This window comes from Microcaecilia unicolor, chromosome 12 (genome assembly GCF_901765095.1).
Source record: "Microcaecilia unicolor chromosome 12, aMicUni1.1, whole genome shotgun sequence".
Classification (NCBI taxonomy): Eukaryota; Metazoa; Chordata; class Amphibia; order Gymnophiona; family Siphonopidae; genus Microcaecilia; species Microcaecilia unicolor.
The window spans coordinates 55866075-55987970 of NC_044042.1; the positions used below are offsets into that span (position 1 = coordinate 55866075).

Here is a 121896-nt window from a genome sequence, read left to right on the forward strand (position 1 = left end):
TTTGAAAAATGAGCCTGTTGATGACCTGAAGATGTACACTCTGGAGGACATGAGAGACAGGGGTGATATACAGATATTCAAATATTTGTAAGGTATTAATCTACATTCAAACATTTTCCAGAGGAGTGAAGATGGTAGAACTAGAGGACATGAATTTAGATTGCGGAGGGGGGTGGGGGCTGGCTCAGGAATAATGTCAGGAAGTACCTTTTTCATGGAGAGGGTGGTAGATGCCTGGAATGCCCTACCACAGGATGTGGTGGAGATGAAACAGTAACAGAATTAAAAAATGCGTGGGATAAACATAAAGGAATCCTGTATGGAAAACATGGAACCAAACAAGCTTAGCAGTGATTAAATGGCAACAATTGAGAAGCAAAGCCAGTGCTGGGCAGACTAATCATAGCCCTGAGTATGGCTGGACAGATGCAGGCTCACAACTTCCATGGTGTGCACAAAACTAACCAGTCTGGAGACACTGTCCATGGAAATAATAAGATAAGAGAAGCCATTGACTTTTCCTTCAGGAGCTTGTCCAGTTCTCTTTTGAACCCCACTTTGTTGGTCACCTTGACCACATCCTCTGGGAATTTTGCAATTATGCACTGCATAAATAAGATCTTTATCCTAAGTCTGCTCAACTTATAATTTTTCATGGGACGTTTGCTCCAGGAAGTTGTTCAAGTCTCTTGACCCTGGTATTTTGGTTACCTTGATCACATCTGGCAACAGATTCCACAGGCTTGTTAGGCACTGTGTTTAAAAAAAAAAAAAAAACCTTCTACAATTTGTTTTCAATCTGCTGGTCATTAGTTTCACGAAGTGCCCTCTTTTATTTGTGCTTTTTTTGGTAGTTTAACCATTCCACCCTATCCTACTTATCATTTTATAAATTTCTATCGTATCCCCTCTCATTCATCTTCTCTCTGTGCTAAAAAGCCCTCACCTGTTTAGCCTCTCTTCATATGGTTCATTTTTATTGCCCTTCTCTGAACCTTTCTTTTTGAGACGGGGAAATAATAGCATTAGGGGTGTTTAGCCCAAAAACTTTCATTTTGTTTAGTTTACCATGTTTTTAATAGGGATTTTCATTTTGTTGTAGGTTTTTTTTCTTGTTTGTTTGTTTTGTTGGCAAATGTCAGAAAAAACGTGTAGTTTCCAACACAGGAAAACACTTGAAATTTCAGAGTTTTTTCCTCATGTCTTTTCAGGTCATAAGGGCATGAAGCACTTAAGAAATGTTGTTGACACTTCCCACCTTATTTCAGATGAATGCACATCCCTAAATTGCATCCGAGTAAAGCATTAAGGGTTAACTAGCCATTCTCCATGTTCAGCTTCTTCAGGAGGTTCCATGAGATGATAGCCAGCTCAAAAAGCAGGCAGAAACTTGATGCATTGTTAAATTAGTATCTGCTGTCCTCTGCCATACTTACACAGAAAGAATATTAACAGAGTCAATATCACTGTGATAGAAAGTATTTTTTTGTGTCTACAGTATGTGGCCGCATCAGACTGTTGGCAAGCTGACAGCAGCTAGGAGAGTGGGAGAGTGTACAAATTATTTTAAATCATTCGATCTTGAGCAGAAGTAAGAGGGTGGACTTCAGAGAATCCTGGTTCAGACTAAATTTATTTAAATTACATGCAGAATTAAAAAAAAAAATCAGTCTGAGTTTAAATTTGCAGTTCAGGAGTTTCTGGTACTGGTACTTCAATTGGTGAGCTTTTGCCCCCTGGTGGCATATTGCACTACCGCTTTCTGAGATGGAAACTGGCCTGCTATCCAACCCTCGGTGAATAAGTCAAATCCACTTTCTCTTATACCATCCCTTAATTGCAGCAGAGCCAAGACATGTAAATATGTATTCCTAAGACATTAGCTTGCACCACTGCTGTTTTCTAAACGAGAAAGCCTTCAATGTATCCAAATTTTGAAGATTTTCAATGGTTTTGGAAAGAAGATCAGTTTGGAGAAGTTTTGCTTTTAGGAAATGTTAGTGTTATATACATTTTGGAAGTCAGAAAGCTTCCAAACTATGGTTAATTAAAGACCTGCTTTAGTGCTTACATTCATCTTCTCCAAAACAGCCATGGTGGAGGGAATCTCATATAGCAGAGCAAAGATTTATGCCTGAGAAGTGCATGTGTGAGAAAATATCTCAGCTGAGACTAGACTCAGCCATCTTTTGATGTGTTGATAAATAGAAGACTCTCTTGTTGGATAAACTTTTATAGAAATTCTAGTATCCTTCCTTTTGCCACACTATTGGTGCCTAAATTTAAGCACCAGCCATAGAATTGTCCAATGTATCTATCTATCTTACTCTTCCTTCCTCCCCACCCACTTCCAAACGTAGACCAGCATCTCTCCCTCTTCCTCTTGCCTGCCCTGCACAATCCGTTATCTCTCTGGCCCCCTCCCTGGCGATCCTCCAGCAGCATCAGCAAGGAAAACAAGCTTCTTCGGCCGGCCCTGGAAGCATTCATTCTATTTGGTCCTGCCTCATTTGACACAACTTCCTATGTTTGCATAGGCAGGACACCTCTCAGTTCCCTGGAGTCCTGCAGAGCTTGCCTGTCCCTCAGTATTGAAAATATGATAGTGAAACAGCACCCCCCACTGGCAGGACTGTAGGTGGAGAACTCCCGCTGATCTTAGAGGGAACAGTGGTCCGAGCCAATGAGAAAGTCATAACTTCTAGCCAGACAGAGTGGCAAAAACCTAGTATTAGCCCTACTTGGCCATAGTTATTATTTTCTACCACTACAGGCAGGGTGGGGAGGGACTCATCATGTCATTTGTGACATATTGCTGAGGCCAAGCATGCAGTTCCAAGTGTAGGATATAATTCGTAGCTCTTCGCAAGATGGCTACTTCCAGAGGGAAAGTGACCTTCCTTGCAAAAATGCCAATTAAAGACAAAAAAAACAATTCAAATTGTATGCAGGTTGAGTATTACATGTATTCTTATGAAATGCACACAGTGAGAAACATTCTAGTTCTTTAGTTTGGCTTTCTCTGCCTTGGGGTTGAGGAGGAGAAGCACATTGAGTGTGCAGCTAACTTACCCTCCCACCACCTTCCTGTGATATGGAATTACTGCCAGAGACTGAGAAGCAAGCAACAGGAGCCTACTTCTGAAGTGTGAGAGGACATGTTGAGAAACCAAATATTTTTCCTTCTTTTCTTGCAAAAAGAAAGAGAGAGAGAGAGAAGTAAGTAGTTCAGGTTGCGTAAAGATTCCTCGTGAGCTATGACTAAAACTACTTTCCAATTATAGTCATTAATAAACATCAGTGCCTTTCAGGGTGCAAACACCCACACAAAGTGTGGAGAGTTTATTAATGATAACAGTTTAGAAGGTGCTTACTCATTGCAGCCTGCTAAATATTCATGTGGCTCTGTTCCATGACATTTTCCTCGTCAATAGACTCTGAAAGAACTTGAGTGTTGGTCCAGACCAGAGCTCTGCATCTGTGCTGTCTATGCTTTTTAATTTCTTCACTTGTTTAAGCTTCAACGCTTTATTTAACTTATGCTTTTGTATTACATTGACGCCTGGTTCTCTTCGGCCAATTTGAGGATCTGCAGCAGAGAACTATGCCCAGTGAAGGTGTTCATCCTGGTACGATGATATTTATTAATCAACGAATAATCATGGTTTGTTAGCTGGGAAAGTCAGGTGAAGTCAAATGCTCAAGGAGATGTGGAGGGATATTTTCAATATCCAATTTTGTACGTTTTGCAAAAAACATCCAAAAATCGAGTAGCAAACATGGCTATTTTCAAACCAGAAAAATATCCAACATTTCGTTTCAAAAGTGGCCATTTGCTAGACAATTTTGTGCCCTGGTTGTCTATTTTTTTAGGACCATTAAAAAAAATGTACCCAACTGTACACCACTACAATAGCCCCTATACATGCAGGTGTAGGTACAGTAGGTTTTTGGTAGGTTTTGGAGGGCTCACACTTTCCACCACAGGTGTACCAGTTAGAGTAGAATATGGGCCTAGGTCCCTTTCTCTATAGTGCACTGCACCGACCACTAGGCTACTCTAGAGACCTGGTTGCTGCTCTAATAGAACTAGCCATAACATCTGAAGCTGTCATAGAGGCTGGTATGTACTGTTTCTTTCACATCTTTGGTGGGTGGGAGGGGGTCAGTGACCACTGGGGGAGTAAGGGGCATCATGCCTTAATACCTCCAGAGTCATCTCATTGTTTAGGGCACCTTTTCATGACTCAGGCATGCTTGAAACAGGTCTAGACCAAAATGTCTAACTTTTAGCCCTGGACATTTTTGCTTTGTTCCATTATGGCAGAAAAACATCCAAGTTTTGGGAATGCCCAAATCCCACCCCTAACATGCCCCCTTGTGATTTGGACGTACTAAAGAGAAAAACATTTCAAATCCAAGTTTCAAAAAAAATGTCCAAATGCTGCTCTATCCTGTTTTTGAGACATTTTTCTTCTGAAAATGAGCCTTAAAATAACTTTTCCAAATTCACACAGAGAATTTGTGGTAGAGAGAACCTTTAAACTGAGAACCATTGACTTCTCTTGGTTCATTCATAGATCACTGCTCTACACACTAGGCCAAGACTAAATCAGGCCCTGTGACTGGAGAAGTCCTGCAGTGGTCATAGAACACAGGCCCCAAAATCACCCTTTAATGCCGGCTCCATACCAAGGATTAGGGCTCCCCCCCACCCCCTCCATCCTATCATCAACAATCTCCTCCTTATAAGTAAAAGTTGCTGGGTCCATTCACAAGCCCAGTTGCTAAGAAATTGCAATGTCAGCAAGTAAAGAGTGAGCACAGGGTTTATATGAATTTCTGCATCTGATTATTATGACTAATTTATAAGCTACCTTTCAGTACACCAGAACTCCCTCCAATCTATAGATAGCTTTGACTGCAGGGCCCATTTCCCTTTCTTAAGTGACAGAACCTTACTAGTAAGACTTTGAAAATCCCAAGCAAGTGGATGATAGAGGAAGACAATTCTAACAGTCTGTGCTTAGCAACATTATATTTAAAATTAAGAAATGATTGCTTAATACAAAATTTATGTTATTGAAATATATAGTTTATATGCCCAAGCATGTCATAGAGCAAACCCTTATAGTGTTATCATAAAAATACAGGTGGTATTCCATTAAATCGTAGCAAGACCCATATACTTGGAGGTTCATTTTCAAAGCACTTAGACTTAGAAACCTCCCATGTAACGTTTTGGGGAGACCTGATCATGCATTAGTATTTCTACAGAAGCTGTACCCTTTGGTGCTATTTAACATATTTATAAATGATATGGAAATCAGAATGACGAGTGAGATGATTCAATTTGCAGATCATACAAAACTATTCAAGGTCGTTAAAACACGTGCCTACTGTGAAATATTGCAGGAAAACCTTAGGAACTTGGAAGACTGAGCATCCAAATGGCAGATGAAATTTAATATGGACAAATGCAAGGTGATGCAAATTGGAAAAAAATAATCCGAATCATAGTTACCTGATGGTAGGGTCCACCTTGGGGGTCAGCACTCAAGAAAAAGATCCAGGTGGTGTTGTTGTTGTAGATAATACGCTGAAATCTTCTGCCCAGTGTGCAGCAGTGGCCAACTAAGCAAACAGAATGCTAGGCGTTATTAGGAAAGGAATGGTGAATAAGACCGAAAATACAATAATGCCACTGTATCTCTCCATGGTGCGACTGCACCTTGAGTAATTGTGTTCAGTTCTGGTCGCCGTATCTCAAAAAAGATATAGCGGAATTAGCAATGGTTCAAAGAAGAGCGACCAAAATGATAAAGGGTATGGAGCTCCTCTTGTATGAGGAAAGGCTAAAGAGGTTAGAGCTCTTCAGCTTGGAAAAGAGACGGATGAGGGAAAATATGATTTGAGGTCTACAAAATCCTGAGTGGTGTAGAACAAGTAGAAGTAAATTGATTTTTTTACTCATTCCAAAAGTACAAAGGCTAGGGGACACTTGAGGAAGTTACATGGAAATACTTTTAAAACAAATAGGAGGAAATATATTTTTTTCACTCAACGAATAGTTAAGCTCTGGAACTCTTTGCCAAAGGATGTAGTAACAGCAGTTAGCATATCTGGGTTTAAAAAAGGTTTGGACAAATTCCTGGAGGAAAAGTCCATAGTCTGCTATTGAGACAGACATGGGGAAGCAACCGCTTGCCCTGGGATTTGTAGCATGGAATGTTGCCACAATTTGGGTTTCTGCCAGGTACTTGTGGCCTGGCATGGCAACTGTTGGAAACAGTATACTGGGCTAGATGGATCATTGATCTGACCCAGTGTGGCTACTCTTATGTTCTTATGTGCTCTTATGGAAATCAACACATCAACACAATGTGCAGTCATACTGCCGCATATAGTAAAATAGTAAATGATGGCAGAAAAGAACCAATCAGCCCAGTCTCTCATTTGTCTTCCTCTCTGGGTGAATGAGCTCATAAATTTTCCATACTTAAACCTACAACACCTCCCCCATCTCAGGGTTTTTTACTCAACATTTCAACCCTGTTTCTTCCACTGTTCCTTCTATATCTGTCCCAAGCATATTTAAATCCCATTACAATGCTTGGTCTCCAGCATCTGTTCTGGATGAGAGAAGCAGTTCACAAGGGTGCCAAGCCATTTGGGGATGAACAAACAACTGAAATGCAAGTGAAGACCGACAGCAGATGAAAAGTCAAGAAGAGTACCACTCTTCTGCCATGCAGGTTTGGGGGAGAGGGAAGAGATGGAAACAAGACTAGGGATCAGAGTAGAAGGGAGAAGACTGAAGGAAATGAGGACTAAGGCAAGAGCTCCAACATGCTCACCTGCCCCAGATATTAATATTCCTTAAAAAGTGTCTGATTCTTCTTTAGTTGCATTGCTATTCTTTACCCATTGTCTTGTATTGTCCTCCTCTTTATGCTCCTCCAAGTTCCATTTGACTGAGCAAACATCAAGCCTTATCCCTTGTTTCTTTCACCTCTGACTCTCCCTGTGTCTTTACCACTGTGTGCCTGCCCCATGAATCTTTAAATATTATCATGGTTATGGTAGTCAATGCCTCTTCTGCAATCAAACCAAGCCAGTCAGGTTTTCAGGATTCCCACAATGAATATGCACGATAAAGATTTCCATATATAAGAGACCTGTTGTATGCAAATCTATCTCATGTATATTCACTGAGACTGGCTAGGTATGCCTTCAGAGAGAGGGTTGAGACACACTGTTCTAGTAGTATTATGTTAACTTTCCTCTGAATTTTTCTCCCTGCAGCTTATATCATGACCCCTTGGAAAAGTTTATCTTTGAAGTTTGTCATGTATTTGAAATACCTTTATCATTCATATCCCTCTGTCCAATGACTACAGTTTGATTCTATTAAGGCCCATTCTAGTGTTTAGGTTATGGGCTTTCTCTTATTTTAGTAACCCTTTTCTGAACTCTTTCCAGCCTCTCAACGTACTAAGATAACAACCTCCAGTATGGAACACACAGCTCAGAATAAGGCCTCAGCATTTTTCTCTTCCCCTGCTTATACAGCCAAGCATACTGTTAACTTTTCCAGTTGCTTTATTAATATGAAATGGTTACCTAGAGGTCATCTGAGATGATTACTCCATCTTGTTTGACAATTTATAGTTCTCGTTCTTCTAGCTGACGTGACTAATTCTGCATCCCAAAAGCATGATTTAACATTTTTGTTTTATCCTTGAGCTCATTTCCCACACTCTTGATAATTTTGTCAGTTTCCTCATCCCTTCTGGCATGTCTGTTCTGTTTCAAATTCTTCTTTTACACCACACATAAAGCTTAACATTGAGACCAAAACATTCCACTTCAGTCTTATTAGAACACAAAATCTTCTCCCACAAGGATGCAATGTCCCGCACACTAAACAGCCATATGCTTTAGCAGAGGCTTCCTTCTTGCCACCCTCCCGTATACATGCAATGTTTACAGAGTAATTTTGAAATTGATGGACAGTCAGTATTTTTCCCCTGTCTCAGCCAAGTCTTCGGTATTTCTTTTAAAGTAATCTTAGGCCCTACAGTGACTTTCCTCAGCAGTTTCCTTAACCCACAGCTACTGACTCTGGATGGAAAATTTGATCAAGGCAGTGTCTTGATGATGGCAAATTGTTTCCACTCTACAATGATGAACATAACAGTAAACCATGGGATATTAAAACACATTAAAGTTTTCTTATAGCCTTCCCCCTAACCTGTACTATTGAATAAAGTTATCCCAGATTTCTTTTGGCAGCTCAGTGTTCAGCTTGTTTAGACTTTTGCTTCAAAATCACTTCATACAATACAATCAGCTTGATCAGCTTCATCTAGGAGCAGTCAAAGTAACTCATCTACTGTGAATGGCAAAAGTGGTCTCTATTTAGTTTATTATGGGCTTTATTAAGGTATTTTTGGAAACAGAGCTAATTTAAGATGTGAAGACATACAAAGTTTGTGGTTTCTTATTCTTTATTATTTTTTTTTAATGTTTATATATTCTTAAAGGTGTAGAGTATGTTGTGTAGATCAGTGCAGGGGAGAACTGAAAATGACTAAACTAGATGGACGCTAGGGAAGAGTATGCCCCTTACTACTGTGGGCCCTCAGGCATTGCCCCATTATACCAATAGTCAGTTCACCCCTTGATCAGTGAAACCAGATTCCTACTTAATATGTTTTCACTAGTATTTTTGAAACAACAGAATAGAATGTGAAAAATGTACAAGGGTATGATATAGGCATTATACCTAGGTCAAGTAACAAACAAAAAAGGCCCAATATTCAGTCTGTAGCACTCAGCAAATTATTTTAAGGCACTTACTGCTATGGGCAGAATTTGACTCAGATATTCATTGTCAGGCATAATCTGGGTACCAAGACTGAATATTTGGTTCTTGCCCAATCGCAAGAGGTTATCCAGGTGCCTACCAATATTCAGACCTGTACCCAGATAATTGCCCAGATAAAGTTAGAAGTGCATTTCTGGTGTCCTAACTTAATCCAGGCACTTACCTGGTTAGAGGACTAAAAATCGCCATTAACCCTGGATTCTACATAAGGCACGGTGAGTAGTGTACTTTAAATTGGGTGCATGCCCAATTTACGCACACTACTTAATTGAGTAATGAGCCAGTCAGTGATGATAACTGGCGGAAACAAACAATTGTCATCACTGGCAATAATTGAAATTTATGTGTGCTTCTTTTTAGGCATATTCTAAAATGAAGCACATGTAAATTCTAACGCGCGTTGCTGAAAATGGGGCGCAGCCATTGGAGCAGTATGGGTGTGTCAGGGCACTACTCAAATTTACCCACGTTGTTATCTGATTCAAGGAACATGCTTACATTTATGTCAGGTTTTCAGTGGCATAAATGGCCACACCTAAATGTAGTTTCATTCCTCAACCCTATGTAGTTTCATTCCGCAACTCTACTGTGACTAACTTGAGGTACGTTATATAGAATAGTGCTAAGCACTTTTTTCAGATGCGTCTAGATTTTAGACACCATTTACAGAATCTGGCCCTTACTGGGTAAATCCTGCACTTGATTTTTTTCAAGTTGTACTATTTGAAGACATATATATCTTCTGTTTCCTACACCATTACCCTAAAGGTCTTTTTCAAGACTCCTGAAGCAGGTCTTGGGCCGAAACACGGCACCATTTCGAGTCTTTGATCAATAAACCTTTTTAGGCATCAAGTTTGTTCTCCTCATTTCTGGATTCTGTGGTCCATTTCCCACCATTTTTCTTGGCTATACTGTACTCCGTGGGATTTCAGAATTCTCCACCTATGTGGAATTCTACTGAAACTTTGCCAAACTCTGCCCCCAGACCTCCCTGACACTAACCAGACAGAACGAGCAGGAGGATGTCAAAAGGGGCAAGGAGCCACTACACCAATATAAGTGATGAAAACCCAAATTTAGAACATAAGAGTAGTCATACTGGGTCACACCAAAGGTCCATCTAGCCCAGTATCCTGTTTTCCAAACAGTGGCCAAGCCAGGTTACAAGTGATGCACAAATTTATTGAGAAAAGTCTTGACTTTGGCCAACTTGCTGCAGAATGTGCTGGAGAGAGCGCTGCTATTTTATCACATAGGTGATGCCTATGTTTTACAACTAATGGGAGTTCCTTATTATCACTGTAAGACCATAGCATCTCAAGAATCTATGAGATTTTGATGGCATGCAATTTTAGAATAGAGTCCCTTGCTCGTATAAACTAATTGGCTCAATTGAGGCTTAATTGGTAATAACTATCAATAATTGCCTTTAGCATACTAATTGTCACTAATTAAGAGTTACGCACATAACTGATCTACATCCCTAATCAAGTTTCAAGTTTATTATAGGTTTTCTATCATGCCCTTTGGAGTGCCTTCAGGGTGGCTTACAATTTAAAATATCATAAAAAAAAGGAACAAGGTAAACAAAACAAAAAGAGTTTCAGACATGACCATTATGGTAGGGGGGGAGAACTATAATAATTACTAGGATAGAGAAGGGAGGAAAGAGGGAGAGCTATGGGTATCTTCGAGGTACCTCCCAGTCCGCCTGCTGCAGATAGACTCATTTATATGCATCCTTGTAAAGATGCATTTTGAGGTCAGTTTTAAACTAATCTAGTGATATTTGAAGGCGAAGAGAAAGCTGGAAGTGAATTCCAGAGATGCAGCCCCTGAACATTAAGTATGACATGTCTAGTGTGCTCATGGGTTACTTCTTGATAACTCAGTATCACTAACTGATTTTGCTATGCTGACTGAAGTGCACGAGCAGAACTATAAGGAATGAGGTGGCAGAAAAATAAAGAGGTTGCTCAGCTTGTAGTATTTCGAAGACAAGCAATACAAGTTTATAGGTCATACAGTGAGTAATGGAGAGCCAATAAGCTTCTTTGAGATAAGGGGTAACATGGCCGTAATCTGTAATCAGTGTGCTAATCTCTATAGCTTGTATCTCCTAAGGGGGTGTGACCATAAGAGGGGCACGGTGGGGTCAGGGGTGTACCCAGCATTTAAGCACTATTTTATAGATTATTTGCATTTATGCACCTAAATGCCAGTAGGCCAGTGCAACCATTTACAGAGCTATGTTCTAGGCAGAGTCAGAGCAGAGTTGGCACTTATACGATTGCGTGCTAATATTCAGCATTTAACCACACAAAGTAACCTGGACAAATCGGACCACGTAAAACACAGTCCTATCTTGCCCAGTTTCACCTATCCAATTAAGGGCTGAAATTTGGCCGTAACCAGATAACTACCGGGCCTTTGTACATACCCAGATATTCAATGCCAGTGCCTGGACATGGTCCAGCACTGAATATCGAGGCATAAACCTGGCAGTAGCTACAAAAGTGTTCACGGCTGGCAACTGAATATTTACCCCTTAATGACCATATAAAGTTTTATATGTATTTCAAGTTTAGCTTTTCTTACAAAGTTAGATTAATTCATATTGAGATGTACTTGTATATTTATGGTGATGGGGTTTGAAAGGATTTCAAATTGCCAGTCTACCAGAGGGTGGCGCTGTAATGCTAGAAAATCCTGCTAAATGAGCAGGCAAACTGCGATTTTGCTCTTACTATCCAAATGATGCAAGCAGGACAAACACTTTGACTGGAGATTTCCTTCTCTCTTTATCAATTCTCCACCTCTCAAAAAAATACATTTTAACATGATGATTCAGGCAGGGAGTAGACGCCGTCCTTAGAGTATATGGATACTATTTGGGTACAGATAGAGGTGATCAGTTGAAGGTGTGCAGTGCATAGGCACATCCATGAAACCTAATTTTCAGCATATGAGAAAAGCAAGCTCATTAAGAGAAGTACAGTCTGATTGTTTTACCATGGGAGAAGGATCTTTACTAGGCAGTGATGTTGTTTTTTGCTCAAGTCAAGCGTCTGGAATTCTGCCGCAGTCCTTAAAATGATTACTTTCCCACAATGCTGGGTAACAGAAGGAGATAACCCTAAATTCCTTCCAGGAGAGAGAGATCCCACAGGCATCCGTGTCCTGCTTGTACCATAAATGTGCAGCGTTGTGTTGTGCCATTCTTTGTATGAGTTTAACATTCTGATTGTGCAGTGTCTATGCTACACTGTGACCTACTTTTATTTAGTTAAACTATTTATAAATTAAGCAGCTCCTCCAAATAAATATTCACTTATTCTGGTGTACAAAATAGTGTAGGGCATACTGGCACCATGCTGTTTTCTGTCTTTCTCGAGTTGTGCTTGAGTCCTATTCTAACATGTTGTGTTGTGTGCCTTTGCTTTTGGCTCTCTTCAGACCATTCTATGTTCAGCAAAATGATTGCCTCAGATTAGGGCAGCAAAGTCCCCTGATTTTCAGCTCCTGTTGCAAAGCATTTGGAAGGGATAGTGACAATATTCTCCGGCTAGAATCTTTTAAAACTTATTTTCTTTTCTCTGTTCCAACTGGAGTAAGAGAGAGGATTTTTTTCTGTATCAAACTTCATATGTTTTCCTTTCCTCCCCTCCCATTATGAGTTAGAAGATATGTTTTGTTGATATATTATTTGTTTAGCAAATGTCTCTTCTAACTATGGGGCCTGTTTACTAATGTACACTAAGCAGCTGGCGAGGGATGTAGCATACATTAACCATTATTTATTTTATTTATTTATGCACATTTATACCCCACTTTTTTCCACATGCATGCGGACTCAAAGTGGCTTACAATGTACCAATAAGGCGATCGCCAGACCAGTGGATATACAATTACAATTACATAAAATAGGATAAAAGGAACTGGGAAAGAAGAAAGTGGGAGAGGGTATTAGAGACTAAAAAGGTCCATGGACATGTTGTTAGGATGGACTGTAGGTAGTATGTGGCAGTTCTGAAGTTGGCTTTCCTAGAGAGGCCGGTCTGAGGAAAATTCCAGATGCTGAGATGGAACAGAGTGACTGGAACAGCTATCGGCTAGGCAATCCAGGATGGGGAGCAGTTGTAAAACCCATCCAGACCCGTAGAAAGCAACAAGGCACGATTAGTGTGGGACCATGGTAGTAGCTGCCATGAAATAATCTTCAACAAAAGGAAATGTGGAAAAAAATATATAGTGCTTCACACCACACAATTAACACTTAACATTAACAGATACATGCCAGATCTTGTTAAATGGAGGGAAAAGACCTCAAAAACCCAGTAGGAATTATTCAGAACATTTCTGATAAATGGTCACCACTGATAACGAGTCATCCTTGGTCAGAAGACCTTTGATTTTTTTTTTTTCTTTTCAATTCTTATACAGGATCAGTGCATATATTGTCTTTTACTTTATAATTTTTAACTTCTAGTTTTTTTTAATAAAAATCAAGAGCATAAATGTAATAATGGCACACTTATCTTGCTGATCCCAACGGGGACCCATTTCGCTCTCGGCTTTTTCAAGGGAAAATAGTGTACCCAAACTATCTAGTTTCTTCTTATGGACATGCTCAAAATAGCCATTGTATTCCACTCTCAATCCATGATATATAATGTTCTTGTTTTTTATATAGGTCACACTTCATTCTCAGCCAGCGGAATTACACAAAAATGGCCACGAGAGGTCACAGCAGCTATTTTGGGAAGGTGCCGCAATGGCAGGAGTGAGGGTGCTCTGCTCCTTCCTCCAACTACCACTGGACCACCATGAATTAAGGTAGGTCCAGTGGACCCTACCTGAACTATGGACAGGTGAGGATTTGGGGGTTGGAACAGGTGGCATTTGGGAGAGGGGGAATGGCTTGTGGCCTCAGGTTGGGAGGGGGAGAGGGAGGGGATGCAACTTGTCAGGGGCTCAGGGGGGCTTCAATTAAAAAAAACAACTTATGCGGGTCCCAGCCCAATATTCAACCAGTAACTCTTATGTGGGCCGGGGCTGAATATCGTCTGAGCCCACATAAGCCCCGCTGCCCAGCCTGTCCATGTGTAGCCCCCAATATTCAGTGCCGGTGCCAGGACATGGCTTAGCATTGAATATTGGGGGCTAAATTAGCTGCCAAATATCGAGGGGATAGTTTATAGAATAGGGAACATAGAGCAGTTATATAAATAACTCCTAATTAGTGCCAATTAGCACTTTTTAAGGCCAATTATTGATAGTTATCGCCAATTAAGAGCCAATTAGTTTACATGTGCAAAGAACAAGTTCCTGAAGGAAAAGTCCATAGTCTGCAATTGAGATAAACCTGGGAATGCCACTGCTGTCCCTGGAATCTTGCTACAATTTGGGTTTCTGCCAAGTACTTGTGATCTGAATTGGTCACTTTTGGAAGCAGTATACTGGGCTAGATGGACCATCGCTCAACGCATGCAAACAACTACAAAGGAAATATAAATACACAATAAAACAGACCAAAAGGTCATACTACAAAACTAAAATTGGGCCGGATTATAAAGACACGAAGAAACTATACCATCTCGTGAACAAACTACTAGACACAACACCAGTTACCACAACCAATACTGACATCCCATCCGCAGACAGCCTTGCTAAATATTTCAATGAAAAAATCATAAACCTAGGCAAAACCCTACCTCAGAACAACATGGACACAGAAAACTTCATTGATGGTTGAGACCCAACCCCTGGTGAATACCCTGCTGACCGAATATAAGCTCTTTGAGCAGGGACTGTCTTTCTTCTATGTTTGTGCAGCGCTGCATACGCCTTGTAGCGCTATAGAAATGCTAAATAGTAGTAGTAGTAGTAGTAATATGGTCCATTTTCGCTCTACTCACCGCCGACACAGTTACCCAGGCAATTAAACAATACTCTAACAGCCACTGTCAACTGGACACCTGCCCCAGCTACCTAATATGATCTACCCCCCAAAGTTTCATAATAGATCTAACATCCCACTTAAACTTCATGCTACAACAGGGTATATACCCTCAAGAAAAAGGTAACATCCTGCTCACCCCAATACCGAAAGACACTAAGAAAAAAACAAACAATATTACCAAATACCGCCCAGTAGCTTCTATCCCATTAGTAGTCAAACTTATGGAAGGACTGGTGACCAAGCAACTCAATGACTACATAAACAAATTCACTATACTACATGAGTCACAATCAGGATTTTGACCCCTACACAGCACCGAAACAGTACTACTCACTCTCCTAACCAAATTCAAGCAGGAAATAGCAATAGGCAAGAGCATTCTCCTCCTCCAATTTGACATGTCAAGTGCATTCGACATGGTTAACCATAACATACTGCTAGAAATCCTCTGAATTGGATCAAGGGCTTTCTAACCACAAGAGCATATCAAGTGAAATCAAAAACAAACATATCGTCAGCATGGAAACCAGGCTGTGGAGTACCGCAAGGATCACCACTATCACCGATCCTCTTCAACCTCATGATGACTCCATTAGCCAAGACCCTATCCACCCAAGGTCTCAACCCATTTATCTAAACTGATGACGTTACATTATATATTCCATACAAACATGATCTGGCGGAAATCACCAACAAAATCAAACTAAGCTTAGACATCATGACCTCATGGGCAAATGCATTCCAATTAAAACTCAATACAGAAAAAACACACTGTCTCATTATCTCATCCCAATACAATACATACAAACCCACAAACATTAACACCCCAGGATACAAGACAGCCTGAAAATTCTCAGAGTAACAATCGACCGTAACCTATCACTAGAGACCCAAGCAAAGTCCACCATAAAGAACATGTTTTTCTCAATGTGGAAACTCAAACGCGTAAAACCACTCTTCCCAAGGGAAATATTTCGTAACCTAGTACAGTCCATGGTATTAAGACCACCCAAAATACAGCAGCCAGGCTTATATTTGGAAAAACACATTTTGTCGGTGCCAAACCACTCAGAGAAAATTTGCACTGGCTACCAATCAAAGAACATATCACTTTCAAAATCTGCACGATTGATCACAAAATTATTTACGGCGAGGCACCGGGCTACATGACAGACCTTATCGACCTGCCAACCAGAAACTCCACAAAATCTGCATGATCATATCTAAACCTCCACTACCCAAGTAGCAAAGGACTCAAATACAAATCCACCTATGCAGCCAGTTTCTCCTACCTAAGCGCACAACTATGGAACGCATTGCCAAAAGCAGTAAAATCTACGCTCGACCACCTAAATTTTCGGAAAGCACTAAAGACAGACCTGTTCAGAAAAGCATACCCCACTGACCCAACATAAAAATACTGGTCACTTGCGACACAACATAACCAAAGACTGCAATGGACATTGCCTGACTCTTCCTCCCCCTTTCCCTCTCTAAGTTCCCCCCATCTGTTTCCTACCATACATATACCTCATTATACCACGATATCACTTTGTATTCATTCATACTATGTATTTGTTCAATCCGTAATCGGCTAACACTGTTAACGGTTATATGTAAGCAACATTGAGCCTGCAAAAGGTGGGAAAATGTGGGATACAAATGTAACAAATAAATAAATAAATAAAAATAAATCAGTCTGACCAGTATGGCTAGCCTTATGTTGTTATGTTTGTTCTATAATTGCATGCCCAATTGTGCACCTATCTTTGGACCACCATATGTGCAATTAGTAGGTTAGTGCATCCACGCTAATTGCAATTAAAACGTATTGCACAATCATTTTTGTGTGCTGTGAATATAGGGGGCTTTCTAGGCATGTCCTCAGCAGTTACCACATGGTCTTTGCACCTACTGCATGTAACCTTTTGCTGTTAAAGCACAGTAAATGCAAAAAAACTGCCCCTTTTGTGTCTTATTTGCAAGTATGCATTGCAAAATGTATTATAAAAGGCCAATTAAAAAAAAAAAAAGAAAGAAAGAAAACCTTTTTAAGTGGCCTGGCTTAGCTATGCTGTGCTAGGAGAAGAAGATGTCTACTGGGTTAAGGATTCTCCAGGGTGGGGGTGGGAAGCAGAAGTTTGCAGAAAGGACTCACTAGGCATTGTTATGAGAACTAGGAAATCCGCTCTGGGAAAACACAGAGCAAGAGAGGAGGTAGCACAAAAATAACACTGGCAGAGCAGTGCAAACAGGATGCATAGGATTGTTTTCCTTTGAATTGGGTGTGGCACAATGACATGCAGCCACTCCATGGGTCTGGTTTATTTGGCAGCTTTTCCCATGGAAAAATGTTTTGCTATCCCTAGCACCCAATTTCCTGATAAAATCAATATACTTTTTCTGCTATTGTTGTAGGAACTGGTATGATCAGATCTCGCTGTCTCATTACAAGAGTAGATAATGTAAATATTATTCTCATACATGTCAGCTTTTACTTCCATCTCTTTTATCTCTATCTTTTACCAAGCTGCAATAAAAGGGGCCCTGTGTTAGTGGCAACACATGTTTTTGCCACACGCCTATTACCTTTTCCTCCATGAACACTCATTTTACCCCTTGGTCATCTATCAATCCAACGGATTCCCTCACAGGCTTTTTGCTTTGAAAGTACTTCGAAATTGTTTAGTATTCATTTTTGTGTGTATGGCAATTTTTAACCTTCTTTTCACAATCTCTCTTGGCCTCCCTTATTTACTATTCAATATCTAACTTGTCAGTGCTTAGCTCATTCTTATTTTGTTCATTAGAATCTGTTTTCCACTTTCTGAAAGATGCCTTTTCAGCTTTCACTACCTTTTTCTTCTCACCATTAAACCATGCTGACAGTTGCTTGGTCTTTTTTTCTACCTTCCTTAAATCATGGAATATATTTTATGTAGGCTTACATCATGGTATTTTCTAAATAATGCCCATGCCTCATGCAAACTTTTGATTTTGGCAAATACTCCTTTTAGTGAGCTTTTTTCATCATTGTAGCCCTTTTAAAAATTAAATACTACAGCAGTCATGTTCTTTTGTGGCCTCCTTCCAGTCACTATGACATATATTTGGGGGGCCACAGGGGCCTGGGCCCACCCAAATTGACTCTGGGGCCCCTGGTTTGGCTGGCGGGGGTCCCCAACCCCAACCCCCCGCCAGCTGAAGCATTTATCTGTCATGCGCTGGTCTCGCACTTGCCTCCTCTCCTGTTTCCAGTCACGCAGTGCATGCTCTTGTTTTAATGAAACTGACCACGCTCGCACATGCTCACTTTCATTAAAATGAGCGTGCAGTGCACAGTGTGCTGAAAACAGGAGAGGAAGCAAGCATGAGACCAGCGCGGGACACATAAATGCTTCAGCTGGCGGGGTTGGGGACCCCCACCAGCAAAGGTACCTTGCGGTGGCGGTGGCAGCAGAATGGGTCGGAAGCAGCGGCAGTGGCGGGAGGGGTGGAAGCTACAGGGGAGGGGTGTGGGGAAGGTAGGCTAAAATGTTCCCCCCCCCCCCCCGACTTTGGGCTCTGGACCCCTCCCGCCAAGGTCTGGCTACGTGCCTGTTTTGGGGTCCTTTCACTAAGCTGTGTTAGGTGCTAGCACGCGCTTATCACAACTTAAAAGGGCTTACTAACGGATGCACTCAGGTATCCTGAGGTAATATCCTGATCTGCATGTGCAAACCACGCACTAAAAAATATTTTTTTATTTTAGCATTGGGGAGGAGGGGTGTATTCAGGGGGCAAAGAGTGGGTGTTTCTGCACTAATCAGTTAGCCTGTGGAGGAGTGGCTTAGTGGTTAGTACAGTGGGCCTTGATCCCAGTATCCTGGATTTGGTTCCCACTACAGCTCTTTGTGCAAGTCACCTAACCCTCCATTACTTCAGGTACAAAAACCAAGATTATAAGCTCTCTAGGGGTAGAGAAAGTACCTGCTTATAATGTGTGATTGTTCTCCATCTTGAAACTGATGGTTAAGCAGGTTATAAATGCCAAAATTAAATTAAGCATGTCCACATTTCTGCATGCTAACTGATTAGTAGTGCAGGATTACTGTGGCAGTCCTTACTGCCTACAAAATAGGTGTCATTAAGTGCTTGCACAGTAACTTTTTTAATGGCAACATTAGCAAATGGCAATTAATGGGAGACATAGAAAATCAGCCATTTTTTGGCTACAGTAAAAATGGCCTTAGTGTGCAAGAAAACCCCATGTAAGGGCACAGCCAACTTTTACTGCAGCTTGGTAAAAGGACTCCTTTGTGATCATTATAGCCAAGTGGCCTAATCATTGGAGTGGAAGAGTAGCCTAGTGGTTAGTGCAATGGGTGTTGATCCTGGGGAACTGAGTTCAATTCCCACTGCAGCTCCTTGTGACTCTGGGCAAGTCACTTAACCCTCCATTGCCCCTGGTACAAAATAAGTACCTGAATATAGGTAAACCGCTTTGAATGTAGTTGCAAAAACCTCCGAAAGGCGGTATATCAAGTCCCATTTCCCTTTGTTACTCCTTATGGCTGGTCTTGCATTCCAGTAAAGACTAGATCTAAACTACATTCCTTTCTCACTGGTTCCAGGACAAGCTGATCCATGACGCTGTCATTTACATCATCTAGAATCTTAATCTCCCTAGCGTGCCCTTATGAGACATTTACCCAACCAATATTGAGATAATTGAAGCTTCGTTCATAAATAACAAAGTGTAAGGGTCTTGCGCACAAGTGATAATCACAAGCTTCTGTTATTCTCACTGGTGACATAACTCCAGACATCTGTACTGCTACTTTGCTGTGCTATAATCACATTCTGTCACCATAGGAAGGACCAGGTTGGGGGTGGAGAGGAAGAACAGCACAAGATTTCTTCTCTGACTCTGAGTAAGAAAGTAGGGTGATAAGCTTGAAACTTTCTGGCAATCTGGTTTGGAAAGCAATCCTTCACAAGTTGGTTTTTTTTTTCTTCACTGTGTTCTGACAGCATCTCAGCTACAGTACTGAGAGGAGCAGTTGTTATAATTTTTAGAATCACAGTTTTTCTTACAGAGTGTGAATCTAGTAGTCACTTCCTTCTATAGTGTATTTCTGCACAGCTTTTGCTAGCAATGAGGGGAAAGGAGTATCTTAACTGGGTGACCTCTCAAGCTGTAAAAAATAAATTACCTCTAATATTACACCACCACAGTATTGATATTTTTTGAAGCCTTGCTTGACAAATATATTACATTTAAAGGGGGCAATGACATGATCATCTTAGCTTTCAGACACTCATAATTCATTATAATTTTACATGTCATACTGCCCAAACCAAGAGGAGGGAAAAAAACTTATTGAACTGATTGAGAAATCTAGAGTAATAGAAATGCCCTGATTTCAAATGATCAGCTGAATCCCAGGCCTGTTTACTGAAGTGCGATACGTTAGTACATAAGTACATAAGTGTTGCCATACTGGGACAGACCAAAGGTCCATCAAGCCCAGCATCCTGTTTCCAACAGTGGCCAATCCAGGTCACACATACCTGGCAAGATCCCAAAAAGTACACAACATTTTATGCTGCTTATCCCAGAAATACAAAAAATAAACAGGAAATGGCTACGCTCTGTCTTATATATCTTTGTAAAAATACACAACGTTTGAAAGGCAAAGCAATTTACTACAACAGAGATATATTTATTATTGAAGGCGTCTCATACTGTCACAAAGACATATTTATGTCATACTTCTTTCAAGCTTGTATGATTGTGACTTTGTATAATCATAGACCACCTTCAGCCAACCAGTAGTCCACACTATCTGCCAATAGTGGAAACATCGGTGTCCATATAACCGTGTGCTTACTGTGATTTTTTTTTTTTTTTAATGTGCACTACTGTTCAAAAATTATTGGCAGATAGTGTGGACTACTGGTTGGCTGGAGGTGGTCTATGATTATACAAAGTCACAATCATACAAGCTTGAAAGAAGTATGACATAAATATGTCTTTGTGACAGTATGAGATGCCTTCAATAATAAATATATCTCTGTTGTAGTAAATTGCTATCCCAGAAATAAGCAGTGGGGTTTCCCCAAGTCTATTTTAATAATGGTCTATGGACTTTTCCTTTAGGAAGCTGTCCAAACCTTTTTTTAAACCATGCTAAGCTAACCGCCTTTACCACTTACCATGTGTTCAGTGCAAAACTGAATTGCATAGTGTGCAAAGCCTATGGGCTGACTGTGGGGGGCATGTCTAGCATTTAACCTGCAGTCAACACACAGGGCAGACTCTTACCCCTGGATTATGTATAAGTACATAAGTGTTGCCACACTGGGACAAACTGAAGGTCCATCAAGCCCAGCATCCCATTTCCAACAGTAGCCAAAACAGATCACAAGCAACTGGCGAGAACCTAAGCTGTTAGATAGTTTTAATATTGATCTTCGTTCAGTTACCTGTCATTGCTTGCAGTACTTTTTCCACCTGGTTTTTCAAGTGTTCACTGTTTTACTGTGACAATAAACCTGTTAGTTAATTTGTTCTGTTGTCCTGGACTGACTAAGAATCCTGGTGGTTTGTGTGTTGGGTCTGTGGGTGCTTTCCAGGAACTGTGGGACCTCTGAGAGTGTGGCCCCAGTAATAAATCATCAGTGAATAACTTGAGAATGGGAGACTCACCCAGAGGGGGACCCAGTCAGTGGGAGGAGAGTACATAATTATTGCCATATAGTCGATGTGAGAAGGATACATAAGTATTGCTCATATTTGGGTGCCCAGATTTGGGTATGGATCTCAGATCCTCATGTAAGTTAATTGATCAGTTAGGTGCTAACATTTAATTACTGGAGTTAACAAGCATTGATTGGCAGTAATTAGGAATTACATGTAGATCTGCCCTATACCATATTCTATAACATGCACACCTAAATTTCATAGCATACAACTTCAAAGGGGGTGTGGCCATGTGAGGGGTATAGGAAGGTGATGTGCAATGTTATAAAATACCTGGATTTGTGCACCTAACTAAAATGAGTTTGTTGTCAGCATTACACCATCCTTTGGCTAGTATGTTATGAAGGATGCTCTTTACAGAAGGCAGCAACATAAAGAAGATTAGTAAGGGAATTCCATCACTAGGAAACAGCAGAGCAATGAAGAATATTCATCAATAGAAGTTTATTCACATTACTACTATTAAAATACTAAAAAGTGAATAAACTTCTGGTGATGGATATTCTTCATTGCTCTACTCTTTCTTGGTGACAGTATTCCCTTACTGATCTGCTTTTTGTTGCTGCCATCTTGGATCTTGCAGATTGTTTGCCTTGCTGTTTCTTGTGCTCTTTACAGAACACTTGCTTAGTACAGATCATCCCACTGCCTAACTTTATATAAGAACAACCATACTGGGTCAGACCTATGGTCCATCTAGCCCAGTATCCTGCTTCCAGCAGTGGCCAATCCAGGTCACAAGTACCTGGCAGAAACCCAATTAGTAGCTACATTCCATGCTACCAGTCCCAGGCAAGCAGTGGCTGTACCCAGCAGTAATCGGGCAGTGCTGTGCACTGCCCGGTTACCGCCAGGTTAGCATGGGAGCTCTTACCGCCACCTCAATGGGTGGCGGTAAGGGCTCCCCCCGAAATGGCCATGCAGCAAGTACTTTACTTGTCACACGGCCATTTCCTGCAGGAAAGAGAGATTTCCTTTTTATCCACTGTGGTAAAAGGGTGCCACGGCGCACATGAAAAACACGTGCCGGTGCCGGTGCCAGTACAGGCCCCCTTTTGCTGCAGTTTGTTAAAAGAGGTCCCTTCTGCTTTGAGTCCCCAATAGGGAAGCGAAGGGCTGATTAAATTCATCTGTTCCACTTATATCACCTAGAATGCAGCTCGTTTAGCAGACAATGAGAGGAATGAGACAGCAAATGGCAATGGAATCCAGTGCTAGGAACCTAGCAGGAGGAATGTCAGACCATAGCAGAAGCAAAGGTGTCTCTCAGCCTGAAAAAGCATATCCAACCCCCCCCCCCCCCCCCCCCCCCCCCCCCCCGCCAATCTGGGCATGAGGGCTTGGCTGTGGTGTCCTGGAGTAGCAAGAGGCTGGAAGTGGCCCCACAGCAGCAAGGATGGAGGCTAGACGTTTGGAAGATGTGGCTGGTTTAGAGCCTTCATAGGTCTTTGTGAGTAACCTAGGACAGAACGGGGCATTTCCTCAAGAGGATGCCACAGAGGTGCTCTAGAGACTTCTACACTGGAAAGCCAAGTAACCACCCTCTCTCTTAACGCCATACTAGTGCCAGAGTTTGCAGCTGACCCATGATCAGAGCCCTCGAGCGCCTGAAACAGCGCACTCGAGGGCTCTCAGCGCAAGTAGCATGGAAATGCATGCTAAACAGGGCTTCTAGCGCAATTAGCTTACAAATGCATGCTAATTGGCACTTAACGCATTCATCCCCAATGATCAGCGACCAGCGCGCCAAAGATTGGGCCGCTGGCTGCAGCAAAATCAACGCCAGCTCCGAGCTGGCGTTAGATTTTGCGGATCATTGGGGAGGAATGGTGCAGTTGCATGCTGGCAGGCCTCCCTTCCCCCCCAAAGCAAACGCGAACGGGGGGCTGGAGGTCCGGTGGACCTCTGGTCCCCCCGATGAACCCCCCCCATGTTCACGAAGGGCTGGAGATCCAGTGGGTCTCCAGCACCCCCACCCCCTGAACCCACAGAAATCCAAGTGGCCACCTCCCGAAAAACGCTGTCCTACCCTCCCACCCAGCGACGGGGGGGGGGGGGCTGGAGGATCGGTGGGTCTCCAGCCCCCCCAACCCCCCACAAATCGTTGATTGGCCGCATCCGGCCAAAGGATCGCCCATACGGTGATGTATCGACGGGGGTGGGGGCTGGAGGTCCACCCCAACTCCTCCCCCCAGCGTTCTACTTAGGTTCCCTTACATGGTCTGTAGCCCCGCCCAGCGCATCCCAGGATGCAATGGGCGGGGCTGGGCGCCGCCATTTTGGGCGTCGACTGACTAGAAGAGGAGGGAGGCAGGCAGGCTGCGTCCCTCCTCCAACAAAAGGTAGGGGGGTCGGGAGGGGGGGTTCATGACACCACACCACGGACCACCACACCACGGACCAGCCCCCACCCCCGTCGATACATCACCGTGTGGGCGATCCTTTGGCCGGAGGCGGCCAATCAACGATTTGTGGGGGTTTGGGGGGCTGGAGACCCACCGATCCTCCAACCCCCCCCCCCCCCCCCCCCGTCGCTGGGTGGGAGGGTAGGACAGCGTTTTTCGAGAGGTGGCCACTTGGATTTCTGTGGGTTCAGGGGGTGGGGGTGCTGGAGACCCACCGGATCTCCAGCCCTCCGTGAACATGGGGGGGGGATCGTGGGGGGGATTGTAGGGGGGGATCGTGGGGGGGGGGACCGGAGGTCCTCCGGACCTCCAGCTCCCACCCTCCATCGCTGGGTGGGAGGGTGGGAGATGGTTTGCCCGGCAGCGGCAGCCTCGTTGTTCGGGCCTCGGCAGGCTGTTTGACAGGTTTGGGCTTTTGACAGCCCAGACCTGTCAAACAAGTGCGGGAGGATTGTGCTGAGCGCATGCTCGGCACAATTCTCCCGCACTAAAACATGATAATCAAAGATAATAGCGCTGCTTAGATTTGCATGCATTATCTTTGATCATCGATGCAGAAAAGCCCTGCGCTGTCCCGGCGCTATTTTTAGGGCGCTGTTTGGAACAGCGCGGGGCTTTTGATCATCTGGGCCTCTGTGTTGCTGAAATCCAGGGAGATTGCCATGCCATTAGCTGGTTAATGCTGGGGCTATCCAAGGGTAGAATCCCATAAGAGCTAGGAAATACCCTGTCACTGCCAATATTCAGCAGCAGTACCCAAATAACTATCTGGTTAACTCAGCACTACAAAAGGGTCCCACTGTTGAATATTGTCAGTACCTGAGTAACACCCAGATAGGTGCCAGCATTGAATATCCAGGTATAATTCAGCCAGCATATTTTGAAATGCTGACCACCACCAACTGAATATTACCCCCATTGTATTACTTTATGCAAGAATTTATATTATTTATGGATGTAGACATTTTTTAAAGAGCATCAAAATGCCAGCAAACATGCAGAACACTAAAATGCCAATGTTTTTGTTCATTTTATCACATGAAGCCCTGTTTGTAAAGAAAGTTGCAGAAGTGGTCAGTAAACACTGTGTGCAAACGTTTATTTAAATCCAACATTAATGAACTGCTGTGCTGCAGAATCATGCAATACAGTTCATTATTGTTGAAATTTGTGAAATTGGGTGACTGAAAAAAGCTTTTGCTGGCCCATTTACACAAAAACCTAATGGAAGTGTAATATTCTTTTCTGGCAGTCCCCCAGAAAAATCCTTTGTACAGCAATGGCAGTGAAAATTTAAAGGGGTCCGATAGCCCCCAGAGAGATCAGGTGGGCTAGTAAATGTTGGCCTCCGCCCCCACAAAGCTTACCCCCATCATTGAAGAATATTCTCTGGGTAGGAGCAGGTCCCAGTGGCTTCTGTCTCACCAGCAGAATCTAGGGGTTAGCTGATACCAGTTTCCAAGATGGTGCTGACAGGGCAGGAACAACCAGAGATTGCTCCTGCACCCTATAGATATTTCTTTGATGACTGGGTAAATTCTGGGGTTGAAGGTAGGGGCACAGGCTGCCGTTGGGGCCATAGGAGTCAACTTTTCAAAATTATTGGGGGTGCTAAGTCCAACGGAAATAACTCCTCCCTGGACACATTCAAGGAATTTTCTCAATATTGGGGGTGCTCAAGCACCCTCAGAGCCAGCTCCAATGCTTGGGGCTTAGAGCTCTTATTTTATTGGTGAGTGGAGTGTCACTTCAGCACTGGATTTTAAAAAAATGTTTGAGGTGCGGCAGGGCTTGGGAGAGGGCTTGCTCACAAGGTTGTGATGTCTTGGGAAGGCTGAAAGGGTTCATGTGGCACTTTTAAAACTTTTGCTGTCACAGAAAGGGCACCTTACTTAGAGTTTTTTTCAGACATTCTCACAACTTAGAATATACAAAGTTCCTGGCCATGGCAACGCACAAAATGTTTCTCATGAAAGTTATCTAGGGATGCAATTAAACACTACTACTAACCCACATACTTAACGTAGGTTAGTGAGAGAAAATCCGAAAGAGTCATGAAAGGCTGAATGAGTCAGCTGCTCTTCATCTGCTATCATTTATGATGCTACTAGAGTAGATTATTCCTTCTTTTCTAGCTCTCTAATTGCACAGGGGTTCTCAACCCAGTCCTTGGGACACACATAGCCTGTCAGGTTTTCAGGATACCCACAATGAACATGCATCAGATAGATGGTATTCAGATTTATCTCATGCATATTCATTGTGGGTATTCTGAAAACCTTACTGTCTAGGTCCGAAGATTGGGTTGAAAGCCCCCACCATAGGCATTTTGCAACCATAAGAATGTAGGCACTTAAATGCATTTATGACAGCGTTTCCCAAGTCGGTCCTGCAGTACTCCCTTGCCAGTCAGGTTTTCAGGCTATCCACAATAAATATGCATGAATTGATTTGTATATACTGTCTCCATTGTATGCAAATCAATATCGTGCATATCCACTGTAGATATCCTGAAAACCTAAATGGCAAAACTAATTTATGGCATGCACTGGAAACCTGAATCCACATTTTACTCACGCTAAAGCCAGCATGCTTGTCACCCAAGCAATGCATCCATCCCTTTGCCCCCCCCCCCCCCCCCAAGATTTTTTATTTATGGGCAGCCAGTACACACCGGGGCCTCAGTGACAGTACCAGGGTACTGCATCCGTCAAAGGTTAGCATCTTTGGCACCCTGTGCTAGTGCATACGATGTATCCATGGAAACCGCATCCCGATTCCCAATCTTTTGCACAGCAACCATAGTAACCGGGGGAGGCGTGCGCACGACAAGGGCGGAGCAGGGTGGTGGGCTCAGTGTGTAGTACGCAGGCGCGCTCGGCATTCGTTCGTTACCATATAGTCCCGTTATGGCGCGGGTGTGCGTTTTTCTGGTTGCGCTGCTGTTGTTGTGCGGTGAGTCTGAAAGCGAAGAGGGAGGGATAATGGTGCTGTGGTGGCCGCTCTCCCTGGTTCTTAGGCGGGGTGGTCCGGGAGCTGTTTGTTCGGAATTGTTATTTATGGGACTGACTTAACTCCTCTTCCGTCTCTTTCCTCCGTGTGTTTTACCCCTCTGTCCTCCCCTCTCCTCCCTCCCTCCTCTGCCCTGTCTTCTCTCTTTCTCTTTGTTTACAGTTTGCTCGAGACTGGTTTTCATACTACTGTCCAGTGTGCTCGGAAGAGCGCTTTGCTGTAGGGGGGGGGGGGGGGGGTGAGGTCTGAACATGTGGAAATGATTTGAGGTTGATGAGCTGATTTCCCCTCCCCTTCCTAAAGTCAGGGTCGAAAAGGGAGTCTTAAACTCAGTGAGCTCTTTCTTTTTAGAGGGTGCTTGCCAGTCTTTGGGTCAGACACGTTAGTTTTCATAAAGTGTATTAACAAAGCACCCCCGGGAGGCCACTTTAGCACATCCCTTACCACCCCCCACCCATATCTGTGAGAGGTGCAGGGCAGCCCTGTTTGGAGCATAGTGCTAGTAGTTTTCTTTCCTGGATTTTCTTTCTCAAAACCCCGATCAGAAGGAAAGACCAGAGGTATCTTGAGTGGTGTATTTTTCTTTCCACGCTATACAGTAGATTGAGTAGCTTTTTGTGCACCTCCCTACATGGAGCTTCATCTCGGTAGAACTAAAACTACCCTTTTCTTTTACTTGTCCTGCAAAACTGTTGCTCCCACCGATCGTATTTGCCTGAAAACAAGATTGGGTGCAGCTGACTGGTTCAATTCTGTAAGGGAGAAATGCTGTTTTTAAAATAGACTATTTTAATGCTAATAACTGTTCCATATGATAAGGATGCAAGGATATCTGAACACTATATACATTTGCTGGGGGAAATGTTTGTGTCCTGAGCAAGAACTGTTTTAGCTCTTTACAGATTTTGTTAATTCAGATGACACATGAATTTAATTTCAGTTACGTATCTACTGTTACAGCAGGAAATATTGACGGTGTTAGAAATAACACATAGTTAACCCAATATAAAGCCAGGTATTTTGCATATTCACAACTTGCTTCATAAGTGTGGTTGTTTAATTATTCTTGAGTGCTATATAATGACATAACTGTAAGAGCTGACTGGTGTAAAAATATCAAATCATATTACAAACAGTACGTGCAATGTGTGATCTTATCATTTGTGCAAGAAAATGGGGTTTGATGGTATAATTGTAATTCTGTGCCCAAGATAGAAGTGTGGTTTAATAGCAAGCAGAATTGACACATTTTGTTATATAGCAGGTATTTATGTAGTGCAAAAAAATAATAATTTGGTAAATTATTCCCATATTAACGAGCCACTACTCCAAGGCTGAGATGTATTTCAGTAGGGTCCTATACAGTCTTTGGATAGTTCATATCCTGGTTCAATAACAGATATTACATTCTGCAAAGAGTTCAGATTATTTCAAGCCCAGTATAGCTACTGGACTTTTGTACCATAAGATCAATAAGCACAAACCTTCAGGCTATTTTTCTTGCTTGGTAAGGTAATTGCATAATTTTTGAGTAATGAAGTTACTGAGTATTCATAATGTGCTTCATAACCCCAAATGCTCATTTGAATAGCAGACTAAAGCAAGCACTTACATATGTCTTAGTGCAAAACTATAATTCTCATTAAGTGAACTTTCATATTTGGCAGGTGTGTCTGACATAAGCCTGACTGTGTACACAGGATATTTGGATGACTTAAACAACTGGGCTTAGCACTTGAGGGAAAAGAGGCTTTCTTGAACTATTTTAGTTGAAAACATTTCTATCTGTTACTTGGTCTAAAATGGTTTGTTTGTTTTTTTGTTTTGAGGGGTTTTATTTCTTGCTTTGGTATAAATAAAATAATTAAAATCTCTAGCAACCTAACCACCAAAACAACAAACAAACAAAAAAAAAAAGGGAGAAAAAAGTGGCAGAAAAGAACTCCATTCAATATATGGAGTGTGGTAACTCTAATGAAAAACAAGTCCAGCTTACAGAGTTGCACGGGGACAGAAATCCAACCCGTCCCCGCAAGAATTTAACCTGTCCTCACCCAGTCCCACAAGAATTTAATGGTACATTTAAAAAGTTCCTTTTGGGTTTGAGCTGCAGCACTGCAGGCAAGGAAGGAACAGAAGTTGGAACACTCTGGTGCGCACATGTAAGACTTCTCTGATTCACTGGCACTGTGTGCTAAAAGGTCACCACATGCACACGCCAGTAGGTCAGGTGACATCTGATGCTCGTACCTATGTCAGAGCTGAGGTCTGCGCATCAGCCCGGGAGCAGAGAGGATTAATAGTAACATAGTAAATGACAGCAGTTTGCCCAATAGTCACAATCATTATCAATTCATGATTAAATCAACAATGAATGTGATATTATATACTTGATTATGGTCTTTCTGTGGCGTTTCTGGGACATAGACCATAGAAGTCAGCCTGGCCCTATCCTTATGTTCCAACTGCTGGCGTTGCCCTGAAAGCCCACTCCAGCCTATTCACTCATTTGCGGGACACAGGCCATAAAAGTCTGTCCAGCACTGTCCTCATTTTCCAGCCAGTAAAGTTGCTGTCTAAACCCTTTCTAGCCCATCCTAAACCAGATTGCCATATATAAGACACAGACCGTACAGGTCTCCCGGTATTGGTCCTAGTTCATCACAGCCAGAGTCACCATCTAAGTGTCATGTGACACATCCACACACATGCAGCCATTTAAGTTTAGGTTTTTTATAACTTCCATTTTCTAATTAGAGATCCTCTGTGTTCACCCCATGCCTTTTTGAATTTCATCTCCATTTGTATCTCTACCACCTCCTTAATGGAGACTTTCCACATCTGTGCTGTTAAAGCAAGGAGGAGGAGAAGAAAGCACTCAAAGAACTTAGTACTCAGTAGGTGAGAGGCTGGTGCAAGTGCAGCATACGCTTCATGAGAACCCACAGCACTGCTTCCGTCCCCACGGGAACCCCGCAGGAACTGCTTCCGTCCCCGCGGGAATCCTGTGGGTTCCGCGGGATTCCTGCGAACCCCCTTCCCGTGCAGGTCTCTAGTCCAGCTGTCAAAAAATGCCCAGCCAATCAATCAGATAGCAATCAAAAGCCATACAAATAACATCTTCAGCTATTACAAAACTTATCTTTAGAAGGTTGCTGAGAAAAGTTCATCTTTTGTTGTGCTCCAAACCGAAGAAAAGGGCTCCTTGTTTCACTAAGAGCTGCGTCAGGGATAACGGCAAAGCAGCAAACTAAAAAACTTTAGTCCTCTTTGGGGTGTTTAGCACTGAAACATTACTTTCCACTTTTATAATTATTTGTGAGTGTTGTGTTTTTTTTGTTATCTAATGATAGCAGGTGATGTATCACATTATTGTATGTATACCTGCTTACCTCTATTTTTTGACTTGCACTAGTGTTACCATTAGTGCATGGCCATTAAAATAAATTACTGCATTAGCACTTACCCCTATTTTGTAGGTGGTAAGGGTTCACATGGTAATCTTTGCAAATAGCGCATGTTATTGTAGCTGTGCTAATTAGTGCAGAAACGCCCATTCTCTGCCCCTCCCCTAGACACACTCCCTCTACACAAAATAAAAAAAATACTTTTTACTGCATGCAGATAAGGAACTTAGTGCAGGATGCCTAAGCATGTCCCATGGTAAGCCATTTGAAGCTGTAGTAAGCATGCGCTAGTGCTTACTGCAGCTCAGTAAAAGAACCTTAGTTTAGAGCTTATATTTCTATACTATATAAGGCTTAACTTCCATTTTTCATAGTACAGTACAATTACAGTACAGTCTTATCTGACCTTCGGTAATCTGACTGTCCGGCTTATCCAACTTCATCACATTTATTTCTATTAAAAATCTTTGTTTTAGAACCATTTTTGAAAATAGGAAACTCTATACCATTGTTTATGTATTGTTTGAAGGGTTCTTACAGTGTTTCAGACCTTTCAGTTATCCAACAATGGGTCTATCTCATTTGGGTCGCATAATCGAGACTGTACTATAGTTTGATATTTAAAGGACCCTTTTTCTAAGTTGTGCTAAAAAGTGGCCGACATCTCCAGCACGGGGTTTTTCCTGTGTGTTGGGGCCATGTTTAATGCAGCAGTAAAATGACCCCATTTTCCTTGTTAATGGTCACACACTAATTAGTGCACAGATAACGCACGAGCCCTTACCACCTACAAAATAAGTGGCATTAAGTGCTCCGTGGTAATTTTGAAAAATGACCGTGTGATAATGGCAACATTAGTGCAAATCAACTTCCAGATTGCTTTTATGCATACTTACCCAAGAAGCAGGCAACAGCTTTAAGGCAGCTGTTCGTGGCAAAAAAAAAAACCCTGCCCATCCTCTGTGGTTCCTTTTTCCAGCACTGCCTGATTAGAGAGTACTTTTTTCTAAAATGAAAAGGATTATAAGACTACCAGTAGTTTGAACAGGATAGGAAATGGGCAAACAATGGTAGGAGCTATGCCAAATCGGGGGGGGGGGGGGGGGGAAGAAAAAAACTATACGGTTTTGTGGGTTTGATAACAGCTAGTGCCATAAACAGTGTCAAAGAGAAACAGCTATGGGAGTTAACTGTTAGATGGAACCAATTTAACAGCTGTTGTGTTAATATGATACCTGCACATTCCCTTTAGCAAGCACCACAGTTGTAGTTTAGGCATGGAAGATATGTTTTTTATTTCATGAGCAAACGTGCAACAAACACCTTGCAATCTGTTCATTGTTCACAATGAAGCGAATTTGTGGGGTTTTTTTTGTTTGTTTTTTTACTTTTATTTTTCAAACTTTACACGTATTTCACCAACACCAAATTGGAGATACTTATTAAAATCAGATTACAATTAGAAAAAGAAAAAAAAAATGATCATGCAAAGTATTAGAAATATATGAATTCTTCCGTCCACAAATTAAGAAATAGGATCCAAGATAAAGAAATAAGAAAAACAAAGATTCAAAAGAAACGCAAACCAATGATACTTCTCAGCCCACCCTAAGCAGCGAACATATGGGTTACACAGTCACATTTATATCTTCCTTAGATTGTAAAAAGTCATTTAGTTGCTTAGGGTCAAAGAATTGAAACTGCTGACTTTGAAATACAATCAAACATACACAGAGAAAGCGTAATACAAAATTGGCTCCCAAGGATTGAACCCTCAACTTATATAATAGGAATGCCTTGCGCCTCATCTGTGTTACCCTAGCTAAATCAGGAAAAACACATATTTTAGGCCCTATAAACAACGCGTCCAAATATCTAAAGGAAAGTCTTAATACAGTATTTCTATCTGGTTCAAGAGCAAATGTAACTACCAAAGTGGTTCTTTGCGTTATCACCTCCAACGAAGACTCCAAAAAAGAAATCAGATTTAATTCATCCTCACTTCAAACTTGATTGTCCAGTCTATCAGAAACGCTGTCAGACAGAATGTATTGAACTCTGGTAAGCGGAGGTAACATATCGGGGGAGAACTTCAAAAGCATATATTTTTTTTAAACATGTCTAAAGGAGAAACAAGAGGAGACTTAAGAAAGTTCAGTGTCCTCAAACTGTTCCGCTGTTATTGATTCTCTATTCCAAATGCTTATTAATGAAATGTCTTTCTTTGAGGGAGGCTATCTCTAAACTCTCCATGGTCTGTAGTTTAGATTTTATAGATTCCATTTCAGCAGTCTGCTGGCCAGTGATTTGAGCCTGATTCAAAACTGCCTCAGAAATTGAAACTATATCTTTAGTACTCTAATCAAATCCAACAAGGAAGATTGTAAATTGTCAGTGGCATCCCATAATGCCTCAAGAATCTCCGTGTACAATAAATACAATTCCCAGCACTATCTCTGTCTGGTATAAAAGCTACTAATCCAAAACACAAACCAGCATAATGTAAATGTTCAGAGAGGATATGAGTAGTGAGACCTAAAACACTACAACTAATACATAAAAAAGAATCTTTTCTGCTTATTATTTGTGATTATTTGTCACGTCTTGGATTGGGAGCACAGTTTTTGCTCATTTCTCATTGGAAGCCTTTCAATGATTGAGAAACTCATTCACCCTTAGGAGTAGGTTTTACCTTTGGGAACTATTCCGTCTTTTGGGTGAGTTAATACTCTGAGAATCTCTCCTGCACACAAAAATGTTTAGAAAGATTCTTTTTTATGTATTAGTTGTAGAGTGTTTTAGATCTCACTACTCGTATCCTCTGTGAACATTTACATTACTCTGGTTTGTTTGTATCAAGTATCTCCATGGCAGGTCTCTGCGTTCCCCTACTCACAATTTCAGGCAGATTCTGTTCCTTGACTCTGGTCAGAGTATTCACAGTTTCCTGTCCTAGTACTCTGGCTGCTAACTACAGCGGTTGTTCTGCTCCCAAGGTCAGGATCGTAGTCGCCTCAAGCTGTCCCCCATGTCCTTCTAATTGAACTTCCTGTCAGAGCAGTTCTGAAAGACCCTGCTCAGGTGCATAATCATTGCCTGGCTATGGGGGTGCTACGCATTCTACAGGGCTCAATGTTGCCCTGCTCGAATTGCCGCCGGAAGCTTTTGCTACCGGCACGGAGGAAGATGAAGCCAAAATAGGACCTGAAGGCAAGTGGTATTGATCCAACATCGTCTGTCTCGCTGCAGGTACTTGTGAGGGAGCTGGGGAATTTAGCCCATGGATCTTAGCTCTCCTTTTCCCCATCTTGCTGTCATGAGCCCAGCGAGACCAGAGCTTCAGAGGAAACACCACTGCTCAAACAGGTGCGTCCTGTTTCCTCGATGCCATCTTGGATCGTTCTGAAGTGAATTTGTGCTTTTCCTACCGAATATGTATATTTTTATTTAGCTTTATTCAACATTTGAACAGCATGAGGATAATTTTCAAACTGGGTAAAACAGTACTTTATACAAGAAAATAGACTTTAACAAACATTGCCCACCCGTTGTCCCCCAGATTCTATAGCACACCTAGAGATCTGCGCCAAAATTCATGCATACTCTGTAACATCTAAACTTAATTGACTTAAGCCAATCAGCGTTGATAACACTCAACAAACAATAATGAGCACTAATTGGCAATTAATAGAATTTACATACACAACTCACTAACCGTATTCTGTAACGCAGTGCGCCTAACTTCAAACATGTGCAGCCAAACTTCTCACATGTGCACGTGTGGTTATGGGCGGGGAAATGGATGTTTTGTGAGCATTCCAAAATGTATGTGTGTAGTTATAAAATATGGCCCAGTTTGCCTAAATCCACACACTGGGATTTATGCCATGTTTTCATTGGTTTAGTTTTAGGCGCTAGGATATCAACTAAGCATATTCTATATACCGCGCCTACATCTTGGCACCACTTATAGAATACACATAGGCAAAAATGTTTTCCACGTGGATTTTTTTAGGCGCCATATATAGAATCCCTTCTGTGTGGATAAAAGAGAGGAGGCTGGCCAGGTATTATGGCCTGCCAGTATTAACATGGCCTCAGGGTCACACTTCCACCAGCTCAGAATAACTCTAGTGGATTTGGGGGAGGGGCAAGGAATTGACAAACGGAGAGAGCGTGAACAGTTTCAAAGCCCATGCCCAGAGATTAGAGAGGGTGGAGTGCAGAGCATGGGTAGGCAGGGTGGGTATAAAGTGATCAAGGGGAACCTTATCCCACATTCCATACCTCCTGCCCCGGAATTCTTGCTTTGTTGATTGTTTAATGTTGTGGGTTGTTTGAAAGTTGTTTTTCCATCACAGCGGGAATGAAAAACACAAGCCAGTTAGGAAGTTCAGGTTATTCTGAGTGAAAGCCCATCCAGGTGTGCCATTGGTGCATTGGGGCCATGTTTAGGGGTCCTTTACTAAGATCTTACTGCCACCCATATTGACTTAGTGTTAACCGGGCGGTAATCATGAGCACACATGCAATGCTGATTACCGCCCGGTTAGCACCGTGTGCCGGATATTTTCCAGCGTGCGTAAAAAATGAAATTACCACCCAGGCCACGCAGTAGCCAGGTGCGTGTAGGCACCTACGTGGCTTAGTAAAAGGGCCCCTTAATGTCACTTGACAGCCACACTGGAAGGAGTTCACTCCTTAACTCCGGCAGTCAGATCAAACATTTCTGTGTTTCTGCAGCTATGCTTTTTGCACTAGATTAATTATTACTTCACTCTGGATGGTTCGCAAAAAATCATCCATACTGTTTTTTGTTTTTTTTTTTGATGAGTAGAATAATTCATTGTATAGTGCCCTTTTTTGTAAGAACTCACTATCTAGGTTACAACTTCTTCAAAATACAACTGCAAACGTGCTTCTCTTTAAGTCTAAATCTGACGTAGTTACGTCGCTATTAAGGTCTCTTCACTGGCTTTAAATTTAAATCTTTATGCTTGGTTTTCAAAACTTTATATGGAAACAGTTCATCATTTACTACTGTATGTCCTTGTTAGTATAATTGAATGACTGGTCAATTTTCTGGTTGGTTAATTCATATGAACAAGCTTCAGTGCTTCAATCTCGGTTTTGAGCTTCAATCCTTTTGTAAGACATTGTGTAGTTTTGCGGTTGTAGGCCTATGCAATTCTCTAACCACAGAAATTTTTGGAACAAAATTATTTAAGATTCTGTAAGTTATTGAAGTCTTGGCTTTTTATAAAATACTTGAATTATTTTTTTTAGATAAGTTTTGCTTAAATTACAGATAAATTCTTGTAGAAGGAAAAATCTTGATAAAAACTTGTAAGAAAGGAAACTTCCTTGATGTCAATTCTGCTGCTGTAAACCAATCTGAGCTGTAGGTTGAAATGGTATATAAAAAAAATTTGGTGTTGATGTTATGATATTGGAGGGGTTTGGAGAGGTTGTGGGTGGGATGTAAGCAGTGTCATGGGAGGATTGTGAAAAATTACAAGCGGACCTTACAAGATTGGGAGACTGGGCGTCTAAATGGCAGATGACATTTAATGTGAGCAAGTGCAAAGTGATGCATATGGGAAAGAGGAACCCGAATTATAGCTACTTCATGCAAGGTTCCACGTTAGGAGTCACGGACCAAGAAAGGGATCTAGGTGTCGTCGTTGATGATACGTTGAAACCTTCTGCTCAGTGTGCTGCTGTGGCTAAGGAAGCAAATAGAATGTTAGGTATTATTAGGAAAGGAATGGAAAACAAAAATGAGGATATTATAATGCCTTTGTATTGCTCCATGGTGCGACCGCACCTCGAATATTGTGTTCAATTCTGGTCACCACATCTCAAAAAAATATATAGTGGAATTAGAAAAGGTGCAGGGAAGGGCAACGAAAATGATAAAGGGGATGGGATGACTTCCCTATGAGGAAAGGCTAAAGTGGCTAGGGCTCTTCAGCTTGGAGAAAAGGCAGCTGAGGGGAGATATGATAGAGGTCTATAAAATAATGAGTGGAGTTGAACGGGTAGATGTGAAGTGTCTGTTTACGCTTTCCAAAAATACTAGAACTAGGGGGCATGCGATGAAGCTAAAATGTAGTAAATTTAAAACTAATCAGAGAAACGTTTTCTTCACTCAACGTGTAATTAAACTCTGGAATTCGTTGCCAGAGAATGTGGTAAAGGCGGTTAGCTTAGCAGAGTTTATGAAAGGTTTGGACGGCTTCCTAAAGGAAAAGTCCATAGACCGTTATTAAATGGACTTGGGGAAAATCCACTATCTCTGGGATAAGCAGTATAAAATGTTTTGTACATTTTTGGGATCTTGCCAGGTATTTATGACCTGGATTGGTCACTGTTGAAAACAGGATGCTGGGCTCGATGGACCTTTGCTCTTTCCCAGCATGGCGATACTTATGTACTTACTAGTAAAAAAGGCCCGTTTGTCAGAAATGAAACGGGCGCTAGCAAGGTTTTCCTCGGAGTGTATGAGAGAGAGTATGTGTGAGAAATGGAGTGTGTGTGTCAGAGAGAGAATGAGAGAGACAGAGTGTGTGTGTGTTTGTGTGAGAGACAGAGTGTCAGTGAGTGTGAGACAGAGACAGAGAGATAGACTGTGTGTGTGTGATAGAGAGTGTTCTCTTTGTGAGACACAGAGTGAGTGTGTGCCCCCACCCCCCTCTCAGGACCCCCTTCTGCCCCCACGTCTCTGGTCTCAGGACCCCCCTACCCTGTAGCCACCCGTGTCCAGCGATCCTCCTCTCCCCCTGGCCCCCCTGCAGCCACCCATGTCCAGCGACCCTCCTCTCTCCCCTGCCCCCCCTGCAGCCACCAATGTCCAGCGTCCCTCAAGAAACGCCCGAGCCTCCCCTGCTGCAGCTCACACGACCACGACTCAGATCGCGAACCCGACTCCGACGCAATCAACGGCCTGGCAGCGGCGGCATAGAGAGTAATTGGAGCCCGAGGAGCGACCACCTTCCTTCCATCTGCCCCAGGGCCAGAGCGCACAGACCGTTGACTAAAGCGTTCAAAACGGGACCGCACAGCCGATGATTGATTCGAAGGCTGAAACCGACGGCTGCAAGGGGAGCCGAAGGAGAACAGCGGAACACCCACACAGAAGACCTGAGCATAGCTCGAGACGAACCACACCAGAGCCTCTGCATGGATTATGACCACGCTTCTCCCTGCTGGTTCGGGCCCTGGGCTCTTCGGGAGACTGCAGGGAGAGACTGGATCTGACTGAGCCAGCAGCTGAGAACAGGAATCCGGGAGGAGCAACCCGACGAAACACCAACCGGTATGCAAGGGCTTGGCCAGGGAGAGACCGACGTTGCAGCACCACGCTGACTACGAAGGTCGCGGTAGGACCAACCCGGGAAAAAGCCGGAGCCCCATAGACAGGGTGTAGAAGTGGCCCAGCGCCATGGAGCACACGTCGTGCTTCCGTCCGGGCACCTAATCCCTACTTGAGCAGCACTCACACTGACGAACTCCGGATCTATTCCACTGCTGCTGACTGAGGAGCGGCGACTCTTTTCTAGTGCAACACTATGCATAATCTCCTGTGTATAACCCCTTACCCTAATCTTGGAGTCAGCACTCAGAACTATGGAGCCTCTGCGCCTGGAGCTCTGAGATTTTTTTTTTCACACGGGACCTGACTACGGAGCTTAGCTCAGCAGCTCCGAAGGAGCCACAGACACAGGCAGCAGGATTCGAACGTTGGAGGTGAGAATTATTATATAGGATGTACTTATGTGTTGAGGTCCTGGAGAATTTGAAGGTTAGCTAAACTGGGCAAGTGGACAGCTTTATCTCTTTGAAGAGGAGAGACTGGGAATAATGGGGGTGTAGGAAGACCCCAGAATGGATCCATTACCAGGTACTAGCTTGGGTATGTATGTAATATATAGGTAGGCAGATATACTGTCATAGTTTTTGACTGGTTGTCCTCTTGAAATCAAGACGTACCTAAGGATTGTATAGGTATCATTATAGAATATAGGCTAATTTTTGTAGATGGTAAGGTGGTAGTCCTGTGTTAATCAATTCTACGTTCTTTGTATGACGACATGGTATGACTCCCAAACCCCCAATTCCATATCATCATGCTGATCAATCCATAGACTGGTGGGTTGTGTCCATCTACCAGCAGGTGGAGATAGAGAGCAAACTTTTGCCTCCCTATATGTGGTCATGTGCTGCCGGAAACTCCTCTGTATGTTCTCTATCTCAGCAGGTGGTGGTCACACACAGCAGCAGCTCTGGCTAGGCCTCCAAGCCTAATTTTTAGGTTTTGTTGAGTGCCTGGGGTTGAGGGCTCTTCTTGAGCAAGTGCAAACCTGGTGGCGCCAGGTCCCTCCTTTTCTCCCCCCTCCCGCTGGCTCCGTAAAAAAAAAAATAAAATTTTGAACGTCCTTTAAAGGCGTTTATTTCGACGTTTATTTAAACGTTTATTGCAGCTACTCACTGGGACACCAGGTCGTTACAGCTCGGAGCGGAAAGCAGGTAATTTTTACCTTTTTATAGCGGGCAGGGGGTTCCCCGATTGATCTCCACGTGGCCTATGGCGTCGGAGGGCGAGGGCGCAAAGAGTCGCTCCCCGGATCGCTTGTGCGCTTCTAGAGGGGATGCGGGGGTCTTAAAGTCTTATTCGCCCTTGTTGGGTGACAGTTTCGTGACCGATGAGTGTCCCGGTCCTTCCTCCGGTGTGGCGGTTTTTCCCGCCATAAACGCCCATCCCCCGCTGCTCGACTCCGCCATCTTGGCCGGCCACGCGGCTCGGACGGCTTCTTCTTGGGCCGCCCTTGAGGTGGGAGACGTTAATGCCATGAACGCCCTTAATTTGGGCGACGGCACAAAAGCGGCTAAACTTAAGCGCCGTTCTTCCCGCGCGGCTCCTTCGCGGAGTGTCGCGCCGGACGCCATTTTGGATGCGCAGCATGTCTCTCCCCCGCTCTTGCGAGCGCCGGTTGAGAGTGCGTCTAGGGCTGTAGCCCAGGCTGCGGAAGTGCACAGTCTGGGGGGTTTCTCCCCCGAGTTTGTTTTGCTGCTGCATCAGGCCTTCCTTGTGCAAAACGCTGCCCCTGCTCCCTCGTCTGGTAAAGAGGTTGAGGCCCCCGGAGGTAAACGCCCTCGGGTTGATTCCCAGACCTTGGAGGACTTTGTCTCCTCCGATGTAGATGAGGGCAGCATTTCTGAGTTCTCCCAACGGTCCTTTGTGGATTCCTTGGAGGAGACGGATCCCCGCTCGGATGGAGCGGATGACCCCTCTGCAGCGCGGCTCTTTAGCTCAGAGGATTTGCCCAACCTGTTAGTGCAGGCCATGGGCATTTTGAAGATTTCCTCTCCGGAGGACGTCTCTCCCTCAGCCCCTGTTGGTTCTGCCATTATGCTGGGGACGAAGCGCCCGCCTAGAACCTTCCACGTGCATGATGCTATGCACACCTTAATTTCGGCTCAGTGGGATGTCCCGGAAGCGAGCCTTAAAGTGGCTAGGGCTATGTCCCGCCTCTATCCTTTGCCTGAAAGTGAACGTGAGGCCTATCTGTGGCCTACCGTGGATTCTTTAATCACTGCGGAGACTAAGAAAACGGCGTTGCCGGTGGAAGGTGGCACGGCCCTAAAGGACGCCCAAGACAGAAGATTGGAGGCGGCCTTAAGGTCGTCCTTTGAGGCGGCTGCTTTAAGTTTGCAGGCCTCAGTTTGCGGCTCCTATGTGGCCAGGGCGTGCCTGACTATGGTGCAGCGGGCTTCCCCCTCGGATCATTCCTTGAGGGCTGATTGGCCGGCCCTGGAATCGGGCTTGGCCTATTTGGCAGACTTGCTGTATGATGTCTTGAGGGCCTCAGCTAAAGGCATGGCTCAGACAATCTCTGCGCGGCGGTGGCTTTGGCTGAAGCATTGGTCTGCTGACCACGCCTCTAAATCCCGCCTGCCTAAATTGCCTTTTAAAGGCAAGCTGCTCTTTGGGGTCGAGCTGGACAAAATCGTGACCGATCTCGGCACGTCTAAGGGCAAGAAGTTACCAGAGGTCAGGGCTCGGGCTAGTACTCGCCCCGGTACCTCCAGAGGACGGTTTCAGGAAGCCCGTCGGTACCACCCGGGCAGGTCGGGCTCTTCTGCCTCCTCTTCCTTCAAGAGGAACTTCTCCCCCAAGCAGCATTCCTTTCGCAGAGACCGCCGTCCCGGAGGTGCTCCCTCCGGTCCTCCCCCAGGGTCTCGTACCCAATGACGGGGCCTTGGTCCACCCCCCAGTGCAGGTTGGAGGACGGCTGTCCTCGTTTCGGGGCGAGTGGACCACAATAACTTCAGACGCTTGGGTGCTAGAGTTCTGCCGACCCTTAAGAGACGGGTTTGTACTCTCTCCCTGCAAGTCTCCGGTCAAGCTGTGGCAGTGCAGCAGACCTTGGACAATCTGATCCGCCTGGGTGCGGTCGTTCCGGTGCCAGAAAATCAGCTTGGCAAGGGACGTTACTCCATTTACTTTGTGGTACCAAAGAAAGGCGGTTCTGTACGGCCTATCCTCGACCTCAAAGGGGTCAATCGGGCCTTGAAAGTTCGGCACTTTCGCATGGAGACTCTCCGCTCTGTTATAGCGGCAGTGAAGGCAGGGGAGTACCTGGCATCCTTGGACATCAAGGAAGCGTACTTGCATATTCCCATCTGGCCTCCTCATCAACGCTTTCTGCGTTTTGCAGTCCTGGGCCGACACTTCCAGTTCAGAGCCCTCCCGTTCGGGTTGGCTACTGCTCCGCGGACCTTCTCCAAAGTAATGGTGGTCATCGCGGCCTTCCTGAGGAAGGAAGGAGTACAAGTCCATCCTTATCTGGACGACTGGTTGATCCGAGCCCCCTCTTATGCAGAGTGCGGCAAAGCTGTGAACCGGGTGGTTGCTCTTTTGAGCTCCCTGGGGTGGATCATCAACTGGGAGAAAAGCCAGCTGCGCCTAACTCAGTCCCTGGAGTATCTGGGAGTTCGATTCGACACCCAAGTGGGCAGAGTGTTCCTGCCAGACAATCGGATTGTCAAGCTTCAGGCTCAGGTGGACCAGTTCCTAGTAGCCTCTCCTCTTCGGGCTTGGGACTATGTGCAGCTGTTGGGCTCTATGACGGCCACGATGGAAGTAGTGCCCTGGGCCAGGGCTCATATGAGACCACTACAACTCTCTCTGCTGCAGCGCTGGACTCCGATGTCGGAGGATTATGCTGTGCGCCTTCCCTTGGACCCAGCAGTGCGCAAGGCGCTGAGCTGGTGGACGCAGACAGACAAGTTGTCTGCAGGAATGCCTCTGGTGACCCCGGAGTGGATTGTCGTCACGACGGACGCCTCTTTGTCGGGCTGGGGAGCCCACTGCTTGGGAAGGACAGCGCAGGGGCTCTGGTCTCCTGCAGAGGCAAAGTGGTCTATCAACCTCCTGGAACTCAGAGCCATTCGGTTGGCGCTTTTGGAGTTCATCCCGGTACTGGCGTTGAAGCCTGTACGGGTCCTGTCGGGCAATGCCACGGCTGTGGCCTATGTGTACCGCCAGGGAGGTACCAAGAGCGCCCCTCTAGCCAAGGAGGCCATGAATCTATGCCAGTGGGCGGAAGCGAACCTGGAACAGCTGTCAGCGGCCCACATTGCCGGAGTCATGAATGTCAAGGCGGACTTTCTCAGTCGCCATACCTTGGAGCCCGGAGAGTGGCAGCTATCTGCTCAGGCGTTCTTGGACATCACGAAGCGCTGGGGCCAGCCGAGCCTAGATCTGATGGCGTCATCGGCCAATTGCCAAGTGCCGCGCTTTTTTCAGCAGAGGACGGGACCCTCGATCCCTGGGAGTAGATGCTCTTCTCCAACAGTGGCCGACACAAGAGCTTCTCTATGTGTTCCCGCCCTGGCCCATGTTGGGCAGGGTGCTAGACCGGGTGGCAAAGCATCCGGGCCGGATAATCCTGGTGGGTCCGGATTGGCCCAGACGTACCTGGTATGCGGACTTGATCAGGCTCTCAGTCGACGATCCTCTGCGGCTGCCAGTGGAGCAGGGTCTGTTACATCAGGGTCCCGTGGTGATGGAGGATCCCTCCCCCTTTGGTCTTACGGCCTGGCTATTGAGGGGCAGCGTCTGAGGAAGAAGGGCTTCTCAGACAAGGTCATCGCCACTATGCTGAGAGCGAGGAAGCGCTCTACTTCTACTGCTTACGCCAGGGTTTGGCGTACCTTTGCAGCGTGGTGTGAAGCAGGCTCACTGTCTCCCTTCACTGCTGGCGTTCCTGCAAGAAGGTCTGGAGAAAGGCCTGTCGCTCAGTTCCCTTAAAGTCCAGGTAGCGGCTCTGGCTTGCTTCAGAGGCCGCCTGAAGGGTGCTTCCCTGGCTTCACAGCCAGATGTGGTACGTTTTCTCAAAGGAGTTAATCACCTGCGCCCTCCTCTGCACTCAGTGGTGCCTGCGTGGAATCTCAACCTGGTGCTAAGAGCCTTGCAGAAGCCGCCTTTTGAACCCTTGTCGAGGGCATCTCTGAAAGACCTGACGTTGAAAGCAGTCTTTTTGGTGGCTATCACTTCAGCCAGAAGAGTTTCCGAGCTCCAGGCACTCTCATGTCGAGAGCCTTTTCTGCAGTTCACTGAGGCAGGAGTGACTATTCGCACAGTGCCTTCCTTCCTGCCCAAGATTGTTTCTCGCTTCCATATGAATCAGCAGCGCTGTCTCCCTTCCTTTCGTAGGGAGGACTACCCAGAGGAATACTCTGCTCTCAAATATCTGGATGTGAGACGAGTTATCATCAGATACTTGGGAGTGACCAATGATTTCCGGAAATCGGATCATCTGTTTGTCCTGTTTGCAGGTCCTCGTAAGGGTCTGCAGGCTGCTAAGCCTACAGTGGCACGATGGGTCAAGGAAGCCATTGCAGCGGCTTATGGGGCTGCGGGGAAGGTGCCGCCTATCCAGCTGAAGGCTCACTCCACTAGAGCTCAGGCGGCCTCGATGGCAGAGGCCGGGTCCGTCTCCTTGGCAGAGATATGCAAGGCGGCAACTTGGGCATCCGCCCATACATTCTCCAAGCTTTACCGCTTGACTGTGGCTGCTCGGGCGGAGGCCCGGTTTGGAGCTTCAGTGTTGAGGTCAGGGATTTCAATGTCCCGCCCTGGGTGAGTACTGCTTCGGTACATCCCACCAGTCTATGGATTGATCAGCTTGATGATATGGAAGGTAAAATTATGTATAATCATACCTGATAATTTTCTTTCCATTAATCATAGCTGATCAATCCATAGCCCCTCCCAGATATCTGTACTGTTTATATTCTGGTTGAATTTTAGGTTCAAGTTTAGTCTTCAGTTACTTCAGGAGGACTTCGTGTTCAAGTTTTTTCACTTGGATTCTTCAAGAGTTGAGACGAGTTTGTGTTACAGTGAGCTGCTGCATTCCTCTCCCCTCCGTTTTACGGGGCTGGATTGAGACTTAAATTCTGCCGGCACTCCCTCCCGCTTCGTGCGGCTGTAGGGCAGCTTTGTACCCCTCCCGCTTCGGCGGTGTTAGGGTCAGTCAGCTCCTCCCGCGGTTGCGGTTGCAGGATAAGCCAGATCCCCCCGCATCGGCGGGGTGGTGTCCCTCCCCCGCTCCGCGGGGATGAGCTGGACGGATTCCCCTCCCCCACTTGTGTGGGGATGAGCTGGGTTACTTCCCCTCCCCCGTTTCGGCGGTGGTGAGCTGGGCAGAGTGTCCCTTTGTGGGTGTAATTCTCTAAGTGCTGAGTCCTGCGGATGGAGCTTTGATATCGACATACTGAGGAGTTTCCGGCAGCACATGACCACATATAGGGAGGCAAAAGTTTGCTCTCTATCTCCACCTGCTGGTAGATGGACACAACCCACCAGTCTATGGATTGATCAGCTATGATTAATGGAAAGAAAATTATCAGGTATGATACATAATTTTACCTTATTATTGGTACCAGTATTGTTTTCTTTTTTCAGATTCTTCCAATTTCAGTTTGTAAATCTGGTATTTCATGATCTTTCAATTCTTTTTCTCCAACTTGCTTATTACCTGATATTGACAGTTAAACCCAACCATATGTATTTGTTTTATCACTGCTCTATCATGTTCTTCAATTCTAAAATCATACAGTATTTTCGTATTTTCATTTTCTATTACTTTATCTTTAATTTTATGCTCCCAATAAAATTTGTCATACTACATGCATATTTTTTTACATAAATGCCAGTGAATTAATCTGGTGACTGTGTCATGTCGTTTCCTGTATTTGGGTTGCAGAATTTTTCTGTAGTTACTGATAGTGGTCTACGGTTTCCTCTTTTTCTTTGCATGGTCTACTTTTACTGTCATTGCTAATTTTTTAGGTTTTTTTTTTGTCTTCATCACATTTGTTTGAATTGCTTGTTCTTGAGCAGCAATGCTTACTGCTTCTGTGTTCTGTTTTACTTCCATTCTGTCAAATATTATACATTCTCCATTGGTATTCTGTAATTGAAGGAACTGATTTTAAAGTAGCATTCCTTTATTTTTTTTGTTTTCAAAAGTAGTCCATTGTTTTAATTTATCTGCCAGTTGCTTTGCAGTTTCATGCGCTGATTTCCCAGTAGAGGAAACTGAGCCTTTAGCCCACTTGTTACTTGATGCCCAGGAGCTCTAGCATCTGACAATGGTCCTTGTCGAGCCAGGTGATGACCAAGCTGATATGCCTTTCTGTTTTGACTTCACCATAGAAAAGGGTTAGAGTACTGTTAGCCAGCTTCATGGTTCAGACATGTATGGCTTAGGACACCCTTCTGGTAGTTATGCTACTGCCAACTTAGCTCCTCCTCTGAAAGCCTCAAGCCTCTCCACCATGTCAAGGTAGAACCCATCTGAGGGGTTTGTGTGTGTGTGTATGTATGTATATATGACCTGTTGAGCGTGACTGAAAGCGGGTTAAAAATAAGAGATAAAGCCTATAAAAGGTTGGACGGGTAAGGGTAGGCAACTTTCATTTTTGAAACTTGTGTACTATAGAGTTAGTAGAATGGAACTATGCAATTGTTTTTCACAACTTTGATGTTTTTCATGTTCTATGGCCTAAAAACTGCAAGTGCCAACAAGGTACTTACAGTGAGGTATGTAATTTCTGGGTTGCTTGGTGAAAGAACTGGGGGAAACTAAGCTGCAGCGATTGCCAGAGGATAAGCCGAAAGCTTCTGGTTGTCTATCTTCAGAGAGCTCTTGATATCAGTTTCAAGACAGCAGATAGTACCGACCTGGTCTCAGCAATGTGATCAGAATTCCTGCTTTAAAGCACGCTAATCTTCCTTTTGTGTGGAAAGCAAGTCCTCCGCTAGTCCATGCTTCTTGCCTCTGGTGGGAAGACATCTTCAGGAGTTTGGGGAGGAGTGGCCCAACCCCCCCCCCCCCCCCCGGTCACTCCTGTCTTCTTGCAGCCTTTTTGTTGAAAGGGAACCAAGGTAGTTGAGGTTTAGGCCACCATAGATTCTTTGCCGGCGCTCCAGGTTATTGCTCCACTTCTTCAGGCCAAACAGGGACAAGGCAGCTACTCTTACTTCATTGTCCCAAAGACGAAAGGACCCATTTGTCTGGCCTTAGATCTCAAAGGTCTAAACTGCTGTCTGCAAGGGGCATGTTTACTAAGCAGCACTAAGAAAAATAATGCACTTGTAGTTAGCACGTTGTTTGATGCACGTTAATGGGAAGAAGAACGCATGTCAACAATAGCGCGTTGGAAATTTTCACTACATAAAAAGGAAAAGATTTTCTTGTAAATGGACCTGTGTCTTTAAACATTTAATAGTAGAAAAAGTCAAAAGCAACTGGGCAGAATTTCTGCCAGTAAAAAATGATCCTAATAATAAAAACCAAGGAGCCAAAACCTCAGGAGCCTGGCCAAATAAGGGTTTATATACCAAGCAGCAAACCTTAAAATCAACTCGTGCTGCCACAGAAAGGCAATGAAGCTTCATTAACAGATGTGTAGCATGATCAAATTTCATCTTACTAAATATCAATTTTGCAGCTGTATTCTGAATTAAGCATGGCCTCTGTTGCAATTTAAACAAAGTTCCTAAATATAAGGAGTTGTAGTAGTCTAAAGAAGAAAAAAGTACCATCTGCACTATCAACCCAAAATGGTCTTAAAGGAAGTAAGATTGGATCGATCTCAACTACCTTAAGTTTAAAGAAACTGTCTTGCAGTATGATGTTAATATAAGGTTCCTTGATCAAGCTGGAATTAAGGAGCATCCCTAGAACCCTAGAGGTAGCCTCTGTCTTCAAAGATATTCCATCTGTAAAGGATGCTGTTTTTAGGATCAATTCTTGGTTAGGACTGAACCAAAGAAGTTTTGGTTTTATCTGTGTTTAAGATGAACACTTAAAGGCCAATTTCTTGTCTTCTCAACAACATCATAAATGACCGAAAGGAAAAAAAGATAATTTCAGTGGGAACTAAAACAAAGATGTTGGCATATGAAAAAATGACTTCTCCATTATTAAAAGTAATCGTCTAAAGTATTCATAAAAAGATTATAGAGAAGAGGAGAAATTGGAGATCTTGTGGAACTCCACAAGGTGGACACCAAGTCTGAGGGAAAAAAGAACGTTATCCTTAAGACAGTGGCGTAGCCAGACAGCCAGTTTTGGGTGGGCACAAACTTTTCTGTGCTCCGCCCTACCTCCACCTCAAAATATAAATACTGTACTAAAAAGGTATACGGGAGAGGGGGGCGTGTCAAGATGGCGACACGCAGTTGATCGAGGTTTGAGCCTTTCCTGAATCCACACTCTGTTTTAAAAAATATTTTCCTCGATGCCCCATACCAAAAGGAAGGGAGTGGTCCGGGAAAAACCTTCGACAACCCGGACCTCTTCTCCACATCAGGTGTCAATTGAAAGGTTCACCTCGCGAATTCTCACCCAGGACGCTGAGAGGAGCCCGGCTGTCCCCCAGGAGAGGGAAATCCTTGAGGACTTGGGCCTAGATGTTACGCTTTCTCCTCCGGCGCTTCATCCACCGCTCCCTCCGGACGACCGCCAGATCCAGAGAGGATCTCCCGAAACCGAAGTGTTTGCGGTCGAGACCTCACTCGAAGGTGCTGGAAAAGCGGATTCGGAAGGAATGCAAGGCCTTACTGGCCTGGGCAGTGAATGGAAGCAATTGAGAGCTGCTCCGGGAACGGTGTCGTTGGAGAACGTGTGGGTAGTTCTCCAACAGTTGGCAGTAACCGTAGAGAAATCCACAAAAGAAATCTCCACGTTAGTGAGTACTTTCTCTGACTCTCTGGCTACTATTAAAATGGAGTTCACAACTCAAACAACAAAGCTTAATCAAGATGTAAGAAAATTACAAGATTTATCCTTAGAAATGATAAAAGATAAAACTATTATGAAAAGAAGGATTGAACAAATAGAAAATTATAATCGGAGACTAAATCTGCGCATTTTAAACTTTCCGAGAGAAATAGGTATATCACCATTGGATGCCTTTAAAAATTATCTGATTGAAGTATTGAAATATTCCTCTGAACTTTTACCTCCGATAAACAAGATTTATTACATACAAAATAAAGACTCTTCGGAAGGAAAAATTTCAAACGATAAACTAAATGTATCTGAATTGCTGGAAGTCTCCCTATCAGAACACTCAGAAAGAATGACTTTATTTGTCCAATTTGTCTTTCAACAGGATGTAGAAGCGTTAAAAAGATTATATTTTCGAAAAAAAAATGATTTATTTTATGGTAAAACAGTACGTATATACCAAGATGTTACAAAGCAGACACAGGAAATTAGAAAAATGTTTTTGAGTATGAGAAAGGAAACTTTAGAAATGGGAGCCTCATTCTTTTTGAACTATCCTAGTAAATGTGTCTTGAAATATGAAGGTTTGAAATATATCTTTTTTCAGCCAGAACAGTTAAGAGTTTTTCTTGATTCCAGGAAATTGTGTGCGGTTGCTACCAACCGATTATGAAGGTGTTAAAGTAGATGCGAAAATGTGTGTTAAGTCTATTCTGTTATAAATTGTACTTTTTAAATTTCCCTTTTATTCTTAATACACGCCCCCTCCCCCCCTTTTTTTTTATTTTTGTTTATTGTGATTTAAAGAAGACATTTAAATTTGTTACAATGTTTATTATGGATGCTATATTCCTAAGTTTAATTTGGTCTGTTTTTCTTAAGCAAGATTTTCTTGTAATGCAAATATTTGGAAAATATAAATAAAGAATTAAAAAATATATATATATATAAATACTGTAGCTAATGAGGATCCTCAAGCTCAGTCAGCTGAAGACTTTCTCTGAAGGTGGCCAGAACTCTCGTTTACCAAGCTTGGCAGGCAGCAGCAATGACCCTAAGCCACTGATGCCAGCACCCCACACATGCTTAGCTGTCGATTGCTCAAGGATGCTGTTGCCAGAGCTTGGTAGAAGGGAGTTCTGGCTGCCTTTGGAGGAGGTCCTTAGCTGGGGATGTCTGGGAATCCTCACCAGCTATACAGCAAGGATTAGGAGTGGTGTTAGACCTGCTTGGGCCCAGGTCAGAAAATAAAGGAGGGCTCTCCTCCCCGATTCCCTTTCCTCTTTGCCTCCCCTCCAATTTCCCACCTGCCATTAGTATCACACCAACAGACCCTCACCAAATACATCACAAGGGATCACAAATGGTCATGTATCTTGCTAAGGATGTAAAAAGAATTGAAGCAGTGCAAAGAAAAGCTACAAGAATGGTATGGGATTTGCGTTACAAGACATATGAGGAGAGACTTGCTGACCTGAACATGAGGCGGAGCTGGTGGTTGGGGGGGGGGGGGGGGCAGGGATACTGCTGGGCAGACTTATATGGTCTGTGCCCTGAAAAAGACAGGTACAAATCAAGGTAAGGTATACACAAAATGTGCCACATGTGAGTTATCTTGTTGGGCAGACTGGATGGACTGTGCAGGTCTTTTTCTGCCGTCATCTACTATGTTACAAATTAGAAATAAAAATATTTAGTCAAAAATTGGAAAGGAACCCCAAGAAGTTAAACATAGCATTACTGCAGCATTGGAGACATAAAACAGAGATGCATTTCCTTTTCTACAGAACACAATACAAAGACATTTGCTATGCACATTTCCAAAAGCTAACACATTCCATTTAAAACATTCAAAATAAAATGCTTTGTCTGTGCTTTTGTTGTCTGGACATTTTATTTTTCCATCTTGCTGGTTCCAATTTCTCTTTTCTGCTTTCCTCTCTGTCGTCTGCTAATTCTTCTTCAAGCGGCTGCAGTCAATTTGTCTTTTCTCCTCTCTCCTGTCTGTTCCCTCACTATTCCTGCCTCTGACGTATTGATCATTCCTTTTTAGCTCTTTTCTGCCTCTCTCTCACCCTCCTTCATCTCCTTTTTACTTTTCAACTATCAGATTTCCATCTTCGTCTTTCACCCACTAGCTCTCCCATTCCCCATCTTACTCCTCCCCATCCCTGCTTTCTCTTTATTTTTTTTTCATAATTTTTATTAATTTACTTTAAACTTAAACAGAAATATTACTGTTAAGTGAAAAACAGCCACAAAATAAAGCTTTTCTTACATAAGTTTTTAACATTACACTCTAAATGGCTTTCTTAGACCTCAAAAGGTTGGGGGGTTTAGAATAGGTGAAGCTACCTTTGTATTAACAGTTTCTGTAAGAAAATGATGACACCGCATTTCTCAGTCTACTATTTCGTTATCTCTATCGTTGTTTTGAATCTAGGAGCAACTTAAGCTGATCAGGAACATAGAAAACATATTTAGTATTATTAAACCTCACAATACATTTACATGGGTATGCTAACAGAAAGGAGCCTCCCAATTCTATTGTTTTTAATCTCATTGAAAGAAACTGTTTTCGCTTTTGCTGAGTCACTTTTGTCACATCTGGATACAACCATATTTTTTCTCCACCAAAATTGTGATTTGTTGTTTTAAAGTAAAGTCTCATTACAGCATTCAAGTCCTGTTGAAAAAGAAAGGTCACCAACAACGTCGCCCTTTCAGTGGCAGTTTCAATTGACTGTTCGAAAATCGCTGTTAGATTTTCCACGTCCATTTCATTTCCAGGTTGAACATTTGTTGCCTCGTCTGTTTTTTTAATCGTATTTGGTATAAAGTAAATTTTTTTTTCTAATGGAGGAATTGCTTCTTGAGGATATTTTAAATTTTCTTTAAGAAATCTAGTAAATACATCTTGGGGGGAAACCCCATACAATTTAGGAAAATTAAGCAGGCGCAAATTCAATCTCCTATTGTGATTTTCAATATGTTCAAGTTTTCTCCTGATATCCACATTGTCTTTTATCACAGCAGTTTTAAATACATTAGTTTGAACCACCTCATTTTGTAAGTTCTCAATTTTCTGTGAAAAATCTTGTTTAATTATATCAACAGAGTCTTTCAATTCTTGCATCTTAACACCTAAGGTTTTTACCTCTCCAGACGACTGTTGAAGGGTTTTTTCCATTTCTAGTAATTTCAGCCATATTGTCCCCAGATTAACCTCCATTTCCTTCCCAGCAGATTTAGATGTTATCGGTGAATCGGTCACCCTACTGGGTCCGCCAACTTCCACTCTTCCGGTGTCCGTCAACTTCTCTTGCCGGTTCACCCCAACTGCTGGGCTTGGAGGAATCTTAGAGAGCGGCGGGGGGGGGGGGGGGAAGAGATATTTCGCATTCCGGCGAGGGTTCTGCTTCACCAGATACTCCCGCCAAGGAATCCACCCCGCTTACTGCCTGAGAAAGAGCGGGGAAGAAACGCTCCAGTCCCGTTCTCGCCGGCGTGGACGTCCCGGTAGGTGGGGGAACTATCCGGACTGCTCCCTTTCTTTTAGAATGAGGCATAATTCCCGAAAGAACAATGATTAGCAGAACTGGCTGGAGCGATCTCACCAAGCGTCCGCTCTCGGCGCCATCTTGACATGCCCCCCCTACTTTCTCTTTAATCTACTCCCCATTACCATATTTCTACCCTCTGTAATCACTATCTCTCATTCATTTCCTTTGGCACCCCCTCCTCCTCCTCTTGGCCTCTCCCACAGGGTTCCACTATTCCCATCGTCTTCCTCCCTCCACCCTTCTAACCAGTATCTGATCCCCTCCCCACCCCACCCTGGTAGCCTTATATTTTCCTGCCCCTTCTCTCTTCATTCCTGTCCTCTCCCCCATGGCCCAGCATTTCCCCCCTCACCACCTACTGTGTACCTCTCCCTCCCTCTCATCCACCCCCATACCTATCTCCCCCTCTCATTCCCACTGTCTACCATCTCTCTCTCCCTCTCATTTGTATTCTGGGTCCAACAGCATCTCTACCTTCCTTCCCTCTACCATCATGCCCACCATTTCTCTCTCCCTCTCCTTTGTGTTCTGGTCCAACATCTCTCTCCCCTTCCCATGCAGCATCTCTCCCTTCCTCCCCTCTACCATCATGTCTAACATTGCTCCCTCCTCTCCACCCCTATGTTCAACATTTCTCCCTCTCTCACCACCTATCCCCTTTCTATTAAGCATGTCTCCCTCCCCTCCACCTCATATGCAGCCAAGAATTCTCCCTTCCTCACCCCTCCACCTTTGCCTTGTCTATCCCTTCTTCCCCGTGCAGCATCTCCCCCACCCACCATGCATCATCTTTCCATCTTCCCTCCTCCCTGTGATCTTTCCTTCCGTCTTCCCTCCCCCGTGCAACATCCCTTCCCCCATGCAGCAACTTTTACCCCATCTTCCCTCACCCTCCTCCAACATTCTATCGGTCTTGCTGCCTGTGTTCGTGACTTCTTCGGAGTTGGTCTGCTAGGCTCCGTAACACTTCTGACGTCAGCAAACGTGTCCTGGGAGTGGGCGGGGCGTGTGACGCGTCCCATGTCCAGCCGGCTCGGTGCTCTGTGCAGCCTGCGGGTGCTGCAGGCTGGTCCGATCGCCCCGGAGAGCGCTGCAGCCATCACACTGGCCGGGGGGGGGGGGGGGGTCTGACCGGCCGGAGGTTGCCTGCAGGGGCCGGTAAGTGACCGGCTAGACCTAACACATGCTCTGCATTATGAGTTGCTTCCGAGATCAGGACAACATTGTTTTGCAATCACTATATCAGACTTTAGCAACCAAAGCTCAGTCACACATAAAATATATCCCTCTACAGCCAACAAATCTAAAGGAACCTTATTTCTTACGGATCGTACATTAATTAACCCAATCTTCAACAATTACCTCTGTAAATCCCCTTCCTTCTGCACCACTACCTGATTCAAACATTCAGCAGCCCCAGGATTATGACGTTTACAAGATGAACCCCATGCCAACTGCCTATACCTCCCCCTCCCTCATATGACCACACAGAAAACTTTAAACCGCATCTTTTTCCTTCCCCCATCCATCCCAAGTCCACTCAAAGGAGCTCCTTAGTCTTTGCTCCTTCATCAGTGCAACTAAAGAGGTGCTTACCGCTCCCCAGTGCCGACCTGGCTCTTTTCACCACGCGCCCAAGGATGAGATCACACAAGGGATGGGGTTAGCAGTAGTCCCGATCAGGTGGCAGCTGAAACACACGGAGAAATCCCCAATCAACATCTTCCAGGAAACACAGCGACTAAACAGCACTTGAGGGTCCAGATGAGACAGAGAGGCACAGTTTCACTGCTCCTCCGGCGCCGACCTGGCTCTTTTCACTGCACACCCAAGGAGGAGTAGTAGTAGTTGCGAGGGAGAGAGGGACCCTGAAACTCGGAGGGAGGGAGGGGAAACTTGGAGGAAGGGAGGGAGGGAGGGCGGGAGGGGATGACCCTGAAACTCGGAGGGAGGGCATGACCCTGGAACTCGAAGGGAGGGAGGGCATGACCCTGGCACTTGGAGGGAGGGGGCCCCTGGCACACACTCATTCTCACACACACACTCTCTCTCACAGACACACTTGCACCCAGTTTCACTCTCTCTCTCTCACACACTCTCACCCAGTCTCACTCTCTCTCTGAGTCACTCTCACACATACTCTCTCTAGCATACACACTCCGAGGAAAACCTTGCTAGCACCCGTTTCATTTGTGCCAGAAACTTTTTTTTACTAGTTTAATAATAATTAGAAGGCACATTTTCAGGGCCTCGCACCAGCCCAGTCAGTGTCAGCTGGGAGAAGAGGTAAGAAGATAGATCCCATCGTTGTTTGGGAGGGGGAGATGGTGGATGAGAGCAATGCCGGTTACTGTAGGGAGAAGAGAGATGCCAGTCATTGGTAGGGTAGGGGGCGTGGAGGAATAAAAGGCCAGGAAAAATAAATGTGCCCATTAATAGCCCATCCTAGACTCCAGAAAAAAAACGTGTTTCTAATAATCGCGCAGGGGATTGTTAGAAAGAATACGGTATATGAATTCTTTTATACAGAACTAGTAAAAAAGGCCCGTTTCTGACACAAATGAAATGGGCGCTAGCAAGGTTTTCCTCGGAGTGTGTATGTTTGAGAGAGTGTATGTGAGAGTGACTGTGTGTGTGAGAGAGAGAGTGAGTCTGGGTGCGAGTGTGTGTGAGAATGAGAGCGTGTGCAAGTGCGTATGTGAGACAGTGTGAGAGAGAGAGAGTGTTTCACACAGATACAGTGTGTGCGAGAGAGAGAGAGTGTGTGTGAGACACAGACTCTCTGTGAGACTGAGTGTATGAGACCAAGAGATAGTGTGAGTGACTGTGTGACACACAGAGAATGAATGTGATACAGTGTGAGACATAGAGTGTGTGAGAGAGAAAGACATTGACTGTGAGAGAGAGAGAGAATGTGTGAAAGAGAGAGTGTGTGTGTGACAGAGATACCTCCCCCCTCTCTCTCTGGTGTCTGAGCGTTACTGTGCAGGACGCTGAGCTCTGGCTGTGCTTCAAGGAACTGACCAATCCTATTTAATAGAATGCACCTCCAACATTCTGAAGCCGAGAAACCTCGTGTGGTTGGTCACTTCTGCTTGTGACGAACCCGGAAGTACGTGATGTCAATTCAGGAGATGGATACAGAGAGCAGGAATGCCTCAGCCATGCAGTCAACTTCAGAATGTTGGAGGTGCGTTTTATTATATAGGATGATTACATATTTTGGGAAAAGTAGGTGCTGGGACACTTAATAACCATTCCAGTCATGCCCATTTCATAATTAAAGAGTAATGTCAAGTTAATGGTGTCTTGCTGTTATTGTAGGAGAAATGTTGAAGTCAAGCCAAGATATTTATTTACAAGGCAAATAGTGATCCTTTTTACAACACATGTTTTCATTACCATTGATGATCTGTTATTTGACAGAGCTGTTTGCTGGTTTCTTAACTCTGTACTCATAAATGTGAATGTTTTTTGTGACTTTATTTAATTGAGTAATGAAGTGTATGTACTGTGGGATGCCTTTGCACATGATTCTGACTTCAATGTAATTACTGTATTTACAGTAATTATATAATCAGTAATGTGAGCTCTGTTGTAAACAGGACCTGAATCCATAGCTTTTCATTTTCTGCCTTAAATGACTTTACACAAGTATAGATCTGCTCGTTGGCAGGCACATCAGAGATAGTATATGGGTTTTGGAAAGCTCTTCTACCTGAAATTATATTCATGGAGAAGCTAAGAAAGTACAAAATATAGGCTTTTGTAAACTACCTGCGCTGGATGTGGTATGCAAGATCCAATTTAAAATTCTAGTCTGCAGTAGAGTGTCCCTAGAAATAGCAGCCTTCACTCTGCAGCTCCTCATTACCTCCTTTCTTGTCTCCTGTTACTTACGTCCTCATGACTTCCATCCATTGGGCAAGCTGGTCTGAAATGTGCCCTTCCATATCATCAAGCTGATCAATCCATAGACTGGTGGGTTGTGTCCATCTACCAGCAGGTGGAGATAGAGAGCAAACTTTTGCCTCCCTATATGTGGTCATGTGCTGCCGGAAACTCCTCAGTATGTTCTCTATCTCAGCAGGTGGTGATCACACACAGCAGCAGCTCTGGCTAGGCCTCCAAGCCTAATTTTTAGGTTTTGTTGAGTGCCTGGGGTTGAGGGCTCTTTTGAGCAAGTGCAAACCTGGTGGTGCCAGGTCCCTCCTTTTCTCCCCCCTCCCGCTGGCTCCGTTAAAAAAAAAAAAAAAAATTTGAACGTCCTTAAAGGCGTTTATTTCGACGTTTATTTAAGCGTCTATTGCAGCTACTCACTGGGACACCAGGTCGTTACAACTCGGAGCGGACAGCAGGTAATTTTTACCTTTTTATAGCGGGCAGGGGGTTCCCCGATTCTTCTCCTCGTGGCATATGGCGTCGGAGGGCGAGGGCGCAAAGGGTCGCTCCCCGGGTCGCTTGAGCGCTTCTAGAGGGGATGCGGGGGTCTTCAAGCCTGATTCGCCCTTGTTGGGTGACAGTTTCGTGACCGATGAATGTCCCGGTCCTTCCTCCGACGTGGCGGTTTTTCCCGCCATAAACGCCCATCCCCCGCTCCTCACCTCCGCCATCTTGGCCGGCCACGCGGCTCGGACGGCTTCTTCTTGGGCCGCCCTTGAGGTTGGAGACATTAATGCCATGAACGCCCTTAATTTGGGCGACGGCACAGAAGCGGCTAAAGTTAAGAGCCGTTCTTCCCGCGCGGCTACTTCGCGGAGTTTCGCGCCGGACGCCATTTTGGATGCGCAGCATGTCTCTCCCCCGCTATTACGAGCGCCGGTTGAGGGTGCGTCTAGGGCTGTTGCCCAGACTGCGGAAGTGCACAGTCTGGGGGGTTTCTCCCCCGAGTGTGTTTTGCTGCTGCATCAGGCCTTCCTCATGCACAACGCTGCCCCTGCTCCCTCGTCTGGTAAAGAGGTTGAGGTTCCCAGAGGTAAACGCCCTCGGGTTGATTCCCAGGCCTTGGAGGAATTTGTCTCCTCCGATGTAGATGAGGGCAGCGTGTCTGAGGTCTCCCAACGGTCCTTTGCGGATTCCTTGGAGGAGACGGATCCCCGCTCGGATGGAGCGGATGACCCCTCTGCAGCGCGGCTTTTTAGCCCAGAGGATTTGCCCAACCTGTTGTTACAGGCCATGGACACTTTGAAGATTTCCTCTCCGGAGGACGTCTCTCCCTCAGCCCCTGTTGGCTCTGCCATTATGCTGGGGACGAAGCGCCCGCCTAGAACCTTCCACGTGCATGATGCCATGCACACCTTAATTGCGGCTCAATGGGATGTCCCAGAAGCGAGCCTTAAAGTGGCTAGGGCTATGGCCCGCCTCTATCCTTTGGCTGTGAGTGAACGTGAGGCCTATCTGTGGCCTACCGTGGCTTCTTTAATCACTGCGGTGACTAAGAAAACGGCGTTGCCGGTGGAAGGTGGCACGGCCCTAAAGGACGCCCAAGACAGAAGATTGGAGGCGGCCTTAAGGTCGTCCTTTGAGGCGGCTGCTTTAAGTTTGCAGGCCTCAGTTTGCGGCTCCTATGTGGCCAGGGCGTGCCTGACTATGGTGCAGCGGGCTTCCCCCTCGGATCATTCCTTGAGGGCTGATTGGCCGGCCATGGAATCGGGCTTAGCCTATTTGGCAGACTTGCTGTATGATGTCTTGAGGGCCTCAGCGAAAGGCATGGCTCAGACAATCTCTGCGCGGCGGTGGCTTTGGCTGAAACATTGGTCTGCTGACCACGCCTCTAAATCCCGCCTGGCTAGGTTGCCTTTTAAAGGCAGGCTGCTCTTTGGGGTCGAGCTGGACAAAATCGTGACCTCTCGGCACGTCTAAGGGCAAGAAATTACCAGAGGTCAGGGCTCGGGCTAGTACTCGTCCCGGTACCTCCAGAGGACGGTTGCAGGAAGCCCGTCGGTACCGCCCGGGCAAGTCAGGTTCCTCTGCCCCCTCTTCCTTCAAGAGGAATTTCTCCCCCAAGCAGCATTCCTTTCGCAGAGACCGCCGTCCCGGAGGTGCTCCCTCCGGTCCTCCCCCAGGGTATCGTACCCAATGACGGGGTCTTGGTCCACGCCCCAGTGCAGATTGGAGGACGGCTGTCCTCGTTTCTGGGCGAGTGGACCACAATAACTTCAGACGCGTGGGTGCTGGAAGTCATCAGAGACGGCTACAAACTAGAGTTCTGCCGACCCGTAAAAGACGGGTTTGTACTCTCTCCCTGCAAGTCTCCGGTCAAAGCTGTGGCAGTGCAGCAGACCTTGGACAATCTGATCCGCCTGGGTGCGGTCGTTCCGGTGCCAGAAAGTCAGCTTGGCAAGGGACGTTACTCCATTTACTTTGTGGTACCAAAGAAAGGAGGTTCTGTCCGGCCTATCCTCGACCTCAAAGGGGTCAATCGGGCCTTGAAAGTGCGGCACTTTCGCATGGAGACTCTCCGCTCTGTTATAGCGGCAGTGAAGGCAGGAGAGTTCCTGGCATCCTTGGACATCAAGGAAGCGTACCTGCATATTCCCATCTGGCCTCCTCATCAACGCTTTCTGCGTTTTGCAGTCCTGGGACGACACTTCCAGTTCAGAGCCCTCCCTTTCGGGTTGGCTACTGCTCCGCGGACCTTTTCCAAAGTAATGGTGGTCATCGCGGCCTTCCTACGAAAGGAAGGGGTACAAGTCCATCCTTATCTGGACGACTGGTTGATCCGAGCCCCCTCTTATGCAGAGTGCGGCAAAGCTGTGGACCGGGTAGTTGCTCTTTTGAGCTCCCTGGGATGGATCATCAACTGGGAGAAGAGCCAGCTGCGCCCGACTCAGTCCCTGGAGTACCTGGGAGTTCGATTCGACACCCAAGTGGGCAGAGTGTTCCTGCCAGACAATCGGATTGTCAAACTTCAGGCTCAGGTGGACCAGTTCCTAGTAGCCTCTCCCCTTCGGGCTTGGGACTATGTGCAGCTGTTGGGCTCTATGACGGCCACGATGGAAGTTGTGCCCTGGGCCAGGGCTCATATGAGACCGCTTCAACACTCTTTGCTGCAGCGCTGGACTCCGATGTCGGAGGATTATGCTGTGCGCCTTCCCTTGGACCCAGCAGTGCGCAAGGCGCTGAGCTGGTGGATGCAGACAGACAAGTTGTCTGCGGGAATGCCTCTGGTGACCCCAGAGTGGATTGTCGTCACGACGGACGCCTCGTTGTCGGGCTGGGGAGCCCACTGCTTGGGAAGGACAGCGCAGGGGCTCTGGTCTCCTGCAGAGGCAAAGTGGTCTATCAACCTCCTGGAACTCAGAGCCATTCGGTTGGCGCTTTTGGAGTTCATCCCGGTACTGGTGTTGAAGCCTGTACGGGTCCTGTCGGACAATGCCACGGCTGTGGCCTATGTCAACCGCCAGGGAGGTACCAAGAGCGCCCCTCTAGCCAAGGAGGCTATGAATCTTTGCCAGTGGGTGGAAGTGAACCTGGAGCAGCTTTCAGCGGCCCACATTGCCGGAGTCATGAATGTCAAGGCGGACTTTCTCAGTCGCCATACCTTGGAGCCCAGAGAGTGGCAGCTATCTGCTCAGGCGTTCTTGGACATCACGAAGCGCTGGGGCCAGCCGAGCCTAGATCTGATGGCGTCATCGGCCAATTGCCAAGTGCCGCGCTTTTTCAGCAGAGGACGGGACCCTCGATCCCTGGGAGTAGATGCTCTTCTCCAACAGTGGCTGACACAAGAGCTTCTCTATGTGTTCCCGCCCTGGCCCATGTTGGGCAGGGTGCTAGACCGGGTGGCAAAGCATCCCGGCAGGGTAATCCTGGTGGGTCCGGATTGGCCCAGGCGTCCCTGGTATGCGGACTTGATCAGGCTCTCAGTCGACGATCCTCTGCGGCTGCCAGTGGAGCAGGGCCTGTTACATCAGGGTCCCGTGGTGATGGAGGATCCCTCCCCCTTTGGTCTTACGGCCTGGCTATTGAGGGGCAGCGTCTGAGGAAGAAGGGCTTCTCAGACAAGGTCATCGCCACTATGCTGAGAGCGAGGAAGCGCTCTACTTCTACTGCTTACGCCAGGGTTTGGCGTATCTTTGCAGCGTGGTGTGAAGCAGGCTCACTTTCTCCCTTCACTGCTCCAATTTCTTCAGTGTTGGCGTTCCTGCAAGAAGGTCTGGAGAAAGGCCTGTCGCTCAGTTCCCTTAAAGTCCAGGTAGCGGCTCTGGCTTGCTTCAGGGGCCGCCTGAAGGGTGCTTCCCTGGCTTCGCAGCCAGATGTGGTGCGCTTTCTCAAGGGAGTTAATCACCTGTGCCCTCCTCTGCACTCAGTGGTGCCTGCGTGGAATCTCAACCTGGTACTAAGAGCATTGCAGAAGCCGCCTTTTGAACCCTTGTCGAGGGCATCTCTGAAAGACCTGACGTTGAAAGCAGTCTTTTTGGTGGCTATCACTTCAGCCAGAAGAGTTTCCGAGCTCCAGGCGCTCTCATGTCGAGAGCCTTTTCTGCAGTTCACTGAGGCAGGAGTGTCTATTCGCACAGTGCCTTCCTTCCTGCCCAAGATTGTTTCTCGCTTCCATGTGAATCAGCAGCTCTGTCTCCCTTCCTTTCGTAGGGAGGACTACCCAGAGGAGTACTCTGCTCTTAAATATCTGGATGTGAGACGAGTCATCATCAGATACTTGGAAGTGACCAATGATTTCCGGAAATCGGATCATCTGTTTGTCCTGTTTGCAGGTCCTCGTAAGGGTCTGCAGGCTGCTAAGCCTACAGTGGCAAGATGGGTCAAGGAAGCCATTGCAGCGGCTTATGTGGCCGCGGGGAAGGTGCCGCCTATCCAGCTGAAGGCTCACTCCACGAGAGCTCAGGCGGCCTCGATGGCAGAGGCCGGATCCGTCTCCTTGGAAGAGATATGCAAGGCGGCAACTTGGGCTTCGGCTCATACATTCTCCAAGCATTACCGTTTGACTGTGGCTGCACGGGCAGAGGCCCGGTTTGGAGCTTCAGTGTTGAGGTCAGGGATTTCAATGTCCCGCCCTGGGTGAGTACTGCTTCGGTACATCCCACCAGTCTATGGATTGATCAGCTTGATGATATGGAAGGTAAAATTATGTATAATCATACCTGATAATTTTCTTTCCATTAATCATAACTGATCAATCCATAGCCCCTCCCAGATATCTGTACTGTTTTTATTCTGGTTGCATTTCAGGTTCAAGTTTAGTCTTCAGTTACTTCAGAAAGACTTCGTGTTCAAGTTTTTTCACTTGGATTCTTCAAGAGTTAAGACGAGTTTGTGTTACAGTGAGCTGCTGCATTCCTCTCCCCTCCGTTTTACGGGGCTGGATTGAGACTTAAAATTCTGCCGGCACTCCCTCCCGCTTCGTGCGGCTGTAGGGCAGCTTTGTACCCCTCCCGCTTCGGCGGTGTTAGGGTCAGTCAGCTCCTCCCGCGGTTGCGGTTGCAGGATAAGCCAGATCCCCCCGCATCGGCGGGTGTGGTGTCCCTCCCCCGCTCCGCGGGATGAGCTGGACGGATTCCCCTCCCCCACTTATGTGGGGATGAGCTGGGTTAATTCCCCTCCCCCGTTTCGGCGGTGGTGAGCTGGGCAGAGTGTCCCTTCGTGGGTGTAATTCTCTAAGTGCTGAGTCCTGCGGATGGAGCTTTGATATCGACATACTGAGGAGTTTCCGGCAGCACATGACCACATATAGGGAGGCAAAAGTTTGCTCTCTATCTCCACCTGCTGGTAGATGGACACAACCCACCAGTCTATGGATTGATCAGCTATGATTAATGGAAAGAAAATTATCAGGTATGATTATACATAATTTTACCTTCTCTTCCACTGCAAGCCCTCCACTTTAACCTTTCCAACTTGTACTGTTTGTCTGGAACAACTTACTTTATCAGCTCCATCACACCCCCATTTGCCACATTCAAGCCCCACTGAAAATCATGCGTGTATGAGGCTGTGTTTATATCTTAAGCATGGGGAATTTTGTACTTACTGTATTATTTTTTAAATTCTTTAAGTACACAGTGTATAGGAAAGGCAATACATAAAGTAAAGAAGACCCTCAGAAATTTGACTCATCCATTCAGCTAGCCACAAATTGACTGCTATAGAGGTTGGATAAGTTTAAGGGAGACTGCAGAGAGGAATGATTTTCAGTATGAAGTAAGATCTGTTGATGCTTTTGCTACAGTGCTGTCTGGTGAAAAGCTTTTTGCCTGGCAGCATGAAGGTAAGTGTTGTGTTCTTTATATCTGGATATTTTCTAATATTTTATGATAAAGAATAATATTTTATGATAAAAAGTAATATGTATAGAATGTATATGGTGAGGTGAAATAGGAATGTTACTGCATTTGATGATAATTGAAAATTATTGAGAATTGTTGTGTGATTGGAGCCCACAGTGTTTAGGAATTAGTTATTTTATAGTTATTCTTGTTCACAGCTTTGTGGAGTTATGGTCAGAATTAAGGGCCTGATTTTTCCAATGTGAAGACCCAGTGAATGGAAAAAAAAACGTATCCACCCTCTGTAGCAATCAATTTTTGGCTAGCTTCAAGGGTGAGTCAGATTTCTGAGGATCTTCATTACTTTATGTATTGCTTTTCCTATACGCTGTGTACTTAACAAAAAATTAAGTAATACAATAAGTACAAAACAAAGAAAGAAAAAATAGATATTTTTGACTTTAGTTCCCCAGCTTGATTTGTAAATTGTTTAATACTGGTGGATTTGGGGATTTTGTATTAGTTTTTGACATATCTTAAGCATGGCACTTCTTTATCATACCCTTGTTGAATTTTTGGTATATTTTAAGCATGGCACTTCCATGGATTCGTTTAGCTCTAAGCAGATATCCTCCCCTCCCTGACTTCTGAGAGCTTTCAGGAGATCTGTCCTCCCTTCCTCACAGCTGGGAGGAATTATGTATTGCTTTCACAACCACAGAAATTGGGCTTCTTGACTTTTGCTCCCTCTGCCGGTAGCTGGAGTAACTGGCCCCCTTTTCCTGGAGTTACTTCTATTCCTGCTAATATTAGAAGTCCCCTCTGTGTTTTTGGGTCCACCCCTCTCTTTCAGTCTCATAAGGGATTCTGGGTATGGTAGTTCTGGGGTTGGCTGCTTCTGTCTACGGTCACGTTTATTTGCCTTATCACAATATATATAATTTATTTATTTTCTGCATTTATATCCCACATTTTCCCACCTCTTTGCAGGCTCAATGTGGCTTACAAATACCATATTGGCGATCGCCATTTCTGGAATGAGAAATACAGAGTAAAATTCCAGTTAGGGTACAGAAAATATACAATAAAGTTAGAAGAAAATAGATAAACAATTCATTTCAGGTGTTTGATATCAAGGGTAGTGAAAAGCATTCAATAATAACAGCGTGATAGGGTAACCAAATAAAAATAGTTCAATGTTAACTAATAATATAATATATATTTGTTTTTGTTTGTGACATTTATATCCCAAACAAGTTTGAGTTCAATGTGGCTTATAATAAACAGTATAGGATACATAACAAAGAATAATGCATGAGAAAGTAATTTGTTGTAAGAATCCAATTTTACAATACAGTATCATAAACATACTGGGATAACTATGGAAGTTTAACATTTAAAAAATCTATTACGAATGAGAAATTGTACATGAAGCAAAGAGAAAGTTAATGGTAAATAGAGTAATAACCAATTCAGGTAATAATTAGTTGTTTGAGATATGGTTGCTCTTTGTGAGGGTTTGTTTGACTAGGAACAGTTTGAGGATTTTGCAGAATCTAGTATATTCCTGTATATTTCTTATTTTGGTTGGTAAGGAGTTCCACCATTTGGTTTCTAGGTAAGTGAAGTCTGCAGTTTGTAGATCACTGTTTTGCAATATGGGAGGCGTAGTCTGAGAGAGTTTCTTGCCTCATATTTAGTGTTTCTTTGAGATAAGTTTATTAATGGTACCATATAGTCTGGAGCTGTGCCATTTTAGGATTTGAAAGACAAAGGTACTTAATTTGAAGGTGATAATCGCTTTGATGGGAAGCCAGTGTAATTTGATTAATAAAGGGGAGGCACTTTCAAAACGAGAGATTTTGTATATGAATCTGACTGCAGTGTTTTGAGCTGTTTCGCGTTTGTTCAACCGGTACTCCTTACATCCAGCATATATGGCATTACAATAATTGAATTGGGATAATGTTAATGATTGTACCAATAGTTTGAATGTTTCTGATGAGAAATAGGGTCTGATCCTATTTAGTTTCCAAAGAGACCTGAAAGATTTTGTGATTTCTGAGGAAACGTATCAAAAGTTAAATGTTTATCATTTATACCTAGAATTTTCAGATTATTGTCAATGGCGAATGAAGTGTTCAATTGTGAAACTGTTGTAGTCGTTTTGGTCAAATAGGTTGGTAATAACCATGCATTTAGTTTTTTCTTTCTTTAGCTTTAGTTTGGATTTTGAGGCCCAGGTTTCCATCAAACTTAAGCCAAGCTTTGCCTTTTGTAAGATGTCTTGAGTGTTCTTTTTGAAGGTTACATAAGTACGTAAGTGTTGCCATACTGGGAAAGACCAAAGGTCCATCAAGCCCAGCATCCTGTTTCCAACAGTGGCCAATCCAGGTCACAAATACCTGGCAAGATCCCAAAAAGTACAAAACATTTTATACTGCTTACCCCAGAAATAGTGGCTTTTCCCCAAGTCCATTTAATAATGGTCTATGGACTTTTCCTTTAGGAAGCTGTCAAAACCTTTTTTAAACTCCGCTAAGCTAACCGCCTTTACCACATTCTTTGGCAACGAATTCCAGAGTTTAATTACACATTGAGTGAAGAAAACGTTTCTCCGATTCGTTTTAAATGTACTACATTTTGGCTTCATCGCATGCCCCCCCTAGTCCTAGTATTTTTGGAACGCGTAAACAGACGCTTCACATCTACCCGTTCAACTCCACTCATTATTTTATAGACCTCTATCATATCTCCCCTCAGCTGCCTTTTCTCCAAGCTGAAGAGCCCTAGCCGCTTTAGCCTTTCCTCATAGGGAAGTCGTCCCATCCCCTTTATCATTTTCGTTGCCCTTCTCTGCACCTTTTCTAAATCCACTATATCTTTTTTGAGATGCGGTGACCAGAATTGAACACAACATTCGAGGTGCGGTCGCACCATGGAGCAATACAAAGGCATTATAACATCATTTTTGTTTTCCATTCCTTTCCTAATAATACCTAACATTCTATTTGCTTTCTTAGCCGCAGCAGCACACTGAGCAGAAGATTTCAACGTATCATCAACGACAACAACTAGATCCCTTTCTTGGTCCATGACTCCTAACGTGGAACCTTGCATGACATAGCTATAATTTGGGTTCCTCTTTCCCACATGCATCACTTTGCACTTGCTCACATTAAACATCTGCCATTTAGACACCCAGTCTCGTAAGGTCCTCTTGTAATTTTTCAGAATCCTCCCATGATTTAACGACTTTTAATAACTTTGTGTCATCAGCAAATTTAATTACCTCACTAGTTACTCCCATCTCTAGGTCATTTATAAATATGTTATAAAGCAGCGGTCCCCACTCACTACCCTTCTCCATTGAGAATACTAACCATTTAACCCTACTCTCTGTTTTCTATCTTTTAACCAGTTTTTAATCCACAATAGAACACTACCTCCTATCCCATGACTCTCCAATTTCCTCTGGAGTCTTTCATTAGGTACTTTGTCAAACGCCTTCTGAAAATCCAGATACACAATGTCAACTGGCTCCCCTTTATCCACGTTTGTTCACCCCTTCAAAGAAATGTAGTAGATTGGTGAGGCAAGATTTCCCTTCACTAAATCCATGTTGACTTTGCTCATTAATCCATGCTTTTGAATATGCCCTGCAATTTTGTTCTTAGTAATAGTCTCTGCCATTTTGCCTGGCACCGACGTCAGACTCACCGGTCTATAATTTCCCGGATCTCCTCTGGATCCTATGTATATGGTAACATTGTCAGCATGTATGAATGTTTTGAATCCTACTGTTTCTAGTTATCTAGTGGTGACATCATTACATTAAACAGAATGGGCGATAGTGGAGAGCCCTGAGGGACGCCACAGTCCAATGACCAAGGAGAGGATAAGGTTCCTTTCATTTTCACTTTGTAAGATCTAGATTTCAGGAATCCTTGAAACCATTTATGGACTGTACCACATATGCCAAAGTTGTCTAGTATGTTTAGTGGGATATTACATCGAATGCGCTGGACATATCAAACTGCATTATTAAGATTTTAGACCCTATGCTAATTTCTTTTCTGAGATTTGATACTATAGCATGATCTGAAACCTGATTGCGATTTGTGTAGTAGGGAGAAATGTGAAAGGTAGTCCATAGTTTGTGATTCTACTATTCCTTCCATTGCCTTTATCATCAAAGGAATGGAAACTACTGGTCTGTAGTTTGTTACATCAGTTATGGTGATTGAATTGTTTTTTTGGTATTGATGTTAGGATAATAGAACCTTTATTATCAGGGAAAGTGCCATGGAATAGTAGGGAGGAGATATGCTGCTGAAGCAGATTAACGAATTTATTAGGAGCTTCCTTCAAAGGGTAACTAGGACATGGATGTAGTATGCATTGTGAGGTTGAATATTTTAGGAGGTTATGTTTTACTGTGTCTGGGTTGGTAGTTGAAAGGAAGACCAGATTCTGAGGTGGTATGTGTGTCTGACTATTTTTCGTAAATATCTTGATGGTTGATTTTTAATTTGAGTACTTCTTCTCTGATTTTAACTATTTTCTTGTTCGAAAAAAGTAGCCAGTTGCTCTGCTGTTGGTGGGGACTGGGGACTGTGTGGTTGTGGTTATTTCTTTTGTGGATAATAGACTTTTTATCATATTGAAAAGTTTACTGGTATTAAGAAAATTACCACCAATTATTTTGTTATAGTATTAAGTTTTTACAATTTTGATCTCATTTTTATATGTTTTGATGCCAATTTTTCCAAGTTAACTTGTTTTCATTTGATTTGTCTTTAGCCCATTTTCTTTCCAGTTTTCTACATTTCCTTTGCAAAAGATTTTCTGGGTTGGTTTAGATGTAGATTTGAGGGGAGCTATGTTGTTTAAGGTATTTTCGCATAGGTCATCCCAATTAATCATGAAGTTGTTATTGTCTGCTGGAGGAAGAGCAGGATTGTTCATAATATTTTTGCAGGGCCATAATGTTGGCATAAGCATTTTCTGCAATGTAGAAGAAGCAGAAGAAAAACCCACTTGGCTGCCTGATAGATCAGTATAAGAAGCACAGGACAATGGTGGCATGAGGAGCATCTTCCTGTTAATATTCTCTCACCTATCTGAATGGTCAGTATAGAGCTCTAAAGATAAGACTTCCGATTTCTAGTTTCTTACACAGTGGGCAACTTCTAGCCATTTTCTGGACAGCCTTCTATCAGAATCATACTTCTTCTTTTTTTTTTTTTTGCATGTGATGTAGATGCTTAAGTTAGAAGGGCCCAGAAGCTTCCCCACATATACTAATCATCCTTTATAATTCCCCAGTTTAAAGCTCCGTGAATATAAAGCGCTGAGTAATGACAGTTAAAAACAAAATTTCCTGCCACACTAACACTTTGCATGCACCAATAATGAAGCCAAGTTCCCCTCTGAATACTAAATTGTTCTGAATATCCCCCATTTACTTTTATCCTTGCCACCGGGGCGGCATATAGCCCTTTCAACCATCTTAAAATTCCTATACCAAAACCCATTGTCTCCAAGACTTCCCATAGATAGTTCCATTCTACCCTATCAAATGCTTTCTCGGCATCAGTTGTGAGTAATGCAAATGCCTTGCTGCTGGGCTCCCCAGATGACATTTAATGATCTTCTAATATTATCAACCACTTGTCTTTGGGAAATAAAATCTGATTGGTCCACATGGATTATTTGGGGTAAAAACGTATTTATCCTCTCCGCCATTACCTTAGCAAGAATTTTAATATCAACATTTATTAGGGAAATTGGTCTATAAGAGCCGCAAACTGTTGGGTCTCGCCCCGGCTTTGGAATGACCGATATCCCTGCCATATGCATACTTATTGGTAGCTTCCCTAATTGAAAACATTCATTACCTACCCTTAGCAATAGGGGTCCTAGAACCGTCCCCAACAATTTATAATAATTGGCTGTGTACCCATCCAATCCCAGTGCTTTGCCCCCCTTCAGACCTTTTATTACCCCCTCTATCTCCTCTAGTGAAATAGGCCTGTCCAGCCTTGCTCTTTGAGCTTCCGTCAATTTTTTAAGGCCTAATCCAGATACATAGCTCTTTATCTCTGGACTGGACACAGTTGTTTCTTTTGAGTATAGAGCTGAATAATATTGGGCAAATCGATCCCTTATCTCTCTGTCTTGGTGTAGCATCCTATCCCCTGCTTCCTTTAATTTAGTAATAGTGTTCCCAACTTGTCGTTGGCGTAAGCTACGTGCCAACATTCTACTAGCTTTGTTGCTAAATTCATAGAACTTTTGCTTAACCAATTTTCTATGAAATTCCATCTGCTTAATCTGTATTTTTTTGCAGCTCTGTTCTGCCAACCTTGAGCTCCTGGAATATGTTAGTTCCCATGCCATACTGATGCTGGGCCTCTAATGACGCTAGTCTTTGTCTCACTCCCAGTTCATGTTCCTGTCTTTCTCTCTTCCGTTGCCCTCCCCTCTTTATCAGGTGCCCTCTTAACACTACCTTTAGTGTATTCCGAAACATCCCCCCTGTCATTATGGACCAAGTATTCTTGTACTACTGCTGTAAGTTCTTCACATGCCTCTGCCTCATCAAGTAATGATTCATTCAATCTCCAAAATGTACAATTCTTCCCCCCCCAGGCCCATCATACATATCCATACTGGGGCGTGGTCAGACGCGTGTATATTCCCTATATCTGAGTCTCTTACCTCTCCCCATAGACTTTGAGAACACCATATTGCATCTAACCTCGTGTAAGTTTGTTGTGCATGCGAGAAAAAGGAGTATGTTTTTTGACCTGGATGCTGCATCCTCCAAGTGCCTATTAAATCTAATTCTTTAACCATTCATAGAAGCTTTACCTTACCCGCCTGCCCACCCCCTGGTTTCCCTTTAGAATGATCTAAAAATCTGTTGTCGTCAAGTTGAAATCCCCCCCCCCCCAATATTACCTTCCCTGCAACAAACCCCGTTAGCTCTATCCGCAGAGCCTCAAACAAGGCTCCCTGACCCTCATTAGGTGCATATATGTTCACAAATGTAATTAGTTGGTTATTTATCTTCCCTTTGACTGCTATACATCTGCCCTGATTCTCCAAGTATATTTGCTGTTGGACAAAATGTACCCTCTCCTTAATATATATCGCCAATCCTCCCTCCCCCCCACCCCCCAGGATCTGCCAGTATATAACTATTGCCCAGGTTTTTATATTGTGTCAACCTTGCATCTTTCTTCTGAACGTGTTTCTCTTTTATCATTACCACGTCCCAATGCATTTTATAAATCTCTCTAAAAATTACACTTCTTTTTCCAGGGTTGTTTAAGCCATTCACATTCCATGACCCCACTTTTAGCCCCATCCGTACCCCCCCCCCCTTGCCACCCCCCCCTCCCCGTGTTTCCCCACAACTGGCTTCCATTCCTTGCTGCCAGTTAGGGCCAGATGCACCAAACTTAACGAGCCATTAACAAGCAAGTAGTAAACCCTTGCATGCACTAAAGACTTTTTTCCGACGACGGTAGCAGCTAACGAAAATGGAATGCAGATGAGCAAATCGTGTAGAAACCCTACTGTAATGAGATGCATTAACCTTTTCCAATTGCCTTAATGCTGGAAAACGCTGGAAAATCTAATGAGAGGTCTGTACCTCTCGTTGGGGCTGCGCGGGATTGGAAAAATTATTAAAATGTAAAAAAAAAAAAAAAAATCGGGGGGGGGGGGGGGGCAAAAACGGCCAAGTGCTCGTCAGGAGCATCCTTTATGGACGTTCTTCACTATATATTAAAAAAAAAAAAAAATCACACAGGCTCCGATGCTGTTTTGATAAATGTTCAATAAATTTATATTTCGCCAGCTTTTTCCTGGCTGCCATAGTCGTTGGTTTTCTTATTCCTTTTAGTAAGGAGGATGGCTTGCGTGATTTCCCGGAGTTCACTCCGTACTTTTCTCTCGCTCCCGCGGAGCTCCGCAGTTAAGCAGCCATCTTACAACGGTGACGTCACTTCCTTCATAAATGAACTTCTTAATGTGCTGCTTGAGACATCTCCTGTTGATACCTGAAAGTGATATAACATGGAGCTTGCACTTTTGAGCGACTAGATTTTCTCTTCTGTGTCCTCTGGGCACATCTTAGCAAATTGTTTGTGAAAACTGGTCAGTATGAGAGACAGATGTGAATGTTTAACTTACGAACAGAGCACCACTAAAAATAGCAGATAAGAGCCAGAAGTTAGTTTCCAGCTTTGTGACAAGTATGACTCCTGCTCAGAAATGATACACACTCTCTCTCCCCATCCCCTTTTTTTGCCGGCTTGTCATCTTCCTGAAAACTGCTTCCCCACTTGCAATGTACAGAATATAAGCATTGATTAATTATACTGGTGTGAAGGACTATCCAAGCAACAGTATTCCTGATGGGCGTTGTCTTGCTCACATTCTACCTCTGTGTTAGTCTTAACATTATCACAGCCACCTAAGGTTAAATTGCTTGGGGGAATAGTTCTTAAAGATGTTTTGCCTCATCTGCTCTCTTTTTATCAGTTACTTGAAAATAGCCCAGCCATCAAGAATAGGTTTGTGGAAGCTACCATCACAGTTCTTCCAAAGCCTGAAAAAGATGCTACTTTAATCTCCAACTATAGACCAATTTCCCTACTAAATGTAGATTATAAAATATATGCAAAAATTCTAGCCAATAGACTCACTAAAATTATAGGCAATATTATTCACCCTAATCAAGTTGGCTTTATGCCTCACTGTCTTATTACAGACAATTCAAGACCCTTTCACAAAATTTCTATCTTAGCTAAATCACATCTCCAATTATTGCTTTGTCCATAGACGCGGAGAAGGCATTTGATAGAATTGAGTGGCCCTTTTTATTTAATGCTCTTGAATGGTTTGGAGCCCCAGAACATTTTATAATGCAGGTTAAAATTTTATATAATAATCCAATAGCCCGAATTTTGATTAATAATACACTATCGGATCCGATTCATCTGGAAAAAGGTACCAAACAAGGCTGTCCCTTGTCTCCTTTCCTATTCAACATAACTCTAGAGCCATTTCTTATAGCAATTAGAGTTAATATAAATATCACAGGAATTTCAATTGGAAATTTGGAAGCCCAAACTCTCTGCTTATGCAGATGATATGTTGTTCTTGACAAATCCAGCCTCCTCCTTAACGGCTTTGTTTCAACTTACTTCTATCTACTCTAATATTTCTGGTTATAAGATTAATAAATTTAAGACAGAGGTTCTTCCACTTAATGTTCATGCTACTTCTGATCTGGTTTTGCCGCATGGTCTGTTATGATCTTCACAGCATATTCGATCATTAGGTATTAATGTATGCCCCTCTTTGGAAGGTACATTGGAATTTAATAAGAATTGTATCCTGGAGTTGGTTAAATCTCTATCTCTTTCATGGAAACCATTATATCTTTCTTGGTGGGGTCGATTGGAGACTATTAAAATGATACTAATGCCCAAAGTCAACTTCATCCTTAGTATGCTTCCTATCCTTTTTCCGAAAGCTTTTTATACTCAAATAGATAATATCTTAACTACATTTTTGTGGAATTATAAGCCTCCTAGGATTGCTCTGAAATCTTAAAAACACCAAGGGAAAAGCGGGTGTCCAAAGCGGGTGTTCTTTTTCCTGATTTTTTTTTTCGGTTTATCACAAAGCATTCATTTTAGGTCAGGTGTCATACTGGTTGATAAAACCTCTACATTATCAACCGGTGTGGTTAGCAATGAAGCAACTGGTGTGGGGCTCTTCTTTAAGTCCCCATCTCTTGCCTTTTTCTATTCCAGAACAATTGAAAAATAATAATATAATTCTTTCCTCTTTCTTTTGCTTACATAAACTTGATAATTATATGGAATTTTCAAGCTCTTGTTCCCTTCATTCCACCTTATGGGGCAATCCTTTAATCAAAATTAATAAGCATCCTATATTTTGGGAAATTTGGGCAAAAAAAGGGGATAAGGACAATTGCTCATGTGTATTCTGGTAGTTCAGTGGTTCCCTTTGAGGATCTCTGTTCTGTCTTTTCTTTAATAGTCAGCCAATACTTTAAGTGGCTCCAGATTAGACATTGCTTAACCCAGAACTGAGTCTCTAACCTAAATGTAAAGTCCCCTCCTATACATGATTTCCTCTCTAAAATTTGTTACAAAGGCCATGTTGTATCACAATTTTACACCTTTTTTTATACAAAAATGTTTAAGCAGCAAACTAAGCCTTTGTTCAGTTTGGGAAAACGATCTTCAAATTCAGATATCACCCAATCAGTGGTCTTATCTCTGGTCTAAAATGAGCAGGCCTATAGCTTCAGCCAGCTACGTACAGTCATTATATTTCTTTCGTCATAGGGTGATTTGGACTTCTCATAAATTGGTGGTAGCGTGTCTTTCAAATAACAACAAATGTTGGTCCTGTGGCTCGCACACTGGTACTTTGCTTCATATGATTTTTGATTGTAGAATAACTTATGAATTTTGGTGTCGGGTGTGGTCTTTTATTTCAAATATTCTTCCTGTACAGGGTCCAATTACTCCAATTATTATGTTAGGTTCTGTGCTATTCCAAGATCAACTGGATGTTTCCCAACAAAAATTACTGAACATTTAGTGGTTGCTGTGCTAAAACTGGTTCTTATGCATTGGAAAGATAATTCTAATCTCAGTTCTACTTTTTGGTGGCATTCAATTTTACAGATTCATAAATTTGAAACCTCTGTTGCAGACAAAGCAGGTGAGATGTTTTACTGCTAAAACTTGGTCTCATATGGATAATTATCTGAAATCTTATTTTAGGTAACTTGTTTAAATTTTTTTCCCTCTCTTTTGTTTGAATTCTGTGTTAGAGTTGATACTTGATGTTATTGATTGATAAATTGTTTGTCTTTTTCTAAAACCAATAAGATGGGTTGTTTTTTTTTTTAAACCAATGATTATACAGAGAAGGCATGTGACCAGGATGGTCTAATTGCTACAGGCTTGGAGTAGCAGGTCACCATTTTCTGAGGTCTTTTCCCCCATTTTTTGCCTTTTTTTTGATTGGGTGGTGTTAGTCGAATTCAACGTTTTTGCTCGCTTTCTGCAGTACTACTGAGGTTGACTCTAAGCGAGCTTTCCCCTCTTTGTTGTGTAATACATTGTTTTAGCAAACATGAAACAATTCATGTGGCCAAAATAAACTCAATTCTTTCATTTAGCCTGTAAATAGAAAATCATCCTGCTAATGCTGTGAGGGTATGGGGCGCCTGTCCCAGTTAGGATTTATGGGGTCCTGTTGTATTTTGCAGTCTTTGTTTCCAACAATGGGAGAATGGCTTTTTATAACTTTTTATCAGCTCTAGCATGCTGCAAGGCTTGAAGTCCCAGGTAAAGCTTAAATTTGGGCATGAATACTGAGGTCATTTTTTAGCCCTTGGCTGTACATCTTCATTGTTTCACTGTAAAGCAGTCTGGCATCCCACCCTCCATATGAGTCTTAATATTACTTGTTGAGAAAACACAGGTCAGGTTGGTATCAAGGGAGTGAATGTTGGCATAGGTGATATTTTGTTCCTTCAGCGTGACTTTTTTGGTTCGTCGTCTGAAAATACATTTTTTTTCTTTAGCTAGTCTGCCTTCTAGGTTCAAAATGCTTTGATCACTTCTTTCTATACTGCCTTTTGAGAGCTAGAGCAAAGCAGTTTACTATCATTAAACATCAAGAGTAAAACAAAGGAGAGAAAGAAAACAGATTAAATCTTACAGAAGTAAAAGAATCTGGAGTAGCATTCGGTTACTGGCCAAAAGCCTGTAATATCATTCACCAGACCAATCTAGAACCAGTGAGGGTTGTAGCTATCAACCAGCAGATAGAGACAAAGACTTGTGAACATGACCCGATAAAGGGCACCATGCAGCACCTACTGTTGTTTTTTCTACATACAGCAGCTGGTATTCTGAATTAGTGAAGTGCTGCTCCTTGGCCCACTTGAAGACCCAGTAGAGTGCAGTCAGGTGGGAGAAGAATTTGAGTAGCCATGTGCTGGTAGATACCCAGAGAAATCTAGGTCTCTCCACTCCTTGGTTTCTTCTAAGTGGTCCCCTCTCCATTCCTGCCAGACTTCAGAGAAATTCTGAGGAGAACATAAGAATAGCCATACTGGGTCAGACCAACAGTCCATCTAGCCCAGTATCCTGCTTCCAACAGTGGCCATTACAGGTCACAAATACCTGGCAGAAACCTAATTAGTATCAACATCCCATATTACCAATCCCTGGGCAATCAGTGGCTTCCCCAATGTCCATCTCAGTAACAGACTATGGACTTTTCCTACAGGAACTTGTCCAATCCTTTTTTTAAACCCAGATATGCTAACCACTGTTACCACATCCTCCGGCAGCGAGTTCCAGAGCTTAACTACTATTTGAGTGAAAAAATATTTCCTCCTATTTTGTTTTAAAAGTGTTTCCATATAATTTGATTTAGTGTCCTCTGGTTTTTGTGTTTTTTGAAAGAGTGAAAAATCGATCCACTTCTACACCACTCAGAAGTTTTATAGACCTCGGTCCTATCCCCCCTCAGCCATCAATTTTCCATGCTGAAGAGCCCTAACCTCTTTAGTCTTTACTCATATGGAAGGAGTTCCACACAGATCCCTGAAACACTTACTCCAGTATACACACAGTAAAAGCTTGGCACTTAATAAAGCAAACCTCGAAAAGGAACAGACACTCTAAACAAGGTAATGGAAACACAGCAATGCAATCAAGTCCAATCAAAGGGGACAGAAAAAAAACTAGTAGGCTGGACGAGCGATCCCAATATGAAGTAGAGATGCAATGCAATACAATCCTTTCAAAAGACAGAAGAAACTAGCAGACCAGATGAGTGATCCCAATATATAAACAGTAGGATGAGCCCCTATGATGTAGGCTAAGAAATTACTAAATAGCAATTATTCTGGACTCATTTGCTCAGGGATATGACAGTACATTTTATATGGCCCTTAGGTTTCTTCGAGAGAGAGATTCAGTTCACAGGTCTTTTGGGGAAATCAGTCTCTCTAGCACCTCTGAGAGATCTATCCTCCACAAATCATCTTCTCCTTCTTCCTCTACTCTTCTCATCTGAAGTCCCTTTTCCTTCCCTCTCCCATCGTTGGCCCTGTTCACCAACCGTGCATCTCTGTCCAGCAGATAACACACAGTTATGGCAGAGAGGGCTTATGTGCATCCAGCTAGAATAACTTTATCAGTCATGAGCCTGATTGTAGCCAGCTCCCCTCCTTCGTTTACAGTTGTTTCTGAAGACACTGTTCCTGAGAAGTTCACTCCTCCATATGCTCCCAAGAGACAAGATAGACGGCCAGTGCATGTTCTTGATGAAGTCGACAGCATAGCTGTGCCAAAAAGTAATTTTCCTTTGTAGAAAGTTGGTTTCTGGTGTAATCAGGCTATAGGCTGTAGAATTCATATTAGTTGGTTCAGGCTTGGACAGGCCTCAGACCTGCAAAGGTGAGATAACAGGAAAATACCCCTACACCCCTTATCATTTTGGTTGCTCTTCTTTGAACTTTTTCTAACTCCATTATCTTTTTTTGAGATATGGCAACCAGAATTGAACACAATACTCAAAGTGAGGTCGCACCATTTAGCAATACAGAATCATCTTGGTCTTATTTTGCATCCCTTTCCTAATAATTCCTAGCATCCTGTTTTCTTTTTGTCAGCCACCACGCACTAGACAGAAGATTTCATCGTATTGTCTACAATGACATCTAGATCTTTTTCTTCAGTGCTGACTCCTAAGGTGGAACCTAGCATGAGGTAACTGTGATTCGGATTATTCTTCCCAATGTGCATCACTTTGCATTTGTCCATGTTAAATTTCCATTTAATGCTTTGCAGCCATTTGGATGCCCAGTCTTTCAGTTTCTTGAGGTCTTCCTGCAATTTTTCACAGTCCGCATGTGTTTTGACAGTTCTGAATAGTTGTCTCATTTTCAAATTTAATAACCTCTCATTGTTCCGTTTTCCAGATAATTTATAAATAGGTTAAATAGCACCGGTTCCAGTACAGATCCCTGTGGCACTCCACTCTCCTCCATTGAGAAAAATGACCATTTAACCCTACCCTCTGTTTTCTGTCCAATAACCAATTCCTAATCCACAGAAGGACATTGCCTCCTGTCCTGTGACTTTTTAATTTTCTCAGGAGTCTCTCATGAGGAACTTTGTCAAAAGCTTTTGAAAATCTAGATACACTGCATCAACCTGCTCACCTTTATCCATATGTTTATTTACGCTTTCAAACAAACAAAGCAAATTGGTAAGTCAAGACTTCCCTTGGCTGAACCCATGCTGACTTTCCTATTAAACGATGTTTGTCGGTGTTCTGTAATTTTATTCTTTATAATAATTTCCACTGTTTTACCCGGTACTGAAGTCAGGCTTACCAGTTTGTAATTTCCCAGATCACCCCTGGAACTCTGTTTAAAAATCAACATTACATTGGTCACCCTCCAGTCTTCAGGTACTACGGATGATTTTAATGGCTGAGGGGAGATATGATAGAAGTGTATAAAATAATGAGTGGAATGGATCGGGTGGATGTGAAGCGACTGTTCACGCTATCCAAAAATACTAGGACTAGAGGGCATGAGTTGAAGCTACAGTGTGGTAAATTTAAAACGAATCGGAGAAAGTTTTTCTTCACCCAACGTGTAATTAGACTCTGGAATTCATTGCCGGAGAACGTGGTACGGGCGGTTAGCTTGACGGAGTTTAAAAAGGGGTTAGATAGATTCCTAAAGGACAAGTCCATAGACCGCTATTAAATGGACTTGGAAAAATTCCGCATTTTTAGGTATAACTTGTCTGGAATGTTTTTACGTTTGGGGAGCGTGCCAGGTGCCCTTGACCTGGATTGGCCACTGTCGGTGACAGGATGCTGGGCTAGATGGACCTTTGGTCTTTCCCAGTATGGCACTACTTATGTACTTATGTACTTATGTTATACAGATCACTAACAGATCAGCAGTTTCATGTTTGAGTTCTTTCAGTACCCTAGGATGTATGCCATCTGGTCCAGGTGATTTATCACTCTTTAACTTGACAATTTGGCTCAATACATCTTCCAGGTTCACAGAGATTTCTTTCAGTTCCTCCGCAACGACACCCTTGAAAACCATTCCCCTTATGGGAGATTTCCAAGTTGGCATCAGATCACCTTCAAGAGAAGTTGGTTTGAAGAAGAGGAGATCAAGATGGCGTCCGTGGGAGGAACCGCTGCCTGAAGTTCCGGAACCTGAAGCTGTGTTACGGCGCGTTTTTCTTTCTAGGACCCAGGAAATGGGGAAAAGAAAGGGGAAAAGCGGGGCTAAGTCCACTACTAGCCCAGCCTCTACCTTAACGCTCCGTCAACCGACTTTGGAGATGTTTGGATTCCAGGCGCAAAGTACTTCGATCCCTGCCTTGGTTGGATCCCCAGTACATCCGGGGGATCTTGGCGCAGAAGAGGCGTCATTGAGTCCGCCCTTGCAAACTGCTCCTCCGAGACCGGGTGGTTTGAGAGCGATGGGAGAGCCGGAGTTTGTCAATACTGAGGCTCCTAGTGGTCCTATCGGCTTTTCGACGCCGGATCAAAGTCCATCAGAGGTCAGGACGGGAGACGCTGAACTCTCGTCCTCTCCAATTGCGGCAGAACCAGCCATGTGAATCGGAGGGATTACAAGACCAGCAGTTGTTACCCTAGAGGTTCTTTGAGACGCTATCCAGGCATTAAATTCGTCTCTGCTCCAGGCTTCGACACTTCTTAACTCTAAGGTAAAAAACCTTAAACAACATCAACAAACTATGGAAACGAAGGTTAAAATGCAAGAGGATAAGAGTGGATCAAATTTATTAGAGATTAACAAAATGCAAAGTGTTGTTGGCAATCTAGTGATGGATAGAGATAATATGTTAAGGAAAATTGAATACTTTGAGAACCAGCTTAGGGGTAACAACCTAAGATTTTTGAATTTCCCTAAGACTCCTCTAATACCTCCAATGGAAATGTTAAAGAAGTATCTTATTGATATATTAGGAATCCCAAAGGAAGCGTTAACCCCATTTGCGAAGGCTTATTATATCACGGGAGTAAAAACCTCCGTACTAGAAGTCCCAGCAAACTTAACTCAGTTTCTTGAAACTTCATTGGACAATATTACAGAACGTACAACTCTTCTCGCATCTTTTGCTGTTGAAACTGATAAAAACAATATTCTTAGGCTATACTTCAGATTTATGTCTCATCAGTTTCTGGGATCAAGGATTCAAGTTTTTCCAGACATCAGCAAATCTACTCAGCGAAGAAGGAGAGAATTTCTGGGACTTAAATCCCGGGTTCTAGCCTTAGGTGGGACTTTTAGGTTGAAATTTGCATGCAGATGTCTTATTTCTTTGCGCTCAGTTTATTATGCATTCTTTGATCCAGAAAAATTGAAACAATTTCTAATAGCAAAAGAGAGCACTGGCGAATCTGCCTTGATAGCAACTGAAGTTAGCTGAAACCGCTGGCTGCGATCTAGCCCTTATCCTTTCATTATTTTTGGAGGTTATTCTCCAGTATTTTCCTTAAAAAGTTACCTTGTAACTTGATCTGTTTGTGGTCTAAGTAACAATAATATTTCCTATCCTAGACTATGTATTAATAGCGAAGGATTATGCTTTATTACTGTTTAGTATTGCCTGATTTCTGACATTTATTTACTAAATGAATGTATATTTTGAAATTCATTAAAAAAAAAAAAAGAGAAGTTGGTTTTTCAAGGGTGGGGCCCAGCACAGCAAGAGGAAGTGGCAGCTGTCAGCTGCAGTAGCATTTTCAGCAATCTGTATGCATGGACTTTTGATGAAGGTGGCTCCACAGGCATGAGATTACATGCAGATGCTGGGTTCAGCAGTAACAAACATCACTGCTGGATCCATTGGTTGGTGTAGTTTGAATAATGAGCACTACCTTCTATGGATGTCATCAGCTTGAGGCAACTTGAAGTGGTGATTGGATCCTTGAACTTCTCAAGGGTACGGACTAGGAGGTCCCTAGTTAGTGCGATGACAGATCTAGGTCTGGGTGGCTGGAAAGCATATTGTCAAGACCAGGTAGCACAGGGCAGATTTTCAGCAACTGAGGCCATCAACTAGTTGGAAATGAGGGCCATCTGGAATGGCTCTTCAAGCCTTCCAGCCATTGGTCCAAGGTATAACAGTTGGATAGTTTCTGACAATGCAGTGGCAAATCTTGGGGATCTTAATTGATCAGTTTCTTTCTTTTGATTGCCAAATTTCCAAAGTAGTCTCGAATGTGTCTAATTCATTGTGGAAACTTAAAAGATTAAGACCATTCTTTCAAGATCAGTCTTTTGTACTTTAGTTCAGTTATGATGGCAGAAAAAGACCTGCATGGTTCATCCAGTCTGCCCAACAAGATAAACTCATATGTGTATACCTTACCTTGATTTGTACCTGCCTTTTTCAGGGCACAGACCGTACAAGTCTGCCCAGCAGTATTTCCCGCCTCCCAACCACCAGTCCCACCTTCCATCACCGGCTCTGGCACAGACCGTATAAGTCTGCCCTCCACTATCCTCGCCTCCCAACCACCAACCTCTCTTCCCCCACCTGCTCCGCCACCCAATTTCGGCTAAGCTTCTGAGGATCCATTCCTACTGCACAGGATTCCTGTATGCATATCCCACGCATGTTTGAATTCCGTTACCGTTTTCATCTCCACTACCTCCCGCGGGAGGGCATTCCAAGCATCCACCACCCTCTCTGTGAAAAAATACTTCCTGACATCTTTCCTGAGTCTGCCCTCCTTCAATCTCATTTCATGTCCTCTCGTTCTACCGCCTTCCCATCTCCGGAAAAGATTTGTTTGCGGATTAATACCTTTCAAGTATTTGAATGTCTGTATCATATCACCCCGTTCCTCCTTTCCTCCAGGGTATACATGTTCAGGTCAGCAAGTCTCTGCTCATATGTCTTGGAACGCAAATCCCATACCATTCTTGTAGCTTTTCTTTGCACCACTTCCATTTTTTTAACATCCTTCGCAAGGTACAGTCTTAACTAAATTTGACTATTGCAATTCAATTTATACGGGTATTAAGTAGAATTTCCTAAGAAAGCTACAGACTGCAGAAAACACAGCTGCCCGCCGTACATATAGATCGCCGCATTACGTTAAATCATCTCTTCTTAAGGATCTATATTGGTTACCTACAGTGTTTTTTGTTCAGTACCCATGTCTGTTGTATCATTCCCACCTCAAGTAACTCCCTTATCCCTTATTTGTCCTATTTGTCTTCCTTGATCAGATTGTAAGTTCCTTCAAGCAGGGACTGTCTCTTAAATGTTCAATGTACAGCACTGTGTACGTCTAGTGGCACTATAGAAATGATAGTAGTAGTAGAAGATTTCATTTTACGCAGCTAGTGGCAGTAGTTCTGCCCCGAGGGTGCACCATTTCTGGAGAAAAAAGAAACCCCCTGGAAATGCCTTGTGCGGCGGTAACCTGGCGGTAATTGGGCATTGATGTGTGGTGCCTGGTTACTACGGGAGCCCCTTATTGCCGGCCTCAGTGGGTGGCAGTAAGGGCTCCCCACTGCATGGACAAGTGATAAGAGTTCTCTTACTACATGGCCATGTTTGTCTGGGGGCTTTTTATCCACTGCAGTAAAAATGGCCCTGCAGGCAGGGAAAATGGCCCCCACCACTAGCGCAAGGCCCTTCTTCCCACAGCTTGGTAAAAAAAACCCATTATCAGGCTCCTGAATCAGTTGGTTCAACTCATTGGAGGAAAATGTGTTAAATAAACCAGAGGTTGTATTCTTTCCTGGAGGAATATGGCAGCCTTCATCAATGGCTCATGAGTGAAAACTTCAGCATGTGAGAATCAGCTAACTTCCATGTGACACTAGAGGACATTTTTCTCTGAGCCAACTCTCTGGCAAATTTTGAAGAGATTAATTGTAGCGTGAGCTTGCATCATGATCACAATGTATATGACACTCTGGACATGATGTTCAAATTTTGGGGTAGTGTTTTTGAAATAAACATACACTAATGTACAATGCAATGCTTAACAGTGATATGAGGACCTTGTGCTGTCACTTGGTCCCAAATTCTGATTTGTTCCCAAGAATTGACGGTCACATTAATGCAAATTGACCCCTGCTTCTACTCCAACCAAAGTCATGGCTTGTAAAAATAATTCTTTGACAAGTTTGAAAGCCTTTGTTCATCTTCCACATACTGACCAAAAACCATCAGCTAAAGTGGATGCATTGATCACGGCGGTGACAAAAAAGACCTCTCTCAGTAGAAGGAGGGGTCGCTTTGAAAGACATGCAGGACCGGCGGCTGGAGTCCGTGCTGAAGCGGTCCTTTGAAATTGTGGGCCTTGCCTTGAGGTCGTCTGTTTGCAGTTCCTGTGCAGCCCGGGCATGTCTTTCCTGGTTACAGCAGGCGGTGGAACAGCCTGCCGATGGTGAGGGCCCCCTTTCTGAGGTTGCCCCGCGGATGGAGTCGGCCCTGCCATTTTTGGCTGACGCCCTTTAAGATCTGGTCAGAGCTTCGGCTAAACAGATGTCTGTGGCGGTTTCTGCCCGCCGCCTTCTTTGGCTGCGGCATTGGGCGGCTGACATGGCTTCTAAGCAAAGGCTGGTGAGGCTACCCTTTCATGGCCTCCTGTTATTTGGAGAGGAATTGGAGAAGATTGTGAAAGACCTGGGGGACTCTAAACCCCAGCGGTTACCTGAGGATAGGCCAAGGCCGTCTTCCAGAGGTTCTGTGTTTCCCTCCTCTTTCAGACCTCGCTTCCGTGAAGCTCGCAGGTATTGCCTGGGGCACTCTGCTGGGTTTTCTCAATGTACCCATTTTCAACAGAAGAACTCCTTTCGCTCGGACAAATGTTCCGCAGGGGCCGGGTTAAGGCCAGGAGTTCAGGGGCGTCCTCCACAATGATGGGACGCTGGTCCACTCCTCCATGCCTGCAATAGGAGGATGTCTTTCCCTCTTTCTAGAGGAGTGGACCAAGATTACCTTGGATCAGTGGGTTCTGGACCTGATCAGAGAAGGTTACCGACTGGAATTCGGTGCCCCGGTGAGAGACGTGTTTGTGGAGTCCCGATGTGGCACTGCCGTAAAACGGGCGGCGGTAGAGGAGACCTTACAAGTCTTGCTGCACCTCGGAGCGGTGGTCTCGGTGCATCCCGCTGAACACGGCTGCAGCCGCTATTCCATTTATTTTGTCGTGCCTCGAAAAGGCGGGTCTTTTAGACCGATCCTCGACTTACAAAGAGTCAACGAGGCCCTCAGAGTACGACATTTTTGCATGGAAACCCTGCGCTCTGTCATTGCGGCGGTTCAGCCAGGAGAGTTTCTCACGTCTCTGGACCTAAAAAAAGCATATTTGCACATTCCTATCTGGCCTCCACACCAGCGGTTCCTCTGATTTGCGGTGTTGGGAAAACATTTCCAGTTTCGGGCCTTGCCTTTCGGTCTAGCCACAGCTCCCCATACCTTCTCCAAGGTAATGGTGGTCGTAGCTGCCTGCCTCAGGCGAGAGGGTATCAGAGTTCACCTTTATCTCGACGACTGGCTCATCAGAGCGGATTCAGCAACCGAGAGTCATCTTGCCACAGTCAGAGTGGTGGCAGTCCTGCAGGCGCTAGGCTGAGTGGTCAATATACCCAAAAGTCACCTGACCCCCTCTCAGTCTCTTGAGTATTTGGGGGTCCAGTTCGACACGGCATAGGGGTTTGCCTTTCTCCCTGACCAAAGGCGGTGCAAGCTTCAGAATCAGGTCCATCTGCTCCTGCGGATGCCTCCCCTGCGAGCTTGGGACTTTGTCCAGCTGCTGGGGTAGATGACAGTCACCTTGGAGGTGGTGCCTTGGGCGAGAGCGCATATGAGGCATCTGCAGATTGCCCTGCTTCAACAGTGGTCTCCGATGTCCCAGGAATATCAACGCAGACTAATGTTGCTCCCTGCTGCCCCGCTCAGTTTGGAGAGGTGGCTCTCTGACAGAATGCTGCGCCAGGGAAGGCCTCTTGCGCTTCTTTCTTAGTGCCTGGTGATAACGGATACCAGCCTTTTGGGCTGGGGAGCACATTGCCAGGGAAGCTATGCTCAGAGTCTGTGGACACCTTTGGAAGCAGGGTGATCCATCAATTGCTTGGAACTGAGAGTGATATTCCAGGCTCTTATGGCCTTTCAAAAGACTCTGAAGGGGCTTGCTGTCCGGGTTCTGTCAGACAACACGACAGAGGTGGCATACATAAATCATTAGGGAGGCACTCAGTGCAGGGCCCTGGCCGCGGAGGCCGCTCAGATTTGCCACTGGGCCGAGCTACACCTGCAGCTTCTGTCGGCAGCTCACATAGCAGGTCAGAGCAACGTGCAAACCGATTTTCTCAGCAGGCATCAAATCGACCCAGCAGAATGGGAACTGGCAGAAGAAGTTTTTCTTCAGGTTTGTGCCAAATGGGGGACTCCCGGAATGGATCTAATGGCGTCAAGTGCAAACGCCAAAGTACCTCGCTTTTTCAAGTACCTCGCTTTTTCAGCAGGAGAGATCCTCACTCTGCGGGGTTGGATGCTCTGGCTCAACCCTGGCCCTCGGATCTCCTGTATGTGTTCCCTCCTTGGCCCTTGATAGGGCGAGTCCTACTACGGATTCGACAGCACCGAGGTCTGGTGATTCTCATCGCTCCAGATTGACCAAGGCGTCCATGGTATGCGGATCTCCGCCGGATATTGGTGGACGCTCCGGTGCATTTGCCCCTGGTGCCGAACCTGTTGTCTATGGAGGATCCCTGCCGATTTGGTCTTACGGCCTGGCTATTGAGAGGGCGCAATTGAGAGACAAGGGCTACTTTAACAAGGTCATCTCCACGCTCTTGCAGGCCCACAAGCGGTCCACCTCCGCAGCTTATGCGCGGATCTGGCGTAAATTTGAGGCGTGGGGTGTTTCAAAGGCGATCACACTCACGCGGGCTACAGTCTCGACAGTGCTGGACTTTTTGCAGGAGGGCTTACAAAAAGGCCTGGTTTACAATTCCCTGCGGGTGCAAGTGGCAGCATTATCATGCTATTGAGGGAAAGTCGCTGGCTTGTCCCTTGCTGCTCATCCAGACTTTGCCCGATTTCTCAGAGGGGTGCATAGGCTCCGTCCTCCCGTCCGGTTGCCCTGTCCGGCCTGGAACCTGGGGCTGGTGTTGAAGGCTCTTCAGTGTTTGCCCTTCGAGCCGCATAAGCGAGCTTCGGAGAAGGATGTGACTCTCAAGACAGTCTTTTTGGTAGCCATTACATCGGCTAGACGCGTGTCTGAGCTGCAGGCGCTGTCCTGTCGGGACCCTTTTCTGCAGTTCTCGGAGTCCGGAGTAACGGTACGTATAGTGCCTTCCTTCCTGCCTAAGGTGGTTTCAGCGTTTCACCTGAACCAGCCCATTTTTCTTCCTTCCTTTTCTAGGGAAGAGTTCCCTGACTCCTTTGGGCAGTTACATCTTCTGGATGTCCCCAGGGCTGTGTTGCAGTATCTACAGATGTCAAATGACTTCAGGACTTCTGATCGCCTTTTTATCCTGTTGTCAGGTCCTCAGCGTGGAGGCCCGGCGTCTAAGGCCACTATAGCCCGTTGGCTCAAGGAAGTCATTTTTGCTGCGTATCTGCTTTCAGGTTGTCTCCGCCTGAAGCGTTTAAGGCGCATTCCATGAGAGCAATTTTCCTCCTCGTGGGCTGAAACGGGTGCACTCTCTCTTCATGAGATCTGTAGTGCGGCTACTTGGGCTTCTCAGCTCTAATTTGTCCGGCATTATAGGCTGGATGTTGCAGCGAAGCAGAACGCTATTTTTGGAGCGCAAGTGCTTGCTCGCAGTGTGGCCTGTTCCCACCCTAAGTAGGGATTGCTTTTGTACATACCATCAGTTAATGGATTCATCTGCTGCTGATGACAAGGAAGGGAAAATTAGGTTCTTATCTTGGTAATTTTCTTTCCTTTAGTCACAGCAGATGAATCCATGATACCTACCTGTCTGACTTGTTTTTTGTTCAGATCTTTCATGCAGATATAGATCTCATTGGGAGAAGTTGGATACCAGTTCTCAAAATTTCTACATGATGTTCTACTACAGGAGGTTGAGTTCATCCCTCCTTTGTATGGTTATTGTTCCTGTTCTGGGGCGTTTGTTCGCTGTGAGGAAAGTTTATGTTATACCTTTATGGTTCACTCTGCTTTGGAAATCTCAAATATTGAAGGCAGTTGGGGCTAGCCGTCCAAGAGGCACTATGGTTTTTCAGTGTTCTCTATCTCCACCTGCTGATAGGCGGATACAACCCATCAGTTAATGGATTCATCTGCTGTGACTAAAGGAAAGAAAATTACCAAGGTAAGAACTTAATTTTCCCATCTTCCTGTGCTGCTATGATGCGTTGGTACTGGGATCCCAGGTGTTTTGTAGCATATAGAAATTAGAACTCGTAGGGTAGCAGTAGACTTTGAGAGAGAGAAGCTATTGGGGCAAATCTATAAGCTCATGCCTAGAGCTTTGCAGTAGGTATGCACATCAAATGCTCCTTTAATTGGCATTTTCACCCATAAGTGCACTAGGCACTATTCCATAAAGTAGTACCTAATTGGTGGACATACAGTGGGCTTGGTGCTAGTAACATGCATAACTTATAGAATACTATTAGAACGTGTGTCACTTGGTGCACTCAAGGGCAACCATTTACACCTGTCAATGACATGGCTTAAAGGGTCATGCATACATTTTGGTGTACCAATGCAGGTTTGTGCTAGTGTTCTATCACGACCTAGGCACACTTAAGTGACATCTTAGAATTGGCACTAAGTGTGCCCCACTGTAGCACCTAAATTAGGGTACGTAGTTATAGAATTGCCTCTTATGTGACAAGTGACTAGCAGGAAGGAATTTCAGAGTGAGCATGGAGTGGGAAGAAGCATTATGACTAGTGTTTCTGGTGACAGAAAGAAAGAAGAAATAAGGGAGATTCGAAGGTGGCACTTCTCAAGAGTTAAAATGCTAAAATTCAAGAAAAATAAATATACATTATTTGATATCACTTTTTTTTGGGGGGGGGGGGGAGGCGTTACTGTCTTTAAATATTGGATCTTCCTTAAGTCTTTCCACAGACCTCCTAGTCCTACTCATTCACCTTGGTTTTAGAAACACTGATTTAGGCAAATTTCGTATGAAAATAAAATACTACTAAGTGAGCCTGGGGGCCCTTTTGAGATATATATGCCCAACTCTGTGCAATATCAGTAGCTTCTGTGGCATTTCTCCACTGACAGCATGGCCAATTCCTTGATGGAATGCTTCCTTGTGAACAGGTGGAATTGGTCACCATGAACAAGCCGTAACTTGCATGAAAAGAAATATCAGTTGCTGGTGTTGAATTTGTTTCTGGTTTAATATCTCTACAATGAAAATTGTTTCTACTGTAGACTTTGAATTTCTCTGTAATAAACTCAGCACAACATTTAGAATTCTTGAACTGCTGCTACATGTTCTGATCTGAGAATCTGACAGCTGCTTAAAGCTTTGCTAGCCTGCAAATTCTCTCCCTGTTCTTTCTTCTCCAACACGTGCAAAGTGCACAATGTGCCATGTGTCTGAAGATGGCTAGAAGACAAACAGCTGAGAGGAGAGACACACACATTCACAATTGAAAACATTATTAGGTCAGCCCTTTTTCAGCATGGCATCTAAGCTTTGAAATGAACAAGGCCATTGTAGAATCACTTGGAAGAGGCAAATAGAAAGCATAGCCACACCCCAGCTAATCATAGGTTAAAGGGTAGTAAAAACCAAGCAGCTGAACTTCAAGCAATATTAACATGAAAACTTTACCAAAATATTTGTGAATTCCTTGGTGTGACTGGTTTTGACAAGTGTTTTGTGAAAACTATCCAAATTCAGCTTCACAGTACTGCAGCAGTGTTATAGAGGAAACTGTACAGTCCTTCTGCAGTTATATTTTATGATATTTTTGTAGAAATAATGACAAAATATAAAACTGAGGATCTAATAGACTCTATTGTGAAAATAAATGTTTCAAGTTAAGGTTAATTTCCTGTGAGAAACCTGAACACATATGTTGAAGATTATTACTTTAGGACATTCTTGTAGTAGTAACAACATAAAAACCCTCCTTAAAATATGAATGTTTGTGTTTCTTAGATGTTTCTTTGGATTCTATAGGTTAATATCCCCAAACCCTCCTATAACCACTTTCTTAGTCATGGCCTTGCTGTTTTTAGGACAAAGGCTTGTTTGTTTTCTTTTGTTCTTTTTGTCTGTCTTGACTAGATTGTAATCTCACTTTTATGTCTCTGTAAAGCACTACATATGTTTAGTATGTGCTATATAAATCATGATAGTGGTTACTCTACTTCTCTGAATTACATACTTATCCCTGTTCTCATGGGTTACATACTCCTTTTGTTTCTTAGTCTAATTTAATTTTATCCATGTTAAGCTATTCTGTGCCCTCTGCTTCTTATTTAGCTGTAACCTAGGCCACTCGCTGTGTCTCTCCTCCACTCTTCCCCATTCATTTTTTGATTGTAAATCACTTAGATATATCAATTTTGATTGGTGGTGTATCAAAGTTGAACTATAAACTAATGACTACTTAGTCTTTTTTGTTTGTTTGTTTTTCTTCTGCCTTTTGTCTGTGGCTTTCAAAATTAAATCTGTGAGATTCCTTTTTGTGTTTTTAGATAGTGAGGCAGTTTGTCGCCTTTCTAATAAACAAAAATAGGGAAAAAATAATACTCGCTCCTCAAAAAAGTTCAGCAAAAGTAAAGGGAGAGCCCAACTATCGTGGCTTATATGTAACATTCAATGATAAAGCAAATGCATCAGTTAAACTTAGTAAGCCAGGCTATTGGATCTCTTATAACTCTATGCTATTTCAAATCCCGAGCCCGCTAACGTTATCAATAACTTGCATACGGTTGTATTATTTTATTTACTTAATTCAACTTCTAAGATGCAATATATAGAAAGTCCATGTGTGTAGTAAAAGAATTTGAAATCAATCTTCTGACAACCGATACCCACTGTTGCAGATTTAAGGAGTTTTGGTTTCTTGGGCCTGCTTCTGTGGTCTTTAAAAGTCGCTACAAGCATCTGAAGATAAATAGCATAATTATTATTAAAAACCATAAGCTTTCCATCCTGCCATCGAATCCATATGAACAAAATGAAAATAAACTTGAAACTTTAAATACCTTAAAAACCCAGCATTGGCTGTGTTAAGCTGTGTGTGGAGATATAAAAATAGTGCCAACTTTAAAGACGCCAACTATGAAACACCCACCTACTTAATTAATTTATTGCATTTGTATCACACATTTTCCCACCCTTTGGTAGGTTCAATGTGGCTTACATATTACAATAGATATGGATTACAGAATGTCAGTTGGTGTGAATCAATACCAGTGATCAGTAGTAGCGTAGATTGCGTTTACAAAGCATGTTGGAAGAAGAAGTAGTATTTGCAGGAGTGAGATATGCATCGTTTTCCATGTCCAAGGTTGTTTTGGGTATTTTTAGTGGTTAAGAAGTTATGAATTTGAAGAGGGGAGGAACTTCCTGAAAAGGTGTGTTTTTAGGTTTTTCCAGAAGTTGAGGTGGTAGTTTGTGAGTTTCAGGTCTTTTGGTAGTGCATTCCAGAGTTGGTTGCCTATGAAAGAGAAGCTAGAGGAGTATGAAGATTTGTATTTCAGGTCATTGCATTTGGGGTAGTGGAGGGTTAGGTATGATCTTGTTTCCATTAGGTTTCTTATTGGTAGATTAATTAGTTCTGTCAATTACATGACCCCAGAATATTGGCAATACCACACTCTAACTTAAAATAACTAACTCATGAATAAGTGCTTGTTGTGTCAATAAAAAGAAAACCCTGCTATTGCTAACCCAACTACCCTGACCAAAAACATGTAAAAACTTCACATCTCCAATGCGATTCAGTCCCTGAGGTATCACCGTTTGTAAAAAAAAAAAAATATAATAATAATAAAAATTTTTATGTATATCTACCGACGTTCTTTATTACATAGTAACCCATTTAAATTGCCGCCCCCCAACAGGTGGAACCGATTATTTGAGAACCACAAATCATAGCTGGTCAAATGTGTGTCCCCTACTAATGCAGTGTTCCACTAGGGGTGCCTCTGTATCTTGACATTTTTATCTGCTCTTATGTTCCAACATCCATGCTTTAAGAGGCCGCATGGTTTTGCCTACATAAAATAAAGAGCATGTACACTATACACTATACTGCATAAACCACCATTTGTGAATTGCAATTAGTTAAAACCTTCAGATGAATTTGGTGACCATTCAATAACACGTTGCTGTCACAATATGCATTAATGCATACACTACACAGAGTACATGAAAAATGACCTGCAGCAGTTGCTGGAGTCAATATACTTAAATATTCAGATAAGTATGAGGGGACCAAAATATCTCAAATATTCCTGCCTCTCCTAAATGTTGAAGATTGGTATGCACCCCCAAGACGTTCCAGTATTTCAAAATTAATGAACGTACTGTACTAGCTCCTGGTGACTAGGGGAGAACACAAGTAACCCAACTGTGGGTTCTGTAGTAGTTGGTAAAAACAAATGCTCACAGGCAGCCCAACATGTTCTTTTGTATGCTCTCCTGGGACATGGTACTCACGCTGTATGAACCGATGGAACATATCTTTCACTTGTTTTTGAATTCACCCACTGGTTTTAGTCTTAAAATTGGCCCACAGGAATACTCTCTATCTGTTGATTTGCGAAATATTGTGTAAGAAAAACCTGTGGGACATCTAGATACCTTGAGATTAAAAAAAAACAATCTCTGTAGTGTGATATTGATATAACATATGTGGGATATACATAAAGGAATCCTGTGCAGAAGGAATGGATCCTCAGAAGCTTAGCCGAAATTGGGTGGCGGAGCAGGTGGGGGGAAGAGGGGTTGGTGGTTGGGAGGCGAGGATAGTGGAGGGCAGACTTATATGGTCTGTGCCAGAGCTGGTGATGGGAGGCGGGACTGGTGGTTGGGAGGCAGGGAATCCTGCTGGGCAGACTTTTACGGTCTGTGCCCTGAAAAAGACGGGTACAAATCAAGGTAAGGTATACACATATGAATTTATCTTGTTGGGCAGACTGGATGGACCATGCAGGACTTTTTCTGCCGTCAACAACTATGTTACTATGATATGTAAACTTCAGGTTTAGATCACACTTATTCAACCTGACACTGTTCCCCCACCACAACATGAAAACATAAAAATATTGTCGATGAAATGTTTCCAAAATAAACCTTTTTTTCAAATGCTGACACACATAAGTGACACAGTGCTGTGATTGTCACTTTATCTTTTTGTTTGATTTGATTTAAAATTCTTTTATTACACACATGAACTTGTCTATATATTGCATCTTAGAAGTTGAATTAAGTAAATAAAATAATACAAGCATATGCAAATGATTGCTAACACCAGCAGCTTGGGATTTGAAATAGCTTTGAACTATAAGAGATCCAATAACCTGGTTTACTAATTTTATCTGACCTCTCTAATGAGCACAGGAATTACACTTGTTTGTTTTAGGGACTGTGATATGTGTTTGTTTTTGAATTTTCTATTGTAAATTGCTTTGGAGGTATTGTATTTTATTATGTAAACTGTTTTGAATCCCTTTTTTGGAAATAAGTTGGTATATAATGATGTATGGTGTACTCAGAATGTATGCATGTGGCAAGGTGATACTTCAGAGAGTTCTGATAAAGGTAGGTATGCTGAGAATGGCAGACCAGGAAGTCCTTTTATTTTGTTTTCATGATAGAGTTAAATCAAGCTTTGTTTTATCTCTTTTTGAAGGGGAGAATAAAACAGATAATTAAGTTGGCATAATAAGATAATAAAAACTTGCATCCATTTATATGTCTGAAAGGGAAACTTCCTTGTCATCAAGCAGATGAAGCCATTACGTATGGGTTATGTCCATCAACCAGCAGGGGAGATAGAGAGCACTCAAACTTTCACAGTGCCCTGTTGGCCAGCTAGCTCCACTGCCTCTTCAGTATTCTCTATCTCCCTTAGCAGGGTGGCTGCAGCTTGTTCGAGCTCCAGAAAAATCTGCCGGGAGGTGGTTCCTGGCTTGTCAGTTGTTAACCGGGGTGTTGGAGGCTATAGCAGCTTCACTTTAAAGGCACATAGGTTAGCCCTTTCCCTGCCTTACCCATACCTCTGTGGATGTGGACATATTGCCTTGCTTTCCCTGTCCTTACCCACCAACAGTGGATGCAGGCATATAGGTTCACCCTTTCCCTGCCTTTCCCACTCATCTGAGCCTCCGGAGTCTTCAATACCTCTGCTTTCCTCACAGCTTAAAAAAAAAAAAAAGTCGCGTCGTGTTTTTAAACGCAGAGACGCTGGAACAGAGGTTTTTGACCTGATTTTCAGCAGGATCGTAGTTGTACACTAGATCCTTTGAGGTAAGAGTGTTTTCCAACTCCTCCGGGGTGGGCCCACGATCGGGGCGATTTTGGCGCGAACCGCCATTTTGGATTTTACCGCCGTTTTTCGGCGATGGCTGCGGACAATGTAAAGCGCTGTTCCACTTGTGGCAAGGGCAAATCAGCAGCAGGGCTCTGTAAATCGTGCTGTATTGGCGTAGGAGCCGGCCCGAGCATGGCGAGCGATGTTTCTTCCCGCTCTGAGCTGGCAGCGGGCGCCATTTTGCTTACACCGCATGGCGCGGCCTCCGTGGACATGGAGAGACCTGAGCCGGGTGGGGCACCTCGAGATGAGGTTATTTCAGGAGTGGCTAGCACCGGACAGGATTTGGGTGCCCAGGGTGAGATTTTCTCCCCGGATTTTGTGCTTTTGCTGCATAAAGCATACATGATGAAAAGAGCCCTCCCTCAAGGGTCGCCTGAGGCTCCTCTGATTGCCCCCCGATGGATTCTGGCCTGGGACTGCCCAGTGAGGCTTTTTTCCCGGATGCTTGGCCTAAAGATAAGCGCAGAAGGGTTAATTCTCCTTCAGATTGTGGTGCACCTTTTTCCCCCCCGTGGTCGGGGTATGAGGTTTCGGAGAACTCTGACAGACGTTCTTGGTCTGAGGAACCAGAGTCAGGTTCGGATTTACCACAGGATCTGGATGATCCCTCCGCGGTGAGGATTTTCCACCGTGATGAGTTGCCAGCGCTTATTTCAGATACCCTGCAGGCCCTCTCGATTGAAGATCCTGACAGTGGCATGGCCTCCTCGGGTAATCCCAGGATGGCTAGTACCAAGAAAGCTGCTCGGGCCTTCCCTTTGCATGACTCCATCCTAGAGCTTGTTTCGGCTCAGTGGGCTGACCCCGAGGGACCTTTGAGAGTTTCCAGGGCTATGGGGCAGTTATACCCTCTGCGTGAGGGACATATGGCTCATTTTCAAATGCCTACAGTGGATGCCCTAGTCACTGCGGTGACAAAGAGAACTACCCTCCCTGTTGAAGGAGGTGTTGCCCTGAAGGATGTTCAAGACCGTAGGCTGGAAACAGCGTTGAAACAGTCCTTTGAAATTGCAGGTCTCACTGTTCGGGCGTCTGCATGCAGCTGTTATGCTGTGAGAGCCTGCCTAGCTTGGCTGCAACAGGCAGTGGCTCAGCCCGGAGATGGAGCGGAGCCCTTCTTGGATGTGGCTCCGCGGATGGAGGTGGCCTTGTCCTTTCTGGCTGATGCCCTTTATGACCTTGTCAGAGCTTCGGCTAAACAAATGGCAGTAGCAGTGGCGGCTCGCCGTCGTCTGTGGCTACGACACTGGGCAGCGGACATGGCCTCTAAGCAAAGGTTGGTGAAGTTGCCTTTTCAAGGACTTCTCCTATTTGGTGAGGAGTTAGAGAAAATTGTGAAAGGCCTGGGTGATCCAAAACCCCAGCGCTTGCCCGAAGATAGGCAGAGGCCTTCCTCTAAGGGCCAGGCGGTCCACTCCTCGTACATACCTCGCTTCCGTGAAGCTAGAAGGTACCGCCCGGGGCGTTCTGCTGGTTTCACTTCACGTGCCCGTGGTCAGCAGAGGAACTCCTTTCGCTCGGACAAGCGTTCCGCAGCCGGTGGCTCAAGACCAGGAGTTCAGGGGCGACCCTCTCAATGATGGTGCGCCGGCCCTCTCCTCGATGCCTGTCATCGGAGGACGGCTTTCCCTCTTTGTCGAGGAGTGGGCCAAGATTTCCTCAGATCAGTGGGTTCTGGACCTGATCAGAGATGGATACAGAATAGAATTCAACGCCCCAGTAAGAGACGTGTTTGTGGAGTCCCGATGCGGTTCTGCCGTCAAACGGGCGGCGGTGGAGGAGACTTTACAAGGTCTGATTCAGTTAGGGGCAGTGACCCCGGTGCCTCCCGCCGAGCAAGGCTGCGGCCGATACTCCATCTACTTTGTGGTGCCTCGAAAAGGTGGGTCCTTTCGCCCTATTCTGGACTTAAAAGAAGTGAACAAGTCCCTGAGAGTGCGGCATTTCCACATGGAATCCCTGCACTCCGTCATTGCGGCGGTTCAGCCAGGAGAGTTTCTCACGTCTCTAGACCTGAAAGAAGCTTACTTGCACATACCGATTTGGCCCCCGCAGCAGAAGTTTCTGAGGTTTGCGATGTTGGGAAAACATTTCCAGTTCAGGGCCTTGCCTTTTGGCCTCGCCACAGCTCCCCGAACCTTTTCGAAGGTAATGGTGGTAGTAGCTGCTTTTCTCAGGCGAGAGGGTATCAGGGTTCACCCATACCTAGATGACTGGCTCATCAGAGCAGACTCTGCAACAGAGAGCTTACAAGCTACAGCCAGAGTGGTCTCAGTACTGCAATCTCTAGGCTGGGTCGTCAATATGACCAAAAGTCACCTGTCCCCTTCACAATCTCTAGAGTTTTTGGGGGCCAGGTTCGACACAGTCTCGGGCTATGTGTTCCTACCCGAGCTAAGGCGGTGCAAGCGTCAGAATCAGGTCCGTCTGCTCCTGAGGATGCCCCGCCCGCGAGCTTGGGACATTGTCCAGCTGCTGGGATCGATGACAGCCACGATGGAAGTGGTACCCTGGGCGAGAGCGCACCTGAGACCTCTACAGTATTCCCTACTCCGGAGATGGTCTCCTATTTCTCAGGATTACCAATGCAGACTTACTTGGCTCCCTGCGGCCCGTCTCAGCATGGAGTGGTGGCTCTCGGACAGCATGCTGCGGCGAGGAATGCCGCTGACGCTCCCCGTTTGGTGCCTAGTGGTAACAGATGCCAGCCTGAAGGGCTGGGGCGCACACTGCAAGGGGAAGCATGCCCAGGGTCTATGGACACCCGAGGAGTCGGAGTGGTCCATCAACCGCCTAGAGTTGAAAGCGGTGTTTCAGGCGCTTCTGGCCTTTCAAGTGACCCTGGAAGGATTGGCTGTCAGAGTGATGTCGGACAACATGACAACGGTGGCCTATATAAATCGACAAGGCGGAACAAGGTGCAGAGCACTAGCCGCGCAGGCCGAACTGATTTGCCACTGGGCCGAGCTGCATCTTCAGTGTCTGTCGGCAGCTCATATTGCAGGTCAGAGCAATGTGCAGGCCGATTATCTGAGCAGGCATCAGATCAATCCAGCAGAATGGAATCTGGCAGACGAAGTATTCCTGCAGATCTGTGCCAAATGGGGCAAGCCCGTGATGGATCTAATGGCGACAAATGCCAATACCAAAGTCCCGTGCTTCTTCAGCAGACGGAGAGATCCTCGCTCGGCGAGGTTGGATGCCTTGGCTCAACCTTTATGTGTTTCCCCCATGGCCCTTGATAGGGCGCCTGCTCTTGCGGATTCGGCTGCACCCAGGAGAAGTGGTCCTCATCGCCCCGGATTGGCCAAGGAGACCTTGGTATGCAGACCTCCGACAGATGCTCCTGGAGGCTCCTCTGCCGTTACTTCTGGTACCGAACCTCTTGACTCAGGGACCGGTAGCCATGGAGGACGCCGGCCGCTTTGGTCTTACGGCATGGCTATTGAGAGGGCGCAATTGAGGGATAAAGGTTATTCCAATAAAGTTATTTCCACTCTCCTGCAAGCCCGCAAGCGGTCCACTTCCGTGGCTTATGCCAGGATTTGGTGCCTGTTTGAGTCTTGGTGTGCTTCCAGAGCCATTGTTCCAATGCGGGATCCTGTCTCGCCGATTCTGGACTTTTTGCAGGAAGGTGTACAAAAAGGCTTGGCCTATAATTCCCTGCGGGTGCAGGTGGCAGCGTTGGCCTCCCTTCGTGGTAAGGTGGAAGGCGTGTCTTTGGCTGCTCACCCAGATGTGGCACGGTTTCTTAGAGGGGTGCTTCGGCTCCGACCTCCAGTGCGAGCACCCTGTCCAGCTTGGAACCTGGGGCTAGTTTTGAAAACCCTGCAGGCATCTCCTTTTGAGCCGCTTCGGCGAGCATCGGAGAAAGACTTGACACTGAAGGCCGTTTTTCTGGTGGCCATTACCTCGGCGAGACGGGTGTCAGAGCTCCAGGCGCTGTCCTGTAGAGACCCATTTCTGCAATTTTCAGAGTCCAGAGTCACGGTTCGGACCGTGCCTTCCTTTATGCCTAAGGTGGTTTCAGCCTTTCACTTAAACCAGCCTATTTTCTTGCCCTCCTTTTCAGAGGAACAGTTTCCAGAATCTTTTGGGCAGCTGCACCTTTTGGATGTGCGCAGGACTCTGCTGCAGTATCTGCGAGTTACTAACTCTTTCAGGACTTCTGATCATCTGTTTGTTTTGCTATCCGGTTCTCGCAGAGGGTCTCCAGCGTCTAAAGCCACTATTGCCCGCTGGCTCAAAGAAACTATCTTTTCAGCTTATCTGCTGGCCGGCAGGGTTCCGCCTGTAGCCTTTAAGGCACATTCTACTAGAGCGATTTCTTCCTCTTGGGCTGAAACTGGAGCACTCTCTCTTCAAGAGATATGCAGTGCAGCAACATGGGCTTCTAAGCTCTCCTTTGCCCGACATTACAGGCTGGGATGCGCGTTTTGGTGCACAAGTGCTAGCGCGTGGTGTGGCTTGTTCCCACCCTATCTAGGGATTGCTTTGTTACATCCCATACGTAATGGCTTCATCTGCTTGATGACAAGGAAGGGAAAATTAGGTTCTTACCTTGGTAATTTTCTTTCCTTTAGTCATAGCAGATGAAGCCATGAGCCCTCCCTGTATGATTGACTGTATGCTGTGAATCTGTTTTTCAGGTTCTGTTCTAATTTCCTGAAGTTCCTTCCTTGGGAGAAAGTTGGAAAACAATCTTCAGGATTCATGTTCAGTTTAAATTTAGGAGGATGTGTTCATTCCCTCCAGCATGTTTTTTTTGGAGGATGTGTTGATTCTCTCCAGGAGGCGGCGTGTGTTCCCCTCCAGTTCTATAAATAGGAGGATGAGTTCATTCCCTCCAGTGTGTTGGGAGGATGTGTGATTCCCTCCAGGAGGTGCGTGTGTTCCCCTTCACTTATACAATAAGGAGGATGAGTTTATTCCCTCCAGGAGGATGTGCATTCCCTCCTTTATGAGTTCATGCCCTTGTGATGGGCCATCGTTCGCTGTGAGGAAAGCTCTTGTGATTCCCATTGCGGTTTGCCATACTGCTTTGGAAGCTTCAAATACTGAAGAGGCAGTGGAGCTAGCTGGCCAAGAGGGCACTGTGAAAGTTTGAGTGCTCTCTATCTCCCCTGCTGGTTGATGGACATAACCCATACGTAATGGCTTCATCTGCTATGACTAAAGGAAAGAAAATTACCAAGGTAAGAACCTAATTTTCCCTTCTGTTTTAAAGTTGTGGACTTCAGCTATTTGGACTTGATCACAGCATAGCTTCTTATTTTAACTTTACAGTTTATAAAATTCTGGCTTTGAAGTTGGGATCCAGTAATCAAAATCCTGTTGTCCTGGAGTACCACAGTAAGTAAGTGCTGTAGATTAGCCCTGTGTCCATTGACAATCCAGTTTTTTTCTTAAAGGAGATATGGTTAACTCTACTGTTTTGACTTCCATTGTTAAAACTACTTATTTATTTATTTATTTACTGGGATTTATTAACCACCTTTATGAAGAGATTCACCCAAGGTGGTGTACAGCAGGTACAGTTGAATATAAGACTTACAATTTTGTTAACAGCATAACAATAGTAAAATAACCAAGAATAAACATAAATACAATAAATGAGGTAAACTTGAAAACAGTAAATTGAATCCTAATAATAGAACTACCGTGAAACAGTATCAAAAATATACACATTTAACAGAACTGAAATTCAAATACCAGAGATATAATACAATGTTAGCATAATACTAATGATACACCTAAAAAGCATTAGACTTGATTAAAAAAAAACTCTATTGATGATTATAAAAGCTACATCAGTGGTTCATTTTGCGTATCATCAGTCATGTTGGCAAAAATTTTACAATTGATTTAATACTTTGAACTTTAGACACACTTATTGCAAAATGATAAGCTTGAGAAATGAAAATAAATCTTTCATAAATTGTGGAAAATTTAAGGTAGATGATAAGTAGGGATGTGCAAAGGGAAAAATTTTGATTTGTTTTCATTTGGCCAATTTTCCAGTTCATTGCACACATTTAATAAAAATGTTTAATGTATGTTAAAAGATTTGTATCACTCATTTGATGTGGACTGGCATTTTAGAAAGGATATACAAATCAGAATTGAGATGTCCAGGTCAAGATATCTTAAATTCTGATAGTATTTTAGGACAGGATCTGCCGCCATAAAGCCAGATCTAAAATACATGAAGAAATGGACATCAACAGGTTAATTAAAAGTAAGATTCAGAGTTTCAACCATTTCAATTCATTTGTCTAAATTCTTCCTTTCTCAAAGCGAAACTGCAACAAAGGAGAATGGAGTCACCACTGCAGTTTTTTTTTTTGTTTTTTACTCCTAACCTGACATGTTGATGCACTTCCTCGCTTTGTTGCTCATACTCCAAGGGTTTTCCCCCCTCCTTTTTGTTCCTCTGTATTGTATTTCTTTTTTGATCCTACAATGGTGGTAACAAATTTTTTTTAATATATATCCTCTCCTGATCGCTCATTTTATTTATTTGTATTGTTTTTATATCTGGGATGCATTAGGGCTTGACAGTATTGGCTGCAATACAAAATTATGCAAATCATCTCATTAGCTATAAACAAATAGCATGCTCATGGAATTCTTTCCAACCTCTCTGCAAGTGTGTGTGTGTGCTCGCACATGTGCATGGGTGCATGCCTATGTTTATATTAAGTAGCATTAACATCATAATGTAACTGAAAATGTTTGCTCACATCAACTCGGTTCTTATGGGGAACATTGGAGCCCATATAGATGAACTTCATACAGGGTACTTGATCTACTCAGTAAAACCTTCATCAGATCATATTCGTGGAACTAAGAGTTCTACAGAATGATTTAAAGGCTTTCAGAGATCAGTTAGCCAACAAAATTATTCTAGTCCAGATGGACAATCAAGTGGCCATGTTACCACATCAGCCTATTATGTTGTGGAAATGTCATAATGTGCAGTTGGGATGACACTCTGATCCATGTGTCAGGCAGTGGAGGACAATATTGTAGCAGAGAAACTGAGCTAAGACATGAGTGGTAGAGAATGACGCAGGGACAAAGTCTGTCCCCTTCCCCGCGAGCTCTGTCTGATCCCATCCGCACATGCCTCAAACAGCTATGATTTTGTTAGGGCTGCACATTGATTAAAAATGTTAATAGCACTATTTGTCACGATTAAAAATTTGAATCACGATTTTAAAATTTAAAATTTCCATTACACAACTAATCACATAAAGCATCCCCCCCTCACATTTCCTCCTGTACAGTGCAGAATATAGACAATGCAACACTGATTTTCAGTAGTAATCTCTTCATCATGCAGAATTAGTGTATTCCAGGCCTTAGTGGCTGATCCATCCCATTCAAAGATTTTCAACAGTAGGTTGATTTCTGAGGTAGTGTTGAGTTTCCACCTTAAGTCAACCTACCATCATTTTTCCTTAATCTATACTGACAATAGTGAACTTGTCTTACACAATTTGGCCTGTAGCCTTAGCCTTTTACTTGAGGAGGACTAAATCCCTTAGAAGTACATAAGTATTGCCATACTGGGACAGACCAAAGGTCCATCAAGCCCAGCATCCTGTTTCCAACAGTGGCCAATCCAGGTTATAAGTACCTTGCAAGATCCCAAAGAAAGGCCACTATAAGTCTGGGACTTTTTTTCCATGCATATTCTATCCAGTTGGCTAGTGGATTGTCTCTCTTTCCCTTATGCCCAAGCAAGTCGCAGCTTTGCAAGTCATGTCAGGGTCAATGGGTCTGTAAGGGGGTACAAACTTTAACTTGTAAAATATATGCCCAGTTTGGGGTGTCTTAATCATTTATGTGCAGATGTGGCAGCATAACACATGGAAGTGTCACCTTATCAACTGGTTGCAAAGTGTACACCATGACATGATGGCATCTACTTTGCCAGTGAGTATGCACAGGGGTGGAATTTGAGCGGAGTGTGTAAGTACATGCATTAATGACAATAAGCAAAGATGGGGCATTTCAAAAATACAGAAAAGGATGAACTGGGGGGGGGGGGTAGAGTTCAGGGAGAATATCACATAAAGATGATTATAAAGAAACTTAAGACAAAATAAGCATTCCATAGCGTCCCCAGATCAATCCAGAGACTTGTGGGTTATGCCCCTGCTCTAGCAGGTTAGATAGAGAGAACTCAGAAGTTTGCTACAATAGAGCATGTGCAGCCAGCCTCACTTCAGTATTCTCTATCTAGCAGGTAGAAGGGAGCATAAAGTGCAGCTCTGTGGCCTGAGGCTCCTATCCCGTTCCCTCGGGTGTGTTGAGCTTTCTCTGGGGTTGAGGTGCTGGAGCACATTCTGTGATACACCTGGTGGTGCCAGGTCCCTACCCTTCTCCCCCTGTCAGCCTACTTAAATTCTGTTGAGGTTTTTGGCTGTATTCCTCTCCTGTCTCTTAAAAAAAAAACAAACAAAAAAAAAAAAACAGACGGAACGATTCTCTAGTCCAGCCTCATTTTGGCTTGCTTGGCGCTTGGAACAATTCTCCGTTCAGCTTAATTGGAATGTGAGCAGGGCTGGGACTGCAGAGAAGGTAAGGCTTTTGGGGCTATGTCTGTTCCGATGGAGTCCGTTAAGCACGGCTTGCGCTGCGGGGCACAGTGGCACGTCGCTTCCCTGTGAGTTTTGTTCCGCAACGGTAATGAGTCATAGTGCGGATCAGGGGATCGCGTGTTGGGCACCACGGCTCCAAAAGGGATCGTTTCTCGCTTGGCGGGAAAGTCTGTGACTGGAACGGTTGATCCGCCAGCGCCATTTTCTCGCTAGCGCTGCGGTCTCAGGATGCGGCGGCGGGATCTGCTGGGGCTCCCTCCGACATAGAAGCCTTGATTTCTCTCCCAGAAAAGGCTATTATGGGGGCATTTCCCCCGGAGTTTGCTCAAAGCGTTTTTATTGCGCTGTGAGGGAGAGGGGCTGGAGGCGGCCATTTTCGAGGTTTTGCTGCCTCGGGCTCTGAGTTCGTACAGAAACCGCCTAAGACAGCTCGGTTGGGTTTAAGGGGCTGGTAGAGTGGAGGAGTAGCATGATGGTTAGTACAGCAGGCTTTGAACCTGGCTGTCTGGGTTAGTTTCCCTCTGCTGCTCCTTCTGTCCGTGAGCAAGTCACTTAGCCCTCCATAATAACCCTGGGACGACATATGGATTCGGAGGGTGTCCCAGGGTCATGGGAATCCTTTTCAGGGTACCTTGAACAGAGGGAGTTGCCCACGGGTGAGGGAGTTGACCTCACCGCGACCAGGCTCTTTAAAGGGAAGAACTGATTCTGTTCTTTATACAGGCATTGTAAGTGCTAATTTTATATCCTCTGCGGTTTGCTCTTCCATTTGGTCGGGCACTAGGATGCCGGCGGAAGCCTGTTAGGTTCATGAGGCTATTCTGTTCTTGGGTGTATGTGCTCGCTTGATTATTAGCATTTGTATGCGCTACCAAACACTTGCAGCGCTGAACACCTGACATTTATTTATTTTATTTATTTATTGCATTTGTATCCCACATTTTCCCACCTATTTGCAGGCTCAATGTGTCATAAAGAGACAGTCCCTGCTCAAGAGCTTGCAATCTAGTGTAGCTCCATCTTTATTGCCACTCCACATGGCACTGCTGAGGCCCCAGTGCTCCCGTGGGTTCTGATGTGCTTGCAATTCAGGCAGTTTTATATGTAGATCTTTCAGGAATGTGATTGGGAACCTAGTGTGGAGCACACCAGTTTCTGCATATTGGTTTTCCACAGCTTTGAGTCTTCCTCAGCTTTCCAGGGGCAAGGTAGGTGACCCTTTAGTCCCCTGCAGCTGTGCTGTGACAGTGAGAGCCTTATGCTGCTGCTTGAAAAGTACTGCCTATCTGAAAGTCTCCTGGTAGAGATGCCTGTGCTTCACGAGGTGAGTTACAGTAAGACTATTTCTGGACCCTCCTTGAGGAGGTTCAGGGGGTGTGTACATCTTTAATGGAAGGGAGGAAGGGATTAGGATTAGGGATCCTAACCTAGGTTTTCATTCTTCCACTCTTCTCCTTTCTCAGACATGGCCGTACAGTGTTTTAGTAGTCAGGCGTAAGGCTGTTGACTAGATGTTTCTGTGAGAAATGTTACATTTTGAGGCTAGTGCAGGCCTCTCAGGTTTATCTCGGTTTCCTTGGTAACCCTGCACCCTCTGGGCTCCCCTGGTGGCATTTGCTCTGTGGGTACTGTTTACATCAATCTAGTTTTATTGAGGAGGGCTGCTGGCCTTTCAGCCTGAAGGTTATAGGTTCAAAGCTGGTTTTTCCATCCTATTAGATACTTTGGGCTCAGCTAGATTTCCAGTGGGGCATATTTTATTTCATTATCTCTTATGGTTGCTTGGCCAAGTAGTTCTTACATGACTGGAACAGTTTTCAGAACTCTTCAGTTTTAAATTTTGCTCTTCTCTCTCTCTCAGCACACTGATACTGGCCACACTTTTACATATTAGCCTCAGCTGCCTGGTACTGCAGCGTTCCCGTACCTCTAATTGCTTCTTATGGGGTACCTAAATTTTATGAGGAGTGGCCCAGAAGCTACTTCAGTGTAGAGATAGCTTAATAGTGGTTGCAATCAGCTGAGAGTAAGCACTGAGCTCTAGGTGTGCGGCTTCTCGACCCACTGTAGCTTGCTTTTTGTAGCATGAAATGGTACTACAGACATATGCTGCTACACCATCTGTCTCTGGTGTACCTGGTAGTACAACTGATACCCGTCAGGGTGGAGTTTTTCTTCCGGAAAGCGACGGACGAAGCTGTGCCAGGTTTCTTCCCTCATTCGGCTGAAGGCTCCAACAGCGTTGGACTAGGTTTAGGGGTCGTTCCTTGGGCCCGGAGCCGCATGCGGCCTTTGCAATGGTATCTACTCAGCCGTTGGTCTTTCCTTTCCAAGGTTCTTCGATTCGTTTTTCCTGGACACCGCGAGCTTCTTTTGCTCTGCAGTGTTGGCTCAGGTTGGATACTGACTCGAGGCATGCCTCTCGCCGCGTCGGAGTGGCGTGTGGTTCTCGGCCACTCAGCTCAGAGGAGTTGGTCCCCCTCGGAGTCCAGGTTGCAGTTCAATCTCATGGAACGTCGGGCATTTTGGTTGGCGCTCCTAGCTTTCGAGATGCTGTTGAGAGTTCAACGAGTCCGAGTTCTCTGCGACAATGCGACGGCGGTAGCGTATGTCATTCGGCAGGGTGGAACTCGAAGTGCTCCGCTAGCTGAAGAGGCGTCCATGCTGTCTCTTGGAGCAGAGAAGCGTCTGGTTCGGTTGTCGGCGCCTCACATAGCGGGAGTGCTAAGTGTACAGGCCAACTTTTTCAGTCACAATTGCTTGGATGCCGGGTAGTGGGAGCTCTCTCCACCGGCTGTCAGCCAGATTTCGGATCGCTGGCGGACTCCGGTGATGGATTTCATGGCTTGAGTCTACAATCCCAAGGTGACCTGGTTCTTCAGCAAAGTGCAGCTGTGACCAAGTGGTAACAGCACTGGTCTTGTAATGCAGAGGTAGATGGTTCAAATCCCACTGTTACTACTAATAAAGTTGTGAGCATCAACAGTTAAGAGGCAGAGAGTTTGAGTCCGAAGGAATAGACGCTATTCTTCAGCCGTGGCCGTTGTAGCTTCTATATGTCTTTCCTCCGTAGCCGATGGTCGGTCAAGTAGTGGGGAAATCTCTCGTCTTCCGGGTCCGGTAATACTTATTGCGCCGGACTGGCCCAGATGTCCTTGGCATGCGGGCTTGATTCGCCTTCTGATCGACGAGCCGTTCCAACTGTCTCAGTTGCCGGATCTTATCCATTAGGGGCCGGTAGTCATGAAAGCTCATGCTCCATTTGGGCTTATGGCCTCGCCTTTGTACGGTCGCGTCTGAGGTGTCCAGGATAGCCGGAGGCGGTTTTTGGGACCATGTTACAGGCGCGCAAATGTTCCACTTCTACTGCGTATGATGGAGTGTGGAGGTCGTTTGTGGCTTGGGGTTCCTTGGTAGGCATTTCCCCTCAATCAGACCCTCTTGGGTCCGTTCTCGCCTTTTTGCAGGAAGTGATGGTTGAGGAACTGTCGCTAAGTACTTTAAAGGGTCAGTTAGCGGCATTGGCTTCCTGGAGGGGCCGTTCGGGGAGCCACTCCTTAGTGTCTCTTCCGGAGTTCGTTCGTTTTCTTCGCAGTGTAGAGCATCTCAGACCTCCTTGGGTTCCGGTGGTGCCGCATTACAATTTGAACCTGGTCCTTAGGACGTTTCGGCGGTCTCCTTTCGAGCCTCTGAGTAAAGATCTTGAATGTTTTCAAGTTGAAGACTGTGTTTCTGGTGGCAATGGCTTCAGCCAGGCGGGTGTCTGAGCTTCAGGCCCTTTCATGCAGAGCCCCTTTCTCCGTTTTTTCGGAGGCGGGAGTGACAATTCGAAGGGTGCCGTCCTTGGTTTCTAAGGTAGTCACGCGTTTTCACGTTAACCAGGGAGTGGTGTTGCCATCCATCCTTCAAGCAAGAGGATTTCCCTTACAGTTTTCGAGCTCTACGGGGTTTAGACGTTAGGGGACCTCTGATGTGTTATTTGGAGGCGACTAATTCGTTTCGAAAGCAGATCATATTTTTGTGCTGTTCGCAGGTCATAAGAAAGCGAACATGACCTCTAAGGCCACGGTTGATCGGTGGCTTAGGGAGGCTATTGCGTCGGCTTACCTGTTGTTGGGAGATTCTTTCCCTGTTCGCATTCGGGCACTATCCAAGAGGGTTCAGGCTTTTCTTTTGCGGAGTGTCGCCTGGTGTCGTTGGAGGACATTTGTTAAGCGGCATCTTGGTCGTCTTGGCATTCCTTTGTTATGCATTGCCATCTTGATGTTGCTGCGCGTCGAGAGGCGCTTGTTGGAACTTCTGTGTTGGTGGCCGCAGTAGGCTGGTCCCACCCTTGATGAGGATTGCTTTGGTACATCCCACAAGTCTCTGGATTGATCTGGGGACGCTATGGAAGGTAAAATTATGTCTTACCTGATAATTTTCTTTCCATTAGTCCCTCAGATCAATCCAGAGGCCCTTCCTGGAATTCGCTTTCGTAATCTCTGATCGGATTCAGTATACTTCAGTCAGTTCTGTTCACTTTCTTTTGTCTCTGGACGGGTAAGGCTGTTAGGGTGTGTTTATATTTACATTTCTAAGTTATAGCAGCTCGGAGAGTTTCTTCCAAGTTTATGCTGCTTTTGCAGAGACAGGAGAGTGTTCTATGGTTCTTACTGCTTTGGTATCGTTATACTGAAGTGAGGCTGGCTGCACATGCTCTATTGTAGCAAACTTCTGAGTTCTCTCTATCTAACCTGCTAGAGGAGGGGCATAACCCACAAGTCTCTAGATTGATCTGAGGGACTAATGGAAAGAAAATTATCAGGTAAGACATAATTTTACCATACTGAGGTCATCTTCATTGTTTAATTTACTTTGTCTCCATGACTAGGTGTGGAGCTGTCATGCATTATTGAGGATGGGATCATGACCGCCAATCCCAGAATTGAATGGAAAAAGATCAAATCAGGGGGACCATCCTATGTATTTTTTAACAATCAAGTAGTAGGTATGAGACTCTTCAATTTTGTTTCCAGCCTATTCCCCCCCCCCCCCCCCCCCCCCCACCAGCTTCACACAACTGTCCCTTATAGGAGGGGCATCAGTTATCTCTATAGATACTTTGCTGTACTTTTTGACAGCTAGCGATGAGTTATTTAAAAATGAATTGAAAGAAGAGTATTCAGCCTGTGGCAGTTTTGTTAAAAGCTGGCTGCTGGTGGCTGATTTAGAACTGGCTATTCAGTATCAGGCCATACCTGGACACCAATGCTGAAAATGCAGTTTGTTGGCAGCCCCCTGAAGTTATCCGGGGGCCTCTGATATTTTGAGCTGGTACCTACATCTATCTGGGCAAATTAGGACAGTCTCAGCCCAACTTGCACAGACAAGGCACTGAATATCAGCGGTGCCCAGATAACCTTCAGCTCCGCCCCCAGACCTCCCTGGCAGTCAGAGCAGATATTTAGTGGCACTCTCTAGTTAAGTGCCTCTGAATATCCATTCTGGTTTTGGTCAGCTGAAGTTAACCACTAGGAACTACTCTTCCTAGTTAACTCCCGTTGACCCGTTTATTAATTATAAAGGTGTCCACTTTTATTCTTATCATTCAACCCCAATTTGAGAGGGATTTTTTTCCCCACCTTCCATTCCTTATATTTTCTCAGTTCAGTCTGAGGCGGTCTCTATTGTTGAACTAGTTTCTCCTGGGGTACTGTGTCCAAATGGGATAGCACAATAAGAAAAGCACAAATTGTGTGGCAAATAATAAGTAACACACAACATACAATCTCACTCAAAATTTAGAGTTAGGCCAAAAGATTATCGCGAAGAAAAGAAAAAAAGACCTCAGAGTTAAAGTTCTGAGGTCTTTTTTTTTTTTCCCAGAATTTTTTGGCTTAATTGTTTTGGCAAATTTTGAGTAAGATTGTGTATGGCTCCACTAGGGTATGTAGAGCAAGGCTCGACAAATCTCAAGTGCCAGGTCACCATGGCGCCTAGAAATTGTACCCTGACACCTGAAATCTCTTGCCCCTAAATTTTTATTACTTGTTTTTTGAGGCAGCACAAAAATATTTCCTACCTGCCTGCAGCGGTTCAGCTCACTATTGTCAGCCGCATGGTGCAGGAATTTTGAGTACTCTCATGGTTTCAAGCTTCGCTGGACTTGAAACCGTGAGAGTACCTGAATTTCCTGCACCATATGGCTGAAACTTACAACAGTGAGCTGAACCACTGCAGGTAACTAGCAAGCTGCCCAATGAGAAGATACAAGAGAGAGAGACTGCATGAAGGCTGGGGGGGGGGGGGGGGGGGGGAAGAATTATATGAGAGAGACCGCATGGAGGCTGGGGATGTGAATTATATGAGAGAGAGACTGAGACTGTATGGTTGGGGAGGGGGAATATGAGAGAGAGAGAGAGGTCAGGCCCCATGCCATGATATGTGAAACAGAGGCCATCACCCCTTTGCTTCAGCATGCTTCCAGAAGGGAAACTTTGTTTTTTGGCAGTGGTTCCTAATGGGACTAAACTTTCAGTCATAGAATGGGAAAAGAGCCTCAGTAAATCAGCTGCTGATCATAGAGGCGATTCCCCCCCTCCCCCCTTATACACATTTCAGTTTCACGTGGACAGCTTTAGGTGTGGGGTGGAGGGGAAACAAGAGGTTTCAGCTGCTGGCACCTAAGTTTTGGGGTTGGCTCCTAGATTCAGTGAAAATTTATTAAGGCTTGATGTAGAATATGATCTCAATCTCTCAAATTTACTTGCACTGTGCCTGAGAGCTTCCTTCTGGAGTTCATAGGATGTATTATGTAATAGGTGGGAAAATGTGGGATACAAATGTTACAAATAAATAGGAATCAGAAAACATCAAGGCAATCTAATGTGGAAAAAAGCAGAGGCAGACCTCGTGAGAAACAGTCTATTTGTTAACCAAAAGCACCCAGGAATTCAAACATCTGTGCCCGACATGGCTATGTTTCACCTGAGATACCGGCTGCATCAAGCACGATAACCAGCTGGTGTAAAGCTACAGACCTCACCTTAGCTGGTCTAACTGATAAAATGAAACAAGCAATGCTCCTGTTCTTGGATATGCAAATGCATGTTTATTCACACCTTCAAGAAATGAAGCAAATTGTGAGGCAAGACCTCCCTTGGCTGAATCCATGCTGTCCCATTAAACCATGTTTGTCTGTGTTCTGTAATTTTATTCTTTATAGTAGTTTCCACTATGTTGCCCAGCCCTGAAGTCAGGCTTACAGGTCTGTAATTTCCCAGATCGCCCCTGGAACCCTTTTTAAAAATCGGAATCGCATTGGTCTGTTTCCCAGTTCATTCTAGTTATCTCCCTGTCTCCAGGTGACCTGATGAATCGTGCAGATATTCTGAACAACCCTTCTTTGATAATTCACAATACAAGCCGGACAGATACTGCTACTTATCGCTGTGAGGTAACGGATGATATTGGAAAAACACCCGGTGAGATCAGCATCCAGCTTATGGTGCAAGGTAAGATTTTTTTTTTCCCTATTTATGGGCTTATTTTCCCATCTGTCACCCTGGCACAATTCAAGACTCTGATCTGTGCCATAGACTCCCATCTGTTTGCAGATTTCTAGGCATTAAACATGGGATTTCCTCATTCTTGAGATTCATTTCATTTAGCCTTAGTGAAGACCTGTAATGTAATGTAATTCTTGATAGATTCATCCTCTCTGATCTTAGTGGTGTTGAAGAGCAGTACATATCACAAGTATGATATTCATAAGCACTTATGCAGTTGGTGATGGTGCCAGCTGCACAAATACTTTCATCTAGAAGAATCTCTAGCAGTTATGGAGCTGATTTTAGAAAAGCTACATGTCCTTTACAAACGTAAAAAGCTGATTTACATGTCTTACAGCTTTCCCCTTTTGTGGTATCAATGGCCAAATTTGAATTTTTCCCTTCATAACTTAACTCACAACACACAAACTGTAAAGGGTTCCCCTCCAGTGAGCTTATACCTTTAAGGACAGAATATTTACCATAAACATGTTAAGGAAACGTGCAAAAAGAATATCTGAGGTAATAGTTGTTTTTAAAATAAAATCTTCCTTTAATGGACGTTCCAGTTGTAAACAGTTGCGTACAAAAGGAAAATGATAAAAAGTAAAAGGCAAATTGTCCTGTAAAATGGTTACATTGGAGGGGAGAATGGGAATTTTGGATTTCATGCACATCTTTTCAGTAGCAGGTCAAGGTAAGTTACATTCAGATACATTTTAATTATTTGCCTGTCCCTGGGGGGATTAAAATCTTAGAACCCTGTTTACTAAGGTGCGCTAGCATTTTAAGCATGTGCACAAAATAAGCACACACAAACTGTGTAGACGCCTATAGGAATATTGTGGTTGCCTACACACCGCATGCTAAAAATGTTAATGCGCCTCTAGTGCAGCTTAGTAAACAGGGCCCTAAATTTGTGCGTGAGACAATGGAGGGTTAAGTATACATGCTGCTAATTTATAGAGGCTGCAATCCTTAATTATTTTATTTTGGAGGAGGAAATAAGCAATGGAGAATTTCCTTAATTCTTTCTGTAAAGGACTGACCAAAGTAGCACTGTTTACAAATCTACATATGCTAGGGAGCAACTGTAAATCCGCACATTGATATATTGGGACATACCTATGATCCCCATTTCAGAAAGATAATGCAGATTTGTAGATTTGATTCCACCAAAGCCTTGTCCAAACCACACCCCTTGTAATCTACACATAGTTCAGTTATGTGTGTGTATGTGATATATACATGTAAATTGCAAATAAAGCTCCTAAAGTAAGGGCTATAGCTAGTTAACTGCTGTCCCTTGGCTTTGGCACTATCCAAATAGTACCGAAGTACTAAGAAGACATTTTAATGGCTCTGTCTGTATAGTACTGCCAAAAATTAACAGTGAAGACCTAAATTTTCAGATGACAAAATGATTCAAAGTTGTTAAATCACAAGTGAATTTTGGGAAAAGCTGGAGGATCTGGGGAGGCTAGAAGAATGGCAGATAATTTAATGTGGACAAGTGCAATATGATGTGCGTAGGGAAGAATAACCCAAATTATAACTACACAGTGCTAGGTTCCACATTATATTTTTTATTTTTGTTGCATTTGTACCCCACGCTTTCCCACCACTCATGGCAGGCTCAATGCAGTTTACATGGGGCAATGGAGGGTTAAGTGATTTGCCCAGAGTCACAAGGAGCTGCCTGTGCCTGAAGTGGGAATCGAACTCAGTTCCTCAGTTCCCCAGGACCAAAGTCCACCACCCTAACCATTAGGCCACTCCTCCACATTAGGAGTCAATATCCAGGAGAAGGATCTAGGTGTCATCAGTGTATAATGGCCACCAAAAACAACAACAACAATGTTAGTAATTATTAGGAAAGGACTAGAGAATAAACCAAAAATACCATGCAGCCTCTGTATCGTTCTATGATGCGACCACTCCTTGAGTTCTGTGTGGAATTCTGTTTGCTACATCTGAGAAAAGATGTAGCAGAATTAAAAGGTACAGAGAAGGACAACCAAACTGATTAAGGGAATGGAAGAACCCTCTTGTGAGGAAAGGCAGGAGCTTAACCGAGATTGGATAGCAGAGCCAGTGGTGGGAGGCGGGACTGGAGGTTGGGAGGCAGGGATAGTGCTGGGCAGACTTATACAGTCTGTGCCAGAGCCGGTGGTGGGAGGCGGGGATAGTGCTGGGCAGACTTATACGGTCTGTGCCAGAGCCGGTGGTTGGGAGGCGGGGCTGGTGGTTGGGAGGTGGGGATAGTGCTGGGCAGACTTATACGGTCTGTGCCCTGAAGAGCATAGGTACAAATCAAAGTAGGGTGTACACAAAAAGTAGCACACATGAGTTGTCTTGTTGGGCAGACTGGATGGACCGTGCAGGTCTTTTTCTGCCGTCATCTACTATGTTACTATGTTAGGTTAGGGCTCATCAGTTTGGAGAAGACAGTGGAAGGGAAATATGATCGAGGTCATTCACATGTTGTCACTATAATAAATCTGCTTTTGGACTATCTATTCTCTGGTTTGCTCACTCTAGTTTGGAAAGCTTGGGGTGGACTGATTCTTTGGTAATTGAATTCTGCTTGTAAAACCTATTATAACATGTCTTTCGTTTTTACCTAAAGTGAAACCAGTAACTCCAAGATGCAACGTACCCAAAGCTGTGCCAGTGGGCAAGACAGCAGTGCTTCATTGCAGAGAGAACGAGGGACAACCAAATTCTGTGTACCGCTGGTACCGAAACAGTGAGCCCCTCCCTGACAACTCCAAATCTAACCCCAAATTTGTGAATTCTTCTTTCACCTTGGATCCCAAAACAGGCACCTTGGTAAATAATATACACCAGCTAATACTGCATTCACAAGAAATGCACTGCCTACTCACCCAACAAATATGCTGGTAACTAACAAATTTTAATGACGCTCGGTTCCTGTTCTTTCTAATCCCAGATATTAAAAGGGGGTTTTTTTTGTGGGGGGGGGGGGGGGGGGGGGGGGGAGAAGGTTGATATATTTGCTTTGCCTACCCCCCCTTCGTTTCATTTGATAATGTATAATTAGTATAATTTTTATAGGGTACCATAAATGAATACATTAGAGGGGCAACATTTGTTATTATTATTATTTGTTACATTTGTATCCCACATTTTCCCACCTATTTGCAGGCTCAATGTGGCTTACATAGTACCGTGATGGCATTCACCAGTTCCTGTATGAACAAATGCAAGGTGTTATTGTGGTAGAATAAGGTTCATGTATGGTAGATACATTGGGGAACTTAGGGAGGAAGAGGGAAGTTGGGGTGTGTCCATTACGATCTTTGGTTTTGTTGTGTTGCAGGTATTCAGGCTTTTATGTTGGGTCGGTGGGATACGCCTTCCTGAACAGGTTTGTTTTTAGTTCTTTTCAGAAGTTTAGGTGGTCGAACGTTGTTTTTACTATTTTTGGCAGTTGTGTGCTTAAATAGGAAAAGCTGGATGCATACGTTGATTTGTATTTGAGTCCTTTGCTGCTTGAGAAGTGAAGATTTAGGTATGTTCGTGCTGATCTTGTTGTGTTTCTGGTTGGCAGGTCTATAAGGTCTGTCATGTATCCTGGGGCTTCGCCATAGATAATTTTATGAACCATGGTGCAGATTTTGAAAGCAATACGCTCTTTGATTGGGAGCCAGTGCAGTTTTTCTCAGGGGTTTGGTACTTTCAAAACGCGTTTTCCAAGTATAAGCCTGGCTGCTGTGTTTTGAGCGGTCTGAAGTTTCTTTATAATTTGTTCTTTGCAACCCGCATAGATTCCATTGCAATAGTCTGCATAGCTTAGTACCATTGATTGTATCAAGTTGCGGCATATTTCCCTCGGGAAGAATGGTTTCACAGGTTTAAGTTTCCACATTGAGTGAAACATTTTCTTTATGGTAGATTTCACTTGGTTCTCAAGTGAGAGGTTCCGGCCGATTGTTACTCCAAGAATTTTCAGGCTGTCTGCGATAGGAATTTATTTATTTATTTGTAGCATTTGTATCCCACATTTTCCCACCGATTTGCAGGCTCAATGTGGCTTACATTTGCCGTAATGGCGGTTGCCATTTCCAGGTAACAGAATTACAGTTGGTGTTGCGTTAAGGTGCATACATACATGGTAACATACATGGAACAGATCATGGTATATAACATATATGGAACATATACATATATATACATATCATGGAACAGATCCTGGTGTATATGTATATCATGTGTATACATATATGGTAAAACAGAATACATTATGGTATCGCATGAAGGTACCTAAGTAATACATTGGATTGTAACATACACCTGGGGTGTTTATGTTTGTGGATTTATATGTGTTGTATTGGGATGAGATGAGACAGTGTGTTTTTTCTGTATTGAGTTTTAATTGGAATGTGTTTGCCCATGAGTTCATGATGCTCAGACTGAGCTTGATTTCATTGGTGATTTCTGCCAGATCGTGTTTGTATGGGATATATATTGTGACGTCATCAGCATATATGAATGGGTTAAGGCTTTGAATGGATAAGGATTTGGTTAGTGGGGTGGTCATGAGGTTGAAAAGGATCGGAGATAGTGGTGATCCTTGCAACAGCAGCCAGAGTTTCTTTAGATACTGGCCACTGACGACTGAATTAGACTTGGATATTCAGTGCCAGTCCTTATCCAGGCAGTGAAACTGAATAAGCCTGATCTGGTTACCCGACTGCTGTCGATATTTAGAGTTAACTAGTTAATTTAGTACAGCCATTTTGCTGTCCTCAATTAACAGGGTAGTTATTCGGGTACTGCCACTGAATATCAGTGGTGTCTAAGTAGCTCCTGGCTCTGCCCTGACTCCACTCCTGGACTACCACAGTATTAACCTGACAGTGCCGTGACAGTGAGACAGAATTTTCAGTTGCTATCTTATGTCCACTGAATATACCGTGAGGATCCGTTCAGCACTAGCTAACCAGGTACAAGTCTCTCCTACCCGGTTAACTAGCACTAAATATTACCCTCTAAAATATTAAGTCTAAGATAATAATGAGCACTTAAACCTTTTGAATGCTAAAGAAATTTTCACTCCTTTACTGGTACAAAGTGTGGTACAATCAGTACCATCTTTAGGCCATGCAACAATGTACATGTGATGTCCCCTAACTGTAGGGTAGTGACTTGCAAACCTGGAGGAGCCCCAATCATTTAGGTTTCCAGGATATCCACAATGAATATTCATAAGATTGATTTGCATTCACTGTCTCTTTGCTATGCAAAGTCTCTCAGGCATATTTGTTGTGGATATCCTGAAAACTTGACTGGCTGGGGTTCCCCCAGGACAGGTTTGGGAACCTCTGCTGTAGGGTATGACTCGCATCACCGAGATGATCCGTCTTCAGTGTATGCCACTGATGTGATTTCCTCATTCTGTTTCTGAACAGGTTTTCAGTGCAGTGACCAAGTCAGATACAGGGCTTTACTACTGCATTGCAACCAATCCAGCTGGATCGGCGAAGTGTGGTGAACAGCAGCTTGAAGTCTGTGAGTTAATTTACTGTATAATAAACACAGTTGAGTTGGAAATGGCATGCCTAGCAGGCCAAACTTGTGGTTAGCCTGTGAAGGGAAATTTATAATATAGGCGCTTGCAATTCTGTGCCCCGTAAGCATGTAAATGTGTAGAATACTAGCACTTATTGCAGGTAAATGTAGCTACCTGTGAAAGTGTTAGTAGGCTTCTAAGCACTATTCTGTAATGGCACACCTAACTTAATAGCACATATTTCAAGGTGTGGGAGAGTATGGGTGGAACATGGGTGGGGCTCTATTACATGCATAACTTTGCTGGTGTGGCATTCAGCCAGTCACTTAATCTACTTCTGGACAAACTTAGAATGAAAGCCCTTGCAAATGGAAAAATTATGCTTAAGGCTGTGCACTGATATTATATGACTGTAGAGAAAACAGCTTAGATGAAGCTGAAGATGTATGTTTCAATGGGATGTGATCTCTGCTCTGTTCCTTCTCTCTAGATGATCTAAACATTGCTGGCATTGTTTGTGGTGCTTTGGTTGTTTTGCTGGTTCTAGTACTCATAACCCTTGCAATCTGCTGTGCATATCGAAAAGGTTATTTCTCAAAGGGCAAGCCAAATGGGAAAAGGTAAGAAAAGTGTGACTATCGCCTGTTAACTGTCATCCCTGCTGTATACACTGCTGACACAAAGTGGGTCAAAGTATTTCTAGGGAGACAGATTTGGAAATTAGTAGCTTACCAGCTGAATTATAGAGAGACTCGGGGTGAAATATTTCAGTGTCATGTACAAGATATATAAATATATAATCAGGTAAAAAGCAGTAATACTTTGAAGTGCAATGTTAACTATTTGAAGAAACTGAACAGAAAAATGCTTCTTAATGCATAGGTTCAGACTGTTTCAATGCTAACCCCCAGCTAACCTAAAACAGATGTGATAAGTACATACATAAGTACATAAGTAATGCCACACTGGGAAAAGACCAAGGGTCCATTGAGCCCAGCATTCTGTCCACAACAGCGGCCAATCCAGGCCAAGGGCACCTGGCGAGCTTCCCAAACGTGCAAACATTCTATACATGTTATTCCTGGAATTGTGGATTTTTCTCAAGTCCATTTAGTAGTGGTTTATGGACTTGTTCTTTAGGAAACCGTCTAACCCCTTTTTAAACTCTTCTAAGCTAACCGCCTTCACCACGTTCTCCGGCAACGAATTCCAGAGTTTAATTATGCGTTGGGTGAAGAAAACTTTTCTCCCGATTTTGTTTTAAATTTACTACACTGTAGTTTCATCGCATGCCCCCTAGTCCTAGTATTTTTGGAAAGCGTGAACAGATGCTTCACATCCACCTGTTCCACTCCACTCATTATTTTATATACCTCTATCATGTCTCCCCTCAGTCATCTCTTCTCCAAGCTGAAAAGCCCTAGCCTCCTTAGTCTTTCTTCATAGGGAAGTCGTCCCATCCCCGCTAACAATTTCGTTGCCCTTCGCTGCACCTTTTCCAATTCTACTATATCTTTCTTGAGATGCGGCGACCAGAATTGAACACAATACTCAAGGTGCGGTCGCACCATGGAGCGATACAACGGCATTATAACCCCCTCACACCTGTTTTCCATACCTTTCCTAATAATACCCAACATTCTATTCGCTTTCCTAGCCGCAGTAGCACACTGAGCAGAAGGTGTCAGTGTATTATCGAAGGCAACACCCAGATCCCTTTCTTGGTCCGTAACTCCTAACGTGGAGCCTTGCATGACGTAGCTGTAATTCGGGTTCTTTTTTCCCCACATGCATCACCTTGCACTTGCTCACATTAAACGTCATCTGCCATTTAGCCGCCCAGTCTCCCAGTCTCGTAAGGTCCTTCTGTAATTTTTCACAATCCTGTCGCGAGTTAATGACTTTGAATAACTTTGTGTCATCAGCAAATTTAATTACCTCGCTAGTTACTCCCATCTCTAAATCATTTATAAATATATTAAAAAGCAGCAGTCCTAGCACAGACCCCTGAGGAACCCCACTAACTACCCTTCTCCATTGTGAATACTGCACATTTAACCCCACTCTCTGTTTCCTATCCTTCAACCAGTTTTTAATCCACAGTAGGACATTTCCTCCTATCCCATGACCCTCCAATTTCCTCTGTAGCCTTTCATGAGGTACCTTGTCAAATGCCTTTTAAAAATCCAGATACACGACATCAACCAGCTCCCCTTTGTCCATATGTTTGTTTACTCCTTCAAAGCATTGAAGTAAATTGGTCAGGCAAGATTTCCCCACACAAAAGCCGTGCTGACTCGGTCTCAGTAATCCATGTCCTCGGATGTGCTCTGTAATTTTGTTTTTAATAATAGCCTCTACCATTTTCCCCTGCACCGACGTCAGACTCACCGGTCTATAATTTCCCGGATCTCCCCTGGAACCTTTTTTAAAAAACGGCGTTACATTGGCCACCCTCCAATGATAAAGGGGAAGTAGGGGAAAACAGTGTTTGCTTCTGACACCTGCTCAGCTGTTTGTCTCCCGACACCGTCCCTATGAGAAGCCAAGAGAGAGAATATCACACACAGAGACAACTGTTAATTGGCAAAAGGTTTTGGGAAGAGGCTTTCACCCAAGCTCTTCAGTCCTCTACTTTGCTTCTGTTCCTTGTATTTGAAGATCTGCGACATTGGTTCCACATAAATTTGCAGTTCACCTATTAGCTAAGCAAAAACTATATTCAGACTTCAATTTTGTCCCCTGCAGGATAGGCTTATCACAAACTTGGTTCTGTGTTCTTGTTCCTGACACCTGTACAGGATATGTTACACATACACAAGTCACAAGCTACAAAGGCCATTCTTTTCTATTTTCTGCTTACATCCTTAACCCTTGATACTCCTATCGGATAAGGGGATCCTATTCTCATAAATGTTCTCAGGGTCTTCAACAGCATTGCTGGCAACAAGTAGGGATGAGTTAGCCACATGAGTGGGTGATGTCATCCAATTGTGGTGGGATGTGTGGGCTTAGACATCCTTCTAAGGTCTTCCTGATACATCCAGATATTCAGGACCTGATGGGATGCGAGGATGACAGTGGAAAGAGCCATGGCTTGCTTCTACCCATTAGTTCTAAAGAAGGATGATTTGAGAGAGGAAATATGAGACATTTAAATACCTCCATGGTATAAATGCACAGGAGGCAAGTCTATTTCAACTGAACATAGTCTGGAATGTGGGGGCTTATAAGATGAAGGTTAAAGAGGATAGTTCAGGAGTAATCTAAGGAAATACTTCATGGAAAGAGTAGTGGATGTGTGGAACAGCCTCCTAGTGGAAGTGGTGGAGATGAAGACTGTGTATCTGAATTCAAGAATAGGTGGGAGAAGCACATGGGATTCTCATAGGGAGAGGAAGAAATTGTAGATGGTATGGATGGGCAGACTAGGTAAGGCATATGGTTCCCATCTACCATTATTTTCTCTCTTTGAGGCCTGCTGAGAGGGAGGACCAGTTTGTTGCACTCCTAAACCTTTTGGAGTAAAGCGTTAGAGATACAAAGGTCCTTATGGGAGATGCAATGTAGTTATATGATTATTTCAGTGAATAAAACTAACTAAAGGTGTGTTGGAATTGTATATTGCCTATATCTAGTTTATACTTGCTGTATACACTGCTTTGAGTGAGTTTCCTCAACAACAAAAAAAAAGGTTCAAATCCCACTGGAGCTCCTTGTGAGGAATAGCTTAATAGTTAAAGCAGCAGTATGAGAACCATGGGAGCCTAGTTCAAATCACACTGCAGCTAGTAATCTCTGAACTCTGAAAGCTACTCCATCCTAACACTATCGAATGAAGTCACCAAGTAGAGTATCTGATTTATCCTCCTGTGTATGGAGAGAAGCTATTACATGTAAGCAGGTTTGTTTTTGTTGTTGTTGTTACATTTGTACCCCACGCTTTCCCACTCATGGCAGGCTCAATGCGGCAGGCAATGGAGGGTTAAGTGACTTGCCCAGAGTCACAAGGACCTGCCTGTGCCGGGAATCAAGCTCAGTTCCTCAGTTCCCTAGGACCAAAGTCCACCACCCTAACCACTAGGCCACTCCTCCACAGCTTTGCTTTTTAAGAGCACTTTTGTCCCCTCTTTTTCTCTTGTGGAGAAAATTTTAAAAGCAAAAAACGGCCAAGAGGGAGAGGATTTCAGTGTTTTGACATGAGAAATCTCTGAACTCAGCATGTTTGTTTTTCCTTCTTTCAGCTACAAGACTTCAGCAAAGCCAGAGGGTGTTAATTACCTCCGGACAGATGATGAGGTAAGGAAGACTAAGCAAAATTGGAGATGTTTTCAACCCAGAAGTAACTGATAAATTCATATGGGTGTTATGCATTTAGAGGTTTTCTCATTCTTGATGGGTTCAATCTGAGATGGAATATATTATTGATCAAAAGTCTCAGATTTTGGAGATAGTATTTAGTTTCAAAGATGTATACGTATAGAATCAGTGTATCTGATTCTGCATTGACTAAATGCCTTTCTATGGGTTGTAGGCATTTGGATTTTAAAGTTAGTTATAGGCCACACAAGGAACCCACTCCCCCTTAACTATGTTGATACTGTTGAAATCAGACCTATGGAATATGTATGTAGATTTCTAGACTGTATTTCTTGCTGTCAGATCCTACTGTATCCCTTTCTGAACTCTTTATGTTGCTGCGCTGCTCTGTATTCTCTCAGTGGGGACTGATTTTCTTTACTCTGCTATAGGCCATGAATTAATCGTGTCAGCAGTTATATTCCAGGCAAACGTTTGGAAGAAATGACAAGAGAGTGACTTTTTGTTTTAGTTCAGTATGAATACACACAGCAGGAGGGATTAAGGTTTTTGTTATGTTAAATTTTGGGTGACTTGACAGTTCAGAGGTGCTCAGCCATGCTTTTGGCATCTGCCAGGAGCATAGCCAGACCTGCCATTTCAAGTGGGCCCCGAGTTAACCTGGGTGGGCTTTTCCCACCCCATCCCCGTACATACATACAGTTCTTTTTAACCTTTCCCTCCGCCTCTATTCATATATTGTCATCATTCTCCCCACAGCCCAGCATGCCCCTCTCCCCCTCTGCCCACCTAGCATCTGCCCGTCTCTCTCCGAACACCCACTTCCTCTGAGCCATCACTGGCAGCGATTGCAGTAGGCAAACAACGCTGGCCCTTCAGGCTTCCCTCTACCATGTCCCTGCCAGTGAAGAAACAGGAAATGATGTCACTGAGGGTGGGAAGTGGTAGAGGGAAGCCTGCAGGACTGAAGCAAGTTGCCGATAGGAATAGCTGCTAATGACGTCTTGAAGGTAGATTGGGGGGGGGGGGGGGGTTCAGAGAGAGATGGGCAGATGTGCTGCCTGCGGAGAAGAAAGCTCAGAATTAAAGAGTTGAAGTGGGACTTGAACCTGGGTCCCATGGATCACAGTCCACTACACTACTAGGATGCTACTCTGACCTGCTTACAGCTATGTTCAGAATGGCCATAATACCTGCAGGGGCAATTGGCCTAGATGCTCAAAATTCTGGTGCAATTCCAAATAGTGCCTTTAAATTACTGCTGATGCTCAACACTGAGATGCAAATATAGGCATGCTCATAGCATTGAGCATTAAGAGGGAGGATTGTGCTTATCACAGGTGCAGAAGAGTTCCATAGTAAGCTCTGCTCCTGTGCCTGGTAAAACCCAAATGTGTGAAGCACACATTAACATCTGTTTTCTGCTGCCTAAATATAAGCATTTTAATTTTATTTATTTTTTTTTTAGCTTGGACGCTTATATTTAGAGGCAGGAAACTGACACAAATTTATGCTTTCACTTTGGGCATTTTAAATTATTATTTTTTAGCATGGACGCTTCAGCATAGATGCCAATGTGTTTTTGTTTTGGCTTGCTGTTTCTCACGACCAATGCTTGAGGGCTTGCACAGGCTTCCTTCTGCTTCCAAAAGCAATCAAAACCAGCAGATTTTGTAGAATCATGAGAGAAGCATGAGAACTTCTCTGTTCCAACACCCTAACTCCTGCTCCTACCCAGGTGTTATTTTTTTTAAAGCAGTAAGGTAGTTTTATTTTGGGCACCCTTTTCTGAGCATTAGGGAGGAATACAAAATGCCTCATTTGCATGTTATCTGTGCTAGTTTCTGGTGTGCTACTTGTTTCCCACGTTAGACCCCTTTGAACATTCTGCATGGGTAAATGTGGGTGCTAGTAAGGCACTAATGGTCTCTAGCACCCGCTTTTACTTTTGAGCATCAGGGCCAGAGAGCCTGGTTTTCCTTTCAGGGGAGAAATAAAGGGACAGCAACCACTAGGGGGGGGGGGGGGGTGCATTATTCACTCCAGTGGTCAGCTGCTCAATTTGAGCAACTTTCTGTAATTTTGTAATGTTTTGCAGCTTGAACAAGACTGAAACAGATTTAGATTTTTTTAAAAATCCTTGTTAAATACAGATGTTTCTTCCCACTTGAAAATCTGTTGGATGCCCTATTTTTGGACCCTCCCTAGTCCTGCCCAAAACATGCCCCCAACCCACTGCCCTGCTATTTGGACGAACTGCAATGTGAAATGTCCAAATTCTGACTTTCCAAAATCGAGATTTGGACATTTTTAGCAGAAGGACCTTTTTTTTTTCTTAGCCATTTTAAGACATCCATCTGCTTTGAAAATGAACACCACTGCTACCACCCAAGCCTCAAATCAAATCCATAAAATTAAACGGTATCCTTAATTTCATTCCTTCAGGGACAGAGAAAATACCTAGTGCACCTGAATGTACTACTTTGTAAAGATGTGAACTAAATCTAAATAAATAATTAAATGAGGTAAGAAAAGTAGAAATCATTGTAACCATCCTACTCCGCATATCATGCTAAGAAAAGGAAATGTAGATAGGTTTGACATGGCAACTTGGCAGGGTGTTATACTTAGAAGAGAGTCCCTGCCTTATGAAACTTACAACATAAAGATGCTCAGATAAGGTTCTGGGAGCTTTGTCATCTTGCTTCCAAAAAGTCTTGTAATGCAATCCATCAAGGTACTAGTAAGCACTCTGGTTGTAAGTTGTGCTCAAGCAGTGTAGTGAATGATGGCATGCTTATAAAACTAAAGCTTAGGCATTGCATAAAAGGAGATAAAGCAATTATGACACTGCTGGGTGTATTGATCCTGTCACCACTGGCAAGAGGTCAGAGACTGGTTTGAAAACATAAATAAATTCTGTCTTTTGATTATTTAGTGTGAGCCTGAAAAGTGATGTAAATGGAGCCCTAGTCTACATTTTAAAGACACAAGTAATTAAGCTAGACTTTTGAGTCACTCCTTAGTTCCTTTGCATGACTGCTAATATTCTTCCTTAACCCAACTGGTCTTTGTTTCAGGGTGACTTCAGGCATAAGTCTTCATTTGTCATCTGAAAATGGGAATGAACACTAAGAACAAGAATGCACTACCGGGAAGATAAATCAAGAAAGTAGCATTAATAAAAGTGCACTTGGAACAATTGAGAAACAAGTTCCAAAGCTGGCAATTTGTTTTAGATTTGCCAAAGCTGACAACCACGCCCTCCTTATTCTTGTACATAAAATAAGAGCACACAGCCCATATGGACTCACCTGACTCCCTTTTGAAATACTGAGATGTACTATAGTGAACTTGAATAAGCTCTGGAACTGATCTGTTCTGCCAGCAAAATGGATGCATATAGCTGTTGGATTTTTAAAGTGGAGTTCAAATTGTTTTTATCTTAAAGGATTTCTTTGTTCAATGTTTTTGACCTGTTTGACTTTGAAATATATATAGCTCCTGTGCTTTTTAATCTATATCTCTTCTCAAAGGCATGCCTTTTAAGCCTAAGACAAAGGATCCCAAAATCCTTATAGAAACTGAGATGGGTGTTTCAAACTAAGACCAAAAGTTGAAGTCCTAGGCCAAAAATGGTACTAAATTCATTTAAATTTAATGTGATGCCTTTTTCATGTTCTATAGGCTCTCCATTCTTTTGAGAATTAATCTTTTAAAGTTTTGCTAAGAGTTATTTTGATTACTTCAGAGGGTGAAGTAATATTTAAATGTAAATATCTTGCTGTGCCAACAGTGTTTAGTAGATATATTAGAAACTACAGCCTGACCCATGCCTTGTCAGACCATATCAATTGTCAAAAATGAGATATTCTAGAAGGCTACATTTAAAAAAAAAAGGGGGGGGGGGGGGCAAGCAGCCCTTGGCCTGAGGAGTGAAGACTAGTCTTGTTACCAGAACAATTAATTATGCAATGCAGTCCATGAAGAAACTCAGGAATCCTTAGGAAAGAAAATTGTCATTACCATAATAAAGGAAACTTTCATACATTTATGTTAATTTTAGTTCTGTGTGACTGTGTCATTCTGATCCATCAGGTTTTTCACCAGTTAAGAGGAAACCAAAATGCTCCACAAACTATATGAAAAGGTGAAATATTCTGCTGTAACTGCGCATGTGCTACTTAAAAGCTTGCCAGAGGGGGTGCTTCCTCAGCAGTAATTTTTTTTAATAGCCTCCTGAACTTTTAGGAGGTCCAGCATAACTGAATATCAGGTCCCATCTACCAAAGCAACTTGTTTGTGAAGGCTCCTCCCCCAGCACAGTTTTCAGGGTAGTCTTAATGAATGTGAATGAGAGAACTATATACACTGCCTGATTGCCTAAAACCAGTTTGAACCCATAATGAATCCTTCCTTCTTAAAATTATAGCTAGCCTATATTCTATAATATATAATATAATATATTCTCATCATATCACACTCAAGAATGACGATTCAGAATCATTGTAAAGCAAAATCATTCCTTTTTTCCTTCTCCCCTTCCCCAGCAGTTTTGGGATAGTGATTATGGCAGAAAGTATCAGACTGAACTCTCTCTCTTCTGAGTTTAGTATTGTAAGCTAATGCTTGAAGTTCTCTGAATTTTACCTGTTGCTCTTTTTATTGGTATTGGATGTAAATAGATTTACTTGTCTCCAGCAATAACATT

At 44.0% G+C, this 121896-nt stretch overlaps 1 protein-coding gene across 3 annotated transcripts; it reads left to right on the plus strand.

Moving 5' to 3' along the window:
- The first annotated feature begins 26887 nt into the window (after positions 1–26887).
- Positions 26888–121084, plus strand: JAM3 (junctional adhesion molecule 3). 3 transcript variants are annotated; one of them, XM_030221961.1, is made up of 9 exons: positions 26888–26960; positions 96475–96540; positions 104671–104787; positions 107144–107293; positions 109959–110161; positions 112765–112864; positions 113356–113485; positions 117110–117164; positions 120266–121084. In XM_030221961.1, the coding sequence occupies exons 1-9, from the start codon at positions 26915–26917 to the stop codon at positions 120299–120301; spliced, it is 903 nt and encodes a 300-aa protein (XP_030077821.1). In that variant the 5' UTR covers positions 26888–26914; the 3' UTR covers positions 120302–121084. The 3 variants fall into 3 exon arrangements, with proteins under 3 accessions (XP_030077821.1, XP_030077822.1, XP_030077823.1); XM_030221962.1 differs by lacking the exon at positions 96475–96540 and having other exon boundaries at positions 26907–26960; XM_030221963.1 differs by lacking the exon at positions 26888–26960 and having other exon boundaries at positions 96475–96544.
- The last annotated feature ends 812 nt before the right edge of the window (positions 121085–121896 follow it).

What these genes read in the sequence shown, in the direction of transcription:
- JAM3 (XM_030221961.1), top strand. Translation starts at nt 26,915, where the DNA reads ATGGCGCGGGTGTGCGTTTTTCTGGTTGCGCTGCTGTTGTTGTGCG. An exon ending in CATCCAGCTTATGGTGCAAG is followed by an intron (nt 107,294 to 109,958) that starts GTAAGATTTTTT and finishes TTTTACCTAAAG; the next exon opens with TGAAACCAGTAACTCCAAGA. An exon ending in TGAACAGCAGCTTGAAGTCT is followed by an intron (nt 112,865 to 113,355) that starts GTGAGTTAATTT and finishes CCTTCTCTCTAG; the next exon opens with ATGATCTAAACATTGCTGGC.